The following is a 113394-nucleotide window of genomic DNA, read 5'->3' as shown; positions in this document are numbered from 1 at the left end:
TTTTAATGCTGTGGGGTGCATCATTACTGGCCTATAGCCCATATGTGGATGGGAATCATTTTCTGTCCCATCATCCATACGGTTGGTTGTGCTAAATTTACCAAAGGGAGAAGAAATGTTTCACTGAATGAAGCAGCTCACTGAAATTCTCCCCCGCCCTGGTACAAGGCTTTTGTCATCCTTGATGTGGCCTCTTGGGTCAGTGCAGACTGAATTGGTCCTTTGGGTGACTTTTCTTGATGGAGCAGAAAACAGCAGCACTGGAAATGTGGAAAGATCTTTTCAGAGGTACCTTTGGGATAAGGTGAACCCTGTGGTAAGACAGGGCATGGGAGGAGGATTTTGATTGTGTCTGATTTTTTGATTGTGTTGGCAAAAGTGGGAGATGAGCTGGAGAGGAGTGGGTTGTCCTGACCCCTCCTGGAAAGCGCTTCCCACTTCCCTTGCCAGCACTGGCTGCAGGTGGCTGGGTGACAGCTGGTGCTGGGTCCTTGGGCTGGCTGGCTTCAGGGGAAGCACCCGCTGCTTCCAGCACCTTCCCACATCGCCTGCACTCCTCAAGGTGGCCCTTAGAACAGCTTTAGCACCAAATCCTTGGGTTTGGATTCTGTGACCCACCCCTGGCTTATTAAAACAATCCCAGTTGTGTTACAATATTGTGCTGCCTGCAGAAGAACCCTGCGGGATGCATGGATGTACACTTGCTTTGTTTGCCCTTTGTCTGCAAGGGCTACTGAAAGCTTTAAGAACTAGGAGAGGACAGTGTCTGCTAGGGGATCGCATACCAAGAAGCAGAGAAAGATTGTGTGGTGCATCTTACAGTGTGATCAGAAACTTGAACTGGAGACTTTGTTCATTTTTGGTATTTGAATGGTATGTTGAACAGATATATATATAGATATAGATATAGATATAGATATAGATATAAAAAAGCAGGGTACATGACTTAATGCACATCTTCAATAATGTATGAAATGCAGAATGAACTCCTATTGCAGTGTGATGATAATTTCATAATAGCACATTTCTGAAAGGAAAAGTGATTTTTAAAGTACCAGCCTCAATTACAGGTGCTTACTGGAGCATGTTCAGTTCTTTTGTGAAGTGAAATTGGCAGCTGAGCCTACCTTTTCAGTACAAATTCCACTTTTGTCATGTGTAAACATTAACTATTGGGAAAATACAGAAGAATTTGTCAGCTATTGCACTACTGGAGTCTACCAGTTAAGGGTTTGGATTGCTGGAAGGAAAATTATTTCAGTGAAGGCTCCAGCCTACCAAAGTCATCACTAAGTGAATATCCCAAATAAATCCCATTCGTATTACTAAATGCTGAATTGTGTGTTGGAAGTTTCTGGCTGCATCTTGTGTGACCACACAATCTTAGTGACTGACACCAGCATTTACGATAGTTGGAACCGAACATGGCATGTTGGTGGCAATAATTTTGGGTGTAGTGAAGTGCTTTAGTTTCTGGACTTTTAAATAAAAGATATTAAACTTTTTTTGGGTGGAAATTTTGGAGACCTGTTTTCTATTTGTATTGTTCTCGGCACTAGTATTTATAGTTTCTTATATCACTTGGTTGCACATTTTGCCTGGAATGAGAGCTCTTTGGGAGGAACATGCTAAAAATCTGCAAATGCAGACTTACTAGGTAATGTCTGCATTTTCATCGGCTGCAGCACTGAAGTATTGGTGTCTGTATCCCACTCCTGTGGGTCCTGTTTCATTAGTGGCAAGAAAGAACTGTAGCCATCATGCAGATGTTTGCTTTTCTCCTGCGTGGCACTTGAGCCTGAGCTGATGTGGCAAGCTGTGTGTCACTGCAGCTCCTTAGTGAGCCTCATGTCTTCAGAACCAAGCGCTTTGGTGCTCTTGTGTTGATGTTTTAGTTTCTGTCATCTAAACGAGTGTGATGGAGGCCTTCATAGCTCTGTATTGAGAGCATTTCATGGCTTGCTATTGTGTAGTGCCTGGCAGCACGATGTCACACTGGTGTACGGCTGCAAATCGGCAGAGTGGTATCCCATGCTGTAAAACTGGTGTGTGGCCAGGTGGAGAGCGGTGTGCGGAGTAACTTAAGAATCCTGGATGTTAGTACTTGTTATCTGCCTTTCTTCTCTGTGCTTACTCATCCATCCCTTCTGCTTCTGAACACGTATGACTTGCAAAGTCGGCACAGTTCCTTTACCTAGGAACAAGCAGAAACAGGATGTGGGGAAAAAAAAATACCAAGTCCTGAAACTATGTCAGATGAGGAAGTGTGCAGTCAAAAAACACCCCAAAATTGTGTGGATCTCCCAAGTGAGATTGCAGAGCTTTAACTAAGAGGCTTTTTGCGTGGCTCTGTGGGTGGGTGAGAGGGGACCAGGTAACGCTGCTCCAGCTGGCGCCAGTTCTGGTTATGGATTCCATTCACTCGCCGTGTTGGTGCGATTGCATTTTAGGTTCCTCAAGACACTGTTTTGCTCTGTCGATGCTGAACTTCCCCCCTCTTGTGTTTCAAAATGTGATGTTACTGATTGTAAGGGTGTGAAAAAGCTGTCTCATCCCACGCAGCTGTCGGGCTGCGCGTCTCCTGCTTATCATTGCTCCCCTGTGCGTGAAGATTATTTCTCTAGAAATAACTGGCATTGTTTTGTAGTGTTAAAAGTGATTCAGCCAGGAAGAATCAAATTTTTGGCAGCTGCTCCTTCTATTCCACGTGCATAGATTATGTATTAGACCATCTTAATGGGAATTTTTACCTTTCACTAAATAGTAACTTCAGTGTTAAGGAGTTAAACAGAGCAGTCAATTTACTGATAAAACTTTTGTCTGATTTTGGTAATATGGGCAATTCAGCCAGCCAGCTTCTGGCCCTAGTGAGACTAGAGATGTTTCAGATGCCCTACTTGTGCTTTTCTAGAAAACAAACAAAAACACTGCCTGCTGCTGATGAGCAAATCAGCTGGAGGGTATTTTGAATAAGGTTGACACTAGACCTGCTGCTGCCATTGAACTTTTGGGTATGCTGGAGCCATGACCCTCATAAGTCTTACCTTCCTTGTGTACCTTTTCTGCGCTCTGCATTTCAAGTGCATGTCAATGAAAGAGATGTCAAAATCCATTAACATGATACGGTTGAATGAAATATTCCAACTGAAACTTTTTTTTTCTTTCACTGAGAGATTTTTTGAGATGGGCAATTAGGATCATAATGGGATCTGGGCACCATTCACGAGAGAGAGGAAACACATTCCTCAGCCTACTTAAACTTAGCTGGATTTGGCATTGATCTTCTCTGAAGTGGCTCTTGAGCGATTTAAAGCAGGGACTGGAATCTGAAACTCCAGCCTCTCTGATGAGTGCTTAACTCACTAGGCTGTTAGGTGTTGTAGTTTCCTGTTTGAAAAGGGAGGGAACTGTAGCAGTGTCTAGCAGAGGCAGGGCAGGTATCCCCTCTGCTGAGGGGAATACCTGAACCACAGAGATGCACTTTCGTTTTCTCTTACTGAGAGAGAGTCTGTAACTGCACAGTGAAAAGTGGCTTCAACAGCAAAGGGCAGGGAACACGCACAGAGATGCACAGATTGACTTGGTATTGGTTGAGACCTGTTGTGGAGACAGAAGAAACCCCTTCGTGTCCTCAGACCTGCCTGTGGGGTACACAGGGTGGCGCCTACACCACCTCCATCTTGTAAGCTGTGCTCAGGTTTCCCTTAGTCATCTACTTCCCCCTAAGCACGTGCCTTCCAAAAAGAAGTGTCATCAAAAAAAAAAAACACCAACTAACTTTTCCAAACTCAGTCAAATTCCTGGGCTTTGTTTTCTGGGCAACTCAATGTTTTACTTTGAAAGAGGCAGAAGAATATAAAATCTAGTAGTGCATTTCTGAAAAAAATCTGGAAAAGGTAATAGCTTGGCTTGAGTGGCCCTCAAGTACCAACCTAAACAAGTTGTTTTCTAGCTCACCCCAACCACTGCTCTTCCAGTAAACTATAATTTCATATGCTAATATTACTACATAAAAGATCAAATAAAGCCTGTCCTGTAGTCATAGAATCATAGAATGGCAGGGGTTGGAAGGGACCTTTAGAGATCATCTAGTACAAGCCCTCTGCAGAAGCAGGGTCACCTAGATCAGGTCACACAGGAACATGTCCAGGGGACTCAACCTCCAGAGAAGGAGACTCCACACCCTCCCTGGGCAGCCTGTGCCAGGGCTCCCACACCTGAACAGGGATATAGTTTTTCCTTATGTTTAAACGGAACTTTTTTTGTTCCAGCTTCTTCCCACTACCCCTTGTCCTGTCACTGGATACAACAGTAAAAAATGATGCCCCAACCTCGAGTCATCCACCATTTAGATATTTCTAAATATTAATGAAATCCCCCTGCAGCCTCCTCCAGACTAAACAGCCCCAGTTCCTGCAGCCTTTCCTCTTAAGAAGGATACTCCAGTCCCCTGATCATCTTGCCCTGGCTGGAAGAGGAAGAGGTTAAAGACTTGTTGGCTTAAGGCTCATAAGTCAATGGGTCCTGATGGGATGCATCCTAGAGTGCTGAGGGAGCTGGCTGATGTGGTTGCTAAGCTGCTCTCCATCATTTTTGAACATTCATGGAGGACAGGTGAGGTGTCTGAGGACTGGAGAAAGGTCAATGTCACGCCAGTCTTCAAAAAGGACGACCCAGGAAACTGCAGGCTGCACAGCCTCACCTCCATCCCTGGAAAGGTGATGGAACAACTCGTCCTGAATGTTATCACTGAACATGTGAAGGATAAGATGGTTACCAGGAGGAGTCAACATGGATCCACCAAGGGTAAATCCTGCTTGACCAACCTGAGAGCCTTCTATGAGTGCATAGCTGGCTGGGTAGATGAGAGGAGAGCAGTGTATGTCATCTACCTTGACTTCAGCAAGACTTTTGACACTGTCTCCCAAAACATCCTCATCAGAAAGCTCAGGCAGTGTGGCTTGGATGAGTGGAAAGTGAGGTGGATCGAGAGCTGGCTGAATGACAGAGCCCAGAGGGTGGTGATCAGTGGCACAGAATCAAGTTGGAGGCCTATGGCCAGTGGAGTTCCACAAGGATCGGTTCTGGGGCCAGTCTTGTTCAACATCTTCAAAGACCTGGATGAGGGGACAGAGTTCCCTCAGCAAGTTCCCTGATGACACCAAACTGGGAGGACTGGCTGATTACCCAGAAGGCTGTGCTGCCATTCAGCGGGATCTCAGTGGGCTTGAGAGTTGGGCAGAGAGGAACCTCATGAGGTTCAACAAGGACAAGTGCAGAGTCCTGCACCTGGGAAGGAACAACCCCGTGTACCAGTACAGGCTGGGGGTCGAACTGCTGGAGAGCAGCTCTGGAGAGAGAGACCTGGGAGTCCTGATTGATAATAAACTAACCATGAGCCAGCAATGTGCCCTTGTGGCCAAGAAGGCCAATGGCATTCTGGGATGCATCAAGAAGAGTGTGGCCAGCAGGTCAAGGGAGGTTCTTCTTCCCCTCTACTCTGCCCTGGTGAGGCCTCATCTGGAGTCCTGTGTCCAGTTCTGGGCTCCCCAGCACAAGAGGGACAGAGAACTTCTGGAGAGTCCACCGCAGGGACACCAAGAAGATCAGGGGACTGGAACATCTTTCATACGAGGAAAGGGTGTGAGAACTGAGGCTGTTTAGTCTGGAGGAGTCTGAGGGGAGATCTTAGTAACATTTACAAATATCTAAAGGGTGGGTGTCAGGAGGTTGGGACATCCCTTTTTTCAATGGTATCTAGCAACAGGACAAGGGGTAATGGGATGAAACTGGAACACAAAAGTTCCACTTAAATATAAGAAAAATCTATTTCACTGTTCAGGTGAGGGAGCAGTGGCACAGGCTGCCCAGAGGGGTTGTGGAGTCTCCTTCCTTGGAGGTCTTCAAGACGCACCTGGACATGTTCCTATGTGACCTGATCTACGTGACCCTGCTTCTGCAGGGGGGTTGGACTAGATGATCTCTAAAGGTCCCTTCCAACCCCTACCATTCTAGGATTCTATGATCTTGGTGGCCCAGTGCTAGACTCAGATGACAGTAGCTTGTCTCATACATTTTGTTATCAATGTGTGATGGCATAATCTTGCAAAATAAAGTGTGTAACACTGTGAAACAGTTAAAACAACAATTTATTTTTTTAAAAAAAGTATCATGGTTTTAATCTTTACTATTGCTTTTACAGTGTTAAAATTTAAAGGATGTCCAGCATGCCTTCAGTCTTCCCCACATCCAGAATCCCTTAAAGAAACTCGTTTACATGAAGTAGACACTTTTATCTTGCATTAAAACAAACACAAAAAAAGACAGACTTTCTAGTCACCTGAAGTCACGTTTCCAAGGTAGCGAGTCAGGCAGTTATCCAGCAACAACCTCCTTATTTTAAACATTTTTCTTTTTTAAAAAAGGTATGAAACAGTAGTGACCCAGCACTAGCCTAGGTTTTAAATATAAAAGAGATTTTTATCAGTGTAAATTTGAAAATCAAACCAACTGCCACCACCTGGGTGTTAATGATATTGGTCATAGTCCAGCAATGACCTCCCATTGTAATTCTCCACGTTAATTCCACTGTGGTCCATAATTCATGGCCCACCAAAAGGCAACAACCAGCAAGGCTGCTGGCACCAGCTTCTGGCAGACACACCTGAAAGGGAGCCTGCAAATCTGTGGGAAGAGAAGGAAACTGTCATTAGAAATAACAAGCAGCAAAAAGATGGTGTGGAAAAGCTACCAGGAACACCTGCGTGTGAGGCCACTGGGAAATGGAGAGCAGAACCCGGCTCTCCTGGGGAAAGGCACCATCAGGGGTGTGGTTTTGCTGATGGGTTGCCTCTAGCTTCTAAAGGACCCCTCTCTCTTCTCTGGGCTAAGCAGGGGGTCTGCTTATCTCCCCTGGACTAGGCCCTGACAGCGTCTTAGTGGGAGATGCCTTCCCTCCACATGCAGGCCCCAGGAGTTGCGTAGGACTTGGGCTGCTGGGTGCAGACATTTGCCATACTCTATCTGTAAGTAAGTGAGGAATTTCAGCCAAAAAAGAAAAAATGGGGCAACGGGAGGACACCAGCCAACTTAAGGAATAAACCCAAAGTGAGGGCCGCATTATGTGCTTTACTCATTGTCACTTACATGGGAGTGAGGTGTCGCTGTTACCTACTTGTCAACAAAAAGGTGAGAGAAAAGGGAGAGCATACCCAGCTTCCATAACCAATGATCTTCTTTGTCCAGTTATTGTTCAAAATATTTCCAAAGCTTCTTATAACACTTTTAATAATATTCCATGTCTGGAAAACACTGAGAGCAACCCTGATGATTTAAACAACAACAACAACAAAAAAAAAGAGAAAAAAGAAAAAAATCTAAAAATTGGCAAATGAAATACCACGGTTTAGAAAACCTCAAAAAGAAACTCAAAACTGCAATATGTTTCTTCCTGAAAGTCTACGTGTACATGTGTATGTCTCTAAATACTTAGAAAGAAGACCTGGCAACTTGGTAGGGCTTTGAAAGCTAAAGGCAATTGGGTTTCATAATTAATTAAACACAAACATCACACAAGGAAACGTCCAGCAGAGCTCCTGAACAGGAACCTTGTGCCTTTGCTCTTCTTTCAAACTGAGAACAGCACAACCCAAGGAGAGCTGCTGCCCTCTAATAAATGAGAGTTCAGGGCAGCAGGAGTTCAGGACTGACAGGAATCCCACAGGGTCTCTGCAGCGTGAATCCAGCTTTCCTGAGGTAGAAGATACAGGACTATACACTACATCGAGCAACACAGCTGTAACTGAATTACATTCTCTGTAAGTCTGCAGTCAGTGACCATCCTGAAGCAAGGAAAAGAAGAGGCAGAACTGCATGTGAGTACTTGGGGGTTCAGGCACAGATGCTGGATCTTGGGTTAGGACATTACTGTTTGTCAGTTCATCTGGAGTTAATAACTATCCACACCATGCCTGTCAGCTCACAGCACATAAACTGAGGCAATTGAGCCTAGTCTAGCCACATTTTCTTCTATGTGCATGGATAGGTTATTGGACAGGTAGTAACATATTAATTCCTGAAGCATCACACAAGGCTGCAGACCTCTCATTGCTTACTTGTGCTTAAACACTGTCTAATCTAGCAAACTACTACTGTGAAATTTTAAATACCAAGAAACTATGTAAGTCTTTTGACTGTAAATGGCTGTAGTCTGTGAAAACTATTTGCACGATAAAGCTCTTCCTTGTAACACAAGCTGCAGTACGTTTTCGGGGTTTTTTAGGTTCTGTATGAAGCAGCAGTAACAGCAATAAAATTTTTTACTTTGTGCATAGAAATGTTATTGTTTGTCTAACAAACCATTACCATTTATCCACCTGCCAGGTTTTTAAAAGGATCTGAAGACTGATGGTGGCAGTGAGGTAACTTACCCGTGTGCCAGGTGAAGCAGCGTGTCTTCAAACTTCCTGTGGTACGTCCTGTTAAATTCATCCCCAATCAGGGCCAGCTGATGGCCAACCTGGGCAGCTGAGCTATAAGATGTTTAGGATGTGCATGTCAGAGCAAAACACTGCAACAGCAATTCCCTAAGCAGCACTGCAAATGTCAGGCACAGTTATTCCCCTAACGGCTGACCTAAGCTAACCATGTAAAAGCAAAAGGTTGAGAGGGTTTTTTCCTATTATTTATGGTTTTATTGAATGCACATCTGTGCCGGTATTTATATGCATGCAGAACTGCTCTGATGTTTTCATTAAAAATTGCGTATTTGTCACTTTTGAAAAACCATCTTGTTTTTTTAGGTTTCTTATTTATTTTATACTTGACAATTCAATTCTGGTTTGATTGGGTTTGGGTTTTTTTCCCCAAAATCCAAACATTGGAACAAGCTTCACATCTATGATGTGCTTCCAGATAGTGGGTGGTGCCAGGGCATGAACTGACTAAAACCTAAAAGCTCTTAGAAAGGTCCTGGGGCAGGCAGAACCTTGAACTACAGCATCTGTGGCACATGTTGATGCAAAAAAATGGTTACGCTTTCCTTACGAAAATTTCCCATTAAATTAGCTTCTCTTAGACACCCCTTTTTTTTTCCACTTTCTCTTTTTTTTTTTGGTAGAAAAATAATCTGACTATACATTTTTATTTTAACTTGCATTTCTGCTGAGATCTGTTTATGAAATCTGATGAACAGTACATGGGCTTAAGAGATTAATTCTAGAGATCTGCTTAAAAAAACTTGGGCTTGGCTTGGTCAGTCCAATAACAAAAAAACCCACAGAAAGGAATTTCCACAGATGGGGGAAAGGCAGCCCCCGACTCTCAAACTGATAAAAATTTATGTATAGGATTAAGGAAAACTCAAAGCAGCACAACCAGTTTGTTGTGAGAGGCGCCTAGAGAATTATGTAAAAATGGCTTCCTCAGCTGCTTGCCCTAACAGGTGGGTTTCTAATGAAGAGCCACATCTGTGTCCCTGTGCAGGATAAAAACTTACAGACATTTAATGCAGCATAATCTTGCGTAGTCAGTGTTAAGCACTACAGGTTATCTACACTTGCATCTATTCCATTTCCAACAGTATCCACTATGATTATTTGGCTTAGCAAAGCCTTCTGGAAAGTCTAGCGGTTTGTATTTGGCAAGGGTAGGACGTGGAGGACAGAAGGGGTTATTAATGCAGCGTGATACCTGATATTAAACTCCATTTGCTCTGTGGTGTCTGGAATCGTTTGGAAGTTACTGTAGGTTTCCTCTTCTGGTACTCCATTGGGGTAGCTGGAGAAGACAAGGTGCCTGGGGATTCTCCTCATTTGAGACATCTCACTCTGCAACGAGTCATGAAAGATCCTTTCAGTTTATATGGAATATTTAAAGTGCTACTAAAGCTGCCCTTTTTACTTCTCCAGCAAGAACGCGTTGCTAAGATAACTATTTTAAGAGTAGTCATAGGAAAGTTTCAGTGACTCAACAGATGTACAGCAATTCAAACATGCAGCACTTAGATGGCTGCTGCTTCATATTGGCTCAAAACAGCCAATGAAATTGGAAAATCTAGATAAATATAGCTCACATAGATAAGTATAGTTTCTCAGTAGTTTCCCTTAGTACAAGAAGCTTTCCTGAGCTGCTTTCAATGACCTGCCTGGCGTTACATCACTCCAACTGATGGAGATCCCCAGGCAGCAAACGAACTTGAACAGGTTTTCCCATCTTAAATTTAAGTCCAAGTTTATACATCTTCAGCTCGAGACAGCCACCGTGGAAATCATAAACAGCTCATGATAAAAATGGAATATAACAAAGATTTAAGCAGATTAATAATTTTCCAAGTGGAAGAGTGGACAGTAGGAACTCCTAAAATTAGTGGAGCTGCCTGCTTGTACAATGGGAAAGTTATTCACAACCAGTAGCCAGGCTGTAGCACCTAAGCACCTCTTAGGAGGTGATCCTCTTCTCAGCAAAATAAATGGCAAAACTTAACAGGTTTCAGCACAAGTGGTACATCTCTACTAATGTCAATATTTGATTAACACTTCCCTGAGAGTACTACAAAGGTTCAGTTCACCAGCAGCATCGCTCAGAGTGGAGCTGATGTTTTTGTAGTTGTTGCAGTTGTTTTATTTGGCTTATCAAGAGAAATGACATCAGAGCTGTGGACCAGGATTATTTTAAACTACAGGCACGCCCTTAGGCAGGTAACACTCCTTCTGCCCCCTGGACATTTGCTGCAGTGGAAGGCTCTGCCTGTTGTCTGCAAGGTGCCTGATGATGAACTTAATGACAGTCTTCTGGAGATGCTCAGTTTTTATCTGGCATGTTTCTGGCTGGCTCTTTGCTTCCCAGTTCCATCATTAAAGTGCAGACCCCCTTTGTTGATGGAATAATCTTGGACAGTAATGAAGGAGATTTCCTCCTGGCTGGATTCCTTCCTCTTTTTAAGCCTGCTCTGTGCAGGTTAAATGACTCACGTAAAACACTCTCAGAGACAGAGCTAAACCAAGCAAGAGCTATCTGTCATTATGCTGCTTGGTGGGGATTTGGTTTGCCATAGTTCTGCAATCCTGTAAACTCTTTCTTTAAATGTTACGCTTGGGATGAGGTCGGGGCCTTTGTGCCCCGAGGGAGCATTGATCTTTTTTCGGTATTCAGGGGAAATTCAAATTTTCCACAAAGCAAAATTATTAATAATTAATGTGTATACATAATTGCATAAGCAAACACACAGAAATGGGATACTTAATAAATGAAAATACACTCAGTTCTACAGAAGCAAAGTCTCCTCTTGCAATGTTTACTGTGGCTGGGGGAAAAGCACACTTAGGATTAGTTTCTGCTGAGTGGATACTAGAAGGTCTTGTATACTAAATTGTTTCATATTCTGTTTGGTTTTTTTTCCTTTTATTTGTAGCATTTCTGCTTTACTCATATATATGTTTATAAATTAAAATTTTAAATTTAATCTGCATTTCTGCAGAGCTTTGTAGTTTAGCAGTGACAAAGAGGAGCTAAATGTTACTGCAACCACCATGAGGGAGTTTTGTGACCCAACCCTGTTCTGGAGATGAAATACCACAGTCCTTTCTTCCAAGGGGCACTTATGGATTTACATGAAAGAGAAGGAGAATCTGAACATATTTTACAGATGAGTTAAAAGGCTCTATTAAATAATATCATGTTTTTAAAGAGAGAGAAAGGTAGTAATTCCAGGTGCTATATTTGCTTCAAGAGATGCCCTATGTTGTTTTAAACACTTTCTTTATGCATTGCTGTATGTCTCTCCCCCAAGTCCAAATAAAAATAATGGAAAAAAGGGCAATGTCCACAGAGGGACTTTGAGCATCCCAGCACCATACCAGATTTCCAGATACCCAGTCACCCCAAAGGTTGTGTGTCTCTGAATCAGGTGCTAAGACTCCGTACATACCCTATGGTGAAGCTGTATCACTTTCAAAAAATCCCTGTTCACCAGAGCAGCTACTTGAACTGACTCTTCCATTTCCCAGGGGAACATCTAGACCAGTGGCTTACTGGGTGCAATGGTGCTCAACAGCTGATCCTATTCCCACACGTGCATCCCTGTCCATTTTTTGTGCAAGCTCCGATGCAACATGTAGCCTATTGCAGTATGGACTGGATGACCCAAGGCAGCTCCTGGTTTGAGAACTCCAGCAGAGCTCAGTCAGGAGCTCCAAGGGGCCCTGAAGGTCCATGAACTAGAAAGGGGGAATGGCTGAGCAAGGTTTGGAGGATCCCGGGGATGCTGAAGTACTCACTTGGACATTCAAAGCGTCAGTTCTCTGGATGCAGTTAGTCTCAGTGCACTGCGTAGACAAACAGTTAAAGCACATACCATTGGACTTTTTGAAGTTAAATAACCCAACTGTATGTACAAAGTAAACATCTGAGTACATAGTGATGTATTCCTGTAGCCTGTGGGTACCACAGGGAGATTCAAACAAATGGAAGTGTACTTTACGACTTACAAAGTCACTAAAGGTTTCTAGTAAAACAAGTACTGCATTGAGAAAAATGTATTAAAACTCAGAATAACAAAATCAGCTGTCTATTGCACATGCATATGGACTATTCTTAGCCTTTACAACTCTGCATTGTGGAAAAAAATTCTAAAAAAAGGTATTTTCTTTTTCTCTATGGTTTTTTTTGTTGTTAATTTCTAGACTAGATGCTAGTTTCACACTCAGGGGGCCATACAATGGAAACGTCTGTATCTGTGCGAGATGAAAACTGTGTTCTGAAAAAGACCTATAATAAGTCGATGTACTACAGAACTCAGACATGTAAACAAACCATACAATGCCCAAAGCGCAACATATGCTACCTCACACCTGTCATGATAATACCTTCCTCCCACAGGCTAAAAAAGAAACTGTCATAGCTATTGAGCCATGCTCCCTACAACTCAGCTGCAGCCTGGTATGCTAGCTTTGCCCACCAGCTTGTCTCAATATAAAAGCAACCCAACAAAAAGAGGATTTATAGTGTATTTTACAGGAGAGACAGCATTGAGGCAAAGGCAGTCTGGTAGAGCTTACTGTCCCAAAGATGTACAAGATGGGTCTCAGTTTCAAAGCAAAGCTTAACGATTGCCTTCTTGGCAAGGAAGGAATAAATTTAGGCCATGTACTGATGTGTTTTTAAAACAGGTATATATAGAAATGCATACAAAAGCTGCATTAATAGAGGCCTGTTCTCAGGTTTGGATCCATGCAGAGATGGGCACAAAGAGCTTGTATCACACTCCACGGATCCTTCTGGTTCTCCAAAGCAGGATGTGTTAATCTTCTACCACTCGTCTCATGCTTTCCTTCCTCTCATTTATACAGAAAGAAAAGGCAAACTGATTTTGGTTTACAGGGAAAAAAAAGAGGCTATAGATGTGTATGTGTAATGTATTGTGATTTAGAGAACAAGTGACCACAACTGAACCCTCGCAACGCCTCCAAGGAGGCAGCAGCAGGATCCCATGCCAACGACAGAGATAATTTCCAAACTAGCAACCAGATAAAAAAAGCTCATGCTCCTCTCTAAGGCTTTGATCAAGCAAGCTAAGTTTCAATGGTGAACTGCCTTCAGCAGAATAAATGATGTATTTCAAGTTAAATACAGACTTAATGTTTTGCTGAGTAGAGACCTAGGTCCAAATTTATAAAAAACCAGCCTTCTAAATGCCTAATTATGTGACTGAAATTATGGTTTTTTATGACCACAATTATGATTTAATGAAGCATCTTTAGTAGAAAGAGTATGTTGACACTATCTTTACTTTGCGTGGTCATTTTTAATACTTGTGTCTTTTTTTACCTAGGAAAAGACAACAGAAAATCTTTTTGAAAAAGAACCCTGCTAAACCAAGTGAGTATATGCTGACAGGTGAGTTGAGGAAAGCGAAAGGTTGTGAAATTTACCTGTGGTCAGTTCAATTAGACTTGCTGTGATATTCATTTATAAGAAGACAAGCATAATTATACTTCAATATAATGCACTGAATGCATGAATTACAGTTTGGATGTTATCTTTACGCATTTTATGACTTACGTATAGTATCATTTCTGTGCAGTTTATGTCTTACACATGAAATTTTATGTACTTTACGCAGACGTGACATTCTAAAGCTATTAATAATTACAGTACATGACTGAATATGTTTTAAAGCTGGTTAAGTAAGTAGAAAACAACTACCGTATAACCCAATTCTCATGTTTGGGCTCAAAATTCAGAGTACCTATGTACGTAAATATGGATTGACAGATAGGACCCTCGTCCTTTACCCCTCAGGTATCAAAGCATATCTCAAACTGTTTCAGATTCTACCAGCTGCCCATGCAAACTAAATTTAAATAAAAACCAAATAGAGGCTTGGCTGTTTGCATATATACCTGCAGTCCATAGCCAACTCTTTCAAAACATGACATCATCCTTGCTGTTGCAAATACAAATCTCTATGCCATTTTACAAGGACAAGTCTTTGATAAGATGACCGAAGATTAACAGCTAGTTAAGGTTTCAGAGAAATGATAATACTGGACACCCCGGGTGGCATAGGGAGGGAGAATATACTCTTTAAAATCCCAGGCAGTTTTTTGGTTTGTTTCCCTTAAGTTCCTGATTCTCCTATGACCCCTGTCAGATTAGCAGCAGTTGACCCTCCTCCCTTGGAAGTCAGAGGCCACGAGCGGCACACAGGCAGTGGGAACTGCGGCCATGGCTACAGGACATCACTGCCCTTTCCCCCTGTGTCGGGAAACCTGGGCTCCCACAGGCCTGAGCCACCCCAACTGAAGGCAAAGCATCACAAGGTAGCTGTCAGAAGCCTCAGTTTCTCTTAGAAAGATGACAGATTAAGTCATTGTCACTCATTTTTTAATAGTGGAGGTAAGTTAACCCAGGTTGCTGGATTGACTCTTAAATCAGTATCAGGTCAAGGAGCAAAGATAAATTAATTCTTTGTCTCATACTGTGTTCCCAGTCAGCCTAACATCAGTGACCTTGGAGACTGTTTACACCTAAACACTTCTTAATATTGCCTCAAACAGCTATTAAAGGCACACTTCTGGAAATCTAAAAAATACACCCTCTGCTTCTTACATTTTATTTCATTTACCTTTTTACGCTCACAGAGTCAGAATGAGAACATACCTTCACTGGGAATTTAACACAGGCTCTCCTACCTCAAAACTGGATAGGAATGAAGCATTTGGTTATATTTAAAAATACAAAATGTATTCCTTAAGCAAGTCCTGCGGCCTCTGTAGTGAAAGAAATGCATACAGCAGGCTTTAAATGGAGGAAACCTTTTGAGGTAAAGAGCTCGCACAGGTATTTTCTGTTACAGTCTCTGCTGGAAACGTTTAAGGGGCCCTGACTGAAATTTTGAGTCAAAACTTGGAGAACCTGTCAAGATTTTTATGCATCGTCAGCATTTGCATGTTGTCTGTTAGAGCACTTACAGAGCACCAGTCCTTACTGTGACATTTAATATATGACTGTAGAGAACAACAACAGGTTTCCACCCTTAAAAAGCAGATAGCACAGTAATGTCTTCGTTAAAAAGCCATGATTTGATAAGCCTACAAAGTAATATTTTCCTTGAAGAGAGTCTACTGATTACTTCAGATATCATAAACCTATTTCAACAGCTTCTAAATACTTAGGAGAATTGAGGGGGCTTTTATTAAAAGGAAAACATTAAATTCCCAAGAAGATTTACAGAAATAACTAAGAACACTGAAGAGAAAAATATATTGATACCAAACTGAAACTAACCATCTCTATTTAAAAGTATATTTTCTTTTTCTGCCGCACTCAGATTTTTGTTTTGGGACAGCACTACATAGCTCAGGGATGTTGCCTTTGTTCTACTTATTCACAAAGAGTTAAGGTTTAGATTAAGTCACAAAGCTTCTGCTCTAACATTTACGTTTCCTTTTCAAAACATCTTCTGCCCTTTGTACTTCTCAGTCTCACCAAAAGGTCAAGATTCTTTTATAGTAAATAAGAGATTGTTTAAATTTGTTACTTCAGTTGCATGGCCAAGTTGTAGGAGCTAAGTATGACAATGTACATAGTTCGATAATCCATGGATGAACTATTAAGGCCATGGAAAACATTTCTTTGTTCACGTTTATTCTAGAAGTTTCTATCTCATATTTTTTATTCTTGAAAGCTCTGAAAATAACTGATGCAGATAGAAAAGGTTTTATTTGTAGTCAGAAAAGTTCATGCAATACTCAGAATTACTAATTGTTACGTAGTGAAATTGGACTACTTGAACCTGACATTAACATCCGTTCAATCAAATTGGAAAAAAAAAACCCAAAACTTATGTACTTAAGAGACCTTGTTCTATCATTTGAGGGGTGAAGCACCTGCAACAAGCCTGCTGGCACTCTCAGCAAGCAGATTATGGAATTCATGCCTTGCTATTAAACTCGGGACTGAAGGATGCTGATCACCAAGGTCATAATCTATAAAAACACTTAGGAAAATGCTTAGCTTCAGCGGGCCACATGATATTGTTAATTTAAACATGATGGTTCCTATTCTTAAAAAGCTGGTAGACTTGGGATAGCTATGGGCTGCCTTTTTCCCTCACGTGGTCCCCCTTAGCAGCGTGGCACACGTGCTGTCATGTATTTCTACCTCGCACCAGCATCCCATCCTGTTTAACAGGGTCACTTTAGTGGACTTGTGGTGAGAAAGCTCAACATCTTATACAACCTTTGCTGATTTTCTCCTACAGGTGCCTCTGAGATCCCACCTATTGCGTCCAGATTGGGGAGATAAGAGAGACTGTTGATTTGCAGGTACACTGTACTAAGTCTAAGAACTCAAATTTAATTCACCATTTATGCTGTCTTTCTCATTCTGCACATCAGTATAAAGAATTAAAATGCCAGTCTGTTCTCCTTTTTCCTTAGGCTCCCTGGGTCAGTAAAATGTTGACAGTGACAGTGTTACTAACACTGCCACAAAGCAACGACAACTTAAAATCTAGTTCAACTACAATATTTTAGTGGTGTTTTTACATAATAAAATTATCAAGTTACCATTGGTTAGGCATATTCCACACATCTTGCAGGCACTATAACTAGCAGTAAAAATGCGGTGTCTTATTAAATAGATCAAATGTACAAAACCAACTGTGAAGAGCAAATGGTTTTACACACGAGTCATCTTGTCCCGATACAGCACTATACTTCTTCAAACGCAATGTATTCTTTAGCCATTTTCTTTTTCTAGATCTGTAGCCCTTACTCATATAACATTTTGCTTCAGTATTTGGCTTCCTAGTTTCATTTCAGATCAGTACTGTATTAGGAGGGGTTCATAACTGCAGGATCAAGCCCACAGTTAGTATCCCACTCCTACCAGCTCTTTGCCTTGGCTAACAGTCTGTCACTCTACAGAAGACACCTACATTCAATTGTTCTTAGTCCTCTCTGAATGGTCTTATGGTCAACAGCCTATTGATTCAAAAATCCTTAAAAAGAGCTACCAGACACCTACTGAGCAGGTGAAGCAGACAATTTTCTTAGATTTCTCTTTTCACTGAGACAGGGTCTCTACAGCAGTAACATTCTGGCATCTGAAGAGACCAAGCACCTTCAACAAACATACTCAGTCCTAACTCCCGTTCCACTGCTACGCATTAAATGCCATCAAAACCAAAAATCATATATGCACGATACATCAACTCAAAATAACCTGTGAGAGAAAATGATAATGGAGACCACTCCATCTTCTTGTTACCTATACGTCTTTCTGATACAGCCTAGAGAAAAAGACTCGGGCTAATACTCACTTTGCAATTTAAACACCTAGGAATCTGCTTAAGCACAGAACTCACCACACTCCCATAACTGCTCCTGGTGAATTGACTTAACGCTATTGAGTATTTACTGCCAGACAATTTCTTTATCCATCTTTGCTGGCGCACACCATTCCTGTTATCGGTAGCATTGTTGTAAACGTATACCGATATGGAAAACGAGTTCTTCGGGAGCCCTTAAACGTGTTTCTCCGTGGCACATTTTGCTATACGTCTTAGACTTATTTTGAGGGCTTATTTCCTGCTTTGCTAAGAGTGAAAGTACACGTACTCCGCTCCTCATTTGCTTAGAAGCTAGCAGTTGAGTACAAAGCACACAGGTCCCCACAGCATCACTTGGGAGGGCACACACGTCCCTCGACTTACCGAGGCGCGGCTCGGCGCCTCCCGCCCCGTGCCGTGCCCCCGGCCCGCGGGCACGCCGCTGCCTTCAACCGGCAGACCCGGAATGTGTTTGAAACGACGTGGATCCCCGAGCCCGTAAGTGCCACGGCGCCAGACCCGGCGGAGGTGCGCCGGGACAGGCTGCCTGTGGAAACACGCCGGGAACGGGGCCGGGATATGCCTCGTAAGGACCGGGCGCGAGGCCGCGGTCTCGGTCTGCTCGGGAGATCCCGGCCAGTTTCCCGCCCGCTGCTCCCCGCCCGCTTCAAGGAAAGGCCCGCCGGGACCCTGCCGCTCACCTCGGCTCGGCGCCTCGCGCTGGAAGCCACGGCCACCCTGCGGGCACACGGATGGGCAGCAGGAGAGGGGGGAGTCCCCGCGCCCCCCGCCCCGCCCCGGTCCCACCGCGCCACCGCGCCGGCCACTCACCGCGGCGTCACCCGCAGACTGCCCCGACTCTCCGCCCGGCGCCCCGCCCCGAGCCGACCGCCCCGCCTCGCACCGCCCCGCCGGGGAGACCCGCCACCCCCGCTGGGTCGGGCCGGGTGGCCGCTGCCGGCGGGAGAACAGCCTCGGGGCGAGCGGGGCCGTGCCACCCCCCGGGGTCGGGCTGGCGCCGCCGGGGGGAAGGGCGCCGTCCGCGCCGAGGTGGAGCCGGCGAGGCCGAGAATGGCCAGGTGGGCGCACGGCCTCATGGCGGGATACCAGCCACCGTGGTAGGATACCAGCCACCGTGGTAGGACGGCCCACGCCACCCCGGTCACCACGGCGTGAGCGTTGCGCTCCCACCGGCGGAGGTACCGAGTGGCACGACTGAGCCCTGCGCCCCCTTTGGCCAAAAGACCCGTTTGCCAATGGCTTCGCTTCTGAATGGCCTCGTGTGAGTGTTTTTCAGCACTTTGAGTGCGCTGGAGCCCACGCAGTTTGTGGGCGTGGGTTTGGTGGCATAGGTCAGTGCCGCCCTTTGGGCTTCAGTATTTTGTAATCTGAAAATAGTCTTCAAAACGTTGGGGCTGTTGTGGTATTGCTCGCTTTTCAACAGGGAGGAGCAGGTTTTCCTCTTAGTTAGTTCAGCTTAGCAGAGGTGTTCATCCCCACCTGCCCCGAGGGCACTGAGGAAGATGGGTGGGGGGTAGAACGCGACAGAAGCCCAGGCAGCACACCCAAGGCAGTTACTGAAGGGTTAAAGAGAGAGACAGCTACCAAAGCCCTACTGACCTATCGCCCTAAAGTCACGGGACTTGAGTGTTTTTCTTTTGTGCTGTTGATAACAGTGTGGTGACTGATTCAGCCAGGATCGCCGATCGCCGGAGAGCAGTTTACTGCCGAGGAGCTTTAGAGAACCGATACCTCCTACTGCTCCACGCTTTATTGTCATGTCAAACAGCAGCCTTTGCCGGCTAATGCTCGAGATTAGACTTTGCCCCCTATTTATAGTGTGATTTCATCTCTGTGTGAGCGAAGGTAAACACTAGGAGAAGCGGAACAGCAGCGTGGGTACAGCACTCCGCTGGGACTTACTGACTTTTGCAGCTAAGTTTTTACATGTAGAAAAGTGCTTGTAAGTTGTTTATACATACATATATATGCACATACATACACTTATACGAACAACTTCTTTTTGTGCTACACGTAATTAGCACACGGATGCTTTTATCTTCTGAGCCCCAGACATGAGGTTTACTCATCTGTAAAACGAACATGACAAAGCTTATCTTCCAACCCATGCCAAGGGCTGTATTGTGAGGATGGTGTTTGCATTTACACATGCAATAGGCAAGATGAAAATTGCCTCGAAAGCACAATATAATAAAAGAGAAATTAACCTCAGTAACCTCTCTTCTTGTCAAGACCTTGTCCTATTCACCAGATCTGATATTTCAATTGGCATGTTTACATTGCTTCAAATCAACAATAGTTCCTCTCCCAAAACCAGGCTTAATTGTGCACGTACAGGTAATCCTGCTGAATTCATATGACTCAAGCTTAAAATAAGCTAATTGAATGTCATCGTATAAGTGATTTCTGTCACAAAGATAGCACATTGACGCTGCTACAGCATTTCCTGACACAATAATAGCAGCCATTACTGAGCTGCTCTCAAATTCTCCTCAACTTCCCGTGTTGGAGCAACAATGTTACAAAGTGGAGATGCATTAATATTAAAAAGTCAAGCATCTATTATTAGCTATGATGTAATACTGTCGATGTAATGTTCAGAGAGAAAGCAAAACAACAGCTTTTGATACCATGGAACTAATTTTGATTAAGGACCGAAGAATTAAGCTAAAAGACTCTTGCATAAAAAACTCTCAAACAACTGTTTCTGTCCTTATTGAATTATTTAATACCTTTTAAAAGTGGTACTTTTCCAGCTTTCCCCTGAGGTATGATGGATGCAGGGACAAAAAAAAAGAGAAAGGATTGATAGAAGATTCAAGTTCACTTTTCTCGCTGCCAGCTGTCACAGCAGACATACCTTCTTGGCTGAAAGATGGCTGTGAAGGCTGCTCTACCCTCTTTTCTGCTGCCAGAACTATTGTGGTGCCAGGAAATATCCACTGCCCGTGAGCAAAGGAAGATACACAGCATTTGGTGGCTGCTTCCATAGTTAAACTAGGGAGTATTTCATATCTCCAGTTATATTAATTATTAAATCTGTTTCTTTGTAGCTGCGTCCTTGCAACTGAGCCTATTACCATAGGATGATACAGTAAAGCACACTTTTTATATTCAGATTATTTTGGCAATTACAACTCTTAGAGAATGTAGATTCATGTTGGAGTTATTTGCGGAGTGCCAACACTCTGCGAACCCCTTATTTCAGCTACTGTCTTGATGGATCCCCTTTTCACTAATTTATCTGAATTAGTAATTTCTGTAACATTTTTCTGTCACCTTTCCTTCTTTTCCCTCAGAGACACTTCAAATCTCTGTAGTTCATTGTGCAGCACCTTATTTTGTATTGAGCCTATCACAGAACGTCAGTAACCTTATGTCAGCTGTCTGGATGGCAACTCATTTTTGAAGAAATTTTGTATGTGTAAATCTGGCTTCTTGACACAGACACTAATGCCATAACTTCTTAGGTACTATTTGTCTCACCCGGTTTTCACTGCAAGTTACAGTTGTTCCATCATTTGGGGAAAAAATCACACACTTCCTCAGAACAGTATCAGTACAAGAAGAGATGAAAAAAACTACAGCCATCTGGTGATGAACCTCTGAGCACCTGATACACTCAGAACAGCAACTTGAGCTTTAACATCTGAGTGACCTAGGGGTAGGGTTTTTTTAGGTATTCTGAGAACATCTAGAAATGTTTTGTCATGCTATGACCTTCCGCAAACCACCATTTACTCATAATCACATGTTTGTCAGGGACTTTTTTGCCCAAGCCGCACCGACTTCAGATCAAAACATCTCCAGGCACGGCAGATGACGGCAAGAAGGTCGGGTAGGTTTCAGGGCCCTTCAGTCTGGCTCGTGGAACGCACTGCGTGACAGGGCGAGCGAGGCTGAGGCTGGCACAGGCCCCAAAGGGAACACGCCTCTTCCCCTTGGGGCCTGCACCCCTCGCACCTCTCGTCCCTCGTAGCGCGGCTACCGAGAGTTTATGCTGACGCGGCCGTCGGTCCTGAACCGGTCACGAACACCCGCCCTCCCTCTGACAAGAAACAAGATGGCGGCGCAGCCCCTCGCGCGGGCGGGCGGGGCCGCGGCGCGTCTGTGTGACAACCGAGTCGTGTTTCCCCCCACCCCCCCGCCCCTCCTGCTTCGGGAGTCCTGCCCCCGGCGCGTTGCGGTTGCTAGGGAGCGATCCCGGAAGGGGCGGGGCCGAGGGGCCGGTGGCGGCCGTGTTGCGGAGCCGCGGGTGGGGCCGATGGGAGCGGTCGGCGGTGACAGCGCGGCGTGAGGGGGAGGCGCGGCCGCCCCTGGCGCCAGTAGGTGAGCGTGGGGACGCGGGTTGTGCCGTGTCCCCATCACACACGCACACGGCGCGCCGTGACCGTCTGTCCCACCCCAGCGGCTGTCGCGACAGCTGAAGACGTCTGTGGGATCGCGACCCTTAGTGGGAGATGGAGGTGGGAGGTAAACGTCTCGCCCAGGTTTCCCGTGCGGGCTTTCTCGTGGAGCATGCCTGAGAGGGAGGGAGACAAAGCCGTCCCGGGTCATCCTTTTCGTGAGACTGTCGCGACATGATGTGTCACAGGTGAGGAGTTGTTGGAGGCCCGAGCCCAGCTGCCTCCGCAGCGGTTCCCTGCCGGAGCACGTGGCGTGCAGGCATCTGCTGCTGTGGCCTTTGCTGATGTCCTCCTCGCCTGGGCTCCTCCTTCCCAGCAGTTTAGCAATGTAGCTGTTCTAACACTTCAGCACCTTTTTCTCCCCAGGATGGTGGGACTCGCCGTGGCAGGCCCTCCCAGCCTCCTCCCATGGCACAAGCAGATCAGCCAAACTGGGTTTTCCAGTAATAAACGTTAATAATGAATCCCAGTTACGTTCTCAACTCTTAGAAGCAAAACCAGCTTGCTACGTCGGGTGCTGCAGAGACCAGCACCACTTAATTATGCTTATTTTGCAGTAGAAAAAGATGCTGTAGCACCTGTCATGGCAGATGCATTTGGCCTCATGAATCTGTGCCACAGGGCAAGAGGCCCTCTCCTTGGATTAAACTGCTGCGAGCCTTCCTTACATTTACTTACTGCCCCTGGGACCAGTCTGAGAAACAAAGGCAGTGTTTTTGGGGAAGTGTCAGGCATGCTGTGCCTCTATACGAGGTCTGGTGCTTTGTGAAAGATTTGACTTACCCTACCGTACCATTACCCTATTGTATGCACACTGGGACTCTGTTGTACAGCTCTTCTTTGACGTTTACCAAAGCTAAGGATCTCAGCTGATCAGAAGTTTGAATGCATGGTTGTCTCCTGCAATCTCATCAGTTTATGTACAATGCCTATTCACAGGCTGGAAGATTCCTGTAGAAAATGATATTGTTGTATATAAATAATACAAAATTATTTGTATTATTAAATAAGACAAAAGTGGAGAAAGTTTTTGTTACACCTTAATGTAAGTTTTTATGACTCCTTGTTTGTGGGATTCAGTAATCAAATAAACACCAAATCAGAAGATTTTATTTACAGGCCACTTGAATATCATCTAAGATGATCAAATTGTCTGCATAAACCAAGGACTAATTTTTGTTGTATTGACGTCCTTTCAGTCCTCCTGTATCGGGATAGATCTATAAGGCCTGAAGTTCCCAAAAGAGGAAAAGAGTGACTCTCTTGTAATTCTTATTTGTGGTAGAATTTATCTTCGATTTTTAGCTTTGGTTTAGTTTTAACTCACCTTCCTGTAGAGGAGTCTTCTGTTAAATTGTGTCTGGCTTCTGAAATCAAAACAATGCAGTCTCTGGGAGTCAGCCTCACTAGTCATGGAGCGGTCTCACCTGTTACCACAAGATCCACTTCCTGGATCAGTACATGCAATCTTCCACGGTTCCTTGCCAAAGGATGTCCAGCATGTGTTGAAATCTCCTAATAAAGAATCCTATAGAAAAGATGCAATGACAGCTGTTGTGTCCCAGAGTAGAAATGAGGCTGCAGCATTAAGAGTGTTGGCAAAGTAGCCCTGTTTGTGGCAGTACACCCGGTCTCTTGATTTTTGTCAGGCAGCAGCTATGTGCTTCCATAAAGACAGGCACAGGCAGCTACATTTGTCTGAGGCAGCACTTCTGAAGGAACAAGCCCTGAGGGCAGTTGTAGCTTATGTGCTAAAGATGCTGGAGTGAGAGACACTTGGTAAGTGGGGAGACAGATCAAAGAGTCAGGTAACAGAGGAACAGATGTAGGAGCTTGGAGTTGTGGAGGACATGTTTCAAGGCCTTTTGACAATTTTACGTTATGTTTGGTTAACATTATTGTATCACTTAATGTATTTCCTTTTGAAGGGAGATTTCTATTCCAAGCTGACTAATCCCTGAACTTTTAAAACTACAACAAGATGGTGTGTGGTACTAGTGAGTCACCAGTTGTGAATCATACATGCTTCAGTATAAATAAATGAATCCCTTTGTTTCATTTATTTTTTGTTTCGGTAGTATCTTGAAGGCCCAGGGAAAGATCGTGACCTTGTAGGTGTTGTATAAGCACACAGAAACAGACAGACTCTGAAGCCTTCATATGCTCTTTTCTATCTGTCTATTTAAGCTTGTTTCAGCTTGGTTTATTAACGTGATTAAAAATGAGCACGTCTAAAACTCTTTAAAAGTGAAGTCTAATAGTAAACATTTCTGTCTTGTGGAATTTGACAGTTAAAATAGCATAGGGAGGAAAAGGTAGGAGTGCTCTATAGTGAGCTGTGTCTTCTAGGAGGAGAGAAACCATAGGAGTGTTAGTTTACTGGCAATTGTACATCTCCATATCTAGTCCTGGAAACTGGAGACTGTTTGAATTCCAGTCCAATATCTTAGTTGCAGAAATTGTATTCATTACTTAATTGCATTAATTACAGTGCTACATTAGTAAAGGTGATTTGAGGTTTTACTTGACTTTTCCATGGACAGTTATACATAGAGGGAACAGTAGATGGTGTTAGATATGTGTGTGTAACTGCTTTCTTCCACTCCCTTGCGTGGTGGTGTTCTTGAGAGAGGTGTGTGCAAACAATCTGCTTTTTGCTTAAAAGAAGTCTTCTTCTGAATTAACGCTTCTCTGCAGCTGATTTCTGTGATACTTAACTATGACAAATCACAAGGCTGCAATTGTAAAGTTCAATTTGTGAAATGAACTACAGAAAGACTAAATAGCAACATTGAAACTGCTTATGAGAACAGTCTACCCTTGACTTAATTGGTTGTTATCATTTGCTCATGAGTGTATCTTAGCTTGCTTAAAAGTTATATATTAATCAGGCCTAGATCCTGGGAGACTGAGCTTCACCGCTTAATTAGAGACGGGGTAAATACGTTGTTACAGTACGAATGATGTTCTCTCCACATCTGGATTGTAAGCTTTTAGTTCTGGACTATGTAAGCGTGAAGGATGACAGACTTCATGTTTCTTTGCCCCCATCTTCATTGGTATTAGATTAATTCATGATATGAGACACTGCACAAGGGGAATCTCACCAAACAGCCCTTGTAAAGGAGAGTGCAAGTGGTTAAGTGCCTACTACTGTCAGAAAACTTCAGAGGCACCAATTGTAGGTGTTGGGTATGTCCTCACTCCTTCAATGCATTTGTTGTGCATTCTCACCTTGCTGGACTTGTCTGCCTTTCCCAAACAAAAGGGGCAAGGATGTAACACAATATATCAAGAGGATTGACAAAAGTAACTTGAGCCACCCAGCACAAGACTGACATCAATAAACCAGAGTGAGTTGAGCAGAGGATTACCAAGATGGTCAGGGGGCTCACTTATGTGGTGAGGAGAAGCTGAGGCAACTATGTTTATTCAACCTGGAGAAGAGGCGACTCTGGGTTTACCTAATAACAGCCTGTCTGTATCTATGAGGAGATTACAGAAAAGGCAGACCCAGTCTCTTTAGTGTAGTGAAGGCTGGGAAGTGGAGAGACAACAGGCATAAGCTGAAATAAGAAAGCTGCAGAATATATGGAAAAATGTATTAAAAAAACCCCAAAACACCACCAAATTTTCTGCACGAGTCCAGTCAAGCAGTGAGATAGAATGCCCAGAGAAGCTATGCTATCTCCATCTTCAGAGATTTTCAAAACGTGGCTGGATAAAGGTCTGAGCAACCTGGTCTGACCTCATAGCTAGTCCTGTATTGAGCTGGAGGCTGGACAAGAGAGGTCCTTAGGTCCCTTCCAGTCGAAGTGATTGTGTGGTCTCAATAGAAAAGGCTGATCTGGACAAGTGAGAGATCTAATGTAGAAAGTGACACCTAGATGTCAGGGATTGAAATGCACCTTATAAGCACTTTTCTAACAGCCTTAGGTTTAGGGAAATACTGCTGTCAAGGGTTTAATTATGTCAACTTATCCATATCCTTCCCAGCTAGATCAGAAGGCAATGTCATGGCTGCAGAAAATACAGAGAGGATAACACAAAGCTGGTAACCTTACTTTGGTTCCCTTCCTTGCAATGTAGCAAGTCATGATTCTTGATAAAGCATGTAAGAGATTTCTCTTGGAATCATTTTCTGTTCTTCTATAGTCTCTTAAGTGATCCACGTGAACTCTCCTGTTTCAAAATAAAAAGTATATGCATGTCAGTCTTGGTTAGAAATAAGAAAATGTCTGTGCTCTACGTTTGGTTCTGTGAACATGAGCTAGTAAGTGTACGATAGTGATTTCTGTCATTGATGTCTTTAAAGGGAAATCTAAGCCCATTCATAAAAGGTGTATTGGCTTGGGAGGATGGAAGATATTTCTAACTAGTATTCTTTTTTGCCATTCTCCATCTGAAAAATGCAGGGTTTCTGTCTGAACCCAAGGTATTATTTTCCTTAATTTCTGAAATGTATTTCCTTCTTAAAATGCTTTATAGAGGTCACTTTTCTTCTGCTTTGACTTTTCTTGGTTTGTATTCTCCCTTGTTTTCAACTTCACATATTTAAACTTTTCTTTACTAACAGGTTGATTCTACTTTAGGATAATGGCAGGAAAAGTAAAGTGGGTAACTGACATAGAAAAATCTGTTCTAATAAACAACTTTGAAAAAAGAGGCTGGATTCAGGTGGCAGAAAATGAAGACTGGAATTTTTATTGGCAAGTACATTTAAAATATCCATTTCTAAATTTGTGAAACCTTGTAATATGTTAGTATCATTAATAATGTAACAAAATGCATATTCAAAAAAGATGCAGAAATGATCATTGAGTTACTGTGGTGCTGCTGAGAGCGTAACATTTCATTGCTTCTGTAATTTCTTAGGCTGTTGTTGGTAATTTCTTAGGTTATTGCTGGTTCAGATTTGCATCTGTAGATGCTTGTATCTGTGCAGGCCTGCTAAAGGCATTGGTGTTCCTCAGGGCTGAAGGTCCAATCTGCATGGATCCATTCCTGTGCTACTAACCTCATGTGTCTTTGCAGTTTGCCAAAGGTTTTGTCAAGAAGTGGAGAGTCAGTGACCTAGTAAGATATTGATCACTTCTAGGAATACTAGTTGTAAAATACCCAGGGGAAAGACTCTGCTCAGTATTTTTTTTGTTTTGAAATGTAATACCCAATTTTGTTTGTTTGTTTTTGTATGCAGTAAGCAGAATTTTTCCTTTACTGTTGGAGGGGATTTATGCCCTGAGGGGAATCTTTGAATGTATCTTTCCCCAAATTTTCTGACAAAACAACATAAGCAAAATAATCCAAGATTACACAGTTCCAATATAAGATAAAATATCCTTTTAGCAATGTAACAGAGATTTGACCTGTTACCAGAGCCCACACTCCTGTAATAAAGGCCTTGACAACTTCTCCTTCATGGTAGTGATTTATATGCAGACTAATTATTCAACATTTCAATACTGAGAGTGAATGTGAAATTGAGTCAAGACAATGGTGAAAAGAGGGGAGTAAATAATTCAGCATTTGTCTAATATAAGACTGTGAAATGCTGTCTTAGATTGCAGTAATCTGTTAATTGGCAGAAACAATACTCTTTAAGTAAACCAAACAATTTATATTGTCCCTTTCAAATATGACAGAATAGTGGTTTGTGCTGCCAAGTGTACCCTTTGTGAACCACTTTTTAAATGGGTAGGAATCTAGTAATTTGCTCATGCTTTTGGAATGCAGTTGGGAGAGAGTAGGGGAACAGAGCACTCATGGAAACTGTTGTGTAACTGGTTGTCTTGGGTTGTTCTTTTTTTAATTCCTGACATGATAATGTAGGAGATTGATGGCATTCAGGAAATAGTCTTAAATTTCCAATGCGTAATATCTAATGCAGAAAATTCTTCATATCTATGAGCCTTCTCTGTGAAGAGTCTATTCACCTACTGTCTGTGGTAAATAAAGTAGATAAGTGATTTAACAACTTTGTCATTGCAGCCCTCTGACCTGACGTTTGCCGGGGGACGTGTTTTTAGCAAGATCTCAGAATCATTGTTTTCAATTCATATGTTTGAAATCCTTTACAATCCTAATAGCAAGGTAATGAGTCGGAGGTGGTTGTTGTGGCTTTTTTTTTTTTTAACAGGAAAGGTGAGTTTCCTGTGAGTGAAGTTAGCAGATATAGCAAGATGCTTCTGCAGCATTTGAATATGCATCAGTCATTTTTAGGCCCCGCTGGGGGTTGATCTGACTGTGAACGAGCCAGAGTCCCACAGGGGCAAGTTATCATCTTCCTTTCCTCACTTTTTACACCACTTTCAGTAGCAGTAGAGGGATCAGTAAAACCTGCTGCAGGATTTCATTGGTTTTGCCAATAGAAGTTAGGATATATTCATCCATCGCCACAGAAAAATGTTATACTATAATGAGAACTGAGAGAGAGAAAAGATTAATTGAATGTAATGAAAAAAATTCAACTTTGTCCTCCTGAATTGTGTTTCTTGGTAGAAATCATTTGATATCTGCCTTTGCTTTCAGGATGAGTGTACAGACAATCAGAAATGTTTTCAGTGTGGAAACTGGTTACCGCCTCTCCGATGACCAAATTGTTAATCATTTCCCAAATCACTATGAACTGACCAGAAAAGATTTGATGGTAAAGAATATTAAGCGATATAGGAAAGAACTTGAGAAAGAAGGAAGTCCTCTTGCAGAAAAGGATGAAAATGGGAAATACATTTATTTGGGTATGTGGCTGTCATTCTCAGCATTACTTTTTTTTCCTTTGTAGTCAGTAATCTGAAATTGAACTAGCTTTTCTGTGCATAAAGCCCTGAACCTCCGAAGTGTTAGAACATCAAAGTGACTACTTTAAAATACACTATCCTTGTCAATTAAATAAAGTACACTTTACCCTAAAATTATTTGCTACATTCTGCAAACCTAACAACTTTCTCTCTCTGTCTTATCCTTTTCCTTCCCCTCAAATCTGCCATTAGAGCATAAGCAAACACAAGAATAGGGAAAGTGATATAAGTGGTTCTTGTGAATATTTCATGTGAAATACTGTTATTTTCAAAGCTTTTAAAGAACTTTGCTTTGAAGGATATTGGCCAATACTTTACAAATTGAGAGGAATAGAGGGAAGGCCACTCATTCAGGATTGTTGAAATTAGAGACAAAGCAGGAGTAATATCGAACATTTCTGTTTCCCTGTCATATCACGTAGCACTAAGGCCTAATTCCTCTGCTGTACTTGCTAGTATTTAGCAGTATTCATCAGTATTCAAGGAGGAGCACAAATTCAGTTTGTGTGCATGAAAGTTGTATTTAGACTTAGTTTTTTAAGTCATGAGCCCTTGAATTCAGTCTTCTTTGACAGTGCAGAATTAGCTAAAGCAACATTGGATGAAGTGATAGTGAAATTATTATTTTTAAATGTAAGGGTTCAGAAACAGATTTGTAACTAGAACTTTTGTGGGTGGTGAGTCTGGGGGAAGGATTGATTGGTTGGGATTTTGTTTTGGAGTTTTAAAAAATTATATTGAAGAGGGAAAATTGTGGAATTAAGATACTTTGCAATAAGGTCAGTGGAAAAAGTAATACAGGCCTCTGGAACTTCATATGAGACCAGGTTGGAGCTGCTTTAATTTTATAGTGAAACAACATTATCTGAAAATCTTATACTGGAGCAAAAACTCCAGCTGCAAAGAGGCTCTGGACAGAATTGATGAACAAACTCTTCAGAGGAGAAATCTGGGACAAGTTGAAGAACCAGTAACAACTGCTTGAAAATAAAGTAAACCTTAAACAAAGTAAAAAAACCCCAACCAAACCAATGATAGGTCAGGAATGAGGAGAGTAAAGTTGTTTTGGAGATTAGAAAGCATTAGAGTGAATCAGAGATGAGAATATGATGAATTGATTTACGTTTTTGGAAAGTGAAATAAAAGCACTGTTCATCCATATAACAAAGAAGCAGTTCTGTATGGAGGGAAGTGAAGGTAACTTGATAGCAAAAAGCGAGAACTGCTTTTCTTTAGATTTCAATAAGCATGGTAATACTGATTACCACAGGAGCAAATAAAAATGACTAATGGAAGTTACTCGGAAATAAAAATTACCACATTCAAAGAGGAAGCAACATCCACATTCCCATTTTTGCAAGCAGAGAGAATAATAAGGTATACTTACTGGAATGGTAAAAGCTGACATGAAGAATTGAGAAAGTTTGATAAAGTGAAGTTGGAATATATATAATTAATTTTGCAGCATATAAACAGAAGAAAATGGATTAATATGAGTTAAAATCTATTAACTTGAAGTTAGCAGCATGCAATATATTTGCAATTGTTTCTTTAAGTAAAAACTAAAAACTAGAATTTAAATGAGATTAAAAGCCACATGTGTCTTAATTAAGGTGAATCATACAAGACTGGAAAACTGAAAAGACATAATCTTTTTTCAGTCTATATGTGTTGATAACCTGTTTTCAGATAATATTGCCCTTAATTGTGCACTGTTGATTTTAGTTTTTTTTCTCCTTAACTCAGATTTTGTTCCAGTTACTTTTATGCTCCCAGCTGATTATAATCTCTTTGTTGAAGAATTCAGAAAAAATCCCTCCAGCACTTGGATTATGAAACCTTGTGGCAAAGCTCAAGGAAAAGGAATATTTCTGATCAATAAACTCTCTCAAATTAAAAAATGGTCTCGAGATAGCAAAACATCTTCGTAAGTTCTTAAAACCCAAAACATTTGTTGTACTTTCTCTACGTAGGTGAACCACATCAACGTACTAGTTGATGCATGGGAAAAGTATTCCATTATTATTGCTTTGTCATTATATAGTTAGTTTTACATTTGATCTCAGTTGTTATCTGACTTCCTCCTTCAAGCATGATTTAATACGATTTGTTTTGGCATGAGGAGGTACAAAGAACTGTTCAATTAACTGTTATTTATAAAAATGCTTTCAGTGTTGTTGGAGAAAAAATTACACGAAAATTAATTGTTCTGCTTCATAGTATTAAGTAACAGGAAGCAAGAGAAAAATCTCTCTCTAAGCAGTTTCAGTAATTCTTTTATTTTATATTTATTAAATCACTTTTAAAATTAGTACAAAGGAAGAATGCATTTATATGAAATAAATATATTATCTGGAGCACAAAATAGTACACCTCATGTTGGTGATCTACTGCCAAATGAATGGGACAGGATAGCAATTTGTATTTTTTGCTGACTAGTAAGTTTTGATCACAAAACTAATGTTCATTTTTTTTCTTTAATAAAGTGATTAGCCAAATATCACTTGAGTTTTTATAATGTTTTTTTCCCTGTTGGACTTGGAATCTGACGAATGTCATAATCTGAAAGTTATCTTAGCTTTTCACAGTGGTTTGCAATTGCATACCAAGCATAAATACAAATATTCTAGGAGTATAAGACCTTGACTAATGAAGGTGATGTAATATGTACTCATTGCTTGTCTGAACCGTGCCAAGCTCTAAATACTCTCCAAGGTAAAGACTGTTGTAGAGCTGCATTCTAAATGGCTTGGTCAGCTACTCTGTTAACCTGTGTTTAAATGGTTAATTGATTTTGGTCATCTGTTTAGTATTTTTAACTTTTTTTTTTTTTGGTATGTAATACCCAGTGCCAAGTGTGTATTATTGAGCACTACAACTTTATCTGTTGTCTTGGCAAAAGTTGCAAGATTTCAGTCAATCCAAAATTCTGATTCTGCAGAAGAAAAAAAAGACCAGATTATATCATTGCAATTGTCACATTCTGAAACACGATTTGTGTTTTTCAGGTTTGTATCTCAGTCTTCCAAAGAAGCCTATGTGATTTCTCTCTATATCAACAATCCATTACTTATTGGTGGAAAGAAATTTGATCTTCGCCTGTATGTTTTAGTATCTACATATCGTCCACTGAGATGCTACATGTAAGACTGTATATATTTGTATTTTGTTTTGAGATAATGGGAAATGTAGTCAAAATAATGTTATGGTTGTTGCACAAAGAAGTTTAATGTGCACATGGTATCCTAGGGTGCTCTTTTCCTTTTTTCTTTTCGGGGTTTAACACATTTTAATGACTTTTTGCATTTAAGGTATAAGCTTGGATTTTGCCGGTTTTGCACAGTAAAATATACACCAAGTACAAGTGAATTGGATAACATGTTTGTACATCTTACAAATGTTGCCATTCAGAAACACGGGGTAAGTGTGCCAAGTTCTTAGATGCTCTTTTCTAGCATGACTGGTTTTGTTAAATTGTACCAAAAACTTGGACTGAAAAGGTTTTAGTTGTCATATTCTTCATCATTTTGCAATTAAAATACTTCAACTTGAACTAACAAATAAAGAAATTTTAGAAGACTGCAGATCAAAAGTCTGCAAGGTATGAGCTGCAGTTCTGTAATACACTGTGATAACTTCAGTATTGACTTGGAGCAGTTGAAAGCATGGGTTTTCTTCCAGTCTCCTGTCATTTAAATGCTAATATGTTCACTTAGTGATTGAGTCTATGAGCAGTGGAATTAATGAAGCCTGGTTCCTGTAGATTTATATTTCATAATTGCACTTGAATATCACCTTCCTGATCTCCCCCACCTCTCTTTCTCTCCACCCCCTGTGCAGTTAATTCAGTTTTCATATTTCCAGCACTCATTCATCATAGAACTTTCCAGCTTCTTCCTGTGTCGCCCTCCCCCTCCCACCTTTGCTCTCTGAGTAAGAAAGAGAATGTGCAGTGTCAAGCTTGGAGAGAAAAGTTTGCTGCCTGGCTAGCTGGTGGCTTCCTCTTGAATGGACAAAGATGGAGTTCTGCCTTCAGAACAATTCTCTAATTTGCCATTGACATTCATAAAACGTAGATAGCTGATCGCTTTGACAGCACTTCCCTGTGTCAAAATAAGCTGAAATTCACCAGTGGGAGGAAAGGGTAGTGGGTCAGAGGAGTAAAGGTTAGTGAGTCAGGGGTGACATGAACAGATGGGCATACCCTATCGCTGGCCGAGCCTTGTGTCTTCAGGGAATCCACTTGATGATGATGACTGTCCATTTTGCATTTTAAGCGGATGTCTGTGATTTATAAACCATGCCTCTGGTACAGTAATTAAAACTCTATTGTTGCACTTCCTAATTTCATAGGCTTTATTTTAAGAGTATGGAAAATAAGTGTATATGTACATACACACACGCAAACACGCACATATATTCTTATGTGAATACTCACATACAAGATACATATAACAGATCTTAAATAGCAACCTTATGAAGTATGCCTTGTCCGTTATTGTTTTGTAAGATGTACAGCATCGGAGAGCTTTTTTTATCTGGATATTTCTGTAACAACAATGTGAATTAGAAATGTCACAGTGGTGGTTATAAAACAGGGTGTCAAAACATGGCATTTTTTGGTACTACAAACATTTTCTCACTCAGGTGCCAATTTGTGAAGTACTTCAAACACCTTATGGGTATGTGCCTACAGGACACACTGAAAATTAGTTGTAGTGAAAGCATATCCCATACAAATTAAAGCATAAATCGTGATGCCAGTAGCAGTGAAGAGGTGAGGCATGTGTTATGCTACCTATCTGATTATTAAGCACCCTTCTCATCTTCTCTACCAGTTAAAGAATGGCCTCCAAGATTGATCTCAAATAAAAGAAGTGAAAGCAGTGCTGAGGCCACTTTGAGAAATGAAGGGACAACAGAAATGAGTATAGAAGTAGCAGCTTAAAAACGTATAGTCATCACTAGAGTGTTGAAAAACTTTTTATAAATTCTAAACCACTTATATCTGCTGAATTTTGCAGAAATAAATGAGAGAGGATTTATGTAAAGCCAATCTATCCTTCTGTTTTAAATGTGTCTGTAACTTTGGAGGCACTTAGGCTGTATAGTTTTAGAAGAACAACCAAATTTTGAGCTGTCAAGTAATTTATCAAAATTATGACGACATCTGGAAAAAAAAACCTCTTAAGTTCCAGTTTTTAATCCCCACTCTAAGCCCTTGTAAGTTGTAGTGTTTAGGTGTATTTATACCTTACAAGGTCATGGGTAAACATCTCTAATTTGAAAAGTGTGCAAGTCAATATGAGGGAAAGAGAAAAGGTAAAGAGGAGGGAAGGGTTGGTATACTCACTGTAAAATTTGTGCTGGAAAATAGAGTCCTAGTCATAATTCACTGCATGTGTAATACAAACAAAACAACAGTAATCGTACTTTATTATTTTCAGTTACCGATCTTCTGTTTAGCCTGCAATATTCTACTTTGTTTTAATATTTTTAATTAAACAGCTGTGATTTCTGTAAAGCTCTACCCAGTTGCAATCTATTTTGATTTGAGTACTTGTTCTGAAATGCAAAGAGAGTTGAAACTTTGATCTCTGTACCCTTGCTGGAATCTGGTCTCAAGACATTTTTTCCATACAGCAAGTCCTGAGAAACTTGTTTCAGATCTTTATTTGTACAGTTCAGTTTTCCAAATTTACTAAGGGGGGAGCTGTAGAAAAAGCCTAAAAATAGATAGAGGCTTCACTGACCTTGTCTTAGAGGACGACAGATTCTGTTCCTCTGACGACTTTTTTCTGGTCTATGCATGCAGTGTTTTATAATTTAGCAGGCATGCAATCATTAAATCTTATAAATGTTTTGAGGAGAGCCTTTAGAAAGGAACAAAGCATTTGTCCTGAGAGCTATGCGAAGGCCAAATTTCCATCAGTAAGAGTACCTTCAGTTTGTTTTTGTCTTTGTGTTTAACAAGAATTTAGTACAAAGCCAAGGTAGCCTCTGAAAACACAAATATAAGGTAGCTTTTTTTCCCCTGTTCTTTTCCAGTAGCACTTAGTGCTTTTTCTATATCAAAATACTGAATTACTTGAAAAATTAACCTTTGAAAAGAATTCAGGTGTCATTTCACTGTCTTCTTGAATGTAACTGTTGTCAATAGCTCCAATAAGATGTCATGCTTGCCTTTTGGGAAACAGACAAGTCACATTTTTAATGAGTAAGCACAGAAAAGCACTTTCAGGTGCTGCATTCTAACTTCAGTGAAATTTAGCTCTTGCTCACTTGATTATTTCTGCCTTATTCCAAGAGGAGGAAAAAGTTCAATGCTTTCCTTTAACATTTTAAAACTCGTACTTCCAAGTAATAAACTATATTTTATTATAAAACTGTCAAAGTTACTATTGTTTTCTTTCTTCTAAGGAAGATTTATTACTTGATTTGCAGTGTGTGATATAAACTTATACAGCTATAATAAAAAGAGTTGTTTATATAGAAGGCAGTTTAAAGCTGAAGTCTTAAAGCTGTAAAACAGACTAAAAACAATTTGCTGAGTTTGTTTTTAGAGCAATACTTTTATGTAAGTATAAGTGGGCTTTTTGTGTTAATGAAACAGAACAGCTGAACAACTTCAAAATCTTAGACTGAATTGACTTCTTAACTCTTCAGGATGATTACAATCATATCCATGGAGGCAAGTGGGCAGTGAGTAACTTACGCCTGTATCTGGAGAGCACCCGTGGAAAGGAAGTCACAAACAAATTATTTGATGAAATTCACTGGATAATTGTGCAGTCACTGAAGGCTGTTGCGGTGAGTACTGTTGCTGGGATGCTGCCAGCAATAGCATTGTGGCTGCAGGCTTCTCATAAGCATGAAAGTGAGTTTGCCATCAAAACCCTTAAAATCTGTTTCCTGATACTTGAGTAATGGTGGCATTGCTGATTTCTGCTTTTCTTTCATCTCCTGAATTCACTGAGCTGATTCACTTGAATCTTGGATGGGTGGGAAGGTGATCTACCTGTGCATATTGAAGAAGTGAATTAATCTCTTTCTTTGAGGGCTCTGTGAACTATTTAATATGACTTGATACTGCCCTTGTGAATAGTATTAAGCTCTGCCAAGGTGCATGACGTCATTTCAGCAATAACAAATGTGTCAAAGAAAAAATAGCTCTGGAGGACAATTTGTCAAAGAAACCTAAGGGCTATTAGTGCAGCAGAGTTACATAACTTACTTTCACCTCTCTTATACACAAGTCATGTAGTTATCGTGACCTCTTGTTTAAAAGAAAAAAGTAGCAACCAATCCTCTGCTTGAGTGACTTTCTAGTGTTTGGGTAATATCCTATGATAACACTGGGGAGCAGGGTCAATGCAGGTAACTGAAGCTCACTGGTGCCAAGGACTGCCCTTTTCCCAAGTGCATGGGCCTAGCATCTCTTTATGGTTGTCCCTGGCACCATTGTGAGCTGAATCAGCTAACTCACCCAACTAACAATTACTATCTCACTTTATTGATGGATTGGTATTCTGCCAGTGTAACAAGCTGAATCATATCACTGAAGGACCAGATGAACACCAGAATCATCAGGAGAGAGAGGGACAAGGTCATGAAGCTAGGATCAGTGGGAGATGGGGAAGCAGCCTCAACTCAGCTTCTGCTGTGCAATCATATTTGAAACCAGATATGAGAAGAAAGGGAATTTAATCCAAATGTTATCAGAACCTTAAAAGAGAGAAGAGAGAAGGTGTTGAGAATTAGTGAACATGAAATGTTTCAGTCCTCTGCCTTTCTGACAACAGCAAATGTAATGAGATGCTTGTTCCTCCTTCCCCCTTTCACTCCCTGAAGAACTGAAAAGCTCTCATTATTAGTCTCGGGGAAAATATCACACTAATCTGTTAGGAAGGTTTCTTTAAAAGATCTGATGAGACTTGCATAGAAGAAAATTCTTACTGTGTATACTGCAAATGTTTAGCAGATGCTGGAAAACTGATTCTCTAGAGGATGTGCATCTAAGCACAACTTGGTCCTTGGTTTCTCTTGGCTTTCAGACTCACATTTGACTCATGCTAATTACTGTTTAAATACGTATATGGTAATCGTTTGACCTCAAATTTCTGCATAGTTACAGCAGCATGATAAAAGAGATATCTTTGAATAAGTCTCCTTTTTCTGAAGTTTAAAGGATTCAGGATTATGTGAAGCTGTGTTATGTAAATTTTAAAGCTTCCTCATTTCTCCTGATGTATGCAGGCTATAAACATTGTTATTACTTTTGCAAAGTATGAAAACATTTTAATTTTCACACTGGGAACATAATGGAAAATTAATGTGACGTTATTTGGCATTACTGCAATCATTAATATTGAAATATTGGCTTACAACCTGGAAAAAGGAGGCAATCCTGAACTTACTAGTTAGCAAGCTTGTATTAGAGTGACAACACTGAAGATTGTTGTAGAAGATTCATAATGTAATTGCTTGTGATTTCTAGCAAACAGAATGTGTAATCAGGTTACTGAGTTGTTGATCTTAATACATATTGTTGTCTTTTTTTTTTTTAGCCTGTAATGAATAATGATAAACACTGCTTTGAGTGTTATGGATATGACATTATAATTGATGACAAACTTAAACCATGGCTAATTGAGGTAAAGTTTCATAAAATACAGGAAAAAAAACGCTTCCTTTTCGTTTCACACAATAAAACTAAGTAGATTTCAATGTAGTCTTTCCTCATTTGAGACAATATCTTTTGTTCCTCAGGTAAGTGAAGTACGAAAAATACTGGAAAGTACAATAGGCCATGTGATGACCAAGATATCATGTGCTTTTGTTCCCTATTTGTTTGGTGTTTCTATTTGTTTGTGGCTTTCTGTTTTGTCTTTTAAATCCAGTGCGTCCAATACAATTGGACTTCGGCAGTCTGAATGTTAGCAGCCCTATGAGATACTGTATCAGTAACTGGAAAATTGTCATTGGCTCAATGGAAAGTAACATCAAACTTAAGTTTTAAATGCTGTCGCAGGCTTAATGTGGCAGGTTGAGAAGAAACGTAAGGTGCACATAAAGGATAATTCAGATATTTTTAAAGCTTTTTTTTTTTAAAATAAATTTATCTTTAGTGAGGGAATCTTTGGATCTATATGTTCACTATAAATTTTATCTACCCCTCTTCCTTCTCAACCAAGTTGAAAGATCAAAGGTAAATAGACTTTCAAAAAAATAAACAAAGATCTCTTTATTATTCTGATACTACTTGTCTTTTATAAGTGTGCAACACAAGGTACACTGTTTGACAGTTTTAACTTAGTTAAATTTAAAACTTTAATTTAGTTTTAATTAAAGGAAGGTGCAATGTAGTGCTTTGAGTATAGAGGATGTATGTCTAGCTCACAATTTATTTGTATCCGTGTGAGCTTAGAAAATTAAAAATCAAATCTTGTCTGATTCATCCAGGTGAATCTCGTCTCAACAAAAATCTTCAGGCTGACACTCCAAACACTGAGTGCTGTGATGCTTCTGTTTTTAAGTAAAAAAGAATAATGCCCAGTGGGGGATTTCTTCCAATGTCTGAGGAACTGAAAGACATGCTTTGAGACGCTGAGTCTTAATTTCCCAAATAGTAGATATAGTCATCACACATACTGTCTGGAGAACTATATACTACTTCAAAAAAGTTGATGCTGACTTTTTTTTCTCCTTTTGTAGGTTAATGCTTCCCCTTCTCTTACTTCCAGTACTGCTAATGATCGCATCTTGAAGTATAATCTTATTAATGACACACTTAACATTGCTGTGCCTAATGGGGAAATTCCAGACTGTAAATGGAATAAATCTCCACCAAAAGAGGTTCTTGGCAATTATGAAATCTTGTAAGTTTTATTAACGTTATATATAAATGCAAATTTTTTCAGGCACCTCACACTTTTGATGTGTAACACAGACCATGGAGATAAGATGAACTTCATTCCAATGTGAAAAATTGTGTACAAAATAACATTTAATGTTCTTTGGAGTTGCAATAGCAACATTGGAGGTGGAGTGCAGAGTTGCCTCGTGTCATCTCCACAGAGAATATTAGTTGTCTGATAAACCCTTGCCTGCACCTTCTGAGGTTCCACCAGGTAGATTTGAGAGATAGGGTCAAAGAGAGGGTTTGTCTTGTACATGTGTAGAACTTCAGTTGTACTGAGTATAATATATAGATGGTAGTTAAATAGATATAATACCTAAGATGGTAGTTAAATAGATATAATAGCTATTTGATACAAATTTTCTCTGAATTCCTAGAAATGATGCCTCTCAACTCATGTAATTCATGGATGCAATAATAATGAGTTGTCAGAGACTTTTTAAATTCCTCAATCTGTATTACAAACAAAGAAGCCAAGGAGATGGAAATCTTTATAGTGGATCATATGAAGGGTTATCAAGGATTGACTGATTTTATGCAGACAAACACTTATTTAAATACCATATTGATGATACAGTTTCTTGTATTTTTTGAGAAAATATTCAGATAGGTTCTCTAGCATTAGTGATACAATTTTTCAGGTTGTCAGGAGTGCAGTTATGTAGAGAGATGATCGACTACTTCATACTGATCTTAAGTACTCTTTGTATGTACTAGTAAAGACACTTAAGTATGTGTTGCCTGGTTATCATTTCAGTTTAAATTAATGTTATCAATAGCTCTTCGCAGTTACTATGTATAATAAATAGTGCGACTAAGTATATATTAGAATTGTTCTACAAGATGTTGCAGTGCCTCATCTGGAGTCCAGTTTTGGGCTCCCCAGCTCAAGAGGGACAGAGAATTTCTAGAGAGAGTCCAGTGCAGGGCCACCAAGATGATCAGGGGACTGGAGCATCTTCCTTATGATGAAAGGCTGCGGGATCTGGGGCTGTTCAGTCTGGAGAGGAGGAGACTGAGGGGGGGACCTCATTAATACAAGTTTTTGAAAGATGTATGTCCAGAGGATGGGGCAACACTTTTTCTGTCGTGTCCAGTGATAGGACAAGGGATAATGGACAAAAGCTGGAACACAAAAAGTTCCACTTAAGGAAAAACTATTTCACTGTTCAAGTGAGGGAGCCCTGGCACAGGCTGCTCAGGGCGGATGTGGAGTCTCCTTCTCTGGAGGTTTTCAAAACCTGCTTAAATGTGTTCCTGTGTGACCTGATCTAGGTGGACCTGCTTTAGCAGGGGGATTGGACTGGATGATCTTTAGATGTCCCTTTGACGTCTTACCATTCTATGATTATCTTTTGATGATTTTAATTATGCATCTATTGCAAATTTCTGTGTGGAATTTGTGTGGCAGCTCAGAGGTAAGCATATATGAGGTTATCTGAGGCCATAATGGGCTTAGATATTTAAAGAGCTGCTTGTCACTGTGGTTGTTACAAAATGCATGTCATCAAATGTATGTAATTTAAGCACGCTGTTGTTTGTTCACCTCATTCTTTCCCTACTCATTCTCTGATGCAACAGTGGAGTTTTTTAAGACTGCAGCTAACAATCCCCTCTTTGAAGACTTTATTAAACTGCCAGCACTCTGATGTTACTGCTTAACCACAGACCTACGTACTTGTGAGAAATGCAGAAGTACATGGGAAATTTCACAAGCATAAAATTTCACATACTCAGGAGTTTAACCAAAGCTGTCAGATGGTTTCTTGTTTCAAAAAGTGGCTGAAGATACCTCAGTTAATCCATATTGTAACATCACCTAGTAATATATTTCCTTGAATAATAGCTGCGTACCAAACTGTGCATGTGTGTAGAACAGCTTGTATTAAATTTCAGTGCTAGATATTAAGCAAAATAAAATGTAGAGGACCCAGGCTTGCTTGTGTAGTGAATAGCAGGACAAAACATTGAATGGCTTATTTTATTTTTAGATATGATGAAGAGATGGCACAAAGCGATGGGCCTGACCGAGACTTGCGAAGTCGTTCTGGGCAATCCACTGGGGTCAAAGGAAATCGTGCAAGAGATTCAGGGAAGCCTGTATTAACCACCTGGAAGTGATAACAGAAAAAACATCTGGTAGGAAGACTTGAACAAAAATGCAAGTTTTAGACAGATTCCTGTATTTTGCCGCACTGTATGTGGGAAACACTAAAAGTGGACAATACAGCCTTTGAAAAGGAGTGAAATGTGTTAAAACCAGGAACTATACTAGATATACATGGACCTGATGATTATTACAATAATATATAGATGATGTATGTATATATAATTATTTTATATATAGATACACTTTGTATAAACTAATGTTCTCTCAGTAATTGTTAAAAAAATTTGTCATAACGATGACAACTCAAAATATGCATTCTGAAGGAAACCCCTTGGTATTCTGGATATAATTTATTGCCCTTAGTAGCTTATCTCTATTTCTTTGTAATAAATGACCAGTGGTTTCTGTAAAGGGGTAGTAGTGGTGAGTGTTAATATTTTCACAGTGATGGTTCAGGTTCTTGCTAGTAAAAGAAGAGAGATTGGAAAAAATAGCAATATGTGGACTTGAGGCTCTTGTCAGTTAATGCAGCTAATGATTAATAATCGGTATTAAGAAACTGAAAAGCAACTCTATATGCTGAGGGATTTTGGGTTTATTTCCTTTAAGTGCTTTGAGCTCTTTAAAGGTAGAGGTGTCATGGATCAAGGAAGTGTTTTAAATATTGATGCATTATTTCACTAGCTATTAATTTTTCTTTCAAGATAATGCATTTCCACGGAAAAACAGACAGAACAACTACATACTTTCATAAATCTCATTGCCTGAAGCTGATGATGAATCCTTATTTGCATCAGAACCTCTTTGTGTATTTATTTGTGTATGTAAGTACAGTATCTGTATCTTTTTTATACTTTATGTGCACTATAACGATAATGTTGTTGCACATGGTAAGCTATTTCTGGTAGCTCTGATAACAAAAGTTGTGATGATTGGCTATCAAAATAAATAGAACAAATGTTAACAATAGGTATTTCAGTCTTCTAGCAGCATAGCATACAAATAAACTAGTTGGGTCTGTGATTGGCTGTTTCTTCCATTTGCATTTCCACCAGTTATTGGGTAGTTATTTATAAATGTTAGTGTGCAGTTCTGGTTGTCTTTATTCTCCTTCTCCCTTCTCCGTTTTTCTTTTTGATGGTGGAGTATTGTGAAGAAAAAGATAAAGGAAAGCTGAGTGTTGTAACCATGATGCACTCTAATCTGGATGCCACTACTGTGGTGATACTCTATCTGCGTGTTACAGGAGGCTACATGCTTTCCCCTCCTATGTGGCAGGCTACTAAAGTGTGTGCAAAGCAAACTTAACCTCTCCCAAAAGGTTTGAGTTTCTTGAGCATGTACAACAGACCACCTGCACCATAGTCATTGTCAGTCCTCTTCCTGCTTTTGAAGGTCCTCCTAGAAGAGGGCAGCCCATTGTCAGCTGTGGTCTTTGGGACAGTTGATGCTGATGAGCCTCAGTCTGAACAGAATCTGGCAAGAGCAAATTGGCCTGAGGAGGAAGGGTAGATGTGGGCTGGGCTGACCAATATCCTTAGACGTGATCTTGGATTCATCCTTGCAATAAAGAATTAAATACTTAGACTGGATGAATCACTCCAGGTCTTAATCCTCAGCTTGATTAATCATGCACATTCCATTAAAGTAAAGACGCAAATCCAACTGGTTCTTCGGTCATCAGACTTGAGTCTTCTCATTAGCCTCTACAGAAACAGATTCAGGTTGATTCTTGAAACAATGGTAAGAAAAGATGATTACTGCAGGATGGTAAATCTCATCTAAATTCCAGATCTCAGCTTTTGGGGTCGGGATTTTGTGTTTGGTTTGTTGTGGTGGAGTTTTTTTGGTTCCTAAGTGTGAGTCTTGCTTGTCTATTTGAACCCTGACAGCTAAGCAACTCTTAAGTAGATGTGTGGTCAGGTATTAAGTGTATTAATGATGTGATATTTAGATATTAGGGCAGGTGTTTCTGGCTTTACCCCCAGCTGCCTGCTGTGGATAAAGTAGGAATTAGTGACAACCTTAGGAACCATGAGACTGTAGTAAATAGTATTTTGTAGAATGGTTATATTTCCTACAAAGAGGCAACACAAGAAGGATATTCTGATAGAAGGAAAATGGAGCTTTCTCTCACTTTTGTTTCCACTGCTTGTAATTAATTTCTTAGTGGCTTGGACAAAGGATGTTGTTGTAGCCTTGTTCTATCATAACAGTAGCACTAACAAGGATGGCTGCAATAGAATAATTACTCTTCCCTTTTCTCTTATGTCCTGTTTGTGCAGCCTGCACTAGTGAGGTATATTGAGAAGTGCAGATTCTGGTAAAGATGTCAACTTCACACTTACTTTTTGAGTACTTAGAAGTCATACCAAGCAAGCTGCAGTGACTTTCAGTTTCCCTTTTTGTAAGGCTTAATGTGAAAGCAAAACTAGGTCTGGATTATTAGGACTTTTTGATGCAGCAGGCTTCAGAGACTTAATCCAGTTGATACTTTTTAACTGTTATTGCACAATGAACCAAAACTGGTGGTAGTATCTAAATAATTTTATTCTTCCAAACTTGCTTGGAAGTGATACTCTGTGTTGGCAGTGGTGTCTTTACAGCTAAGCAGCAAGTTGAATCAGGGCCTCCAGAATACTGATGTTGACAAGACAGAATAGGATTGGCACCACCTATAATAATACTAATGTTGAATATTCTTATTTAATTGAGGGTTTTCTAATGGAAAGGGCCAACTCATTGCACTTTTATTGCTCAGTATATGAATGCATCTCTTCCAGTCCTGACTTATGAGAAATTGTCATAATGTTAATTCCGTGAAAGTCTTACTGTTGCTTTCAAAGAATAAGGATTTCTGCCCCAGTGTGTAGCAGATATATTTCATTCACACAGAGTATCTGCAGAGCAATATTTTTCATAGAAAATAGTTTTGTAGCAGAGCTGTCAATTTGGAACAAGCAAATCCTTCTTTCTGGCCACTGTAGTATTGGGAAAACATATTTGAAACACTTGAGGATGAAAGATCTCTGTAAAATATCTAATAAATTGTCATTACTACCTCAAAATCAAAGTATTACTAATTGAGGAGAATAAAAAGCTCTGATAGGAATCTTTTACTCTCTAGTACTTAATCTCAGGACTAGAATTTAGATTTCAGACATTGATGTCACATTTTACAGTTATATTTCAAACCACTGTATTGCTAGTAATTTGTCCTGCTGACCCAAACATGAATTCAGTGATACAGTGTTCTTCTCTAAGGAATCAAAGAGACCGCAGATAGAGTGACCCTCTCTTCCTGTTCACATTCCACTTTATTTTTAAAAACAATAGACTAGTGATTAGATGCATGAGACTACTTTCTCCTCATTTCTAATAGGCTTTTCGCAAAGGTTGGAGTCTGACAGCCTAACAGTACTTTCACTTCTAGTACATGAAAAACCTACATACTCAATGGGAGTTTTAAGGAAACAAACCAGAAATAACATGAAATTCTAGATTACTGTGATTGGCTTTCTGATTGCCAGCAAAAACAACCCCCTCAAAACATGTAAGCAAGTAGGAAGTCTTCCTTTTTGATGAATAACTTGACACCTCATGTAGGTAAATGAAATGTTCTCAAGAAACTCGAATTTAGGAACCTCTACTGCTACATAATATCTATTTTTACAGTGTAAAACCTGTTAAAAAATACAATGCTTCTCTGAAGGAATTTGGATAAGGAAGAGATGTGTTAGCTGGAATGAGAGTTTGCTCTGTGCATGAAGTAGCTTGTCTGCAGACTCAGAAACAGGAGGCTGACAAGGAAACAAAGCCAGTCATGGCTAATAATTCTGGGGGAGGACGGTAATGTGTGGATATTACCCTGTGAGACGCTTGTTTGTACATGGCCCTGAACGGTAAAGGTGAAAATCTGGTGAGGAGATAAAAAAACTGGAAATGAAAGCATTAATTTCCTACTCAGGGATAAAGAACTTTTCAGTCATGCATCCTTAACTAAATCTATTGCTGTAGTAGAATAGAACTAATGGTACAAAGTGGTGTACAAACTGTTAACAGCCTGAGGCACTCTCTGCTATCTGCCGGAACTGAGGTGACTAGAGAGCATGTGTCTACTGTAGGTGTTAAAGGGGAATTGACTGATGGTGCATTGCTAACGTGTCAACAGAGCTGAGTCAAGTTGGAGGCCTGTGGCCAATGTGGCTCCACAGGGGTCGGCTCTGGGGCCAGTCTTGTTCAACGTCTTCATCAATGACCTGAACAAGGGAACAGAGTTGTACCCTCAGCAAGTTTGCTGATGACACCAAACTGGGAGGACTGGCTGATTCCCCAGAAGGCTATGCTGCCATTCAGTGGGACCTCAACCAGCTTGAGAGCTGGGAAGAGAGGAACCTCATGAGATTCAACAAGGACAAGTGCAGAGTCCTGCATTAGAGGAAGAATGACCTCATGCACCTGTACAGGCTGGGGGTTGACCTACTGCTTTGCAGAGAGAGACCTGGGAGTCCTGGTTGATAATAAACTAAATATGAGCCAGCAATGTGCCTTCTTGGCCAAGAAGGCCAGTGGCATCCTGGGATGCATCAAGAAGAGTGTGGCCAGCAGTTCAAGGGAGCTTCTTCTCCCCCTTTGCTCTGGTGAGGCCTCATCTGGAGTCCTGTGTCCAGTTCTGGGCTCCCCAGCTCATGAGGGACAGGGAACTTCTGGAGAGTCCAGCACAGGCCCACCAAAATGATCAGGAGACTGGAACATCTTTGTCATGAGAAAAGGCTGCAGGATCTGGGGCTGTTCAGCCTGGAGAAGAGGAGACTGAGGGGGAACCTCATTAATACTTACAAGTACCTGAAAAGTGAGTATCAAGAGGATGTTGCAACACTTTTTTTCTGCAGTGTCCAGTGATAGGACTAGGGGTAATGGACATAAGTTGGAACACAAAAAATTCCACTTAAACATGAGGGAAAACTTTTTTCCTGTGTGGGAGCCCTGGCACAGGCTGCCCAGGGACGGTGTGGAGTTTCCTTCTCTGGAGGTTTTCCAGAATCACCTGGACGCGTTCCTGTGTGACCTGATCTAGGTGGACCTGCTTTAGCAGGGGTGCTGGATTCGATCTTTAGAGGTCCCTTCCAGCCCCTACCATTCTGTGATTCTTTGTATATTAAAAGATATTAAAACTCGGGTGGATGCTCTTCAAAATTAAGGTAGCTTTTTTTGCTGGAGCCTGAAACTGCAAAAGATTACAGACTCTTCTAACTGCGAGAGTGATTGCAAGCAGACAATCTCTTAGTTCTGAGTAACTAACCGTGGCCCTAGGCCAGTCATCCTCCAAATGTATCTAACTGTAAAGAAACTGTTTTGCCTTTCAGTGGAGCCAAATAAATCAGAAATAACAGTTCTCAAAAGTTCTGACTTCAGCTAGTGTAATAACTTGCCAGCCAGAGCTAAAATAAATGTGCATCTCAGTCCTAGAATACTGCTCTTCATATGCTCAAGTGTTCACTGGCATAATGACAGTATTGTATGAAGAATTAAATAGACAGGCTCTGGACAGCTACAGGAATTGTTATAACGACATCAGTGTAGAAGGAGCTTATTGCTTGAGTTGAATGGTGGGGCTTGCTTCCTGGGCACTAACCTTTCTCCCTATTAATTCTTTGACATGGAAGGAATTAATAAGATTCCCACAGAATAGCTTCTTTATATGGCTGTAGGAACTTAATTAAAATAGAAGAAACTGTATTATCCCTAAAGCTACTTTGTTGCTGTTGGCTTTACAATAGGACTTCTGCCTAAAATGTCCCCATTGCCTGATTCACTTCCTGCTATAACCTTAGGAAAACAATAGATTTCACAGAAGATATATAGTCTTGCATTTCAGCAGCAGAACCTGTCAGGCAGAGCTCATTTATCTGTAGAAAAGGAAGGACTTTACTTGGTCATTACAAACTTGTGCTGTTTCTGAAGTAGCTACTGTTCAGTTTATTTAGGTGGAAAAAACCAGAAGAAAACTTCCATTAAAGATTTATTAAAATAACTCCCTTGAGCCTTCAGGTCAGTAGGAAGGACTCTGTGCCATCTGGCCTGTACATATCAAAATGTAACACTAGTGTCCATAGTTAGTTGTGCTAATCTGTAGGGTTCCTTAACAAAAACAGACTGGAACCTTATTATATTATCTACAGAAAATAAATGTATATAGCTGGGAGAAGCTGTCTCGAGCCACAATTTTGTTAAAATTTTTATTATTAAGAGGAAATGGGAACATACATGAGTATCTTGGAAAAACTGACTGTTTTCACTGAATAGTAGGAAGTTGTGCTAGGCTGCATTGTTTTTTTTCCACTTTTCTTAAGTCACCATCAAAGCCTAGGCAAGCTTAAAGAAACTCCATACTTGAAGCGGTCAAGAGCCAGAACTTCCCCAAATGTTACGACGAAGTGGAGATACCTTTACCATTGACAGTAAGTCTTCTATGCCTTAATTATTCTCAAATTTTGGACCTATTAAAAGTATATAATTCACATCTGAGATAATCACAGAGTCACAGAACAACTAATCATAGACAGCTGTTGTGAAATAGAAAAGTCTGGACAATATGAAACAAAAAATATAAATGTGAAAGACAAAGAGATAACAGAGAATATTTCAGGTAAGATCGTGTCTTATTTGTGAAAAGTTCTTTGCCAGTGAAAGTTGAGAGTAAAACAGTGAAACTGATACTACATTTAATATTCTATGTCATTGGTTGGCATATATAGTCACTAATGGCATTATGTTTACAATCAAAATATGATTCAGGATATACATTTAGATTTAAAGTGTAAATAAAAAAAATGTAGAACAACTGGGCTTTCTTAGCTAGAGAGGAACATTCTGAAGAGAATGCTGTAATGTTACAGCAAGAGTCAGGAAACACCAATCAAATTTGCACTGAGTGAAGCCAAGAGACAGAATTTCTTTAAAGAGAAAGCGTTAGTACTTAAAAGGACACATGGAATTTCTGAGGACAGCAGAAGACACAAGAACCATATTTAAAAATAGATTGTGTTAACAGTAAAAATAACCGTGGGATACTTATCTAAAGTGAAAGAGGATTTTTTTGGGTTTGGGTTTTTTTTTTTTTTCCAGAAACTTCCTGTCCTGTTCTTAACACTCAAAATCAAATGATCACCAGCAGGCTTACACAGACTATAAGCCTTTCTGAAAAAAGATTGGGTTAATCTTTCCCAGGATGTCATATTCCGAATATAACTGAAAGTGCTCAGAGAACAACTGACTGTTAATATTTAGGAGAAAAAACAAACAAACAAACAGCTTAAGATGTTAAAGTATTATTTACTATATCAGTAAATTATTTATGACATCATGATAGTGTCATCACGCTGGGAGGCTGCATGACAGATGATAGGCATAATTAGACCTCTAATCTCTTTTAATTCACTACAAGAAAAACGTAGTGTTTGAATATGCATAAATATAACCAACATTTTATACATTTTAAAAAACAGTACTTTATTAACCACTAAGATATATTTCCCCAAGCAGTTTTTCAAGTGCATGTATGTATTTTTTTAGTGCGTGTGGCGTCAAGCCTGTATATATTTACACCTACGTTAAAATGTGTTACTATAAGTAACAAAGTCAAATTACCGCACCACCATGTGCTTTAAGCCCAATGCAGGCAAATTCTGCTTTTATGTATAGAGGTTATTCACAGGCAGATCAATAGTGTTGACCCAAAACAGACTAAGATGACTCTAATAACGTTGCTTCCCAATTGTTTCAAATAACACACTTGAAAAAAGATGGAAAAGTTTACAGTTTAAAAAGCACTTTAAAAATTCTGATAGCTGTTACTGTCTTATTGGCTTCCAAAGGTCTAAGCATTTTTCATCTAAATGTAAAAAGTATAGGAAGCATCTGTCAACTGGAAGACAATATTCACCGGTTTGAAAATGACTCTTTCCTAAAGTGATGCCTTAAGAAATCTCCAAATATTACATTAAATTGTTAATTTATGTCTGTTGGTAAACTTTTTTTTTTCCAATTAATAGTACTGCCTTTGCCTTTTTATCTTTAAAATTATAATTTCATGGCATTTATAAAGATATTTCATAGTATTTATGAAGATGATGAAAGATTTATAGGGATGTTTAAGTGAAAAGTTGGAAAACAAAGTTATTTCTAAAGTTGTATTGAAATCCAAATGCAGTTGTCAGTACGAAAATGTCACGTAAATTACTGATCACCTTCCATTCCTTTAGGCCCTTAAAACGCTGCTGCCTTTGCATGATGACATGAGGGCTAAATTTACTGTACCTATATGTGTAGATATGTATTTTAAAAACTAGGTATTATAATAAAAATATATATGTAAATATGTATGTAAATATAGCAATAATATATTATGTGTATATGCACACATTATAATGTAATATGTATAAGTAATATATGTTTTTAAAATGTATAAGCAGTACAGAGGCCTAGCAATTTCCACACACAGGAACAGACAATTTGAAGAATGAGGCACTGTTTTCCTCGTTGTTCAAAGACTGACTGATAGTTTTTGCAACCAGACTCAGGGCCCAAATATATCTCTTGCTCCATTTACGGTCATTACCACCACACTGGCCTAATATAAGAATGTGAGCCCTGGTTTTCACAGACAGTAGCATATATGTGATTGGCACTGGTTTTCTGTACAGTGAAGTAATTTTTTGGGGCACAAGTTGATATTCAGTCAAATCTGTGTGGAACAGTTGGGATTTTTCCTGTCAGTCCACCATTGACTGCAGGTTGAACTTGGCTGAAATGGAATTCCCTTTCATCACAGAATGAACTTAATTCTACCAGAGAGCGCTATGATTTACACTGAATTCCTGTTCTGTTTCTTCAATCTTTGAACAAGTTTGAGCATTATTTGACCATACAAAGAGATGAATGACTGTTTTGATGTTGAGGTTGAAGAAAGTCCAAGTGTTCTGGCAGGGAGGATTTCCAGCTTTGACAATGCTGTAGGCAAAACGGAAGCTCCGTTCTTGTACATACAGAAAGAGCTGTATTAACGATTACATATATCACTTGTAATCTCCTGTAAAGAAAGTTGGTTTATGCAAAGCTTGATCTCATATTTAATGAGACAAACTGTGTGGAAAACTAAAGCAAATCTGTGGCCAGAAGAAGCAGCAGTACATTTCAAGATTTCTCCTCTCAAATGTGAACTTTTAACTTTCAATACAGGAGAGAGAAGAAAAGGAGATTAGGACAAGGAGCAATCATGTCAAACCTTACAAAGCCTACCGACCTGATCAAATTTTGCAGTAACGTTAATTACAGTTAATTCAAATCCAATTTTAAGGACATTTCCTCAGAAGGTAAAATTTACCCCAGTGCTATGGCCCTGCAGTCCTACTGATCTACTCTAAATTCCCAGTGAACTTAAAACTCCTTAAGTTAATGAGTCACACACTTAGTGAAAGAGTACAGGAAGACTTGGCGTCTACATTGATTATATGTAGACTTGCGTAAGAAACACGGCCAAGAGGAAAGTACTCTTAGGACTGTTTTGCAGCCCTACCCCATGAGCCAGCACTCTCGCTGTCCTCAAATGAGGCTGTCCCCTGGGACAACGCTGAAAGCAGATCAGTATTGAGAAGGGCAGATGGGAGGGCAATGCTGAAACCGGTGGAGGAGAAGGCAATGGGGGAAGGGACAAAATAAGATTACGGTGATGGCTGCAGCTTGGAACTTGAAATAATTCTCTGTCTAAAGCAAATAAGCCTGAAAGATAGGCAAGGGCTGGAATAACAGTTTTGCTCGTGATACTATTCAAGTATCGCGCACAGATGTTTAACCCAACCAGCAATGTTATTTTAAAGGTGGCTCTGCCCTTGAGCCACTTCTGTCTCCAGCGCAGCTGACAGAGCCCGCAGAGTCCCGCGCCGTCTCCCGCCGCGGCTCCAGCCGACGGACGGGAGACAGAGGAGCGGTGGGATACATGGAGAACCAGCATTGCCGCATCGTGGTGTCGGAGGGCACTGCCTCGGGATCGGGAGGGAGAGTTAAATCCCGCACTGCTTTCGGGGGTTAAAAAAGTCCCCGGCACTTTTTAGGATCTATCGATCGCCTCGGTCCAATTCCTCTTCGGAAAACAAAATCTTGTGCTCGTTCACGGTCTCCCGCAGCGGAAACGTGACACAAACGCAATGTTTTTATTGACGTCGCACCCTGCCTTGGTTCCGCAGCTCTACCGGCGGGGTTCCCCACCACGTCTATACCTAGCTATGCAGGCGCAGCGGCCGCCCTCTCGGCGGGCCCGGCAGGCTGCCCGGCAGGCGCGAGGGAGCAGCCGCCGGCACCGCCGGGCGCGGACGCGTCTACCGACCGCGCCACCGCGGCCAGACACCCCTCTGGACGCGCACCCCGAGCCAGGGTCTCGGCCCGCAGCACCAGTGTGGGGACGGGCCGCGGGGACCCCGGGGCGCGCTCAGCGCCAGCGGCCCCCACAGCCACCGAGAACCCAGCGCCGCCAGCGGAAGCCCACGCGTACCACCACTGCCCCGCAACCACCTTTGCTCCCGCCACCTCTTCCAGCCCCAGACTAGGAAGCGGCGTTAATTGGCAGTCGCGGAGAGCCAATGGGCAGCGGCAAGGCGGAGGCCTGCGCTTCGCCCTCAGACTATTGGGAGGTGGCTGGGCGTCCGCCAATCGGAGGGGCGGAGGAAGGGGGCGGGCTGACGGGGGCGGGCTGACGCGGGCGGGCGCGGGGGGCGGTAGTTGGTGCGGTGGCGCGGCGGGGAGTGGAGCGGCCGCAGTGGTGGTGGTGTGTTGCGTTGTCTTGCGTTCCCTCGCGCCTTCTCGTCAGCCCCCTTACTCCTTTGCTGCCGGCAGGCGCAGGAGACGGGCAGTTCTCGGCGCTTCAGGTGAGGGCGGTGCCATCGTTCTCGGGCCCTACTCTGAGGGAGAGGCTTGAAGCGGAGGCCGGGTTTTAGATCCCTCTCGGAACCTTTTGGCGAGGGGTGGGCTCGGAATGGTGGCCGGGCGGGTCTCACCGGTGGGCGCGGGTCGGGGGAGGCAGCCACTTCAGCCGTCGTGCCTGAGCCGGCGGCGGACGGCTCTGTCCGTGCCCCGTGGCGGGGTCAGGCCGCGCGGGGCGGGGCAGGGCGGGTGCCTGCCGTGAAGGCCCCGGTCGGGACCGACGGGGGCTCGGTACCCCGCCGAGAGGCGGTCAACGGGAGTGACAGTGCCGAGGCGCGACGGCGGCGCAGAGGGGCAGCGGGTACGAGAGGAGGGCGCGGGCGCACTGCGGGTGGGGGAGGGCGCCGGCCCTCGAGTCCCGCGGGGATGCCGGGGCTGTTTCTGCGGCGGGCGCGGGGAAGGTGAAACTCTCCTTGCCCGGTGTCTGGCGGGGAAGGGCAGGGCTGGGGCTTGCGACGGAGGGATGACGACACTGGCGGTGGAGAGGCTCGGTTCCTGTAGGAGGGAAAAGCTCCGTCCTCGGTGAAGTTTAGTGACCCACGCGGTGGTGGTCGTGACGGCTTTGGTTTGGGGTGAGAAGGAGGAGGGGGCGAGAAGGGAGACCTAAAATGAAACGATCGGATTTTTCCTCTCGGCTTTGAAATTCTGGCGTACTGGATGATGGCAGGTAACGATGCTGATTTGGTGGGAGGAGGCATTTCTGTGGGTGAAGGTGAAGTAAGTCTTTAACGATTCCCAGCCTCCAGAGTACCAGTTCTAGCTTCTTGGTCTTGCCAGTGCCATCTTTTCACTTTCCCCTTTTTGGCTTGTGGAAGGAATCTCCTCATCTCCCAGAATGAAATGTTTGTATGAGAGACAGAAGTCTCTTTATATGCATCGAGGATACCTAGTTAAAGAAAGATTGGGTGTCTACAGTGCCTGTCTGGTCTGCTGTATCCATCTATCCCAGCTGCCTGGCTGTCTTTGGTTGGAGTGACTCAGAAGTTGATAGACTCAGTTTTCTGAGCCTTCATCCTTTTGCCCTAGTGCCAAAGGAAGTCAGAAGAGTGGGAGTGACATATGTTGTCCTTTGTAAGCTGCACATCTGAAAACTAAATGTAATCTTCCAATTTGAAGTGGACACTTTTCTTGGTACCCGTTCTTGATTAAAACTGTAGATAAGTTAGTATGACAAAACTGCAGCCTACATTTCCTGTACCTACTTCAGTAAGTTTGATCATTTGTACATGACCCAGACAGGGGTAAGAAATGAGCCTTTGGATGTGCTAGACACTTTTGTGGGTTTTTTTCTGTCTCTCTCTAACCTCACAACAGACTGCTGAAAAGATTACCATAAGACTATTTTCTTTTGCTATGGGGGGAGTTTTTCCCTTCTACTAATGTGGATTTAAGAGTTTTCTTGGCCATTCTCTAAAGATAAAACCTTTCCGCTACTTTGAAAAGGTAAAAAATGCCAACAGTGCATTATTGTACCAGTTGTAGTGAAGACCGCATTATGTAAGCAACTGAATTTTCATTCTGGTTTTAGTGCGACAAAAAGATCATTCTCCTATGCATGTGTGCAATGAGAGCAATAGAAAAACATTGCTTCACTGCTTGCTTGGCTGGCGGGGGGAAGAGAAGAAGCCTTGTATTTCTGCTTAAAGGTGAGAGGTAACTAAAACAGTTTGCCAGTTGCATTTCAGATGGGCAAAACTTGTTAATTGTGTCTTTTAAGGTTATTAGCACCAAAGGCTGATGTGTTTGCTCTTCAATACCCTACCTGCCCAAAATGATATTTTGTGAAATTTGCAATTTGCTGTGTTAGCAAAATGCAGCGTTGTTTTAGGGATCTCTCATCATACTATAGCATAGCTTAGGTATGTTAAGCAGAGAAGGAGTGCAGGTGCTACCTAGTCCTCTGTAGTGTTAACCTTGGCATGACTGTGCCAGTATTCAAGTGCTCCAAACCCCTCTCACTGTTTAGCTTACAATTCTAGAGTCAATTTCTTTGACTCACGTCTATGTGTTGTGCAGTGCCATGCTAGACTGAACATTAAGAACTGCCCTGGGGGTTAAACTGCATACCACACACAAAGCAACAATATCAGTTTTAAAAGGAAGATACACAGCACAATCGTAGCTAGTGATGAAATAGTTTGTTAATGGCTGATAGGCAAAACTGGTTTGGAATATTTTTTAACTATTTTTTCCCCCCCATTTTTAGGAGGATGTGATGTGAGTGGATGCAACAGTTAATATCGAGCTGACGCATTAGATGGCATTTATGTTTACTGGTCGTGATGTTAGCTGTCTGCGTCTTTGTGGTCTTTTTTTAACTGTCAGAGGTTTATGATAGAATTTCTGTATTCTACAAGTCATGTCTGTAACAACCTTCATTTTAATTTGTAGTGTATATCTTTATTTTTCTATTTTTTTTCATTTTTATTCCTTTAGTTTTTGAAATACCGTTATTGTAACTTGGCTTTCTGACTGCAGTGATATTCTGGGCTTTGATCAATAAATATTTGTAATACGTTCAGAGAGTACACAGATTATTTATTTTTCTAATGGATAGATGTCTACTTTCTTTTTGTTATATTGAGACACTTGAACGTTGATCTGAAAGTCAGTTTTTTGAACCTGTTATGTTTACCAGGTTGGATAACTTAGAGTAAGGGGCAAGAAGTCTTTGTTCTGATGATCTATTTATCCAGCATATGAGTGCCTTTTCCTTCTTCCATCTTTAAAGATGTCCTTGTGTCTATTCTATGCTTCCCTGATTGTGGTTAAAACGAACTTAAAGGTTACTGTGACTTGAACTGTTAGCCTGTAAATGCAGGATAAGAGACTTCAGTGCTTGTCACAAGAATGGCAAAGGATAAAATGCTTAGGGGTACTGCTAGTCAAGAATTTCCCGTGCTTGTGTGAGTCTGGGATTAATACAAATTAGCTAAGAGGTGGCTTTGTGCTTCTGACATTGTCCATGTTTTTTTCATTGTTGGGAGTAGCAGGTCCTGGAAGAAGTTGCATCTTACCGTACCATCTTATCAAAATGGTAGATGCAGAATGGAGAGGTTTTTTATTAATAGATCTGTTTAAACACGCCTGAACACTAATACATTGAAGTAGTGTTTTGTTGGTTCGTAGGATCTCTGCTATTTAAAAGAAATCCTAAGATTTAATGACTGACTTGTGGCCTGAGACCTAGAATGAGGTCTCTAATGCTTGAATTGAAGATTAGTCTGTGAGATGAGCAACTTTTTGTTACACAGAGTTTGATTATATCTTTAATCCATAAAACTTCAAGAAGTGACATTGTTCCTTTCAACTAAACCTAGTTACTGATACTTGTCTTAACTTGATGTAAAAATGAATTGTTCTGAGGACATGAAAAAGAAGAAAGCAGGAAATAACAGTGATGTAGCTGTACTGAGATAAAACGAGGTAAGTACTCGCAGTCTGTGATTTGACACCGTGGCGTACTTCATATGACTTTCACATGGCTAGTTGGCTCACTGGGGTTAGGAAGAATAGCTGAAGTTGATAGTAAAAAGACTGTTGCATCCTGGGGTTGGTTCATGATCTAGAGTCATAGTTGAATTTCTCGTGAGACTTGAATATTGTTTCTTCATATGTTCGGTACTGAAAGATACCTTGCTTGAGGGAACAGTCAAAATTTGTATAATCATGTTGGTCTAGAATCTTCCTTCACGTGTGCTCCCTGGAGTGAGGGTGATTCTGTGTGAGCCACTGTGGACTAGTGTGCATTGGTAGAGTCCTGTGAATCTTGGTAGACAGGATGTGTCAATATTTGAGAAGGTACCCAGCCTAATTCGTAAATAGGGCTAGAGCTAGAACAGATATTGTAATGCTGCACAGTACTGAACTCTGAGGCAAAAAGAAAAAAAAGTTGTCTCTAAGGCTTTAAGTAATGTGATTTTGTTCAACTCTTTAGAATATGCAAATATTTAAAGACTGTTCTGGCTTACTCAACATGTTGTAAATATTTTGACAGTGTTGGAAACCTGTATCTTACAGTGTTTGCTTTGGGACTAATGCATGTTATTAACCCTTTTTGCTTTAGTAGGACTCTGATTCAAGATTTCCAAGGCATCTACAGACCAACATTTTAAGCAAACTTTTTGCCTTTTATCTTATACTTGAGAGCAGTGAATAGCAAACCACACTACAATATAACAGCAAAAATGGCAAGAATAAGAACAGTCGTGCCAAATCATACTATTAAGTAATATTCATCAATTTTCATGAAACCAAAAAGGCTGGTTTTTGTGTGATCTTTTGACATAAACTTATAGATGTGACAGATGCCCTGAGAGTTGTTGCATGCAGGTTTTAAGTGACTGTGAAGTCAAAGGAGGTCACAAGTACGTGTTTTAAACATCTTCTCATGCCTGTTGTGATTTTTATGTATCAGAGAATCACGATGTACTTGCAAACTCTTAGCTTTTGATTATAATGTAGTGGATTGTTTACTAATATTAACACTGGGTGACTGTGGTGTTCCTGTAATCTTCATTGTGAAGTGTCTTTCTGCAGAAGCCTGATACTCTTTCTGTTGTGTTATTATTGTGTCTTTGTACACCTGTACCACACGTACCACAAATAGGACTCATAAATCTGATTTTTACGTGTGATAAAATGTTCATCTCCCACACATACCAGGCTGATGCGTTTCCAGCTGGTGGTGATTATAACAACAAAAGGTGTGTATTGACTGAGCTCTGAGGGGATTAGCAGAGTCCTCCTACCTGGCATGTCAAACTGCTTTCTGAGTACAGTGAAGGGTCCATAGCAGATGCACAGACATACTTCTCTCTTTTTCTAAGCTTAAATTTGAGAGAATTTTTTTATTTTTCATTTACTACGTCAAATAAAGAGTGCAGGGTAAATATGCTTAACGTGCCTTTCTTACAAGGGGTAATGTAAAGTGCAGATGTCAGTAAAAGACCTGCCATGAGTCACAGGAAAAAGGGGACATCTTTTTAGTTTGACTTAATCCTCTATGAAGGGAGAGGATCAGAGACATTATTGGCAAATTGACAGATACCTGGATCACTACTGAGTGTAACAATGCTGCTTTCTTGTCAGGAGAAATGATAAATCTCTAACAAACAGGGATAGGTATGTTAAAGCAACTCTGTATTTAATGGAAACACGTGCATATAATTTGTAGGCCTGCTTACTTCTACAGTCCTTGACTAACATTTTTTTAGGTGTCTTGTTCCAAAAGTTCTCTCTGTCTATTAATAGTTACAGAGAAGAACTTAAAAACTTTTGTTGTTGTTTTATAATTTACCTGAAATAGTCTAACCAATCTAATCTTGGTCCACATACAACTATGGTTAACTTGAAGGAGCCATTGAGTGGCTTGGTTATAAGCTCTAGGGTGAACTTAACTGAGTAGAATTACTCCCAAGTTCTTGCTGGGTAGAAATGATGATTCTATTCCTAAATGAGCCCTCTCTGTTTTATGTGTGAGATCTAAAGCTGGATAAACATTTCCTTTAAACATTTTTTTCTTTAATCTTTGTATGTTAGGAGAAAAAGTCACATTAAGAGTGCTGTTGGTCTCCTGTCATTCAAATACAGTGAAAAATAAATTGAATCGTTATCTGTTCCTCTTTTGGGCAATTAAATTCCTTAAAATCTCTTATACTTGCAACTGAGAGTATTGCCATCTCACTGATCATTTGTATTGGTCCACTGTTTTGGTAGGCCACTAATGTTTCCATGGGTTTAACAAAGTTGAGTGTATTTTACCGCTGTTCTGCTTTCTACTAGCTTTTTTTTTTTTTTTTTTCCTTTGGTCTAGGGAACTTTTTAGGATTGAGAATCATTTGATTTCAGTTGAGGAGGACCACCTGGCACATATGGATAAAGTATGATCAATAACCTGTGATTCATAGTGCCACTTGTCAAAGCAAGCTTTCATGCCACCTTAATGAGCTGAGTCCTAAGTTGAAGGATAAGGGAAACAAGCTGTATATGGTCACTGTATCACTGTCTTGTGGTGGGTTGACCAAGGCTAGATGCCAGGTGTTCACCAAAGCTGCTCTGTCACTTATGGAACTCAGTTCCCTTCTGGAACTTCCCTGTTATTCAGAACTACTTAGTAGTTCATAACTTAGAGCCTCTCAAATTAACTTTTGTTCAAGAATTTTAAAATAATTGGACATGCTTGTTTTGATTCCTCAGCCTTTTTGATTTCCAGTTTGAGGGCCCAGGATTATGTGTCAGCATTCATAGATCTGCCTCTGTTGCTATATTAAAATGTTGATGTCTTATGAATGATAACATTATTGCTAAGGTTGTTATAATAAGGACAATAAAGGGACTTTAATATGTTTGAAGAGTAGCACTATAACTATTTCTGTGTTCTTTCCACAGTCTTTCATCATTCCTAGCTTTTGTTACGTTTGTCACAAAGAACTTCCTTTTTTTCCACTTCACTGGTAGCTATTTCTATAGCTATTTTGTTTTCTTCTTCTAATGGAGTTTTAGGTACAACTATTGAAAGTCTTGTGTGATTCCCTGAGATTCTTGTTATACTGTTTTGACATATTGCCATATCTGAGCCTTCTTAGTTGAAGCTAGAAATGGTTGGAGTCAACTGAGGATTGGTGTGCAGGCAGTCACTTCTTTTAATTCTGTCAACCAGCCTTTTGACATATGGTATATGTGGAGTTCCTTTGTGTTGGGTATTACGTGTGCTTCGAGTTAGGGCATTGACACCTATAATGTATGTTAAATTCCATGGCAATTTTAGAATTTGGGAAGTGAAATATATGTCAGCATGACCAAAAGGCCCCATAGTAATGCAGCATTTTCTTTTGTGCAGGAGCAGCTGACTGTATTGTGGTGTTTAGCATGCTTGAGTGGCCGCTGGTGGGTACCAGTTCAAGCCCATGTGTTACACGAGCTACTGAAAGATATTCCAGAATGTCTATGGAGTGTTCATGGTCTTTCAGTTGTTAACAATTCAGAAAAGTAATCAATATTGTTGCATAAGTATCAACACTCTTTTCTTGACCACTTAATCCTCTCTACCTGCATTATAAGCACTTACAAACTGATCAGTCCTGTGACTTGTACAATGAGGCTTCACTGCTATTAAATGGGCTTAATATATGCTCCCAAACACAAAAATCTAATCTCTCACTTTTGTGCCTACCGCTTTACACAAAAACACAAGAAAATGTTACCTGTCTTACAGAGTCTCAGACTTCATGAAGATTATCTTTTTTTGTCATATCTGTACTTGCTTATTTCTTTTGTAAGCATAACATCTCGTAACCTGTTAAACAAGCTCAGAAGCTTGTTGCCACTTCGGCTCACAGTGATAAGGCAAGTAGCTGCAAAACCAGTGGTGATTTGTGTTGCCATTAAAATGAGAAATCAAGTTCTTTCCCTGTTGCCCAGCTATTTGTTCTTGTTATGTGCTGTGTGTTGACTCTTTTTGTGTGGCTGTGCTCTTGACTCGAGCTGGTTCCTTGTCTAGCAAGAAACTCTTTCTGGCAGAGTAATTTTCTGATGGGTAAAGCTTAGCACTTGTATTCCCAAATACAATCAAAGGCAAGAAGGATGGGTCAGGAGAAGTGACTGGGCATGTGGGAGAATGCCAGATTCATCTTTGTCAGAGGAACAAATTTATACCATAATAAAGTTAGACTAGTTATTAAGATAAGCAGTATAGGGAATAATTTCTGTGAAGTTGAGCTGTAAAATGAATGTTGGGTGTAAACAAGGCTTTGTATTTTGTTTGCCAAAGATGGGCTAGATGTAATAAAGTTAGGAAAACAATGTGTATAAATGCAAAAATGTTGCTCATCCAAGCAGCTGAAGCTGTGCTACATGAGCTCCTGAAATATAACTGAGAAAGATTTAACACTTACTGCCTAGAGATTGTACTCCTAAACCATTTATAGTTAAAGAAATTGAAGATGTGCTTGAATTTATATTTCTTGATTTCTTCCAATTCTAAATGCATGGCTACATAAATAATAAGTATCAAATGATCTGTTGTATAAATAACACAAATACAAATTTGAGGTTAAAGGACAATCCATATGGTTTTAAAGGATCTGTAGGTGAATTTGGACACTGAGTTGAAATGAGATTTGATGTTAAAACTGGTTTGAATGTGGCCAAAAAATTCTTTGTTCAGAGTAACATTTAAGCAGCTGCTTCTCTTTGGATTGTGTCCCGTGTGTCAGAGAACAATATGTGGGTCTAGTCTGTATCTAATTACTGTATTTTTAGCACTTGGTTTAGATCAGGCTGTTAGTTCCTGGTAGACTGTGAATCCAGTGAGTTGTATGGGTATCATGAGTAAGATCTGCGCTGTGCAATTTTAATCATTGAGTAACAAGCCCTTCAGTGACTGCTACATGCAAATGAATAAGACAAATATCATACATTAATTCTGGATTTATTGTAGGTAATGCAAGACAACCTATAGCTTATTTGGTTTAGACTGTGATCCGTCTAATAAAATATCTAGTCTCACCTTCTCTAAAGATCCAGTTAGTTGAGTTTTTTTTACTATCCCTGTAGAGAAACTAGAACTGCAACTGGAGTTCTCTGATATTTCTGCCCTCTTTCTGTTCTCCCCTTTCTTGCAAAAGAAGTGAGGTAGGAAGCACCTTTGCTTCTGCATTTTATTAGGTATTGCAGAAACACTTTGTGTAATTAAGGACAAAGAGTGCTAAATTTAGCATATAATGTCTACCAATGTAGGCTGAACAAAATTACTAGTTTTACGTTAATAATTTTAGCAGGTTTTATGCTTGTTCCAAGAGATCTTACTGCATTGCAAGGAAATATAGGAATAGTTGAACAGGTTTTGGTGTTTTCAAGTATGTCTAAAGGTATTTATCATTGCACACATCTTTTTTTCAGTGTTTATTTTATATTTCATGTATAAGGATAAAACATGGTATTTTTTAATAAAAAAATGCTGTCCTGGTATTTTTTATATTTTTTTTAAATATTGAATTGTGAATGATGTTAGTTGTTCAACTGTGACATTTATAATATTTCTATGAGATTTTTTTTAATTTTAAAGGAATGTGTATCGAATTTTGCTAGTGTACACCCTGGAGTGCAATTTAGTAAGTAGAAAAAATACTGTGAAATGCTATTGTACAAGTTTGTTCTTTAAAGTTCAAGATTTTATAAACATGTCTCTCTAAAAACATGGTTTGAATTTGTCAAGGAGAAATGTCGCACATGAATCTTTCAGTTTTTATTGCAGTGAACAGTTAGAGAACAAGATTATGTAATCACATTTCAGAAAGAAAACCTTTAAAAAAAATCTTCTGAAACACTCCTTATAATGCAATAGCAGTTGACTTGGGCAGTGTTTTGTCCCTGTGAGTGAGGAGAAATAAGCAATGTAAAATTTACAGCTACTGTTAAATTTCTTTGTCACTGTTCTGATGCATCTCTCAGATTATTGTGTGGTTTGTTTTCTTTTTTTTTTTCCAGTATTAGACAATTGATGTGGGATTCCTGACAGTTTGGAGTGTGTGTGTGAATGAGGTTGTGGTTGACAGCCCCCTCCCAGGGGAAAAAAAAAACCCACAGAATTAAGTCTGAGTCTATTTGCCAATAGCCTAACATTTCTGAACAGGGAGCACCACTTTGTATCCGTTGAGGGTTGGGTGCTGCCTGTCCTGTTCATTTATATAATAAATAAGATGATGCTTGTGTCTGAGTTTGTTTTAAAATAATTACAGTCCTCCAGGAATATCTGCATTGTTCTTTGTGGATCTGTCTTCCAGAATGAATTAAATTTTGAGCTACTTTTTCTTGTTCTGCAGCTGTATTGGCTTGTGAGAATTAGTGGAATGTGCAAAGAATAGCATATCGCACCTAGGCCATTACATAATAGTCGGCATGTGTGCTTAAATTTGGAGTACTGTGAAAAATCTCAATCTGGCTATCATACCTGTCCTAAAAGAGGAAGGCATGCACATCGTATCTTCTGCATATTTCACCATCTCCCAGTATCAAGTGCTTAACTGCTTTATTTAGCTGTGAATACTAAAAGCAGTGCTGTAAATCTAACTACATAAGCTTAAAAAGACATTTATAAGTCTTATTTCCCAGAATGCTAACTTTCTTTATGAATGTTTTTCTGTTAAAAAAGTCATCATCTTGGATGAATGACAAGTACAAATAAGGATTTAGCATACGTATGTTAATTGCATAAATTGAAAATGGAACAGCCAGAAGTTTTTTTCCTAAAGCTAGCCTAAAACTTTATATGGTAATACTGATTATCTGTGTTAAGCTGAATAAATTCAGATGGTAACTGGTATCCAGATCCTGAAATTCTTGAATACATTATTGGAATATTACTATTGAAATAGTTCAACTAAAAGTACAGTTGTAAAAGATGAGTATAGAGGTTTTCAGAATCTGGTAAGCTTTCAGTGCCTTTATCTCACAGGCAAAAGTACTGGATTTGTACTTATATATCTTAGACCTTGAGTCAGACGTTTTTCACATATCTAGAAGAACCCTTTTCTTCAGGGTTGCATTCTGATGACTTTGTCTCAAGTGACTTTAGTATGACTTCTCCTCTTCCTTTCTACCTATCCTTCTTATATTCATGCTAGCTTCTATTGAACTTAACCTTTCCCAGACACTAGAAAATGGGCAGTGATGTTGCATTTTGATTTTATGCCTGTCAATTGGAAACATATAGAATTAGTGAAGCTAATTTAAATGTTAATTTGACAAGGACTTAGTCAAAGCTGTGAGTCAGCACTAAACCTGTTCCAATGGCCTTTGCTGCACTATTTTTAGATTGAAAAAGCTTGTCTTCAGAAACTTATTTGATGAATACTATAGGGATATGGTTCATGTATTTTCAAACAAGCAACCAGGGAGAACTTAGAAAAAAACATTAGGACATTTCTGGTATCATGTAACACTTCTCATGTTGCAATTTTAAATTGTTCCAGTTAATACCAGCCATTGTTATTTGAAATCTCAACGTGAAGACCAACAGAAAATTTGCCTTCAACTACTGTAGCTTCTTTTACATAAAACTCTGAAAGTAGAACTATATTCTAACAAAATGTTGGCTAGACTCTAGACTGGTTTATTGTCATTAGAATTCTTAGATTTCTGTAAAAATAAGAATAAATACATAAACATTTCTGAAAGAACAGTTGCCTTCCTTTGCAAGGAGTTCTAAGTGCCACTGGTAGAAATGCAAGGCTGAAATATTTTGGATTTAGAGCTTTTTTTTTTAAATGTAATTGGGCATGAGTCATTGCTGACTCTTCACATTCTTGTGATTTTAATTGAGAATTGCAATATTGGGTTGCCTATGCTCTCAGAGCAGCATTAAGCACAAAATATTTAATAGCTATGTGAAAGTAATATAACAATGCAGATACTGAGGGAGGGAAATAAAAGAGAATGAATGTGATGCCAGTGGATATTAGAATAAAAGTGTATTAATATGACAAGAAACATACAGTTACACTAGGGTGTAACAAACCCAGGACAGACTCTTTTGTTGAATGTTTGTGTGCTGTTATTTACTTGTCTACACCACACTTGCGTGTTTGCAATTTACGTTATGCAAAATGGATGGTAATGGAAAACTTGTATCATTATATGAATAGGGTATAGCTTAAACTTCCTGTGTTATGTTACCATGAATTTTTGTTTAGGGTATTACAGTTTGTAGTTAAAGGACTAATAGTGGCTTTGACTACAAGATGCAATTATGTAACCTTCTACTTTTGCATTTAAAAAAAAAAGAAAAATATTGGACTGCATTATGTGTGTGTATGTGTGCAGGAGAAAAGCAAGCAAATGAAATGTAACTGCCTGTGAGAGTGGAACTCATGTGAGTGTGATCTAGTTCTTGTCTTGTGGAAGTTGAATGATTGAAGATGTCTGGTGAATTCATACTGATGTAGAATCTCCATCACTGGATGTTTTCAAAATGCGACTGGACAGGGTGCTGGATAATCCCATCTGGGGTCCGTTTCCTATGAAAGGTTCAACTAAGTGATCTTTTGAATTCTCTTCCGACCTGAGCTGTTCTGTGCAATTGTGATCATTTTAAGTTGATAAATATTCTACTGAAGCATTTGTTACCAGATCTGATTACTGTAGCAAAGCGTGACTATTAAATGCACTTTGAAGACCTACTTGTCATACTGAGCAATTCAGCCTCATCAACTCCAAGGACTTGATCTTCTTTTCAGGATTCCTGTGACCTTTACTATAATCCTCATCTTTTGCCAATATAATCAATTATTGCATTGACTTCTCATAACATGTAGTGATAAAAGTGTGATGAGACCTTATTTTTATTTTCTGGGAAGTTGAAAGGAAAGAGATTTCTTTCCTGTTGAAAACAGTCGGTAGATGGTCCTTTGTTAGTGAGCTGATTGACTGAGCCAAATGGATCAAAGCATTTCTAAAAAGTGTTTCCAAGTCTTCAAAGGGAGCAATAAATATTAGCTTTATTTGTTTTCAAAATGTCACAGGAGTTTGAATTACAACAGTAGACTTTTAAAGGTAGTGTAGTAAATGTAAACTAGGTAACAAAACCATTTATCTTTCCATGAAACATACTGAGTATTCAGATTTTTTTTTGTGGTGGTTATGAGGGGAAAAAGGTAGACAATTTGTTTGAAGGCATTAGAGTTGGCCATAATTTCATCTTCAGTTTCATGAGTTGTAGGTACAGAATAAATGCACATTGTCTAAGGAATCAAGCTTATTATTCTCTTGTGTACTCAAAGTAGTCAATTTTTTACTAATGCTGTTTTTTAGATATGATAAAATATAACATTTAAAATTCAATACCCAAGTTTTTTTGTCTCTGATGCATCACATATACAGATGTTTTGCCTCAGTGAAGCAGCTATTATTTTATCTTTCAGATATGGACACTTGTACAAGTATTTTTGTATAAAGTGAATTTCAAGTTAAACAGAAATATGAGTATTCTTATTTTTGCTGAGAGATTAGCCTTCTTGTTACAAAAGGTAGTAGTTTGTAACACAGATATGTCTGTATGGACCCTTCAGATATTGGTACCGGAGGTTAATAGTACTCAATGGCAAGAAAAATCTTACAGCTAGACTCAACATCTCTTTTTTTTTTTTTTTAATCATTTGTATGTCTTAAACACTGTGTGTTCTGAAATAACCTTAGTAAATGAAAATATACATATTCCAAAGTATATATTTTTTAATGTATTTGAAATTACTTTGTTCTTTTGAACAAAGTACCCTAGTACCCTTAAGCTTTAGGAGTCAGGACAGTTGATTGCTCTTTAAAACAAGGGTGGTCTGAGACCTGGATTGATTGTGTGAAAGTTACTCATGATGATGACTCTTCAGCTATTAAGTGGCCTCTATTAAAACAAATGTTACTGAAGTCATAGCTCTAGTTACTGGAGGGATTTTCTTAGTGGGTGAAACTTTTTTCCCCTCCCTAGAAAGCCTGCAATGTATGACTGAAGAATTACTATGTAAGAGCTGCTATTAGCTTTCTGTGTATTAGCTTTTTTGTCAATCTAAAGCCTCCTGGGTTTGGTATGCTGTGCTGTTTGGCCAGATCACAGTTTGCCTCTGACTAGGAACTACTATGATTCTATGAACTACTATGATTCTAGAATTACCATTCTATGATTCTACTACGTGAGAATGCATGTCCCTCCAGTAAACCTGTTATATTTTAAGTCATAAAACCTGAAAAATGACGTACAGAAACAAGAAATGAAGAATTTTTAGGAGATATTCTAGGCTTACTTTTTCTAATACTTTTTGTATCAAATGATTACATTAATGCTTTAAGTCTCTAGAACCAGAAGTGGAAAATGCCTGTACTGAAGTTCCGCAGGTTTTCTCAAGTGAAATGTTCTTGACTTGACCTGTGACATCAAACAGTATGATTATGAAGAAGATCATTATATGTTACTTGTAAACATTATAAATAATACATTTTGTTTACAAATTTGTCACAATTTATTTGTTGTCTTTATTTATCTAAACTTTTTTTTCTACAGTATTTGAAAATCTTATTTACCTCTTATTCTTCTCACTACCATATGGTAAAAGGTGGTTAGCTGTAAAGTTTGTTATTCGTTGAGTAAGTACATGCTTGGTTTCCTTACTCTTAGGGAATATTTGGATGACTATCAATCTTATTTTCAGTGACACCTTTAAGGCATTTCTGTATAACTGAAGCTTTCAACTTGCATCTGTTTCAGCTGTTGAACCGTTCAGTCATTTTCTGATTTTTACTGCTCAACCTCTTTGCTGGCAAACCAGATGGAGATATGGTGTTGTAACTGTAGCTGTATGTAGGCCAGTGACTCATTTCAATGACTTTGTAACTGTAGCCATATGTAGACCAATGACTCATTTCGGTAACCACAAACAGCATTGGCTGACACATAAGTGTGACCGGTGATGCAGAGCTGTGCCTTTATAGTATCATGGTACAGATCTGTGATATGTCATTTTCTTGCTGCCCCTCTCCCTGTGCTGGGAAATAAGCATGGCAATACCATCCTATCTGTCAGTTCAAACAGTGCATTCCAGTCTTGGAAGACAAACACGGTGTGTAATGTATTCAGAAATTCAAGCTGAATTCATAAGCACAAGACAACTAACTAGTTGGTAAAATCTTGAGTTGAAGGTAACACCTTTTTTAAGATTGCTGAAAATTCTGAATGTGTTAAACATAGCTTTAGGCCAATGCCACAAAAACTCTGTAGTGGAGGATGGGTTTCCATTCCTAGCTGCTTTTATATGTGAGTGTACATATAAGCTATATATATATGGTTTATGCACAAAATACACTTTTGAAATTTGTCTTATGCCATTTTTTTTGCGTGTGCAAATTTGAAATTTTAATTCCAAAATTATTTATTCCATGATATTAGCCTTTTAAAATTCTGATTACTTGATGTCACTATGCACCATGCAGAAATACCAATTAAATTCTATTTTAGTTTAAAATGGGATGTTGCATTTGAATGTAATGATTCCAGACTCTCTGGAGTCTAATGTTATGCAGTTTTGCAGTTTGATTGCAATGTGAAGAATGATTTACAGTAAAGGAAGTGGCTTATGAAATTGGATCACTTTATTCTGAAGCTATCTGTGTCTTCTTTTCTCAGCTGTTATGACTATCATACTGCTAGTTTGTGTGTGTAGATGTCATTGACATGAATTTATATTAAGTTAGTTCATAAAGCAAAAAAGGTGTGTAATTCTGCCTGTAGTAGCAATTGATTCTGGTTTTGAGAATCATTGTGTAACCACTGAAAATACTGAAGTTTGTCAGCAGCATGTATGGCGAAAAAAGGAAGTTGTGTGTTATGTAGCTTTTACTTCACTTTGATCTGCTTTGGATCTGGATCATATCTATTTTTAAAAGTATGAGGCTGACCAACTCGGGAAACTACAGGCCATTCAGTGTCACCACTGTCCCTGGAAAGGTGATGGAACAATGTATCCTGCATGCCATCTCTAAACACATGAAGGAAAAGATGGTTATTGAGGGACTCAGCACAGATTCACCAAGGGGAAATCCTGCTTGACCAACCTGATAGTCTTCTATGAGAGTATAACTGCCTGGCTAGATCAGGGGACAGGAATGGATGTCATCCACCTTGACTTCGGCAAGGCTTTTGATACTGTCTCCCATAACATCCTCATCAGAAAGCTCAGGCAATGTGGCCTGGATGAGTGGACAGTGAGGTGCATCTAGAACTGGCAGAATGACAGAGCTCAGAGGCTGGTGGTCAGGGGCACAGAATCGAGTTGGAGGCCTGTGGCCAGTGGAGTTCCAGTTCTGGGGCCAGTCTTGTTCAACATCTTCATCAACGACCTGGATGAGGGGACAGAATGTACTCTCAGCAAGTTGGCTGATGACACCAAACTGGGAGGACTAACTGATTCCCCAGAAGGCTGTGCTGCCATTCAGCGGGATCTCAACCGGCTTGAGATTTGGACTGAGATGAACCTCATGAGGTTCAACAAGGGCAAACGCAGAGTCCTGCATCTAGGGAGGAACAACCCCAAGCACCAGTACAGGCTGGGGATTGACCTGCTGGAGAGCAGCTCTGCAGAGACCCATGGCATTCTGGGATGCATCAAGAAGAGTGTGACCAGCAGGTCAAGGGAGGTTCTCCTCTCCCGTCTGTAGTATTGTACCCCATTCTGGACTCTCCAGCTCAAGAGGGATGGGGAGCTGCTGGAGAGAGTCTAGTGCAGGGCCACAAAGATGATCAGGAGACTGGAGCATCTTTCATAGGAAGAAACACTGCAGGATCTGGGGCTGTTCAGCCTGGGGAAGAGGAGACTGAGGGGGGGACCCCATTAATACTTGCAAGTATTTGAAAGGTGTATGTCAAGAAAATGAGGCAACACTTTTTTATGTCCTGTCCAGTGATAGGACAAGGGGTAATGGACATAAGCTGGAACAAAAAAAGTTCCATTTAAACTTAAGGAAAAAATTCTTTCTTGTGAGGGTGACGGAGCCTGGCACAGGCTGCTCGGGGAGATTGTAGAGTCTCCTTCTCTGGAAGTTTTCAAAATTCCATTGGATGTGTTCCTGTGTGACTTGATCAAGGTAGACCTGCTTGAGCAGGGGGACTGGACAAGATGATCTTTAGAGGTTCCCTTCTAACCCCATTCTGTTCTATGCTTCTGTGAAAAGTAGTGTTGCATACTAGAATTTTCATCACTAGGGTTTCTCAGTCTCTAACGTTGAGTGCTAAATTGAACTTTGTATTATTTACCTCTCTTCTGTCTTTTATTTGTTGCTATAATACCGGTTAAATCCTGTGGTTTAAATGCTCCATAGTAGTGATGAAACAGTCTTATTATATGAAAAAACACAGTGGTAATTGCAAGTGCAAGAACTGGTAGCTAATGGGGCCTCTTGTCCCAGATTCCTTGAACTTCAGTCCAATTTAGCTTGTAGAGTAGATGGCTGACCTACTTGTACTTCAGTCAAGCGTTAATTGAAAATGGCATAAAAAGCTTTCCTTTTCCTGAAAAGCAGGAGAAGGGTAGAAAAGACTAGTCTTTCTGAGGTTAGTTGACCAAATTAGCATTCATTTCACATTATTGCATTTAAAGATTCTATATTCGTCATTTGTGTGGCTGAGAGCTATATAAGGTCAGATAATATGTATACCAATGTCTGAAAATTGTGAAGAAGACTGACTACTTTGTGTTGTGGTTTGTATTTTTTGTTTGGTGGGTTTTACTTAGCTAAACCCTTAATAAGATTAGTGAAACCTTGAGAACCAAAGGAAAACTTCCACTTTTTTTTCCCTAATCTTGATCTCGGATGCCAGTTTTAAAAGCAGGACTTTGTTTTGCACACTGAAAATTGTAGATTTTCAATTATGCTAGAGTTAAAGCAGTTTTAAGTGAATTGTGTGTGATTAAAAAAAACCCCAAACCCATAACTGCCTCTCCCAAAACAAAATTCACCAAAATATAACATCAAAAAAGCCCTCACCGTTCACAGAAAACTGCTTTTATCTTAGTGTATCAAATTATGCATACAAGGAAGGCCATAAAATGAGATCTGTGACTGTAATACCTAAGAGTGTTACTTCCAGGTAGCTTAGGGCAATGAATTTAGTACATGGTAAGAAACCAGTTTGTTATGTTTTGGGTTTTTTTTTTTAAACTGTTTTTTGGGGATTATATAATTATACTAAGTCAGCAGCTCATGTTGTGTAGATTAAGTGGTAAATAAAAATCTTCAGTCCTTGTTGCAGTAATTACCATTTCAGGACCAGAAAATTAAATTATCTAGAATCATGAGGAGTCCTGGCTAAAGTTTATCTCGGAGTCACTGAGCTGAAAATCTGTTTAAACAATTCAAGAGTTTCAGAGTTTCTTTTTTAGTGACCGTGTTAATGAAACTAAGTATTAATCAACCTTCTCCTCCACCTTAACACAAGCAAACAATTTAAATGCTCCTAACTGTTCTTTAGAAGCTGGATCCAGTTTGCTTTGAAATCAGAATTAATCTTATTTAATCTGAAATATGAAATACTGTCACATGGTCCTTTATACTGTTACAGTATACCATTAATTTTGAAACACTTGAACAGATCTTTCATTGTTCCTGAACGAATAATTGGTTATTTATCTTACTGGGAAGGATGATAGTCAAAGATGAGTGTGCCTGTTCTTCTTTTCTGATGTTTATGAATAACATTCTGCAGAGCTCTACAAATTCTGTATCGGTTCCAGAAATGACATTGCTGAAGTGATGTATTAAGTTTATCTGACAGTGATCACAGCTGAAAATGTTGCTTTGAAGTTGTAAGGCTATCTTCTTCAGCAATTTCTACTTTGGTGTTTCTTCAAATACTAAACTGAATGAGAATTGAGGAATATTGCAGGATGGTTTGACCTGCTTTTTGTCATCCTGGCTGTGACAGAAAGGGGAAAATGACAGCAGAAAGAATTGGTAATAATTGAAACTACTGTTCAGAGCTGTTTCACAGCTCTATACTAAGCGAAGAATTACAGAATGGTTATTTCATTCCTGCTTTAGCAAGAGCCCTAGAGTACAGTTCTGTGCTAGTTTATGCCAGCCACTTGAACAAAAGCTATGCTAGCAAAATATTTCAGATGTTATAGGGTATTTCTGTCACTGTATGTGTGTTGAGTAGCTATCTTAGAAAGCTGGTGGTTTTGTTTAGAACAGAATAATCTCTTTAGCCCCAAAGAGTTCTGTGTGGAAATATGATAACCTCTGCACTGTTTTAAATTAGGTATAATACGAATACACCATTTTGCTGGGTCTGTTCCTCTGTCGTCTTCAGTAATGCCCTTCTGAAACACTATATGGGTAGGCCTGGTTTTGTTTCTCTTTGGTAAGAAAACTATCACTTCCCATTTTCCTTTTTTATTTACATCTCAAAAAAGTAACAGAAAAATTAACTAGTACTTGAAGAATACACAGGTTTGTGCGTGTCCACCCCTGCAACTAAGCTTCCCCTGTCCCAGTTGATCTTACTGGTTCCTGCCAAGTGTAATGATCTCTGTCCCTCTAAGAATAAAAGAAGGCAGAAGATGCCGATATGTTGCTAATGCACATATTTGCAGTTTCTAACAGTGCTTTAGTCTTTGGCAACAAAGAGACAGTTTTGGGGCTAGATTTGGTTCAAGTGAGAGCTCTGAATTGGTTCTTCCCTGAAGTAAAGAATGGTAGCTCTTTCCTGTAACATTCAGATTCAGGAAGACTAGCTTGTTCCCCCTGTATTTAAGGCTTTAGATATGTTTCTGTTTAACACACGTCAGCATTCATTGATTAATATTACAGCCTCATATTTCCTGAGTTGGAAAAATATAGATTTTTGACTGTGAAACATCAAAACAACACAGCTGCTTCCTAAGCATCTGCAAAACGTGCCTACATGTTTCACTGGGGCATTTTAAAAATGTTCTCCACCGAAGCCAATGACATGATTAAAAATAACTTCCTTTAATATGATCTAGCTGTAGGCTTTCCTAAAGGTTATAGTAAAGCTGAATATTGAACTTTACAGCTATACAGAACCATTAGAAATGTGTGTGACTGAAAACCCTGTGTTGATTTGAGCGCTGCAATGTGGGAGGGAAATGACCTTACTTGAGCTTCATGGTTTTCATCAGCTCACAGGAAATGATGAAGTACACTCTGAGAGAATTTTGTTTGTGGAAACGGATGTCAGGCAAAGCTCTGCAGGTACTGCTGCTATCAGTGTGGTTCTGTTGCTCAACTCCATCTTTGGAAAAAATGTAAGTGAATTACGGCATGTCTTTTAAGGAAAGTATTTTGCAAACAATGTATTGAATGACTTGCCAAACGGCTCTCATAGGTTTTTACTATACCGTGTCATAGCTCATATGAAAATATCTTTGGCCAAGTGGATGTGGTATTTTACAGTGTTTGCTTGCATACATGAGCTTGTTTGAGTGCAGAACCATTATTTCAAAAGTGATCAAGCAACCTGCTATCCGAAACAAAGATCTTTTTAGAATGGTTATTGCATTACTACTAATTTATGTGCTTCTGTAGGATTTGCTGTTTTCAACTGTAGCAGTGTTCATGTTTTGTGGTGCTTGTGTGGTCAGTTAAGTACCGTGACACCTTTTATCTTCAGAAAGTTTTGATGTCTGAGGTAGTGTAGTATTCTGTTTTGCTTCTTAACTATATGCCATTTTACAACAGTTTTATACATGTCACTTTTCTCTGCAGCTACTTTGCTCTCTGATGTTTTCTCTCTTGGGGAAAACATCAGTACTATTTCTCTGCACTGTATAATGCATTCCTTTTGTATCATTGTGAAATTCCACTTAAACCAAATATTAAGCATGTATGCTTTAGATATTTTCCTTAATGTTTAGCTAAAATAAGTTTTTGTTATGACTTTATATAACCAGCACTCTAATGCCATTAACTAAATGATTATTTATTTGTTGTAAAGTATCTGGGGACTTTAAAGATTTCTTGCTAATTAAATGCTTTTCAAGCGTAGTTTGCAAGTTGGAGGTGTGTGGTCTTGTGTCCCTGTCTTACTACTTTGAAACAAACCTAAAGATGTATTTATCTCCATGTTATTTGTTTGTGGAGGATGCTAAAATATTTTCATTTTTAGGAGAATTGACGGGACATATCATTTAGTGGGTGATATCACAGGAAATACACAAGTGCGCATTAGAAAACAGTGAACACTCAAATACATAGAAGTTTTTCTTCCACTTCAGCATTTTAATCACTCAAACCTAAATAATGGAAATCTCCAATTAAAAAAAACCACACCTCTTTGATCTTTCAAGTTACTTTGATCACCAGATGTTCTTGAACTCTTCAGGTGATTTTCTGGCAAAATTTACTAAAAGCCAATTTTGATGTGCTGCTTTTCTACAGGGTGGAAAATGTTAATGTGAATTTTTTCCTTTATCAGAAAGACCTGAGGCTCTTAAAGAAATAAGTTTTAAAGATCATTTATTTAGAGGATGACCACTTAATATTATACTGGATGGCATAATACCTAGGTCTTGTATTTCCAGGTACCTTATAGTCGTTTCTTGGATCTAAAGTCCAAGAATTGTGTCTTCAAAATGGAAAATTTTTTGTATAGTAAAAAAGTGTTGCAAAGTTTAATCTAAAACAAGTATTTTGTGACCAAAAAGTCTGGAAGGGTATTCTACTTGTAGTGCTTTATGTTTAGGTTCTGGACATAATGTCAGTGAAAGACACTATGCAAGTGTACTTGGTCCTGTATTTTCCCTTGTTACTTGAAGAGTCTGCAGGTATATACCAGGACAGAACACCAGCAAACTGTTTAAAGTATTAAATATTGATTGTGTGCAAAGCAATTTAATACAGTCTTCATCTTACTTACTGTAAAATCATCTTGTGAGATGCTTTTTAAAAAAACTTGGGTTTAGCTTAATTACAGTACTTTAATTCAAAATTCCATTATTTTTCAATGTCTCCTGTTTTTAAGAATAGTCAATACAGAAATCAGTCTGAAGATTTGGAGAGAGAATTTAGGAAATAGTTGTTTCCAATGGTTATGGATTAGTATACAATGAATTTATGTTTAAAATATATTTTCTACAACTCACTTTTGTAAAGACACAATGATTATGACTTGAGGCTTTTCATGTGATTAAGCAACTACATTTTTTTTTTTTTTTTCCTCAAGGTCACCTTGATTTCAGCTTCAGATGTGTTACTAATTTTGCCTTTTTCTTCTGCGGAAGAATCTTGAAGGAAATGTTGCTAATAATGATTTCAATAGGGAGAATTAATTTGCCAAGAAGTGCTGTTGAACCAGGAAACAAGATACAGCTCTGTATAATGTATCAAAACTACTCTAAATTGAAGATATTAATTTTTAGAGCATAGTTTACAAACATGAGATGTTTTTCTCCTTCAGTGGAATGAAATGAAATATCTGAGCATTTGGCTCCAGCTAATTCTTGTAGGGAGTTCAGATTTCTCCTAATCTTAAGGATTAAAAAAAAACAACCAAAACAAAACAATTAATGGTAATGCAAAAGAAACCTGTGTACAGTACTTCAGCCTAAAAACCAAGTGCTAAATAAGGATTAAGATAGATCCTTTAACAAACAAATTATAGTGTCTACTTAATACATAATAATGGCACACATTTTTTTATGCTCTATATGCATCATACATTATTGAGGGAAATTTTAGAGGGAAGTTAAGCTTTTTTGCTTCTAGATGATATAGATAAATTTAAGAACCCCTAACGGATGTCTTGCAGGTTAAACTAAATGCATGTTGTAGCTTGGCATTGGTGTATTGTTGGAGTTTTTTAGCACAAAATTAAAGCTAACCTGTGCAACAGAAAAATACTTTAAAATTGTATGTATAGTCTTTAAGAACTTCAGCGTGTGTTTTTAAAAAGCTCTGCTAAAAAACTATTGAAATGTACATATTTTTGAATTCTTGATTATGTTTGTCTTCTGGTCCCTTTCTGCATGTAAATGCTAACACTATTGAGTTCTTAAAAAACTGTTCAAACTGGAGTTGTTTTTTTGTGAGAAGAACACATTGTTTCAAAATTCAAATATTAGGCAAGATCATAAAAGTTCATCTTGAATATCTGAAGTCTTTGGAAGTATTGGGAATATGATGCATTTCATGGAATCTTTTTTATTGCGTATTCTTGTACTTTTGGCAGAATTTGTGGCAACTTTATGCACACAGTCATCTTGATTTTGTTGTATTTGTCACACTTTTCTAGCACTATGCAAACATCTAAGTTTATACTGTGATGATCAGGTCTGTAAAAGCTAGAATACTCTGACATTGTTTTAAAGGAACTCTAAAAATGTAAGTGATAATTAGATTTTACAGTAGACTCTGAAGGACAGGATATTATCTGAGGAGATGTTTGAGAGAGACTTTCAGATCTTGTAGGCAGTCTATTTAACTTCTTTCCTAAGTATATTTGTTGCTCTGACAGCCCCCAATCCCAAAATCTCTATATTGAAAAATTGGATGTCCTCAGATGACAGTCCTCAGATTATCATGCCCTTTATGAAGTAGTAGGAATTAAGTCCTTATTTACATGTCCCTTCATATGACACAATGATGTTTAAAAATGTTACAGACTCCGTTTTTGCAGAGTGTAAAATAACATGGATGAATCTTTACTATGTTTAAACTTTCTGTCATTTGAAACTTCTAATGAAATTTAACAATAGCCCTATATTTGAGAAACGGTTAATACAGTCTTCATCTGTGTTGAAGGCCCCATTTTGTCTTTGGCATAGGCCTAATGGGGATGTAGGAGTAATTACCTGCAGCATCTTAAGTAATTTGAGATGTATTGATTAAATACAAGAGAAGCATGTTAAACAATGACATCTTTTATCAGCTTTAGATGTTTTAAACCAAAAACTAGTGATGAGGTGATTTCCATGCAGATTGGTATTGGGAGTTCAAAGTGAAAACTTTCAATGTTGTCAAGCCCTAGGGTCACATATTTAATGCATTTAAAATGCAGGAACATTTTAACAATACTGTCCAGCTTTGAACAGTGTGTTGTAAACACAGGTGCAGTTTGTATCTGCATAACCAGATGTTTTTTTCGTCATGTGATTCATTCTGGTTTCTGCATCCTCACCTCATACCTCCAGCTAAGCAAAACCAATAATCTAAATATGTTAAGGTTTGTTTTAAGTAGATACACATATTTTAAAGCTCCCTGTGCAGCTGTGTATCAACTTTGTGTTCCCAGCTGGTATAGCTAAGACATTTAGAGCTTGTAGTTTGCAGTGTTAATAGTTTCCTGTAGCCGTTGTCTGTTAGAAACCTCTGCAAAGCTTCTGAAGGTGGTTAATAATTTGACTGATTAAAAAAAAAAAATCCACAATTAAAATAATACACCAATGCAGAGTGGCTTGTCAAGCAGAGAACATCAAATTATTTCCTCCCCGAAGTCAGTATTTTACTACTTAAGCATCAGAAAAGTGCAGACAGAGGTTATGCTGGCAGCATGTAGGAGCTCTTAAAGTTGACTACATCTCTAATATGAAAAAACTCAACATATGTTATAGCAAATCAAGGGGAAGAAGGATATGAGCTAGGTCTCTGACAACAGTATTGCTCTGCCGTTGCTGCTGCTTGTGCCCACAGTAAAGACATGTGATTCCAAGACAGAATTCCCTGAGAGGCTCGAAGGCTTTGGTTATATTGCCTTTGAATATAAAATGAGCCACTGTTTCTGTCTGATAACTTGAGTCTGTCCTCTCTGGAGTGTGAGAGTGGGATAAGACTTGTACATAAATGAAACCTAACGTGTGGGCTAAGAGTCTGTCTGACAATGTTTGAGTCACTGGCATTTCAAAGATGTGTTTCTGCTGTGTGTTATTCAAAGATAATCAGGCTTAATCAGTAATTTTAAGTTTCATTTGCTTAATAAATTATTCTATCTGTGCTTAATAAAATGTAATTACTAAAATAACTGTTCTTATTCCTTATATTGTGCATTGTGAAATGTCTGTGCTTTAAAATTTTAGTCACATGGTGCTGTGATGTCCCTAGGGAGTTTAATTTGAGATGCTGTCTTCTGAGTATAGTTGTGTGGGCTATTATTTTACATGTGGTAAATATCAAGGAAATTTTAACCGCTTTAGTGATCTTCTGATGCGTGCTAGAGCTATGTCTTGAATGTGTGTTCGTTGCTTGCATATTTAAGCCATGAATAAATACTATTATCAGTTGCTTTCTACTGCATATTACACATACAGCATCTAAGAAACGTGTGGGGGTGAATATAATCCAGCAGTGAGTAAGTTGTTGGGAACCAAGCAACCTCAGTTCAGGAGGTTTACTTAACTGTTATTTAACACCAGCCACTCGTGCCTCTCTTCCTCTTGCCTGAGTAGCTCATTATTTCTCCCTCCCAGTTCCTACCAGCTTCTGCTTGCTTCTCCATCCTTTTCCCACCACCTGTGGGCCAAAGAAGCGCAAGGAATCTCTTGTAACTCAGGGTTATGAATGACTAGTGTGACCTAGTAGCTTCTTAATATTTTATCTCATTTTATGTTAATTGGTAACTAAAAAAAGTCGAGGTGGCAAAATACTCTGGTATCCAAACTAGAAAATATTAAAAAAATATTGCTTCCAATCTATGAGGAGCGTGCATAATAGGAAATACACAGTTTGTAACCACATGCACTTCCGAGATTCCTTCCTTTAGTGTGCAGGATATAGAGTTCAGCAACTGGGTTGCTGTCACCTTCTTTCAAAAACTCATTTGATGTGCGGCTCTGCCAACTGACATACAAGCTGAAGTCCCCAGGAAGCAGTAATTTAGTTTCCTTTTATGGATTTTTCTCTAGTATTTGTTACTGCATTTGGCATTTTTTGCTGGAGACTACGGGACTTTCTTAAGTCTCCAAGATGAATGAGTATTTATTTCACTCTCTAGTCATGAAACTTGGAATCCTAGTGAGTCAGATCCATAGTAACAAGTCATAGTCACAGGTCATGTGATCAGTGCTTTTCTCTTATAGAGGCTGGTAGACTGTCTTTGAGCTTGCCTCTGTAGAGACCTTAGAGACAGCACAAGGAGATATATATGTGTGTGTATATATATATATATATATATATCTCTGAAGAGCCCATTTGGTTTTCTAAATATGGATTAATTTATTTTCTTTTGTCTCTCATCTTGAGGCCAGTGAAATGCTGGTTTGCACAGAGAGGTTATGCAATCTCCATCCATGAAGGTTTTCAAGACCTGACTACATAAAGCTCTGAGCAACCTGGTCTGACTCTACTTGAATGATTTCTATAATTCTGAGATTTTTCTTTACTGTGGACCAGTTGGTCACCTAGAGCCATAATACTAGCAATTGCTTTGTTTTAAAGCAGGCTTTCGTACATGAGAGAATAGTTGGAAGAGATAAGCATTACATCATATTGGCACTGATAACTTTTGTGAGTTCTTGATGTTCTGGAAACTGTGAAGTTCTGGAAGTAAGGCACAAGAAGTCACGTCTCCTGTTTGTCATCTGGATTGTATATATTGGGAAATGTTCATCAGGCCTGCAGGACAAGGCTGTGTGGTGTCGCTTTCCAGTTCTGAGTATTTGAAACAGTGTTTTGTCTGCAGGCATTCATTCTTTGTGTTGGAATATCAGATTCAGAATCTATTCTTTCTCATAATAGGATTCAGTAACCAGCATAGATTTTTTTCTTAATACAGTATTTTTTAATTATAGTTAAGTAGCTTATCAAAATAAACATCATCCTCCAAGAGGGATCAAAATGTTCAAACCTGTCTTTCAACAAACAACCCTACCTATTTCACTGTAAGAGTTCATCAAAGAAAGTAATCTGTTACTGGTGGCTAAGGGGATAAACTGGTGCATTTCCTTAAACATTTTTCCCTCTTATTGTTGAGAAATGCTTTTAGAGAATCTTTAGAATTCACTGGATTATTTTAGCATAAAAGTCTGCATTTGTTGCCCAGATTGTTGCAAGTCGTGTGTTGTGCTAAGTGCTACCACCTGACTTGTGAAGAATAAGGGAGTTAAACGTTATCTGAATGAAGCAAGAATTTTTGTAAATTGCTTTCAAGGTAACAGCACCAAAACTAACTTCTGAAAGCAGAGGTAGCATATTCTCTTCAGATGTTTTTGTGTGTGGTATCTGAAGGTCTGCTTGCTCACATTTGTAAATACTTTTAAAAATCCTCCTGTGTTTAAGCCTTCAGGATATTTATAGTAATCCCATTCACATTGTAGGACACTAGCAATAGAGAAGAAATTCAACGTCTTTAGCATATAGCCTTGCCAGAATGTTCCCAAAGGGGAGACTTTAAAAAAAAAAGACTCATTTATTTGTTGGTTGGTTTCCTTGTGTCTAAGATCAATATATCCTAACTTACAAGACTTTCTTAAAAAATCTTTAAGTCAATAAACCCGAGCCTTGCTAGCATTTCTGTAGCTATTACAGTATGTACCATTTGCTATATAGTTGCTTTTTTTCAGTTGGACTTTGAAGGCTTTTTTTTTAGCCTATGGAAGTTCCCTTAGCTAAAGTGTGCTGAGACTTTTTGTGACAAAGAGCTCTGAACTGGTAGGATTTCCTCTACTTGGTATTTGGTGGTTTATATGCCTGTGGTGACACAGATCACTTGTTTTAAAACCTTTAGACTAGATGATTAAAAAAATATTGAGATTTTAGTTTTTAATATAAATTCCATAGTTATTTGACATTGAGGAAGAAAATATCCTGAGAAGTATGGAAGTTATGAGATTTCATTTGTGTTAGCTAAGGACGTGCTGAAGAAAAGGCACAAAGCATGGTCCAGAGATGGTTTCTATTCAGTGAAGATCTTTAATCTGTCGTCTGAGGAAAAGGAGGCTGCCAGCTGTACCTTCTCAAACTTTTTGCTTCAATAGTTTTTTAATCATTTGGTCATTTTCAGACAAATGTTAAAGAGCAGAGATAAAGATACACATTTCTTATCAGTTTCATGAAGATTGGCAGCTGGATGGGAGAAACCTAAACTGCTGTACCTGCACAAGAATAATCTGCCCTGTTTGGTGAGCTGGTTTACCAGTCAGTTTAAAGGTGGATAGAAACTGCTACTAGAGCACTGTGCTGCTTGCTTCAAGAAAAAGGCAGCATAGGTACTCATAAAGAGTTGGGCCTCGAGTTGTGGAATGAGAAGATGAAAGGCCAGACTGGATGAAGCCAAACATGATCGGAATATAGGAACTAGGTATGTGTACTATGCTTTCTTATGGAGTTACTGGTTCTGCAGCAATGTTGCAGACCAAAGAACTCCAAATTTTGTGAGATGCTGATGATCACTTGTGGAGAACCTGTGCAGAACTCGTCTCTTTTGTCATCTTGATATAAATTTCCTATATTTTATACTGACAGCCTTAGTCATTCATAGGTTTACTTTTTATAGTGAATTAGAAGACCCTGCAAATCAAAGTGCAATGAACTTTCACTGAAAAATCACTTGAAGGATAGGAGAACCAAACCCTAACAAAAAATGTGCTAAAGGACTGGCTGCTGTAATAATTCTATTTCATGAGGGTAGCATGACTCATACTGCTAATGTTCCTATCTCAGTATTCAGTTTATTTTTAAGTAGTGCTGTACTAATAGTGTTTTTCTGTGCCAGTTGTTGCTATGACTTCATAATATTTCCCTAAATACGCTTGCTCATACTTTCTCACAGCATAGTATTTGGCATATAAAAGCATTAAATCCATCAGAATTTCCTGAGTGATGATCATTTTCATGGTTTTATGGAAAAAATGGTTAGTTCTGTGTAGCTTTAGTTGAGAAGGAATAAAAGATTTTTTTAAAAAGAAGTCCTCACAACCTGTTCCCTCATTTCAGACAATGTTCCTCTGTTTTGGCTTTTCCAATTTTTCTGTGTACCTTTTCAGATTAAATTTCCAGCGATGGGTATAGTTCAGGCTATTTTTGTTAAAGATAAGTGGACACTGTACTATTACTTTAGAACACTTTCACCGTCTTTTCTTTTAGTAATTGGAGGGATAAAAATACCTCTTGTGTGGTTTGGGGTGTTAGGGTGTGATGAGTGACTCGTTAAAACTTTCCTTTAGGTTTATACCTTTGTCTAAGGGTTTCTTTTTCCAAGACGCTGAACTTGGTTATTTGCCAGATCTCTTCCAAATGGCAGCAAACACTTTGGTTAAGAAATCTTGGTGTACAGTAGAAAAACAACTATAACCTTTCCTGAGAATCTTTGGAATCTTTTTCCTTCCCTTGTTCAGCATGGTGTGCTTAGGGCACATGATTGCCGCAATCACTTGCCTGTTTTCAGAGTGATGTGAGTGGTAGTATTGCTTTAATGAGAAAAAGACAAGAGGACACAAACAATTCATTGAATCTGGCTAGCAATATGTATTGATCTAATAAGAGTTCTCTCTTTGGTCAGATAAAATAATGCAAAAAAAAATGGTTAAAGATCAGAATGCATAACCTTATATTTTAATGGAAACTTCAAAATAAACAAACTATTAGAAAAAGCTGTTTATTGTCAAATTATTCTTTTTGACTTTGTCCAACTAGTTGCTTATCTTTGCTTAACTTGAGGTATTTGTAATAATTGCAAGGGCCAAAATTTATCTAGAAAGAACACATTCCATAGAAAGGTGTGCTGCTAAGAAACTGACAGTTCAAGGGTGTTTTAATGCCCTTTTCCCTCTTGGTTCAGTAAAAGCACAAGTGGAAAAGCAGATTGCTAACATAAGATAGTTACCTTAAGGTATAAAAATACTTTGTCTCAATATATCAACTTCCTTTCTAATTGTTGGTATTTTGCAGAACCTTTTCCCTATTTTTGGCTGTCTTTTCAAAATAAAAATCAAACAGTTGATGTTTGTTGCAGTTTTCAGTTCAGTATTCAGTGTTAATATTGTTTAAGATATTTGTATGAATAGGATTGTGGAAATCAATTGGATGAAAAACAGTTCAGGACAGACTGTGTCTTCCTAGCCAGAGCAGGCTTGTTCTGTTTGTGCTGTAACTGTCCAAACAATTGCTTTGTTTCAGTAGCTGTTTTTTGTTACAAGCAAGTGCTGTATGCCTACCCTTATGGCACAGTTGTTTTCAGAGTATCCAAGAAATGTGGATTTAGTGTTGAATTCTTCTTGGCCTTGGAGGCTTTCAATTCCTTTTCTTTTAGCAGCATGTCACTACCATGAGATTGCAGGGGAGGACAGGTTTGTAGCCGCTTTCTACTCTTCCTTTTTAAGTGTCTCTATTGCGTTAATGGGAGCTGGATTCATAGGGCAAAAGAGAGAGCATTACCTTATAGTCTACTCATAAAGATATTCATCCCAGAAGATGTGATAAAATCTGTTTACCCATATGTAGCCCTGGCAGTAGTTGCAGTCAAACTCAACAGGAGAACTTGATGAAATATTTGTAGAGATTAGACAGGGATTTGCATGTGTGTGTTGTGGGAGGGAGCTGTTTCCTTCCTCTCCTACCTCTTGGTCTCCACCCCACAAACCACATTTGTGGATGCAAGTGCCTGAATTTTTGCCTCATACTATTTGATACTTACTTTAAATGTTAAATTAGGATAACCCTAAATCTTTTTTATACACAGTGCTTTATAAACAGTCATCTCCTTCGATGAGGATAGATTATAGTTTTTCCATGCACCTATGTCAATATAAGTGAGAGTGCTTGAATTGTTAAAGTAACAACTTGCTTCTAATAAAAATCAGAATTTGGAATTTTTTTTTCTAATTTACTAAGAAAACAATGAAATACAATGGTAATCTATCATAAATAAAATGCAGTAAAACTAGGTGTGAGAATTTCAACTCTTAGAGAAAATAATTATCATCTTCAAGGAGACCTTTTGTCCTGGACCTTTTGTCCTATAACTTTTCACACAACAGATACATGCAACATACCATTGTTTAGAATATATTATCTGCTTTACCATGGACAAGAGTGGTGGCAGGAAAGTAACAAGTATCTCAGATAGTTAGTAGCCTGGTAAGAGAGATAGACATAGCTGGCTGGGTGGGATAACGAGGGCTATCTGAATATCATAAGCTATACTAAGACTTCGGGGAAGGAGGCTGGTCTTGTGTGCTACATTTGACTTATGTAGCTGCGTGCTCTTCACATTGTTTTTGGCTTTATGTTGTTGCTGAGGACGCTCTGTTTTGCATTTTTTGATGCCTTCAACTATCAAGTAGATGATTTGTATCTAAGATTCTTAAAGAAACAAAACTTTTTCCTGCTGAAAAGAAGATTTACTTGTTTTTCTGTAAATCAATGAGTGGTTATGGCCTTAAATATTTTCCAGTGGGTTTCATTATATAATACAGAGTTCCAATGAGAAAGGCATATGAAGCAGTGCAGGTTATTGCATTGGTAGCAAGGGTCAGTTGATTGTCTCTTATGGAATGCTTTTCAGTGGAGTACTTGCTGAGTAAGCATTACATGGCTCAATCTTTTAGTTTTAATATGAAATTTCATGATAAGATAAATTCAAGAGTTTGATGAAATTTGATATAGGCAGATGGATTGTACATTTTCTGAACACAAATGCCAGGACAAGAGCCAGGAACTTTTGTGTGATATTAATGTGCCCTGAGTAGTTAATTCTTGCTTTTATTTGGCACCCCTAGAAATAAAAAACTTGAAAGTTACTTATTTTTTTTATAACTATTTTCATTAATAATACTCTTTTTTTCTTTTTTTACAGATTCTGAAGGTATTTAAGCCCTGAATACTCTCAGGCTCTTCCGACATAGAAATGTCTGGCTCATACGATGATTCTGTTGGAGTAGAAGTTTCTAGTGACAGCTTCTGGGAGGTAACCTGAATGTTTTATAACAGTATTTTGATTTTATTTTTTAATCTTATTATAGAAAATCTGGGGTAAGCTGCAGTTAGAGCTGCAATACAAGATATCTTTGGTTGTTGTGATCTGCAAAAATAGCCTTCATGGTAGAAATGGCCTTGTAGGCTTTGGCCTAGTTCAAGGGGTTTTTAACTGGCACAAACTTAAAGATTGTCCATTTGTGTAGGATATGCAACTCAGAACGGAATATTTGTTAATTTTTATTGACAAAGAAGGGTATGGGTATCTTTAAAAACTACCAAGAGGGTTGAATGATCAATATTAAATCTAAAGTAACCCTTAACGATTACTGTAAGTGTAGCAAGCATGAAAATGTTTAAGGGGGAAATGTCTGAATATTTCTGTTAGCAGGGACCTATGGAAGACAGTTTGATTTTGGTGACATAACATTGTGCTGCTTTATAAATGAAAGCTTTTCTAGACCTGAATTGCTCATGGTGGTGAAAGGCTGTTGCATTTTGATGCAGATATCCCATTAGTTTTCAGTATGTTATCTAAAAAGATCTAATACCAGTAAGGTTCTTAGTTTGGTAGACAGCCATATTTTTTTGAGAAGACATATTTACTATCATGTTGAACATGTCTATTCATAAAGAAGTGGTTTTAAAATTACTGGATTCCAGATCTTAAACATTTTTGTTGTAGGGGTACTCTGTAGGATGACTGCAGAGGAGATGTAGGATCTCTACTGAGAGATGTCTTAAGATTCAACTGGATGGGGTCCTGAGTGGCCTGATTTATCAGACCTTATTTGAGCAGGAGTTTGGACTAGATAATCTCCAGAGGTTCTTTCCAACCTCAGTTATTCTGTGTTTTTTATTTTATGTTGAGGCAACTTTCTCGGCAGGCTTCCTTGGTGGAAGTGTTTCAGAGTAAAATAAGAAGACAGTCGGGGAAAGTCCTGGACCAAAGGGGAATTTTTTTTTTTTTTAATATCTGTTAGGCATCCTGTACTTGGCAGGAGAACGTCACTTCTGGCTGACTATTCTCTACCAAGCTATTGTCTTCCATCAAGTAATTTTGTCTGGAAGCATAATATGATTCTAGAGAAAGATGAATGAGTAAAAAATGGGAATTCTGTAAACTAGTATGATTATGTTTGGACAATTGTGAACTCAGGTAATTCATATTAAATGCTGACAATTATCAGAAATAGTAATTAGCTGAAGTTAAGACTTTTATAAAGCATAGCTTAAATATATTTGATGCTTATTACAATAAGGTAGATTAAAGGTGTTTTTTGTTGTGCTATTGGTGACTTATTTTTATATCACTTCTTAAACATTACTACTTAATCTTTTGAAAAATTATTTTTCTATGTATTCCTTTTAAAAAGTCAGAACTACAGTCTGTTTCATAAGCAATGTCAATAGACGTATGTGTAACACTTGAGTATATCTTGATTTATCCTTGGATTAAAAAAGCTACAACTTCAGTATTATAATCAGTTTCTTTCCTTATAGGGTTAATTATTTTCTCTATTCTTTTTCTTTTTTGGGTGTAACCACAAAGGTTGTTATGTTAAAATGATCAGGAGGAAAAATTTCAGATTGAATAGTTTTTCTTCTGAAACTTTTTAGTACCTCAGACTCAAAAATTAATGTGTCTTAGGAGTTGATAAAGGCTGACTAGAACAGATAAAGAAGTTCTTCAAAAGAGAAAACTAGGATTGTTTAGATCATATTGAGTAATAATATACTAAAATCAGTTAAAAATAATCTCCAAAATTGAAGATCAAATTATGTTCCCATGGAACAAGTTTAGTTCAGTAAAAGTTCTAGAGAACATCTTCATGCTTACTTTTCATGGAGTAAAACAAAGGTTTGACTGCAGTAGGAAATGAATCCCAATGATAAGTTAATGGCTTTGTTACTGAAGTGGTAATGTATTAACATTTTTTCTGAAAGCGAAGTTGGACTTTTGTTGCAATTGACGACTACATTAAAAAAAATCTTGTATTTCCTTGTACTAAGCTTTTGAGAGTTTTGCAGCACAAAAGAGAATATTCCACTGAATTTTTGAGTTTTAGCGTTGAATTATGTAAGAAACTCTACATGTTTTGCTGTTCTACTTCCTGGTGATGTTTGATTATTAGGACACAGCCAAGTTTGAGGGATTTGTGGTTAGAAGTGCTGATTCTTTAAAAACATTAATGGAGATGGTGGTATTCTTACTGTGGATGTGAAGGCTTTGGCTTTTTATTTTAGGCAAGTGACTAAAGGCTTGAAATTGCACGATGTTGAAACTAAGTGGTATCCGAATGAAACAGGGCAGGCTGTAAAAGTTTGAGAGTTAGTCAGTGCTTAAAATATCACCAGTGACGTTTGAGGTGTGGGGGGAGAAGCAAAAACCCAACAAAGAATAGATTAGAAAGTTCAAGAGATACAGCAACTTATTAGAAAGTGCTGTATGTATAGCTGAAAGACTGTAGTAGGTATGCCTAAATGTTTATACAACTGCATGGAAAGTTGAAAAATGTGTGGTATGACATCCCTGGCATTCTGTGGAAATGGTGCTTTTGTTGATACACTGAGACACATTGAACTAAGCATGAAAAAGACTACTCTGATATAGATGAGAAACGATTTTATAGTAGTGCTAAACTATTAAGAATATTAACATTGTAGTGAATTTTGACCTTCATGTATACTGTGCTTGGTAAGTTTACAGAGTCCATGTAGCTTGAGAGAATAAACATGTTTACTAAGCTATCTTAAGAAAAACACATATTTAAACTTTTCTCCTAAGAGAAATGGCCAAGAAGATAAATTAAGCAAAGAAACAGCAGTTTCTTTGCACTCTAATACTTATCATAGGATGACTCCTTATTACCGATTAATTTATTAAAAAATAATTTGAAAGACCAGCACTCCTAGCAATATTCTATTAGAGTGAGAAATGTGAAAAATGTAGAACCCATGTTTTGGTTTACATCCTTTATAGTTGATTGTAGCATCATGTGGCAGGAAAGGTTTGGTTTCTTTTTTTTTAATCCTGACACTGAACAAAACACTTGGACTAAAGCACAACGTAAGGGAAGGTGGTAAATTAAACAAAGCTATGCTGTTCACTACAGTACATATAGAGTATTTCAAGTGATTGGTTTCAGTCAGGAATAGTTTTCTTGAGACCTCTTTCCTCTACTTCTCTGCATTTCTATGAGGGTAATTGCATTTTGCCATGAACACCTGATATTGGTTTACATATACGTCTACTTATGTCTGAAAGAAAAATTGAGGGATCTAGCAGTTTGCTTAGGCCAAGTAATGCCTTGACAGAATATACACTTATGACTTGAAACCTTACCTTTCTACAGAGAAGTCTGATAAAACAGTAAGACAGGAATTATCGTTGAGATCAAGAGTTAAGAGGGGAAAGGCGGCTTGCCAGACTTCTATTGGTAGAATGCGAACCTAAAGTAAAGGAAGTCTTGTGCATGTCTTAATAAATTTAATTTTAAAATATTTTTTTGTTGTTAAGTGACATGCAGCTACTAACAGCAAGCCTGTCAAACTTGAATTCCAAGTTCTTGTGTAAGTAATTCTGCTTTGGAGTCACCATTCCAAACAAAATTTAATGAATTTTTAAATGACCGTTTCAATGTAAAGCTTGTCCTTTTCCCATATATTCTGAATCAGTTATTTTGGTTCTGACGATTGCAACTTTGAATTCCAGCCTTAGTCTTTCTCAAAATGCATAACTACGCTGCTTTGATCGATATGTTTTGTCTGACTTGATTAGAAAAGATGTGATCTCTGGAATGCCAGCCTCAGTACTTCATGCCTCAGGTAACAAGAAGTGGAGAACTTTTAGTCAATCTGGAAGTTGTTTCGTTACTGCAGATTATGTCATTTGCACCCTTTCATTATAGGTTTTTAAGATATTTGGCATGATAGGATTTTTTCTCTGATTTTTAATGACAGACTGCAGTTTAAAAGCCATTTTTCTGTGTTTTACCACCACAGCTGAAAACAGTAAATATATTTAAACTTAGTTATGACACAGAAGAGACAGTGTGGCAGAGTGAGCTTTTGAGTTTATTCCCTCAGTCCAAAATAGCTCAAATTTATTTACTGTTGGAGTGTGCTACAAAGCCCATCTTTTTCCTGAAAGCCATTTAGGAAAGAGTGAGGTGGCAGGGTGTGGGACCTATCTGAAGAACTTACTGTGAAAACTACTGTCTCACTGCGTCTCTTTGAAACAAAAACACTTTTGGTTCAATGTTGATGTTCTGTTGGGCTGATAATAACATAATAAAATGTTGATGAACCAACAAATCTGGTTAATCAAATTTTTGCCATGCCTGTTGACAGAAAATGAAGATAGCAGGAGTTTTCATAATTAAATTGAGGGATGTTTTCCTATTTTTAGTTAACCCAAGCTACTAGTAAAAGTTTTTTGTCTTCTAGCAGGATGATAAATCCTTTTTAGAAGAAAAAAACCCACAATTTTTCTTCTAGTTTGTCCAGGTGTTTACTAAATGAAAGTACTTCAGGAGACCGATAATTTTGATTTCATGTAAGCTTGCTTAGAGAGCAAGGAATTGCAAAATAATAAGAAAGGATGTTCTGAAATATAATTGCCACAATAACAGTGGAGGATTTCATCAAAGTTGTAGTTATAGTAATGCCTTTATTTACCTAATAAATATAAGCTGCTTTTTTTTGCCATTTTTCTAACTAGCCTTTAGTGTACCTTGATGCATCTGGTTTATCTCATGGCTCTCTCTGGGTGCAGAAATTTTTTAAAGACCTAGGGATCTTGTTGATATCCTCCAAGAAGGAATTCCTTCATCTGTGTTACTTAGCTGACAAGGGTGGTGTGCTTTGCATAATCAAAGGTTATTGCAGATAACCTGGAACCAGAGGGCAGGGTCTTTTCCAAGGGAAAGTGGAAAATTTGGAACCTGATGTGCAATTTGAAACTCTTTATATTTCTTATCTCTGACAAATGGACAGTCAGCATTTGCATGGCTGCTGTAAATACATATCAGTTTGTCATAATCGTTCCTGCTGCTGTCTTGCATCTAAAAATAAACTGTGGTGAAGCTAATTGGTTCCAGCATTGCATGTACTGCTTTAGTAAAACACAAGAAATAGACAAGCCTATTGGCCTTGTCTGCTGAAGTAGTTCTGAAATGCACATGAAGGAATGTGATATATTAATAAATGAAAGACCAATTTATGTGCTACATTTTGTTGACTAAGCCCCAGCCTTATGCTTGCTAAGCTCTGTTGTGGTAATACTAAAAGAAAAGTGCCTTGAGCAAGGTGAGACCAGTGCTATTGTTCACTTAGATACCTGTGAAGGAGAGAAAGGAGATGAGTAAGCATTCCTAGAGATCAAAGTAGTATGCATATCTTGCAAGGTAAGACATCAAAGCTACATTGCATATGGAAGTACTTATTTTTAATGACCCACGAGTACCTCCCGACTTTATACATGTCCTTACTCTCCATTATATTCCACTGGTATCAGCAATATGCAATATGGAGCCCTGACCATTGGGGTCTTTACTGCCCTGTGAAAACAGCTACTTATCCAAACAAAAATAGTCACACTGAACAGCTGCTAAACCAGGAACTGGCATTAGCACTATGAAGTTATGCCTATGAACTTACGACTGTGACTGATTCCTTTGAAGGCTAGGACCTGGTATGCATTTTGAAGTGTTCAGAATATGGATTTCATTGCATTCTGAAGTATCCACTAGCAAGATAAGACTTTCATCTAAATCAGAAAGGGGAGATTGGTCCACTATGTAGTATGAGTGAACCAAGTTTGGCTACACAGTGAATTTGAGAGAGAAGCTTCCAAAATTCACTCCTGAATATTGGAAAGGTGTTGCTATGTTGAGGAATTTCACTTATCAATGAATGCTTTTTGCTGATGAAGCAGACACTTCTCCTTTGCTTTTTTAATATTAAAAAAAATATTTGGACTCTGCAGTAGTAGGTTATTGTTATATCTCCTATATGCATTCCTTTTCTGTTCTAACATTGAACAACAAAATGTTTTCTATTTACATTGCCATGTGTTTACTTGCTGGTATATTTGCCCTCAGATTTTGTGGATTTAAGAGCTTCCTTGGGACTCTTCTTGCAACCAGTTTGTGAATTCATATGTGTAAACTTATTTATATATGTGAACTTATTCAAGATCTCAACAGGCTTGAGAGGTGGGCTGAGAGGAATCTTGTGAGGTTCAATGAAGACACATGCAGAGTCCTGCACCTGGGGAGGAACAACCCCATGCACCAGTACAGGCTGGGGGTTGACCTGCTGGAGAGCAGCTCTGCAGAGAGAGACCTGGGAGTCCTGGTTGGTATCAAACTGAACATGAGCCAGCAATGTGCCCTTGTTGCCAAGAAGGCCAATGGCATCCTGGGATGCATCCCGAAGAGTATGGCCAGCAGGTTGAAGGAGGTTCTCCTCTCCCCTCTACTCTGCCCTCTGGAGTACTGTATCCAGTTCTGGGCTCTCTGACTCAAGAGGGATGGGGAACTTCTGAAGAGAGTCCAGTGCAGGGCCACCAAGATGCTTAGTGGACTGGAACATCTTCCTTATGAGAAAAGGCTGCAGGATCTGGGCTGTTCAGCTTGGGGAAGTGGAGACTCAGAGGGAACTTCATTAATATTTAAAAATATCTAAATGGTGGGTGTCAAGAGGTTGGGGCATCACTTTTTTTCTATTGTGTGTAGCAATAGAAGAAGGGGTCGTGGGAAGAAGGTGGAACACAGAAAGTTTCATTTAAACATAAGAAAAAACTATTTTCCTGTTCAGGTGAGGGAGCCCTGGCACATGCTGCCCAGGGAAGGTGTGGAGTCTCCTTCTCTGGAACATGTCCTTCTCTGGACATGTTCTGATGTGACCTGATAGAGGTGGACCTGCTTGAGCAGGAGAGTTGGACTGGATGAGAAGATGTTTATGGGGTCTCTTCCAACCCCTTCTATTCTGTGATTCTGTGAAACTTACATAATTTAAGTACATGGAGGTTGAGCTCCTATGCACTTGTATGTGCTAAGTACACACCAAGATACTATTTTTATTTGCAAAAAAACCCCCACAGTATTAAAGAAGTTAATGCTAGTTGAAATGTTTGGAAACTTCCTTTTTGATGTAGCTGGAAATAAATTGTTCTCATGATTTAATAGAATGCTGGAAATATTAAGTCTATCCCCATATTGGCCATCAGTATATGTGGGTTTGACCCTTAAAACCTCATTATTGTGTTTCCTACCTATGAATATTTGTCTATAAACCACCCCCACTGTTGTGTATTATGATGACTTACTTTAAAATGTTTCAAATTCTTTAAGACTGCTTAGTTATGAGTAAGTTAGGCAAGTCTGAAAAATGAGTTAGCATTAAATCCTACTTTAGGCATTTGAAACTCCTGAAATATTTGTGGTTACAACAATTACAATGATACACTGAAATTAACTGGCTGGAGTTTAGCAATAGCTGAACATTTACCACTTTCTAGGCTATTGCTAACAAATTGAAATACCCTTACCCCTTCATTAGATGTACCAGAAAAACCTGCTAAGTGTGTTTTAACTCTTTTTAGGCTCTTATCCTTCTCTATTAGTTGAGGTAAAGGAGTCTAGATAATTTAATACTCCTTTTGTGTTTAGTGCTGTGAAATTGCAAGATATTGAGGTTGTAAGCTCTTAAATATTCCCACTAAAGATTGTATCAGTGACAATGTTTTGCTATATCACAAAGGAGAGTTGACTGGACTGCTAACTGTACAATTCTAAATGCCTTATCACTGTGTACTCCTGTGTTTCTCTAGTTATTGCAGATTCTGTAAGTCTGAAAATTGACAGAAGATTTGAGGTGACATTGCTGTGTTCATGCATCAGAGGAAATACCAGAATGAGAAGGAATATTTTTCTTGACCAAGCAAAATGGAAATCTGAAGGCATCTGATGCCTGTAAGAGATAAATAGGTCAAATTGAGATTCACTGAGGTTTATTAATAGCAAAGCTGAGTAGGTTTTTCAGTGGAAAAGTGGAAACTTGTGGCGAACTCAGCTTAGGAAAAGAAAGGAGAGGGGAGTGACACAAAACTGTGAATCACAAATTATACAGAATTCACTGATTACATCAAGAAAGTGACCATTGTAGTGGTATTTTGAAGAAGTAAACTCTTGGGGTTATTTTGTTTTGAAGTGTTTCTGGCAACTAAAGGTAAGCAGCAACTGAATTTGCCATCATGTAATGAAATATCTCTTTCAGATGAGTGAAGTATTGATGCTGGCTTTTAAATACCTCTCCATCTTCTTGAAATGATAAGGATGTTTATAATTTATCTTCCTGAAACAAATGCTCAATTTGTAGGACAAGGAAACCAATAACTTTGTGTCTTAATTGTCTGTTGTTTAACAGGAAATAACCCAATGCTCAGAAAGTTATTCTAGCTAGCAAAATTGTACGTTAATGTACTGAACAGTTCTAATGGCAAGGCATTATGTAAGTGACTCTGACTGAAACAAAGAAACACAGGAATTCTTTTTTTAATTTTTCAGGTCAGTTGCTACAAATAAAACAATTTATAATTTTTGTTTTAGCTCATACTTCTTGTGAGGGAGGAAGTCTTGCAGAATGTTTGCAGTCTGCCTCAGAAACTGGAGAAAATAGTCTTGAATGAAACAATGTATTGTCACATTTTTCTTCTCCAGAATTCAGGGTATCTTTCGTGTGTTTGTAGGTTTTGAATGTAATTGTTTTAACTTATCTATGGTTAACCTAGTAGTTCCTTGACTGCGTAAAGAGTGGAGATCTTTTCCCTTTATTTAGACCACAGAGACAAGTACTTTGTGCTGTCATATCTCCGAGTCCGCCTCCTACAGTGATAGGCTGCATGTTCTGCTACTCAAAAAAATGATTGTCGCTGCATCCATAATTAAAAATGCAATTTTTAAAAATAACCTACTAGGTTTTTAAAATGTCAAACACCACGTATGTAATTTTTTTTTGGATATGAAAACCACAAAAATATGATCTTTTTCTGAATTTTTAGCAGTCCTCATAGGGTATGAAATTTTCGTGTGATATGTAAGATACTTTACTGTTTCATAAATCAAGTGACTTTTTTGCTCCTTCTTGAAAATATTAGTATAAAAGGCTTTGTTTAAAAAACAGCATCCTTGGTTTTCAGTTTTGTAGGCCTGGTGGTTCTTTATGTGAGTTCTAAACTACCATGCTAGTTCCTTCAGTCTTTCTGTGGAAAAGGAGTTAGCGTGGGTGAATTATCTGTGGTCTGCATGCAGCTCTTTAAAGGAGATCTTATGAGATAACAGGGAGTGAACTGTAACAGAGAAGGTAAATTCAGTTCTCTGAATGTCTGCCTGAGATTTGTCAACTGCTTAGATTAGAGGTTGGAGTTTGTTCAGATGGCACAAAGTGAAATCATTAAAAATACCGTGAGGCAGCCAACTCCCATTCAATATTAGCAATTAAAATGCTAATTTAATAGTGAAAATTTATGAAAGGAAATGTTTGTGCTAGAGACATAAATTCCTGGGCATATAACTGGAGACAAAGATTGATGCTAATATAAGGCTTCAGCAGTTGTGCCAAGCTAGCATAACCTGTTTTAACAGTCTGTTGGACTATGAACCTACAGCTGGAGTAATTTTGAGCAGATGAATGATTTACCCTTCTATTAAAAAGGCTTTAGAAAGTATTCTTTGAGGTACTTAATTTTCTTAATGCTTTGACTACATATGTATATTATATTTTTTAGTATGCCATGTTAGTTTGAAACTGACTACTTCAAAATTTTTGTTTCTTCTGAAAATGAGAGATTATTTTTCATACTTTCTTATTAATAGATAAAATCAGTTTTGACATAGGTGCATTGACTACCTTGATTTTTGCTGTCAGCTTCGTTGTGATGCTGGTAGCTTCTTATCTTCAATTATATTGTGACTTGTGTACTTTTTTTAACATGACTTAAAGAAATCAATGACTGCTAACTACCTAAATGTCTTTGTTGAAATGGATTGAGTCCAAAGTCAAAACCGTGCCCAAATGAACAATTTGAGGCCGCTCTCTAAAAGAATTAGTTTTGTCCTGTTATTGATGACTTAGTCGACTTTTTTTTTTCTCCCGTTGTCTGTATTTGTCATCAGTCACTTATTTTTCCAATACTTAATGTAGTATTTTTCCTCTTCTAGGAGTATTTCGCTATGTACTTTGAGAATTTTTCCTCAAGCAAATGATTTGCATGCAGTTATTCAGAATTTTGCCAGAAGTATAAACCTGAAAGTTGGGATGGTTTCCTATATTTGAGATGTAAATCGGACATGATTCAAATGTAAAAATTACAAATATACTTTAAATATTTGAATGCTTAATTTACTGCCTTACCGATAATCTTTGTTTTTCAGTCAGGTGATTAGGGCAGATAAGCTATGATATTTAATAGACTGTGCAAATTCTATTCACCGAGCTGCTATGTCTTGTTTAATGTTTACAAAAGCCAACCTAAGTGACCTTGAAATCAGTGGAAATATTACTCTGGGAGCAGTATCAGGCTTTTTTTACCCTTCAGTCACCTGGGTTGGTGATTCCATGTTGGTGTGTACAGAAAAATGAAAGGGGAGTGTTAATGATTTAACAGATTTTCATTATGTAGTGTGCACTATTCTTCATATCCATAGTCTTTCATAGGTTGTACTCTGAGTAGCTATGTTTTTTTTTTTCTTTAGAAATCACAGGTTAATTCTAGAGATGCAAATTCTACAGTATACATTTAAAACAGTTGCTACCTAGCTTGACAACAGTGAAGCACATCTGTGCCAAAGGGCAAATCCAAATTCCTTGTTGCATTCTTAAAAACTATTATGCTTTATAGAAATGTTGCAATACTCTTTTGCATGTCTTTACAGTTTTATTAATCCTGACAGATTAAACACAGCATAACATTAAGGCATTAGGTACTTATTAATAAGCACAGAAGAGGTAAATACTGTATTTGTGTTAAATGTTACCTAAAATTGTTACTAAGCAGTAAAAGTGCAGAACAATTGTGCTTACTGCCTATAATTACATTACAGGACTAATAATAATAATGCTTTTAGTTTTAAAATTACTTTTTTACATGAGAACTTGTGGCCTTTGGTGTAGTTTGTTTTTCAGATTAATTGGAAAAAGCCCTTATGCTATAATTAATTCCTGCTAGTAGATTATCTTGCTCCTAGGTTACAATATCTGTGACTATTAGAGATTCATCTTGTTTTCAGACCTTGCAAGCAGGAATCATTAAGTGTTTATCTCCTTACAGGTTGGAAACTACAAGCGGACAGTAAAACGAATCGATGATGGTCACAGACTTTGCAATGATCTTATGAACTGTATACATGAACGAGCACGAATAGAGAAGGTCTATGCTCAGCAGCTTACAGAATGGGCAAAAAGGTGGAAACAGCTTGTGGAGAAAGGTAATGCATTTGGATTTTGAGCTCTGAAAACTTTTTCAAATGGAAAAAATGTTTCTATATCTCTTTTTTTTGGTAAGTACAAAGTAGAAATTTTGTATTTTTTAGTCTGTAATGAAGCCTTGACAAAAGGCTCAGTAATGTAACAAACGATCAAGGGGTTTTTTAATTAAAACCAACCAAATAAAGCCCCGCTCCTTTCCTAGTTTGCTTGTTTCTTATTGAAGCAGGTGAATCTTGCCTTCTGTGTTGAGGTATCTGAATAGATTCAGTTTTAGAGAACTGACTGTTTCTAGATAACTAATGGTATAGAACACAGTTTGAAAAGCGTATCTGAATAATAAGGGGGCTGTGGCTGTGGGGGGAAGACTAGTAATAAGAGCAAGGCATTGCTCTAATCGAAGGCTAATTTGATACAATTTTAATATATTCTGAAATAATTTGTCCTTTCGTGGTTATCCATGCTTCAAATAGCATGTTGAGAAATTGAAGGCAATTCAAAGCAGAGCTAATAGGTAGAATGCTGAGAATCATGGTACAGGGAGAAGGAAGCCAGACCAAATGAACATTTCTTCCAGTGTAAAAATTTGTGATGTTCTAAAGTTATCTGAAAGGAAACCGTTCCCTTTTCTGGCTTTACATTAGTAATGCTGTTTACAAATGAATATGTCAATAGCTTTAGGTACTCTTGGGAGTATAAGTTCCACATGGGTGGTGGTTACTGAGAATGACACTTTCTGTTGTGTTTAGGCCCACAGTATGGAACGGTAGAAAGGGCTTGGTGTGCTTTTATGTCAGAAGCTGAAAAAGTGAGTGAACTACATCTAGAAGTAAAAGGTTCACTGATGAATGAAGACTTTGAAAAAATCAAGAACTGGCAGAAGGAAGCCTTTCATAAGCAAATGATGGGAGGATTTAAGGAAACCAAAGAAGCAGAAGATGGATTTAGGAAAGCTCAGAAACCCTGGGCAAAAAAGCTGAAAGAGGTACAGCAGTAGATTATGCATTAGATATCCTGTGTTACAATATATTAATGTCTCAAATCTCTAAGGGAGTAACCTCCCTATTCTCTCTGCTGGACCCTCCTTTCTCAAAAAGATCTCTTGCTTTCTGTCCTCTTCTGAAAATAAGTTGTGGGGTTTTTTTTCTTGGTCTTTCCTAATCTTGATGACTGAAGTGAAATCTGGAAAAAGTTGAATTTAAGATCTGATTTCATGCATTTGAAGATTGTGAATTGCTCTAAGAAATGAGAAGGGGAAAAGTGTTTGTGGGTGGTTTTCCATATCATGCAACATTATTCTTAAATAACAGGCTTGTAGAAGAAGGGGAGCAGGAGAGCATGGATACGAGAAAAAAGCATTCCATTAAGTACTTTCTGTAAACCTTTTCTTGAGTGTGCTCCATGGTTCTCTAAGCTGTATGAATGATATTTCTTGTATGGTGAGAGAATGCTAATACATAAGTACTACAATGATTTGCCTTCTTTGATTGTATTTTGTTCATTCCTTGGCCTAAATGAAAAAAGAAATTAAAAAGAAAGAACATTCTGAAACAAAACTTGACACTTTTTTCATTGCAACATGACTATAAGACTGAAAAATTCAGTTAATATTTGTTGTACAAACTGTCTCAGATGCAAAGATTCACATCTACTTTGTAGGTGGAAGCTGCAAAGAAAGCATACCATGCAGCCTGCAAAGAGGAGAAACTGGCTATATCCAGAGAAACAAATAGCAAAGCTGATCCAGCACTAAATCCTGAACAACTTAAGAAATTACAAGACAAAGTGGAGCGAAGCAAACAAGATGTACTAAAGGTATGCTGTATGCTAACGTACTATTCACATGCAGTATTTTTAGCCTATACCTTGTCTGTCTTTAAGCTTTTTTTCATCCTGAGTGTGCTGCGGACTATGGTGCAGCTCACTTTCAGTTACAGCCCTATACCAAAATCTAGAGTTTTCTCCAAAGCATATGTCATTGCCAAGTTCTTCTGTTAAGAATGGATAATGTATTTCCTCTATTTCCATGTAAGTACATGGAGCAGGGAAGGAGGCAGAATAAGGGATAAAACTTCTGGGACAGAGTTCAACTAATTTAGAACTGTGGGTTGAGTTCTCTCACTTAAGAGTGCGAGATAAGCGCTTTTGTTGACAGCATTGGAACTTGTATTCATTCTTGACTGCAGAATGTGTTTTTTTAAGAGAGTAGGACAATATAATCCCTTCAAGTAAAAGTAAATACACTTGTGGAAATGCCATTGTGTTGCCTGGTTTGGTGGGATGCTTTTTAGCGGGCTGCTACCAAGAGACTTCTGTGTGGCTTTCTTCAGAGTCATCTTTTCACTTTGAGAGAATGCTGTTCTGTGATCTGTAAGGCTGATGTTTCATAGGGTGGGATCTTTTAATTCCCATCTGTGAACTGTTTCTGTAAATTGCTGTAGAGTCTGAGGTTCCGTCTGTTAACTGAGCTCATAATATATGCAATTTATGTTCGCAGAGATAGATACAATATTTGGATTTTGGTTATAACTCACAGTAGACTATGTAAATTACTGAAAGGGAAAAGATAACACTTAGAAATTATTTGGATATCTTTAAATAAGAGACCTATAACTTCAAAGACTGTCTGCTCTGATTTACTATGTGGCTCCTTTTGGTTTTTATGTTTAGTATTATGTTAACCTTTATTATGGTTTCTGTTAAAGCCAGAGAAGAGATTTTATTGTAACTGTTCCACAGTTTTGTTAGAAAACTCTCATCATGACCTAACATAGGTACTGTGGTCATAAAAAGAGAATGTAAGTTTGAGAACTTCTGCTCGAAATCTTGTCCGTTAGTATATTGATAAGTCTGTTGTATAGGATAGTAATAAGATATACTGCTAATTGTTTTTTCTTCCACATCCAGACAAAAGAAAAGTATGAGAAATCACTGAAAGAATTAGATAATGCTACTCCTCAATATATGGAAAACATGGAGCAGGTATTTGAACAATGTCAGCAGTTTGAGGAAAAGCGCTTACGTTTCTTTCGAGAAGTGCTACTGGAAGTTCAAAAACACCTTGACTTGTCTAATGTTGCAAGGTAAAACTGTGTAAGACTTCAAAATGAAATGTTTAATGCTTTTCAGAGAAAAATATTCCGTACAAGCAGATCAGAGTTTGGAATCTGATTTGTTTCTAATGCATTGCTTTAATTTGTTTAAAGTGAAAGAGCTTAATTCTTCATTTTGTCCAAGATTGGATTAGCATCTATCCCTAACACTTGCTAGTTTTATTTAACACACTGTTAAATGAACCAAGAAGCTCAAATTCAAATGAAATGGTTGTCAATTAGAGAGGAGTCGGAGCTTAAAACAAAAAAAAAACGGTGGAGAGTTTGGATGTGTTGTCTTGCGTGTTTATTGGAGAACAAGTTAGAATTATTAATGTAAGACAGAATGTACTTTGTAGCATTGAACAACGATTGTTACAATATGAGAGGTCAGTCTAAAGGAATTACCTTAAACAGGGGATAAATGCTAAAGCCATTGATTTATGGTTACTGAACTCTTGTCCATCTTAATTTTGAAGTCTCCTCTTTATACTGTAGTATGTATAAAGCATGTCATGCACGTAATTCTTTCTGCTTGCACCCTCCTCACTACATTCCAAGAAATGTAGACTTGTGCTAGCTCTTACTTCTCATTTTGTCAGATCACGTGACCTGTCATCAACTACTATGGGCCATTGTAATACTTGGCTATTTTGGTATGTCAGCAAGACTGTGGTTATAATGATTTTGTTTTCTCTTGCGTTTGAGAAGAAAGACCCTGGAATACCTGCAGCAAACACTGTAACACTGGTGGAATTTTACATCCCACTTGTAATCGCAGAGTTTTCTGCTCCCTCTTCTGCTAGTGTCAAAATTTTATGGTAGTCCATACAATGGAATTGAGGAGCTGTTCGAGGTAACCTGAAGCAGGAAGAATTTAATTTGATTTAACCTTGATCAGTGTTCCAAATTAACTTGCTATGCAGTTACACAAATGTTAGTGCTGGTACAAGCAAGTGGCATGACATAAGGGCAAGAACAAATAGACTAAGCAATATATAATGACAAGATTACTGATTTCAGCATCATTGTCATTTTGGGTTACTTCAAAGTTCTTATGGAACTGCTGTGGAAGACAGGTTCTTTCTACTTTCAGAGTAGGTAGGTAGTTAGGTTTGCTGCCTATTTTAATTCAATTTAATGAAGTTGAAAGAAACTACCAAACAGACATAAATGAGAAATAGTTAACAAAGGGCAAGACTGGGGGCAGACTACTGAAGATGACCAAGATTTCCTTTTAAGATACTTAAGGAGAAGTGTCTTGTGTTACATTAATCAGGCGCAAACAAATAAAGGGGCTTTAAAGTAGTAACTGTTTGTTTGTTTCCTTACCTCTTCCTCTTTGAGAAAACAGAGATAAAAAGTGTAGAATAAACCACCAAAAGGAAGCCTAATTTTTAACTTAAAGACTAATAATGCTGGAGAAGCACAGTCCAGAAAATAGCTTTGCCATGTTTTCTACGTATGTAGTCCTCTAGTTTGTCACTGCTTTAACTGATGGCTAGTGAGTCATTCAAAATTATTTATTCCCTTTCTCAAAACACATGCCTTTCTGTTGTTTAAATGGATTCAAAGAAACACTGATGTAGGAAAAAACCCAACACTCAAGTAATATATATATATATATGTGTCTGTGTGTGTGTGTGTGTGTATATATATATACACACACACATATATATGTGTGTATATGTATATATATGTGTGTGTGTGTATATATATAAAATGGCAAACTTGTAAGTATATTTTTAGGAATTTTGACTTGTTGACAATGTAACACTAGTGAATTCTAAACTTTGTGTGACTTGACCTGGAAGAATCTCCAGATTCTCTCTAGCTTGAATACAGACTAGCAGTTCTCTATCTCTTATTTCAAGCCTTGTGGCTGTTGTGTTACTCTTTGCAATCTGAGTTCCATATTACCCTTTTTGGTATAAACCAGTTGTATTTGTAGTCACAGTCTATAGAGCAAATACATCATGTGCACTGTCTAGGATCAGGGATTACTTCTATTATGACATCATTAGACATTATTTCAATTATGTAAAAGTCTTTATATGTATGAGACCTTTAACAAAAAACCAATTAGACTAAGTAATAAGTAAAAGCAGTGAGTTTCTTTTTATCTAATATTTTATATTTTTCATAATGGTACAGTTGGTAAAATCAGAGTACCTAAAACAATAAAAACAGTTAACGCTATTATACCTGCATAGGAACATGTTTAACCCATTTAACTTCATTTCAGATTTGAGATTTTTTTTTATAATGTTTCCTAATTCTCATTAGGTTAAGACAAGAGTTTTGACAGAATGCTATGAACTTATTTAAAGACATTCCTATGTAAATCCTACATTTAGTAACAAACAATAAAGTTACTTTACACAAGAGTCAGAATTCTCAAAGCTGACAAATAAGGATGTTGTGGTTTTGTGAACTTCCAGCAAGTTGACTGGTTGGACTGCTTTTCCTTTCTTACAAGCTATTAATAGATCTGTCACAGAGTTTTAAGAAGTCTGCCTTTCTGTAAGTTTTTTTCAACATTATTGTGAAATTTGAAACATTCCTTTAAAAAAAAAAAATCCTGAGTAGGGGATTTGCCATGTTTCTAATGTTATACTAAATTTGAAGACCAATTTGTTTTGCAGTTACAAAAATATCTATCGTGAACTGGAACAGAATATCAAAACAGCAGATGCTGTTGAAGACTTGCGGTGGTTTAGAGCTAATCAAGGTCCAGGGATGTCAATGAACTGGCCTCAGTTTGAGGTAAGGTTAGAGTACTTAAAACCCAGACTAGTTTTGTGTGCTTTTACCTCTTCGCGTTTTGTCATGTTTCTTTCTGATGGAACTCTTAAAATGAAGCTTCTAGCAGTGCATTTTTTTTGTTCGTTTTACAAGTCATAGGGGTTTTTTTTTGATTTCCATTAGGCTTTCATTCCCTCCAGCCTTTAGAGGTGATTATATGAGGCACCTATTTAAAGAGAAAAGAGGCAACCCAGGAAACTATATCGTGATATATATTTTTTTAAAGCTAAGGTCATTACTGAAGTCATTAGTAAGCTGTGGTTTAGTCTATAGACCTCTGACACTTGACACTGGGGCTGTTTAGTCTAGAAAAGACTGGGGGGGGGGGTGGATCTTATTAATATTTACAAATATCTGAATGGTGGGTGTCAGGAGGTTGGGGCATCCCTTTTTTCTACAGTAGCTAGCAACAGGACAAGGGGTAATGGGATGAAGCTGGAACACAAAAACTTCCATTTAAATACAAGAAAAAACTTTTTTACTGTGAGGATGACGGAGCCCTGGCACAGGCTGCCCAGGGAGGGTGTGAAGTCTCCTTCCTTGGAGGTCTTCAAGACCTGCCTGGACTTGTTCCTATGTGACCTGATCTAGGTGGACCTGCTTCTGCAGGGCAGTTGAACTAGATGATCTCTAAAGGTCCCTTCCAACCCTACCATTCTATGATTCTATGATGTTATCCTATGTGTTTTACTTCTCCCCCTTAGTGTCAGACTTCAATTTGAATCTCCTTGCTGGTAGCAGATAATTATAGTGTAGTCAGAAAAGACTTTGAAAAAGTTTGAACTAAATACTTCTGCCAGTCCCTAAAATTGATATTCGTAACTTTTTTTCAATGCTATTATATTAAAAAGTTTTCACTCCTAACCAGTTGGCAATTCTATTGATGAATACCATCTTCAAAAGAAAGGAGTTTTGTAAGGAGTGTTCTGCTAACTTAGCCAACAAGAAACAAACTTCAAAATGCATCAGTGCAGATCATACTGTCAGAGTATCAGATAGCTGCAACTGGGATGAATTTGATGAGAATCATGGGTTTCAGCTATGAAATAATTTCCAGACATTAAAGTGGTGGAAGCATGAACTCTGGAGTGTTCGTTCTTCCTTCCTTTATTAACCATAATGGAAACTTTAAAAATATCGAGTAACTTTCAAAGGTTTGAGGAAGAAAACTTGCAATAGTAGTGCAGAATTTCTTTGCCTGAAACACTGAACTACAGTTTCTTCTGTGTGCAGAAATTACCATCCTTTTTCATAGGTATGATAATTAAAGATTAAATGCTGTTACTATTTTTCTAATCAAGTGGTTTGTTTTTTTCATTTACATGCTACAAGGATGACGTAAGTAAAAAAGTCATGATCAAATGAATATGAAATTGCATTATAAACTGCAAATATGCTTAGGTCAGTGGTCTCTAAATTATGGTAACTCAGAAATCCAGTATCTGCTTGTTCCAAATCAAAATAATGAATTATCTCTGAAAAGTTGTCCAGGAATCACTTAAGACTGACACTGCTGCATGTGTAAACCAGCAGTAAGAGCAACTCGACAAATCTTCACGTCCTTCTAATAACACTGACACAAAAGATAGCATTGGAGATATCTCCTGACCTTTTTTTTTTTTTTACCTTTAAGGTTTCTGAGATGAAACATGTCACAGCATAGCATATTTGCATGCATCCAGTTTGTTCTCTGTTGGTCCCTCGTTTATGTTAGTATGCAGTTGAGTTTGACTTGATTATAAGTTGTGCTTAGGTCTCATTGTGCCTATCTGTCTGCCTTCTGAAACATCTGAATGGCTAAGAACATCAAGGAGGGAGGGAGTACTTTAGAAATGTCATCATAAGTCTTGTCCACGGTTGTGTTGATTTGAGCCTTAAATCTTATGGGTGGCTTTTAAGGATAATAAATTTCACTAAATCTAGAGTGAAGTGCTTTAAGAGCTCAAACCTTAGGGATGGGAGACGGGATACACAATGAGTTTTTAAATTAACTGCTTCATAGATGATTCTTGGAGCCCTTTTTGAGAAGGAAGGCCTGTTTTAAATTAGATTACAATAGCTTTTTAAATTAAATGTAAGGTTTGTCTTTTAAAGCCAGACATCTTGGCATTACTTGAAGCAGTGAGCCCTCTTACTGTGACTTCTTGAGTGCTGCACTAGCCAGCTTCTTCAATTGTCTGCCAGATGTCTGATATTTTAAGTCTCTTCAAGGTGTTCAGAATACTAAGCAGTAAAGTACAGGTAGCCTTGGAGTTTTACAAGTAGCACAGGTATCTGTTTGCATTGTAGGGTAGGAACTAGATGAGAACTGTAACTGAAACAGCTTTTTAATAATGTTTTGTACCATTGTGTGTATAAATGTATGTTCCATAACTTAGTCTGAAAATTGAGGTAATTATTTGTTCAATGAAATTTCTCAATCACATTTTGTGTTCATTGATAGGAGTGGTCTGCAGATCTGAATCGCACTCTCAGTAGAAGAGAAAAGAAGAAGGCTTCTGATGGAGTGACTCTGACTGGTATTAATCAGACGGGAGATCAAGTTTCACAGCCTAACAAACATAGCAGGTATCTTTTTTTTTTATACCTAAATAGACTAACTGGAAAGGATTGCTATATTCAAGTACACTAAGCTCTATGAAATGAAAAAGTGACTGTCCAACCAAATGTTAATTATCTGTGAGCATTTTTAGTGATGTGTTTGTACAACTCACAAGATATCTTGGGAATTATTCTCCATTTTACAGTTCTCTTTCCATTGGGAATTAAAAGAAATCAAACTTCATGAGAAACTGGACTTTTTGTTGGTAATCTGGTAGTTAGCCTGTTATGTTCCCATCTCTAGAAATGACAATCATACTTGGAAATTTTTAACTTGGAAAATATTTGCTCACTTCACAATTCTGGATGTGACGAATAAAAAACAGTTAACATCAACTGCCTTAGAAAGGAGTGAAACTGGCTAGAGAAAATCACACTGCCTTTTATCACAGGCAGTAAGAAAAAGAAATTATAGTCACAAAGGATATTCTTATACTGGAGGAATGTATTAAATGTTAGACTTTCCAAGCTTTCTTGGATTTTATGCTACACTTAGATATTTAGTATTTTGTTTGGTTGTTGATTGGTTGTTGGTTTTTTTTTGGTTTGAGAAGGGGTCTGCTAAGAAACTACTTAGTGGGACACCAATAATAGTGTTTTACTCTTAAAGAGATAGGGTCACCATAATGCTCTTTCTTTTCCAAATTAGCAGTCTTAGTGTCCAGAGTAACACAGTGCAGTCAGTACAATCAAGTTACAATCCCTTTGAAGATGAAGAAGATACTGGGAGTACTGTCAGTGAAAAGGAGGACAATAAGATCAAAAAGTTGGTGAAATGTTGCTTTTTAATTGTTTTCACACTTGCACTTTCTCTATCCAGGGTTTTCCATTTTTGGTTTCTATAACACTATGCCAGTCAGTGCATGAAGTTGTTTTGAATGGTTATGTAAGCGACACTGTAACCTAATTTGTCTTTCCTAACAGATGCCATATCTGTTGCCTTGACCTTTGGTGTGAAACAACGGGGGTTACTGGCAGTTGCTAACAGAGAACCGTTGTTGCTTTTTTCCTTCCTTTACCTGTCTTATGTTAAAACTGATGGGTTTTTCTAGTGAAACTGCTGCTGGAGCTTTACTGCTCTGTGTGTTCTCACTGAATAAATCTGCTCTTATGATTGCTTTCTTTTTGTTTAGGACCTTCTCAAACAGCTGCCTATTGCTTCAGTATGCACACCTAAGGATGTCGTACCACTCTCTTAAATGGCATGTGCATGCTCAACAGTGAACTTTGTTTTAAATGATCAAATTGTTGTAGTATAATGAAGTTTCTTCATTGGTGGATTGCAATATACAGAAAGTGTTGAAAGCAATTGTAGAAGTGCACAGAGATTTGGGAGGAAGGTTCTGCAAAGCAATTTAAATGTCTTCTGCTAAGCCAGATAGTTCCTCTCATCTACTGCCTGCACACTTTCTACCTTTCTAGAGTAAATAGCCCCATGGCTTATATAGATTTCTTCATAGAGAAGTCTTTGTAGCTTGTGCGGAGGTTATCTTAGATACTTTTTTTTTCTTCTGTCTTCTTCTAACTTTGTAAACTTTGTAACTTTGTAAGATTTTTTTTTTCTTTTTTGGACAAGACATTGTCAGTTAAAGATAGGTGAGAAGATACCAGAAATAAAGTTTCAAAACTGAGCCTTAGAGTGGAATTTAAGGTTAATATGGGGAACTGATATCTTAGTGGTGTTTTCGGTCTCCTATTTTAAGAGCAGAAAATAATAATTTAAAAATTGTTTTTAGTGTTAGCAGCTATGAAAAGAACCAAAGCTACCCTACAGATTGGTCTGATGAAGAGTCCAACAATCCCTTCTCTTCCACTGATGCAAATGGAGACACCAATCCATTTGATGAAGATACCTCTCCTGCAATGGAGGTGAGAGTACGTGCACTCTATGACTATGAGGGCCAAGAGCAAGATGAACTCAGCTTTAAAGCTGGTAAGTTGACAGCATTCACTTAAAGTGTTTATCAAAAGCAGAAAGAGGAGTTTTTGGAGTCACCTGTTTCTCTGAATGTACAACTCCATTTACTGGATCTTATCTAACCCTCTCCCCTCCTGACAGCGCTTCTTAGTATCCCCTGTTTGGAAGCACTGGATTCTGATCTGTTTGGAGTGTGTTGGGATGTATCTGTTCGGGATACTCCTTTCTTACTTTCTTGTGTTAAGCAAATTGAGTTGCAGAATTGATAATATTATCTCCTCCTTTTCTTCCTGACAGTAACAACTGCTGCTATTGGTTATCTAGAAATGTCAACCCTACAAAGTTATTTTTCTAAAGGAAAAAGCATTAGGAAGCATTTTAAAGTAAAAACATTAACAGCAATTAATCTTAAAACAATATCTAATCAACTGTTATTTTTTTATCTATTTGAACTGGAAGTGTTCCTTTCTTTGCCTCCAATTTTCTGCGCTGTTTATTTTTTAAGGTTGTAAACTTAGTCATGGGCAGGTAATTTGTCTCTTTCGTCCTCTTTTCAGCCTATGTTAAGCACAGTAACTGTCTTCACCTGCTTTTTCCTCTTGCATTATTTTACAGTACATTGATTATACCTACGCCTTCTTAGGATGTGCTGCTTCCCTTGAACTGCTTTTTCTTTTTTTCATGTTTTACCTCTCTGCTACATGAGAGAATAGAGGCAACTAATGTCATGATGTATTCCCATATATAAGAAGCTAGCACAGGGGTATTATGGTTGCATGCCATGGATACTGCGGCCTTCAGTTTGTCTGGGCTAGTTGTGCCAGTCGTTGGTTGTGTGCTGAGGGAGTGCCTGGGATTCTAGTCTGCCCTCGAAATAGGAGACTTCAAAGTTTTTCATAACCTGGCCAGCCTGGAGGCAACACCCTCTAGTGATGAAAGGTGAAATCTACACCCTGATCATACTTTGCCAGCTCTAAGTCCGGGCGATTGTTCTACTGTCTTGGCCAGAATTGCACATGAAGAATTTGCTAAGAGGGAATTCCAGAACATCGGTTGTGTAGCAAAGGCAAACAGAACTTCCGTTTGTGAAAATGAGATGGGTGGTCTCGCTGATTTTTGTCTCTCTTCCACTTTGCTTGTCATGTACTCCCTTTTCCCCATAATGATTGATTTAGTTGTAGAGATAATACAGTATTCAAATGTCCAAAGTTTGGGAACTTTTGATTCTACTTCCCTTTCAACTGGGGATTGTAAGAAGTATACTGCTTCTAAGCCATCTACTATGGATCTTACATGAGTGTTGTGGCTGAAAGTTAATAAAATAAACAAGTCAATGGTGTGTCTAATTGGTGAACTGCTAGACTTCTGTTCTGCTTATGGAGAAAAGTGGTGCTCTGAACAGTATTTTTGCAGGTCATTTTCTAAATGCAGTTTGTGTTTTTTAATCCAGGTTGTGCTCCATCCATCCTCTCACTTGCGTCCTTCTTTTTTTAGTAGTGAAACACTATATATTTGACTTTTCTTCTTTGAAAGCTTTATAATACTTGTGTATGAAGAGGAGGAATGGGTTGTTTGTCAATTAGCTTAGCTGAATTGTGCCCTGACTGATGGACAGTAGTAGCAAGATATCTGGAGCTTTGTCTGAGATGCACAGCAGCTAAAATTATTCTTCGTTCTGTGGAATTCAGCTGCTCTTTTTTTCGCAGTGGGGGATGGAAGTATGCTAATCCTTTTGAAATACATGTATCGTGCCTGTGAAGCAACAGGATGGCATACCAAGGGTTTACAGTAATGAGCCTTTCAGTGGCAGGACTATGAAATGCTTATACAGAGATGTAATGGTTAAATACAAAGTTAGGTATTCTGTGCTTTAGTACCACCTATGTGACTTGCATAACATTATTTGAATCAAGGGATTCTCAGTGTGAGGTCTGTAGAAATACAGCACAGAAAGTATGAACTGAGATGTTCGTAGGCTTAACATAAAAATAGCTTAATTCCTTTGAAGGAACAGCATTGAAATGTGTTGTAACAGTAAGTTATGTGACTGATACAATCATAAGAAAGGGATAACATGCACGACTATGAATCTTCTTACAGAAGTTGAAATATAGAATGATTACAGTTAAACTTACTTAGTTTTTAGGCTAGATTCACACTGAACATACAAAAGATTAAGGTAAAAAATTCACCAGGTCACATGGGAGCCAATTTAAAATGTACTCACTCCTTTGCTCCTATGCAGATTATGCCTAGACTCCTAAGCAGCTGTCAACAGAGGATTAATGCATTTAGGGATTGGTTTAAATGTACGCAGATACTCTCAGATGGGATTTCTTTGGGCATCCAAAGAATTTGCCTGCAAAGCTTTTGTGATCACTTCTAAGTATATGCTGTAGAATACATGCTCTGCATAGTGTACATTAGTTGTAGTTCAGTACGTTAAACTCTTTTTTGTTAGTGGAATACTTTATACATCTGGTGGGTTTCTTCTTGGCAGGTAACTGTGGGAGCCTTCCAGAGAGGAAGAAGAACTTTATTTATATCTTAGAAGTTTTATAATCATGTAACAGGATGGGACCTAATCATCTATCACACGTATATCTCACCCTGCTGTGTTGCTGCCATGGCTGAGAATAAGTAGCTACAGTAAATAAATAGCTACAGCAAATGTAGGCTATATGAGATTGTCTATATGTGTTGTTGTATATGCTACTTTATGGCAGCTGTTAGACAATTTTCTTTGTAACTGTTGTGCAGATGACACTTACAACAGGTATTATCTTTACAGATCTCCAAGATCACCAAGTTTCCAAGTCCTAGCTGTTAATATAAGTGCAAGTGCTTTGGGGTTTACTGTTAATGCAGCATGACTTTGATAGTCATTGTTTTCACACTTCTTGTTAAAACACATTTCATAGAAGTGGAGGGAAGGCTTGGAGTTGGACATTCTCTCATTCTGTAGCACTAGAAATGCTGGCAAAAATTGTAAAATGTTTCTGTAAGTCAAGCCCAGTCCACAGTGCCAAATATTTGTTCATCATATTCTTTCATTAGCAGTCTGGTAAACTCGCAAACTAGAGATGAGGGTTTAGCTGTTTTTAATCTAACAGAGGAGCTATAGAAGACAGCTGTCGTGTGAAGATTTGATATGGAGCTTGTCTAGGGACTATAAATTCTTCATCAGAAATGGACTACTTCATGTTCTCCTAAATGATACCAAGACTCTGTATATTTATAGCCATTTGAGACTATATTAAGTAGTTAGTATCTTCAGCGTGTATTTCCTAGTGCTAACTAAGGTAAAACACAAATGAGTTTTATCTAGGGAAATAATTTGACGTAAATTAAGTTGAGGAAATAATTTTTACTCTGTGTAGTCTTTTTTTGCCTGTCTCAGGTGGACATTCATTTGCTTATGTACAGCATATTGGAGTCTGTGGGCTCTCTAAAATGACAAATTATTTCCTGAGGATGTGGATGATTAGATGTGCGTGATAGTCAAAATGAGATTATGTTATAGTTCATGAGTGTCTGAGTAGATAATCAATGTCAGCTTTTTCTGTGTAAATTAGAAAGCAAATTCTGAGTTACTTTTTTTCTGGAGCTACATCAGCTTCCAACAATAAAAAGCTAGGGCAATGAAAGGTGAAACTAAGTCTCAATCTGTATGTTTCTTAAAATGATGAGGAAAGGAAGAAGAAAGATGTAAAACAGTGTAAGACAGAAAAAATTCCTTTAAATCTTTCTGCATCACAACCCAGCAGTAGTGCACTGAAAAGCTGCACGTGTAATTCGAAGAATCTTACTGCCATGTCTTAGTTTTTGTAGCATTTTTCCTCCTTGTGGTCCCTGAACTCTTAAAACTAAGAGTATACATTGGCAGCCTAATGAAACATTTGTTTGATTTGCACTGACATTTTGTTGAGGGTCTTAAGTTGTTTAGAGGTAGTTGTATTACCCGTGACAGGACTGTCTTTGTTCACACCCTTTAGATAAAAGACAGTTTTTGATCTTATAGTGAAACAGCACTGTATGTCTTCAGAAGTTTGCATTCTTTATCATGCTTTAAAAAATGCTGTGACCTCTTTGAAGTGCCATCAGTGTAATGTTTTAGTTTCAAAGTAGCTTGCTGCTCTCTGTTTTCTTGAAACTGGAGGCCTTTCAACCCCTATGTAAATCTGTAATAGTATTCTTAGTAAGGAAGAGCGAAGTCAGAGGCGATTCTAAGTGAGGCCTAGAGTGAGGAGGGGGAACAAAAGGAGACATACAGATAGCTGTCCTGTTACCTTCCTGGTGTTACTGAAAAGGTTACAGTTTGGTAACAATGTTACTTCTCTCTTTCAGGGGATGAGTTAACTAAAATGGAGAATGAAGATGAGCAGGGTTGGTGCAAAGGACGTCTGGACAACGGACAAGTTGGCTTATACCCAGCAAACTATGTAGAGCCAATCCAGTGACAAAGGACAAAGCTAATAGTGTTACAAAAGCTCTGTAGGCCTGTACAGTATATATTTAAAGCGAGAGGAAGCTGAATGATGTATAGAGTGTATATATTTTAATGAAAAGGCGAGAGCTTGATGGTGAAAACATGGTGATTTAAAGACAAAAGTTAGAACTAATAATTTGCCATTGTTCTTACGGCTTGTTCACAATGCAAAGGAAAGGAGTTAGGTCAAAAAGATAGTAGGATAGGAAAAAAACACTTTTTAAGCTTTTTCTTCCCACGTGGTCTGTAACATTTTTGCATTTTCTATGCCTGTGCCTCATCCTACCCTAGGCATGTGGCTTACGCTCACTTCTGTTTAATCAGTTATTTTAAGTGTCCTTCAGTAAGTTGCAACTTGAATTTTAAAGATTATTATAGTTAATTTTCTATTTGTTCTTAGCAGTGTCTGAAAGATGCAGTATTTTTTTATTTAAATGCTATGTAGTTAAGCACCTTTTTGTATGCTTGGATTTGTCAATGAATACTTAAATTATGATATAGATTTAGTCACCAGTTGACTGAATGAAAACTCTTTCCATGTTGTAGTAATCTTTCTATGTTGTCAGCATGGCTTGAAGTTGTAAAACAAATACTGTATTTAATAAATATCTGTTCCAGAAGGTTATTTGTAGCAGAGATATCTGCAGGTGTCATGGGTTGGGATTCTATTATGAATGTTGTTCATGTGGTTTTACACTTAAATTAAGAGTTTTCCATCTAGATCTTAAATGACACTCAAAAGAATGATAAACTATGGATAAGTCCCAGAATAGTAGCTATTTCCAGCACATATTTGCAGGGGAAAAAAAATCATCTCCTTTAAACTGCTAATGATTTTTGGGTGATTTGAAATGATAAATATGTGAAGACTAATTTTTTTGAACAGAGAAGACTGTAAAATAGACTAAATGCTTTTTATTAAGAGCCTATCTATGTTGTGTATATGTACATATAATTTGATATTCCAAAATATAAAGAGCATGGCTATTAGTTATCAAGCCTTTTGATGTCGATAAGATTTAGACTGTTTTAAGAGTTTAAATTATAGCTATATTTAAATCTACTTTTCTGCCATAGTCATTACTGTACCATAGACAAAGTATTCTGTGATTAGATTTTCGGAAGTATGGTAAATACACTAACATACTCAAATTCAGTATTTGTGGATAAATTTGTGGGTCAAAATATAAACTAGCTTTAGTTGTTACATGGATTATTGTAGCAGAACACTGTAAAATCAACATTTGTTTGCAGTTACAACTCGGTCATCTGTAATCAAGTCAAATAGTATTCATTGGTGACAAAACTGGGTTGTAAAACTACAGCAAATTTGTGTTTAAAAAAACCCTTAAGTTTCAGGTAAGTAGATATGCAACGTTAGGAAGCTACACTGTAATGAAGTCTAACAAATCTATTTTGAGGTAACTATAAAACACTGTTGATAGGCTTGGACTTTATATCGTTTGCTTTTTGAGCTTATAGATATATTTAGTCATCATTTTCAATGAATCAAAAATGTGCGAGCTTAGAAAGTGGATGTCTGTATGTGTCTGTCAAGGAAAACTTACCAACGTAATTGTTCATCCACAAGATGGTTACTAAAATTGTCAGGAATTACTAGTTTGGGTCTCTGTATTGTAAAATATTTTAGAAAACAATAAAATCTGTTAATCTCTTAAATACACAGAATGTACCTCTTCCTATTTCAATGTATGTGAAAGTAGCCTTACAAAGCAAATAACCTGCACGTTTCATTGCAGTGGAAGGTGATACCGTCTTCACTGTCTAAAAGAGTCATAGAGAGGGGTAAGATTTCAGTGGCACTGTAATGTTAACAAAAAGGTGGGGGTGCAGTGCACAGGGGCTCTTGGCAAGACTTTCCACTAGAATGTTTATGGAAGAGGAGACTGTGTGTCTTTCATGCAGAATCTACCGTGACGCTGCTTTCTGTGATGTAGTCTGGTCTGATATAGCTTGGGTGAGCAGCTAAGCTGTTTTTTTTAACAATATCTGAATCTTTCCTGCCTTTTGTGAGAGTTTTTTTGTTGGCCTTCACTGATTAACGTAGTAGTGCATGTGATGGCTAGCTGAAAGTTTCATCTCTTCTCCCCTACCTATACTGCATCTTTTAGTCTAAATAAAGTCCTAATTCTTTATGCTGGATGTCCAGTGTGGTGAAAGCACCTTGGAATCCAAGTGGGAAGGACCAAGTCAGGTCTCTAGTCCAGTGTCTTGTTTAAAGCACAATCAAATCTGCATTCAGACCAGGTTGCTCAGGCTTTTGAGCTCTGGAAATCTTCCAGAGACTGATTTCATAACCTCTCTGTTCAGACTTCTATAATGCTTAATTATAGGGCTTTTTCTCCATTTTATTTGCATTTAGAACCTGCCCTTTTGCAATTTATGACCATTGTGTGTCATTCTGCTCTGGTTGGATGGAGCCTGGTTCTGTTGTTTTGGTAGCCTCCTTTGTAGGTGCTGGAAGGCTGCTGTTGGGACCCTCCCCCAAAACTAATCTCTTCTTTGGGCTGAACAAGCTTCTTTCTCTAAGCTTCTCCTCACAGATGAAGTGCTTCATCTCCTGACGTCCCTCCATGGCAGCACTTGCTCAAGTTCATCAGGATATTGTGAAGGTGGGGAGTGTGTCTAAAACTGGACAAAGTCTTCCATCATACTGAGTAGCAGAAACTAATGGCAAACTTTCTTATAAAACATTTGAAAAATAATAAAGTATTTTTATTTGACTGCTGACAATCAAGGGTAAAGAACAAGCCATTTAAGGTGCTTGAACCTCTTAGTATACTTCATTTCAATGAGGACTTTGATCAAATTAAAACTACTGGTTTCATCCTCATTTTGAATGAACAGCCTTTTTACCTTGCACAGATGAGAATTTTGCTTTAAGAACATGGATCTTATCTCCTTGTCTAGCATATAGAGTTTGCATATACTCGTCAGAGCCAAACTTAGAATGAGAATGCAAGGGAATTCTAAAGGCTACCTTGCCCAGCCACAGGATCTCAAAGCAGGTCCTTCTAAAGCAGGTTGTTCAGGGCTTGTCCAGCTGAGTCTTGAACATCTCCAAGGGTGAAGAGCCCACCACCTCTCTGAGCAACCTGTTTTTTCTTTATAACATAGAATCATGGAATGGTAGGGGTTGGAAGAGACCTCAGAGATCATCTAGTCCAACCCCCCTTCAGAAGCAGGTTCACCTAGATCAGGTTGCATAGGAACATGTCCAGACGGGTCTTGAAGACCTCCAAGGAAAGAGACTCCACAACCCCTCTGGGCAGCCTGTGCCACTGCTCCATCATGTTTCCTCTTGGACTTTGCTTGTGCACCTTTAGTAGTCTCACACCATCTTCTCTACATTTTTCCATTAAGTAGCTGTAGCTAGTACAGCTTGGTGTGCTGTGGGCCAGCTCTGCTGCTGGGACATGCTGCTGAGAGCTTCTTTTTGTCCTGTCAGCTTCCAGCCTGTCTGCTGAGGTGGAGTAACCCTGTGTAAGTACAGGATGCTGCATTTGCCCTT

General features: G+C 38.6%; 3 protein-coding genes and 1 long non-coding RNA gene across 18 annotated transcripts; 3 read left to right on the top strand and 1 right to left on the bottom strand.

Moving 5' to 3' along the window:
• The first annotated feature begins 6045 nt into the window (after positions 1-6045).
• LOC133626595 (uncharacterized) lies at positions 6046-17075 on the top strand. The gene is made up of 4 exons (XR_009819656.1): positions 6046-7874; positions 8383-8470; positions 13829-13875; positions 16763-17075. It is a non-coding gene; the product is annotated as an uncharacterized LOC133626595 (long non-coding RNA).
• On the bottom strand, positions 6132-18695 carry LOC104551706 (uncharacterized). Of its 3 annotated transcripts, XM_062006700.1 has the most exons (6): positions 18535-18654; positions 12276-12323; positions 9691-9827; positions 8430-8531; positions 7212-7323; positions 6132-6684 (listed from the first exon to the last, which is right to left on the bottom strand). In XM_062006700.1, exons 3-6 carry the CDS (start codon positions 9819-9821, stop codon positions 6580-6582), a joined length of 450 nt encoding a protein of 149 aa, XP_061862684.1. In that variant the 5' UTR covers positions 9822-9827; positions 12276-12323; positions 18535-18654; the 3' UTR covers positions 6132-6579. The 3 variants fall into 3 exon arrangements, with proteins under 3 accessions (XP_061862684.1, XP_061862693.1, XP_061862676.1); XM_062006709.1 differs by lacking the exons at positions 12276-12323; positions 18535-18654 and adding an exon at positions 18665-18695; XM_062006692.1 differs by lacking the exon at positions 12276-12323.
• Positions 18696-18794: 99 nt separating this feature from the next.
• TTLL1 (TTL family tubulin polyglutamylase complex subunit L1) lies at positions 18795-47767 on the top strand. Of its 9 annotated transcripts, XR_009819632.1 has the most exons (12): positions 22059-22448; positions 26837-26969; positions 28789-28997; positions 30804-30984; positions 32066-32200; positions 32369-32477; positions 35724-35867; positions 37625-37711; positions 38772-38935; positions 40968-41910; positions 45258-45938; positions 47440-47767. XR_009819632.1 is itself a non-coding variant. In XM_062006417.1 (11 exons), exons 2-10 carry the CDS (start codon positions 26857-26859, stop codon positions 41095-41097), a joined length of 1272 nt encoding a protein of 423 aa, XP_061862401.1. In that variant the 5' UTR covers positions 22059-22448; positions 26837-26856; the 3' UTR covers positions 41098-41115; positions 41791-42498. The 9 variants fall into 9 exon arrangements, 7 of the variants coding, with proteins under 7 accessions (XP_061862419.1, XP_061862401.1, XP_061862410.1 ...); XR_009819631.1 differs by lacking the exon at positions 47440-47767 and having other exon boundaries at positions 45258-47294; XM_062006417.1 differs by lacking the exons at positions 45258-45938; positions 47440-47767 and having other exon boundaries at positions 40968-41115; positions 41791-42498.
• Positions 47768-51857: 4090 nt separating this feature from the next.
• Positions 51858-111542, top strand: PACSIN2 (protein kinase C and casein kinase substrate in neurons 2). Of its 5 annotated transcripts, none has more exons than XM_062006374.1 (11): positions 51858-52008; positions 83349-83459; positions 94803-94959; positions 95707-95942; positions 96617-96772; positions 97865-98040; positions 100695-100815; positions 103298-103422; positions 104108-104221; positions 105192-105388; positions 109721-111542. In XM_062006374.1, exons 2-11 carry the CDS (start codon positions 83400-83402, stop codon positions 109831-109833), a joined length of 1455 nt encoding a protein of 484 aa, XP_061862358.1. In that variant the 5' UTR covers positions 51858-52008; positions 83349-83399; the 3' UTR covers positions 109834-111542. The 5 variants fall into 5 exon arrangements, with proteins under 5 accessions (XP_061862358.1, XP_061862339.1, XP_061862375.1 ...); XM_062006355.1 differs by having other exon boundaries at positions 104105-104221; XM_062006366.1 differs by lacking the exon at positions 51858-52008 and adding an exon at positions 82925-82945 and having other exon boundaries at positions 104105-104221.
• The last annotated feature ends 1852 nt before the right edge of the window (positions 111543-113394 follow it).

This window comes from Colius striatus, chromosome 1 (genome assembly GCF_028858725.1).
Source record: "Colius striatus isolate bColStr4 chromosome 1, bColStr4.1.hap1, whole genome shotgun sequence".
Taxonomy (NCBI): domain Eukaryota; kingdom Metazoa; phylum Chordata; class Aves; order Coliiformes; family Coliidae; genus Colius; species Colius striatus.
This window is presented reverse-complemented; position numbering and strand designations above follow the sequence as displayed.

Bases quoted from the DNA above. Each gene is read 5' to 3' on its own strand.
- TTLL1 (XM_062006435.1), top strand. From the start codon at position 26,857: ATGGCAGGAAAAGTAAAGTGGGTAACTGACATAGAAAAATCTGTTCTA. The intron at 32,201-32,368 runs GTAAGACTGTAT...TTTGCATTTAAG, and splicing joins CGTCCACTGAGATGCTACAT to GTATAAGCTTGGATTTTGCC. The intron at 37,712-38,771 runs GTAAAGTTTCAT...CTCCTTTTGTAG, and splicing joins TTAAACCATGGCTAATTGAG to GTTAATGCTTCCCCTTCTCT.
- PACSIN2 (XM_062006355.1), top strand. From the start codon at position 83,400: ATGTCTGGCTCATACGATGATTCTGTTGGAGTAGAAGTTTCTAGTGAC. The intron at 103,423-104,104 runs GTATCTTTTTTT...TTTCCAAATTAG, and splicing joins CAGCCTAACAAACATAGCAG to CAGTCTTAGTGTCCAGAGTA. The intron at 104,222-105,191 runs GTTGGTGAAATG...AATTGTTTTTAG, and splicing joins GAGGACAATAAGATCAAAAA to TGTTAGCAGCTATGAAAAGA.
- LOC104551706 (XM_062006709.1), bottom strand. From the start codon at position 9,821: ATGTCTCAAATGAGGAGAATCCCCAGGCACCTTGTCTTCTCCAGCTAC. The intron at 8,532-9,690 runs GTATCACGCTGC...AACATCTTATAG, and splicing joins CAAATGGAGTTTAATATCAG to CTCAGCTGCCCAGGTTGGCC. The intron at 7,324-8,429 runs GTAAGTTACCTC...TTAAATCATCAG, and splicing joins CTGCTTCACCTGGCACACGG to GGTTGCTCTCAGTGTTTTCC.